Consider the following 141473-nt stretch of genomic DNA (forward strand, 5'->3'; position numbering starts at 1 on the left):
CCTCTCAGATGTGGACATCCTCGTGGCAAGGCTGAAGGTAGAGGGGACAAAGACAGACACCGGAAGAGAGACAGATCTTCAATCAGAGTTGGGGACTTTAAGATTCTCCAAACCATTGTCCTGAGAACCACACGGGGGCCCCGAAGAAGGTGCTCGGTCCAGTGAGGTGGTTCCAGTAGCCCCCGGGCATTCGGCAGTCCAGCTCCTCCAGACCTGCCCACGCTTTGCCCCAGCCACTGCTGGCCACAGGCACTCCTGGGGCTGGGGTTGGAGGGCCAGGGTCTCCTGCACCAAGACGAGAGGGGCCGGAGGGTCCCACTCACCGACAGCACCCAGAACTGGTCACCCTGCACGGCGAGGGCTCCTGTGGGACCCCGTGCCTCAGGGACCTCCCCACCTCAGGGACCTCCCGTGGGCTGCCCTGCCCCGGCACTGGTGCAGGCCCTGGGGGTGCCGTGCCGGTGGGCAGAGCCCGGGCCTGTGCGTCCTGTCGGCTGGGTACGTGCAGAGGTGAGCTGGCCCGAGTGGCCGCCCTTCCCGGGAAGCTCCACCTGATGGAAAGCTGACCGCAGGGCACAGCCTGGGGGAACCGGCTTCAGCAACTCGAAGCTGGGGCCCAGGAGGGCCTGGGTAGACCGCCTCTCTCCCTGGGGACAAGTAGACACGTGGCTCTTTGCTATCGGACCCCCGACCCCCGACAAAACAAGACACAACAGAAAACCACCACAACGTCCTCAGCACCTGGAACTCTTCGTGCCCGCGGCTGTTTCCCGAGAGCCACCTGACCAGGCCCGGGAGGGCAGGTCAGTGTGAGGCCAAGGCCTCCTCAGAGGCCCATGAGCACAAGGAACAGGCTGAGAGCCGGAGACGCTGCAGGGAAAGTCCCCGTCCCCAGGGGACCTGGGCAAGGGGCGGGAGGTGACTGCTGCGTGGCAGAGCTGGCCAGAGTGGCCCCGGGGCGGGAGGGCACTGAGACCTCTGAGGACAGGAGATGGAGGAGTCCGCATGGGAGGGGGACAGACGGGTCCATCAGAAGCAGAAGGGGTCGGGGAGCTCAGGGTGGTGAGCCGAGTTAGAGACCGAGGCCAGCTGAGAGCTCCTGAGGACGGTCAGTGCAGGTGATGGTGCCCTTCCCGCTGCGGAGCAACCCCACCGGGAAAGCTTCTCCGCAGTCGGAGCATCGCAGGCAGGAGGAGGCCTGGCCCTGGGAGGGGAGGAAGAACGTTCCAGACTCCAGATCTGGGCCAGCGCTGTGAAGGCAGAGGACAACCCTCCCCAGCTAGGACAAGCTTGGCCAAGGCACAGAGCTGGACGCTGTGGACCACAGCCAAAGCCCTTCCGAGGCCCTGGAGGAGCCCCGCGGTCTCAAAGGCCACTTATAAGCGATGATTCAGGGACCCAAGTGAGGACTGCTGAGATTCCTGGATCTGGTTCTGCGACTGCGGAGCGTCTCGGTGACGCTGCGTGTCCACTATGTAGGTTCTGACCTACTTATCAGAGGTGTAGTTACAGTGTCCTGGTCACTGCTGATCGATTCACCGAAACACCAGGGAGACAGCCAGGATCTGGCTTCTAAGGCAGCCCTGTTTTCGTTTTGGTTTGTCACTGTGCGTAGGTGGTCACACGCAGCTCAAAGGCCGACGTGCTGGGGTGTGAGTTTAAGGACAGCGTTGTACACGTGTGCCACACGCCTGTGTATTGCTCGACTGTCACATCTGGTTCACAAACTGTGAGCAGACCTAGACCTCTCTGCCCTGCGCCAGGGCTTGCCTCCAGGGATCCAGAAACCCTGTTTTCCCTGCTGCCACCCGCCCCCAGCCTCCCCGACTGGTCTCACTGCTGTGTGGAGATCCAGCTGCTCCACCTCAGCTGGACCTGCCCTAGAGACAGCGACGAGATGCCCAGTGGACAGTCCCCTCCGTGCCTGCTGTACGGGGTGGGGACAGCCAACCCCATGCCATGTGCCGCCTCCTGGGGCTGTTCTGAGTCGTGGTGTGCTAGTGAGGCCTGGAGCAGCACTCAGTGAGTCTGGGGGCTTGTCCGCAGCTGTAGACAGGGGGCTTGTGGTCCTGACGGGATGGCCCCGTGCCGCTCGCTGGAGTTGGGTTTAAAACACACACTCACTCCCATTGGCCCCGTCCCCAGGCCACCTTGGCAGCCAGAAGGAACTTTAACACGCAAAAGTGACCAAGCGACCGCTGCTCAGAGCCCTCCACGCCTCCACATCCCTCCCAGACTCAAGTCTATCCCACCTAGGGCCCTGAGGTTGTCCAGGCCCTGGGCACCCGCTGCCCACACCTCTGTCCATCTGCGGGACTTCCCGTGTCCCATGGCCTCAGCCTCTACTTGCAGGCTGTGCCACCCCTCACATTCGGAACACTCAGCCTGTGGACGCCATGGCCGCCTGGTGGCTGCTGCCTGTCGCTGCCTGCTCTGGCCGGGGGTGCACAGCCCTGTCACCACCGCAGTTCCTGCAGGCCTGGCTCTGAGATGCAGGTCTGGACAGAGGCTTCCCTCCTTCTCCATCGACCACCTCTCCCCAGGCACATGGGGGCACTCATCAAGGACCTGGGGGAGGGGGGCTCGGCAAGGCTCCGGGGCCTGTGCAGCCCTGGAAACCTGAGGACCCCAGGTTGTCCCAATTCTGCTCCTTCCTGTGTCTGCGTGCTGAGCTCCCCCACTGTCCAGGGCAGGGGATGCTGAGTGTCCACGTCACTGGGTCATGAAGCAGCTGGAGAGCCCAAGGCTGTGGGAGGAGGGCGTGGTGTCACGGGGCCCAGTGGAGCTCTGGCCGTCACACACCATGCTGGGCATGGGCTGCAGGGACCTCGGGGACAAAGGAGAAGACGCTGGACCCCAGGTTGCCCACCAGCGTGCACAGCCCCTGCCAGGTGTCCCTGGCACCTACGGGGCCTACTCACAACAGCGTCCCACCAAAACCCTGCTCCTTCTGCTCGGCTCCGTCTAATCTGCTGCAGCCACGTGCGGGGCGGGCCGTGCATTCAGACAGAGGCGGCCAGGTCCCTGCGCACCAGGACCGGACAGAGGGGAGGGGCCAGGGACGAGTCCCACCTCCGTTGCCCACTGTGGACACTGGGACGTGGCCTCCCTCGGGCCTCGTACCCTCCTCTGTCGGGTGGGTGGGGCTGCTGGCAGGCCAAACGGAAAGGGCTCCTGCGCGGGCAGCCCCAGGGCCACCGTCACCTCTGTCACACCCCCTGGGTGAATGACCCTGGACCTGGGCCTCTGTCCCAAGCCCACTCAGCTTTCAGTCTCTGAAAAAACGTTCCTCCTCTTTTGCCTGGGCTCTGCGTGCTGATTGCTGCATCACACACAGAGGGAAGTGGTGACACTTTCACTCAGCAGGGTCCCAGCAGAGGTGGGACCAGCGTGTGCAGGTCTGAGGCTGGCACCTTCCCACAGGCAGACCTGGCTCCCCGTGAGGTGCGTGGGCAGGACAGCCAGGGACAAGGACAGGGACACCTGGGCTCTCTGAGCTGACAGGGACTGCTGCCTGCTGTCCCCATGGGAGACGACTTGCTGGGGGGTGGGGACTGAGGAGCTGAGCTGTGAGAGGGCAGCTGGGCATCGCTGGACATGAGAGCCACCGGCCATCTCCACTCTCCTAAGAGCCAAGGCCCAGGCAGGCCCAGGCACCCGCCCAAGCCCCCGCCAGAGAGGAGCTCCTGCTAGAGCCAGAGCCGATTCCACAGCCAAGGGACCCTTTCCCGCCTGGCTCCCGGCCACGGGGGGTGGGGGGTGCGCTGGTCAATTTGGACTTACGACCTCTTAGGATCAAAAACTGAGATTCCAGGCACAGCGAGGGGGTTTCAGAGCACTCAGCCTGGCATCAACTACCTTCTCCAAAATATGCACCAACCTTTCTCCTCCTGGTGAGATGGGATAACAGGAAGCAGGGTCCCCTTCTGTCTGAATCCACAAAGAAATGGACCAGAGGAAAGAGCCTCTGAGTGAGGAAGAAAATGCTCTGTGCTTGAGAAACAGGAAACAAACCCGGTGCAGTGGCCACGCCTACGATCCCAGGGACTCCGGAGGCTGAGGCAGGAGGATCGTGATCAAGGCCAGCCTCAGCAATTTAGCATGACCCCATCTCAAAATTACAAAAATAGTGGTGGGAGGTGCTCCTGGGGATGTGGCTTGGTGCTAAAGGTCCCCAGTGTTCAATCCCCAGCACCAAAAACCAGAACAACAACAAAAATCAGAAATAAACCCAGCCAAGAAACCCATGCCAGAGCTGTCCAGCACGGATGAAGCAAGGGCTGGGGAGGCGGTCTCCAGTCTAGGACAGTGGCCGGGTGACAGAATTAGACGGGAGACAACCACAGCATGCCAACTCCAGGCTCCTGGGCACTCCCTTGTCCACAGGCGCTCAGGACAAGACTGATCAGGGCATGTGTGGGACCTCTTGGTTATGAGTAGCACCCAACAAAGTCTGCACCCACTGTACTGGGTCCACTTAGAATCTTCCAGGTGCTGAGAAGCAGGAAGTGCCACCCACATGATGAAAGATTCAGATGGAACTGACGGCAGCACGACGTGGCCGTGAGGACTGCAGACCAGGAAGTGGCTGTAACTCCCTCCGCCTGTCCAGGGAGCCACAGGAGAGACGGCCACGTCACTCAGGGCACTAACGATGCTACCAAGGCCCACAGCAGAATTGGAGGGGTGGCAACCCAGGACTGAGGCGGAGAGCAGCGGGTGGGTGGGACTCAAGAAGGGCTGACGTCCCAGGCACAGTGACCCTGCAGCTGGACACAGCAGGAGAAGCCACCCAGAGACGTCAGCAAGACTGAAAGGCAAACTCAGAACGGGTTGAGTGCCACCTGACCCCACTGAAGCCAGCAGCCAACACCAGTGGACAGCAGGACTGGAGGGGACGCGTTGTGAACGGGTCAGAACTTGCCAAATTGGAGTATTTTGAACGAGCCCTTCACAGCAGCCTAATGATAGCTCAGGAGAAGTGTTGCAGAGACACAGGACCACGTGCAGACAAGTGACCGAGGGCATCTCCAGAGAGATGTACGTCCCTTCTCATGTGGTCCTCCACTGTCTGGGTCTCCAAGTCCAAGAGTATGGCTTTGCATGGCTTTTTAATACTGTCCCTGGCTGCACATGAACTGCGTGGAACGAGAGGTCAAGGCTGTCTCTACAGGTCAGAGTTCACCACCACTCAGCTGGCTTTGCTCAGGTGTCCAGGCCAAAGCCAGATGCTGGCTGCACTCCAGGGGGTGCTCTGGGGAGCCCTCTGTCCCGCTCACTTGGGTCCTCGGTGTCTGTGACTGACATCCCAGCTCTGGTGCCTGCAGCTCCTGACCTGGCCCCTGTGTGTCCCTTCGAGGGCCAGCACAGCACGTGCTGCTGACTTCCTCCATCTCTGGCCTCTGCGTGTGTGACTTAGGTCAGGCCACTCGAATAATCTCCCTTTTGATTAACCTGAAGTTGGCCGAGCGGTGGCCTGATCACATTTGCCGGCATCCTCTCCGCCAGGTCCTGTATTCCCAAGTTCCACCTCCACTTCAAAGGAGTGGATCACTAGGCCTGTGCGGCAGGGGTGGACGTCTGGGGACATTTTAAGATTCTGCATACCATAAGTTTGTACAAATATTAAGTTTTCTGCATGACAAAGAGGAGGTCACCTGGAGCTGCTTGCTCGTTCAGAGACTGAGGACTGACCGGCACCTGTGAGGCAGAGCCAGTGACGAGAGCCTGGTGGCGGGCGGCTGCTTCAGCCTCGCCAGTGCCTGGGGAGGAGAGGGCCGCACACCTGCTACTGGTTTGATGAGCAGACAGGAGGTTCTGGAGGGGTCTGGGAGCCTCTGCCCAGTCCCAAAAAAGTCACTTAAAGGGCCCCGCAGAGTGCCATTAACCTACAAGCCTGCCCTGAGGCTCCAGGACGGGACCAGCTTGGAGACCCAGGGAGCGGCACCTAGCCCACCTCCAGGGTCCTGGCCTCTCTCCCCTCCTGGGGCCCTCTGGGACCCCGGGTCCTGGAGGTCAGAGGCCCTCCTGACTCCTCTGTATGTGCAGGCCCTGCCTCTGCCTGACTCGCCACTTCCTCTGGGATCAATGACAGAAGGAATCGAGCCATTTTTAAAACTCAAGATGATTAAAACAGCAACGAATCTAAAGGGCCCCAGGACACGTGGCGGGGCCTCTCCCATCCCCTGGTACCTGCGGTGCTGCCAATTGAGGGGTGGGCTGTGCCACCCCCGGGGCCTGAGTCTGGGGACGCCTGTTCTGGGCCTCGGCAGGGCAGTCTCTGGCCTCTGAGCGGGTGACTAGGTCCAGCGCCCATTTCTCTCAGGGTCTCAGCTTTCCCCTGAAACTTCCTGGTACCGACACCAGGCCTCGGGCTGGGGGGCTGCGTCTTCTGCAGACTGAACATTTCCCTTCTTTGTCCAACACTTATCAGGTTTCTGGGGACTGTGTCCCCTCTCCGGTCAGTGGCTCCGACACACGGTCTGCCTGGTGTGGGTGGCCGTGGAAGCGGGGTGGGGGCTGGAGGACTCGTCTCCATTAGTCACTGGTGGGTCCCTGGGGACAGCAGAGCCAGCACAGCCCTGGCCCAGCCCAGCAGGAATAAGAGCTTCCATCGGAGCCAGTTCCCAGGGCCGAGGCCAGCACCGGCCCCCCCTCGGCAGCCCCCAGAAGTGAAGGGGGATCCAGGGGCCAGTTTCCAGACCGGGAGGACACACAGGGCTCCCTCAGGGTGATTCCTGAGACTCATGATGGCCAGAGCAAGTGACAGGGACACTGCCCAGCTGAGGAGGTAGACGTCCAGCACCTGCCCTGGAGGTCGGTCCAGTGGTTGCCCTGAGAAGGGAGCAGGGTGCTCCACAGGAGTGAGACCAGGGGTGCTGGAGGTCGGAAGGCCCTCTCCTGCCTGGCCATCGGTGGAGGTGGCCAGTGGTCCAGGGTCCAGTTCCCGTCCATCAGGCACAGAGAGCGGACCCCCTCCCCGTGCAGGCCTGGAGAGAAGCTGCAGCTGGGGGAGGAGGTGGAGGGCCCTGATCACCACCCCATGTCTCAAACGGCTTTCGGGGGAGAGGGGAGGAGCCAGTGGGAGGCAGCCTGGGACCCTGCCGTGGCCCATGGCCAGCTTGTGTGGGGACAGGTGCCTCTAGCCATGGCTGGACCAGCAGGGAGCTTTGTGTGCTGACTCGTCACCCCGGGGCTAGTGGAGCCTGGGGGGCATTGAACTGGTGGCTCTGGGGTCAGCAGGCTCCATCTGCACAAGGGGGGGCCTGGGAAGCGTCTTGTCTGCAGGAGCTGCGCTGCGTGTCTGAGAAGTGGACGGTGGGCAGGACACCCCTGGGCAGAGCAGAGGGAGCAGGACCTAAAGGCCAGCGTGAAGCAGGTGTCCATCATGGGCACCAGAAGGCCCACCTGGGTCACCTGCCCACCCTGAGCCAGTCCGCAGAGACGGGGTAGGAGGGCTGGTGCAAGATGGCCACCTGGTGTGGACGTGAGTCACGTTCCTCACGACTCAAACACCCAGGGTCACTCCAGGGGATCTGGGCTGCACAGAAACACCACACAAGAGACAGGATAGATTTCTCTTTGGATCCTGTGACGGCTCCTCTGACCTGAGGGGTCTGTGGCGGGGCATGTGCTGACCCCTTTTATTGAGGAGAAGCCATTCAAATGAGGCCAGGGGTCAGGTTTCGGGGGACTGAGTCTACTTTCATGATGTCCTCTGTGAGCAGGTTGACACCTGGGAAGGCCACACCCAAGGGCAGAGCCAGAGAAGGGGACACACAAAGGGCGTGTCCATGGAACATTCTGTCCCAAACAGGACACAGGGGTAGGATTACAAAGGTACAGGTGAGCGTAGCTCCACCCATGGGTGACAGGCCTACGTCTGAAGATGTGTCCTCAACCTCTGGTACCCGGGCAGCGTCCAAGTCACTGCAAGATGTGGTGACGGTCAGAACCTCTGGCTTCAGGACGGAAGGCGCGAACCACTCAGAGTGGCTGCCCACAGACGTGGACAGCAGGGTGCACCTAGGTCTGTCTGTGCCAAGGACCCAGGGTTCACGGACCACGGAGGTCTCCCTCCTCAGCTCTGGAGGCTGGACGTCCAGGTCAAGGCCCTGTAGGCTTGGAGTCCGATGAGGACTGCTGTCTGCTTCCAAGAGGTGGAGGAGGCTGTGTCCTCCCAGGGGACGTGGGGAGGGTGGCCTTGCCCTCCAGCTCCTGCATAAGGCTCTGACCCCGGGTGAGGTCAGGGTTCTGTGCGCCACACCACAGCCCTTCCTGCCCCCTTGCCCACACCGACACACTCCTCCAGAGGAGAGCGCCACACGTCCCCCACCTGGCTGGCTCTCCCTCGTCCCTCAGCATCCGAGTCACCACCAGGCCTATCCCCGCCTTCTCTCTGTCACTGATGCCACCACCCCTATCCCCTCACTCTCCTGTGCCTCCTGAGGGGCAGGGCAGGCAGGTACTCAGGGCTCCCTTCTCGCTCCTTCTGGGCCAAGTCTTTGCCCCTGGGGTGGGCCATGGACAGCAGGTTAGAGGACCATGAGGCGCCCGGGGTCCTTGGTTGCTGGTGCCTTCACCAGCCATGTTCCCTTCCAGCGGGAAGCTGACCGCCCTTACAGGCCAGTGTGGCCCCCCCGGCCTCAGCACCCGCTGACCCTGACCAGAGGCAAGGTTCACCTCCTCCTGCCCTCAGGTTCCTGGTCCCCTGCAGCTCCACATGGCCCCAGGATGCTGCCTGTGGACCAAGGAGGAACAGCGGGGACTGCAGCTTGAGCCTCTCTGCTCCTGCTCCACGGGCTGTGAGGAGTCCCAAGGGGAAAAGCTCCAGGTTCACGGGGAAAAGTACCAGGTTCATGGTAAAAAGCACCAGGTTCATGGTAAAAAGCTCCAGGTTCACGGGGAAAAGCACCAGGTTCACGGGAAAAAGCTCCAGGTTCACGGGGAAAAGCTCCAGGTTCACAGGAAAAGCTCCAGGTTCACGGGAAAAAGCTCCAGGTTCACAGGAAAAAGCACCAGGTTCACGGGGAAAAGCTCCAGGTTCACGGGAAAAAGCTCCAGGTTCACAGGAAAAGCTCCAGGTTCACGGGAAAAAGCTCCAGGTTCACGGGGAAAAGCTCCAGGTTCACGGGGAAAAGCTCCAGGTTCACGGGAAAAAGCTCCAGGTTCACGGGGAAAAGCTCCAGGTTCACGGGAAAAAGCTCCAGATTCACAGGAAAAGCTCCAGGTTCACGGGAAAAAGCTCCAGGTTCACGGGAAAAAGCTCCAGGTTCACAGGAAAAAGCTCCAGATTCACAGGAAAAGCTCCAGATTCACAGGAAAAGCTCCAGGTTCACAGGAAAAGCTCCAGGTTCACGGGGAAAGCTCCAGATTCACAGGAAAAGCTCCAGGTTCACAGGAAAAGCTCCAGGTTCACGGGGAAAGCTCCAGATTCACAGGAAAAGCTCCAGATTCACAGGAAAAAGCTCCAGATTCACAGGAAAAGCTCCAGGTTCACGGGAAAAAGCTCCAGGTTCACAGGAAAAAGCTCCAGATTCACAGGAAAAGCTCCAGATTCACAGGAAAAGCTCCAGGTTCACAGGAAAAGCTCCAGGTTCACGGGGAAAGCTCCAGATTCACAGGAAAAGCTCCAGATTCACAGGAAAAAGCTCCAGATTCACAGGAAAAGCTCCAGGTTCACAGGAAAAGCTCCAGGTTCACAGGAAAAGCTCCAGGTTCACAGGAAAAGCTCCAGGTTCATGGGAAAAAGCATCAAGTTCACGGGGAAAAGCTCCAGGTTCACGGGGAAAAGCACCAGGTTCACGGGAAAAAAACTCCAGGTTCACAGGAAAAGCTCCAGGTTCACAGGAAAAAGCTCCAGATTCACAGGAAAAGCACCAGGTTCACGGGGAAAAGCTCCAGGTTCATGGTAAAAAGCACCAGGATCACGGGAAAAAGCTCCAGGTTCATGGGGAAAAGCTCCAGGTTCACGGGGAAAAGTACCAAGTTCATGGTAAAAAGCACCAGGTTCACGGGAAAAAGCTCCAGGTTCACAGGAAAAGCTCCAGGTTCACGGGAAAAAGCTCCAGATTCACAGGAAAAGCACCAGGTTCACGGGGAAAAGCTCCAGGTTCATGGTAAAAAGCACCAGGATCACGGGAAAAAGCTCCAGGTTCACGGGGAAAAGCTCCAGGTTCACGAGGAAAAGCTCCAGGTTCACGGTGAAGACGGCGAGTGGCAAGCCAAGCAGCACAGAGCCTCCAGAGACCCATGGGCTCACCTCCACGGGGCTCACCTCCAGGGGGGCTCACCTCCAGGGGGGCTCACCTCCACGGGGGCTCACCTCCACGCGGGTGCACACAGCTACACCCCCTGAGCTCCTGCGTGAGGACCCGGGGCGTAAGGTGGCACAGCTTGAGTTCTGGATGGGGCTGTGGGGAGGTGTGTGTGCACAGGTGCTGGACAGATGGGGCAGGGCCCACCTGTGGCCAGGACACAACACTGACCAGGTCCTCCGTGGAAGCCCCCAAGGGCTCGTGACCTGGCCCCATCTGCTCCCCAGACTAAGGCCTTCCCTCTGCGGGTTCCACACCAAGCTGACCACACGGGATCCCGGGCTCCTGCACGCCCCAGGCCTCTGTCCTGCTGCTCCTGCCCTCTGGCTTGAAGGAGCAGGACCTCCCTGGTCCAGGTGGCATGGACCCTGGAGGAGCCCTGTGACCCCCACCCAGGGACCCCCCATCCAGGCCCTGCAACCTCATATCTGTCCTTACCAGGATTCTCCCAAGTGTCCCCCAAGCCACCTGGCTGGAAGCAGGACAGGTGGACGTCACAAGGCCAAGCTGGCGGGTGGAAGCCCACAGCACCACCATGTTCCTTCCTAAAAGCCGTGACCCTGGGAACAGCTTGGCCTCCGGTTCCGATGGGGCTGACTCACGGGTGGAGAAGCACTGAGGCAGCGCGGGCTCGGTGGGCAGAAGGCCAGTGGCCAGGGCAGAGGTGGGAGATGGAAGCGTCCACAGTGACACCCGACAGGTCTGGCACCCTGGTTAGGATTAGGGTTAGGGTTAGGGTTAGGGTTAGGGTTGGAGGCCAGGGAGGCCATGTGGCTGACACCTGGGGTTCTGGAGCGGTCTCGAGGGAGCCTGGACGTCCTGGCTCTCTGGAGAGAAGAAGGCCCGGGAGTCCTGAGCCCGGCCAGGCCCACGTGCTCCTGCTGCCAGGCTCAGGGCCCCCGTGGGGGCCAGTGCTCTCCTGCGGGACGAGGGGAGAGGGAGGGTGTGGCCTGGTAGTCTGGCCTCTGGGACAGGGACACAGAGGCACTCCCTGGGGTGGGTGCCCGAGCCCAGGGTGTGGATAGGAGCCAGCGCCCAGGGTCACTGCTGCACTGGCCCCTGGGCCCCAGGCACGGCCGCCCCACACATCCCTCACACAGGAGCAGGGCGTGGCCCTCGGTCGGGAGGTTGTCACTCCCGGCAGCCTGGCGCCCCACGGGTGCCCACGTGAGTCCTTCGCATGGCCGGCAGCAGGTATCCCTGTTAGCGTGCGTCCCTCGGGGGCCACCCCGTCACCTCATTCATCAGGAGTGAGTGCTCTGGTGCTGAGAGCCACAGCCAAGAATGACGCATGGCAATTTCCTTGTCAGCCTACCCCATGTTGCTTAGAGGGGGACTCTCCAGTGTGGACATGGGCTTGCCTGGGACCCAGGTCATTTGCAGTGACATTGCATGTATGTTTGAGAAAGGTGACCCTGCTCAAGGACCAGGGCGGATCTGGGTTTAGGGCGGTTCCAGGTTCAAGGTGGACCCTGCTGGGAATAGGGCGATCCTGCTGCCTCAGGCGCCTGCCCGCTCCTTGAGTTCCCATTGAGTTCTCGCGGGATTCAGAGAGTATTTGGGATGCAGAGCCCCGTGGAGGTGTGGATTGTCCCAGAACGTGCGTGTAGAGTGCCGGTGAGAGTTTGGGAATAAAGAGTTGCTGTTTGAATCTACAAGGCTGTGAGTGGCTCGTGATTTTGTGCCCAGCTAGACTGCGGCACTCTGGTTCTAGGTGTGTGGCGTGGGCAGTCTGCTGGCCGGCGGGGTGGCCACACCTGGGCCTCCACTGGCTGGTAGCAAGTCCCAGGGAACAGCGTTCCTGGGAGGCCCTGGCTGCTGGTCCCCACGCAGGCACAACTGGGCAGGGCCCTCGGGTGGCCTCTGTGAAGCAACTTCGCGCCCTGGCCGTGCTCCCAGGCCTCCTGTGGCCACTCCTGGGGACAGAGCCCCTCGCCCTCCGAGCAGCAGCCTTTGCCCCTTCTCTGCCCTGCACTGCCCTCCTGCTGATGGGACCCTGCCCGGCCCACGTGACCCCCGCTCACGTGGAACGCCCGGCCCAAGTGGAACCCATCCCACGTGGAACCCAACCCACATAACACCCCCACCCATGTGACCCCGCCCACGTGACACCCCCGCCCATGTGACACCCCCCGCCCACGTGCCCCCACGGCTACCTCTCAGCTCCTCTCCACCTCACTGGGGCCCTCCCTCCTCACAGACACCCCCACGAGCCCTCGGCCTCCCGCCCACTGTGTGCCCCTGGTCCTCATCGGCTCAGCACGACCCCGAGTGGCTCTGGCTGCAGCAGTGACCACACATCCCATCCCTCCTGCCCGGTGCTCGGGCAGGACCACGGCCAGCTCTCTCACCAGCCATCTGCTGTGTCCATTCTGCGGAGCTCCCTGTGCGTGTCCGAGGCCCTTCCCCTGTGCAGCCCCTGGACGTGGCCCAGCCATGGGCCTCTCTCCTCTCCTGCTGTCCGCAGCGCCCTGCTGTCTCTGCGGCCTGTGACAGGGCCTGGAGGCCGAGGGGCAGTGCCATGGGGGCACCTGGGCCTCTGTCCTCCCTCCTCCTCCTGCAGGACCCTGGCTGCCCAGGTGCTGCCCAGGCGTCCACAGGGGCAGGAGAGCCAGGTGGCCCTGACAGGCGGCCCCAGCTGCCCGCAGGTCCCCCCACGCAGGCAGGTCCTGAACACCTACCACACCTCCCTGGTCACTCTCTGGGGCCTGAGGTGGGGCATGTCCCCACCTCCCGTGGCCTCCCCACACATTGGGGAGACCCCCTTCCATGCACATGGCTGTCCCCATAGGGACTCCGGGTGACTCTGGGAGCCCCAGTGGAGTGCGGGTCTCCAGGGTCCACAGGGGCCTGTGGCGCTCTGAGCTGTGGCCTCCGCGGCCCCTCTGAGCCCCACTCCCCTGACACAGGCTGCTGCTGTGGTCGGCCCTGCAGAAGGCAGAGTCCACGCAGCCCTGAGGCTCGGGCACCACAGCCATGGAGGGGCGGCCAGCAGGCGTGCCTCTCACAGGCCACCTCTCAAGGTGAGCCCCTGCCCTCCACAAGGTGCCACTGCCCAGAGGGCAGGCCCAGGCCTGTGGGCACCTGTGGTGGTCACTCGGCTCCCGGGGGCCACAGGATGTGTCGCCAGTGTGTCCGCGTCCTCGATGTGCGTAGATGTCTCCACGGAGCACGGAGGAGAAGGGGCGCTGCCCGGAGCTCCCAGCGCCTGTCCCCACCGTCAGCCCCCTTCTGCTCGGTCCAACTGTCCACCCTAAATGGGGCTAGTGCTCCCTGCGAGCCAGGAAGCCCCTGCAGGACCGTCCACTGCGGCCTGTGAGCAGGTTGGCTGCCCCAGGAGAGGACAGAGACGCAGGCCTCCTCAGGTGCTGGCCAGACGGCCCGCGGTCAGGGACGGTGTCCCCTCCAGCCACTGCCAACTCTGGGACCAAGTCCCTGCCCCTCAGAAGCCCCACCTTCAGGCTCCGGGCTCCCTCTGGGGCTGTGAGACAACCTGGCCCTGGCTGGCTCTCCAGCCCTGCCCACAGAGGCCCCCGCGTCCTGGGCAGACCTCCCCTGCCCTCCACGGGCACTCTGCCGTCTGCGCGTCCTCTCCTTCCTCTCAGGGCCCCACGATCCTCCCCCCGCACCTTGGTCAGGGCATCCGAGCCTCTGCCATGACTCCACCCCAGAGCCCAGCCCACCAGGAGAGGCTCACCAGGGCCTGCCCTCGGGCTCCGGAGGCCCCACAGGTGTCTGGCGCAAAGAGGTACTCAATAAGTGCACACCGAGTGAGCGTGACTGGGTCACTCGGGAAGGCCAAGGTCATGACAGCCAGCCCCTCCATGACACACCGAGAAGGGGACAACACTGTCCCAGCTCCCTCCCCGCCCAGCCACCAGCCCTGGGCTCCGGGCCTCCCTGGTCTGCGTCTCTGCTCCTCCTACAGACAAGGCTTCTCCCTGGTGTCCGTCCAGCATGCCTGGGTGTTTGAGCCTGCTCCCTGGGCGAGGCCCTGGGCTTCTCCTTAACGCAGGGCTGCTGTGGCTCCAGCCCTTTCTCCTGCTCAGGGTGCTCAGGAGGGTGTAGGAACAGTCTAATGGAGGCAGATGGTCAGTTGGTGTCACCAACCCCAAGTCTGTTTACTTGTGACTTGAAAAGGACCTAACAAGCCAAGAACACGCAATGGGGTTAAGGAAAAAGGTGAATTCAGCAAGCTCCCGAGGACCATCTCCATCCAACACGGGCCTGGTGAGGAGATGGTCATCCAAAGCTACAGCCGCTGACCTGTTGGCCTGACACACCCTGGAGTCATCGGCCTTGAAGGGGGGACAGAGACAGGGAAGTTTGGGTAAATCAACGTGGTTCTGCTGGTTTCATATAAAATTCCTTAAATGAGGGGCGGGGGCCAGTGCGCAGGGGGGCGCGGGCTTTCCCAGCAGAGGACAGAAGTGGAGGACGTGCACCATGGAGACTGTGGCCAGGCTTCTGGCGCCATGCTCGACCACAGCCACAGCCCCTCCGCCCAGCTGCTGGACGACCACCAAGGCCCAGAGCCGGTCTTCCTGACCTGCCAGGTCAGGGCTGCAGCAGGCTGGACGTGCAGGAGGTCTGAGCGGAGCAGAGGCGCCCTCCTGTGGCAGGGTGGGGTGCGCGCACAGGCAGGGACACGTGGGGGCTGCGGGCAAAGACCCGACATGGCAGGAGTGGGGCCACTGTTCCTCGGCTGGTGGCAGGTACCTGGAGGTTCCCTTGGTGGGGTGGGGACACTGGGGACGGTGGGGACGGGCACCGGGAACTGCACCTCCCATTCAGGTGCCCTGAGCCTGACACTCCACACCCGGACAGGCTGCTGCCTCTCCTCGAAGCCCCAGCGGCCCCCAGGCCCATCGGGAGCGAGGGAAGAGGGACCCCGCTCCAGCCCTGGTGGGAGTGGACTCAGGACCACACCGAGGCCCAGCAGGAGGGTCCTAGAGTGACCCACGCTCAGCCCAGCGGACAGCAAGGTGGTGTGTGTGGCCCCGAGACCTTCGCACCCCGGTCCTGCCAACCTTCTGGTCAGCAGTCTCTCCCAACCTCCACGGCAACCACTGACCCAGGCCCTGTCTCCCTGGACCTGCCAAATGGACATTTCAGGTGGAATCCTACACCACGTGGCCTCTGTTCTGGCTCCTCACTGGGCACGGCCGTCTCAGCACCTGTTGGCTGTTTCTTTGCAGGGCCCACCGAGCTCTGTCCTGTGGATGGCCAGGTGGGCTGTGCCTGGCCTGGGGACGCGCTGTGGCTGCTCCTCCTCCCGGGCTGCTCCGGGCACCTGTAGGCAAGAGGGATCCTCCTGAGTCAAGGAGTGGGATTCCTGGCTGTGGGCGCGGCACTCACAGGCCCAGCAGGTTACGGTGAAGACCCCGGAGAGCACGTGGGGACTCGGCTGGCCTAGGGCAGCTGCTGCAGACGCGGAGTGGCCAGGCTGGCCCCCAGGGCTTCTGAGGCCACACTGTGCAGACGCTGGGGAAGCCTGGATGTCACCAAGGGGGCTGCTGGCCCGGACATCGAGGATGTGTCCCCAGTCATGCCCTCTGCCTCGGCTGCCAGCTGACCCACAGGTCTGCACCGGTCAGAGGCTGTGAGGTCACCCATGCTGGGGGCCTCCTGCAGGCCAGCGTCCCTGCCCTGGGCAGCCGTTTCCCCACAGCTGCTTCCCTGCAGGCTGCCCCAGGCCAGCTGCCACCCGGGCCCAGGCCGAGGCCTGTGGGCCACCCTGAGGAAGCAGGGCGCCGGGAGAGGGCGCGAGGCTGTCTGAGCAGCACAGAGGATCGGCCCCTGGTCCTGAGCGCAGACTCGGGGCTCTGCAGCCTCCGGACGCCCACACAGAGGGCCGCAGCGTCTGGACCACTCCGCCCCGGTCCCGCCCTTCAGTGGAAGAGATGCTGCTCCGTGTGGACCCGGTGCCCCAGGTGACTGCCTTCAGAGCTCAGGGAGACGCGGGGGGACAGCACCTGGGGCCTGTGGCCAGCTAGGCCCCAGCCGATGGCACTGCCCTCCCTGGGAGGGTCGCGGTAAGTCCTGCTGGTGGGGGGGTGCTGGCTTGGGGTGGAGGGTTCCAGCCCGAGGGCCCTGGGCCGCCCAGCCATCAGGTGTCTTCCCACAACTCGGCAGGGGGTGGTTCATTCGACCTGAGCCTGGCCGGCCACCACTGCGGCATCGGGGGTGGAGAAGGCCAGCAGGGCCCTGAACACGGAGCTGCAATACCAACACGCCCAGCGGGCAGTCCTGGGTGGCCGTGGCTCGCCGCTGTCCCCAAGGCTGGGTTGGGCCTTTCTGCTCGCTGTGCTTATCAGCTGCTTCTGTATTATTTAAAAAGTGACTTGTTTTTGTTTTGTCTTAGCTAAAAGTGACACAAGCTTATCAAGAGGGATTTGGCCACACAGAGATTCAGGAAATGGGGGAGACGTTCGCAATGCCTGAGTTCCAGGAGGTAAGGGGACTCTCTGCATCATCAGGAAAGGGCAGCTGTCCAGCCCAGAAGGGGCAAAGGATGTGGGCAAGCAACGGAAAGAAAATGGCCAGACGTGTCCAGGCACACTCGAATGGGGCAGCAGGGGTCCGCTGCCCTTGACGTCAAACTGCAAAGCTCCCTGCAGCCATGGGCCACAGGCCCTCCAGGAGGCGCTGGACAGCGGCCCTGGGCACAGCAGGCAGCACTGGCCATCACCGCAGCCAAGCCTCAGCAGCCTCCCGCTCAGGTGGTAGGAAAGGGGCCAGCCTCTCACCAGCGGCTCTGCGCTCTGGCTGGGAAGGGGATGGCGCCCTCTGCTGCCCGGCCGCAGCACAGCACTTCCACAGGGCGTGGCTTCCACGCGGGTCCCCAGGGGTCACTCGGATCCAGGTAACTTCAGGAGGAAGTAACTCGTGACTGTCTTTGAGAACGTGAGGGCAGACGGTGTGAGGACCGGCTCCGGGATCCAGGGCAGTCACTTTCTAGGTCAGGACCTTTCAATACGCTGACCTGAGGGCATGGCAGGCCTGGCTCCCCCGAGAAGGGTCAGCACTGCGTCAGCCCCCTGGAGTAGTCCCCCGAGAAGGACAGGCTGCAGCCCACTGCCCCGACCAGTGCCATCTGCACAAGAGGAAGGCCCCGGGGCACTGTGTTGAGGAAACGGGTCTGGAGCCCTCGGCCCTCACGCACGCTGCAGGCGAAGCCAGGGCCACCCGGGGTCCGAGGGGCTGAGTGGGGCAGGCAGGGCCAGGACCCCAGCAAGCAGGGGCTCAGCACCAGAGCCCCCGACAGCAGCCACACTCCATGCAGGACCAAGGGGAAGTCCCAGGGCCTCTGCTCCCAGCCGCGGCCGCAGAGCAGCACCACCCGCACGTCCCCGAGCGGCTCCCTGTGGTGCCCCTGACTCCAGGTGCACTTCAGTGGCAGTGCCCAGCTTGCCTTCCGGACGGGAGGCCCGCTGCCCAGCGCAGCCCCCTGGACATAACCATCCCCCGGGAAGAGAGGCGGGTACTGGCTCTGCGGACCACCGGGCCAGACCATGCGCACACGGGGACGGGTTCCACTCCAGTTGTCGGGTGGCAACTCTCCTGTGTCCATCCTGACAGGTCGAGGACAGCAAGTCCCTCACAAGAAGCCACCGGCTTTGTCCCCACCTCACTTACCCAGCTCACTGTTATAGGCAGGTGACTCCCACATGCAGAGCCCACTGGCACCCAGAGTTTGACTGCAGCCTGCCCGTCTGGCTCTTGGGCGCTGGCCGCTTACTTACTGGCCTTTGGTGGACTCTGGGTTGCGGTTGGCCCCTGGGGTGTCTGCAAGCCCTTTCTGACATTACGCAGGAAGTCCTCTTACGAACCTCTTCCTGGCAAAGCGTGGAGAGCGCCTCCTCTCTGCTGTCCCGTCCACGCCGTGGCCTCCCTTGCGTGTCTACTCCTGCAGTGGTCCGTGCATGTTGGCAGTGGGCCCCCACGCTGTCCCTCCCTGCCTTCCACGTCTCCAGACCGCACAGCCTGACCAGTCCTCACCTCTTTCCACAAACCCGGCACCGGGCTGCTTGCTCCGTGGGGTGGTGGAGGCAGGAGGAGGAGAGGATGGGGCAGGACGGGCTCAGTGAAACTAGAGACTGGCCCAGGGCCTGGCCTTGCCCTCGGCATCCCCTGAGCTGCTCTGGACAGGGGCTGGCTGGACGGCACTGAGGGGACGCCAGCATGGCTCCAGGTCCCGGCCACGCCTGAGTGGCTTCCCCCAGAGGGGGCTTGTGCTTCTGTACAGCGGCTTCACGGCCCAGCTCTGTGTCTGCAGCCCGAGCCAGAGTGCCCAGGCCCGGCCACTGGCCATGAGGCTGGGGTGGAGCAGTGGCTGGGGGGCCGGGCTGGTGGCCCCTCGGCTGCACTGCGGGATCTTCTGCTGGTTTTTCTGGGAATCTTTTTCAGCTTTTCCTTATGTCCCCCTCTGTTCTGCTAGGGGAGGGCAGGACGTACGGTCACTCTGCCGTCTCTGATGTTGCTTTTGCAAGCCCAGCAGCAGGCTGGACCTTGGGCTCTAAGAACACATCTGGCTGGGGACAGTCCGAACGCGGGGAAGGGGTGGTTAGACCTTCAGAGCCAGGTCGACAAGGACGGCAGCACGAGCCCCAGCAGTGGGAGGGACGCTGCCCCAGCCGCATCCCTGGGCCTGAAGACAACGAGGCCGCAGGGAGGGGACTTGGTCCCGAGAGTGGCCAGACCCCGCGACTCCCTTCCTCCACAGCTGGCAGATGAGCCCTGCCCCCGCGAGTCCTTCGGATGAGGAGTGGGTGTGTGCTGGACAGCTCCCCTGCAGAGGCCACAGGTCCTAGTGCTGAGCCAGTCACCCCTAGCCTGGCGGTCAGACTGAGAGGTCCATGGGGAGGCCGAGGCTGGGCATGCCAGCCGTCGATGTTTTTGTCTCACAGTCATAACTACGGGTCATTCAGAAACCAGAGGGGAGAGGTGACCCAGAATTGGGGACATTTGTTCCAGGTCCACGGTCCAGCTGTGGGGGACTTCCTTGTTCCTGGGGCTGTAACTGTCCCGAGAACATTCGTAAATGTCCACAAAAGCACAGTTTGCTGAGACCACTGGTCGGTGCAGGGTCGAGTGCCTGGCTGGACGCCTCTCCCGTGAGCATCAGCATCTGGCAGTGGCCACACAGAAAGGCCTCTCAGGATAACCCCCAAAGAAAAACAAACCACAGTCCAGCAGGAAGCCCAGGTCTCCAGGAAACAGGATCAACTCAGAATGCCCAAGGGGAGCCTGCAGCAGGGACTCAGGGGCTGCCCCCTGGTGGCCCTGGGGCCCTGGGCCCTGCAGCCTCTGCCCCTGCCTACATAGAAGGCCCTGAAGCTTGGCCTCAGGAGTGGAAGGCCATGCTGACCTCACCCCCAGGGAGTTCCCACCACCCTGTGAGGGAGGCACCTGGGCCCCTGTGTGCCCCCTTTCTGAGTGCCCCACGCAGAGCCAGGCCTGCGGCCCCAGGAGCTGGACCGCCAGAGGGCGTGGCAGCCGTGCAGACACTGCCCGGCCCTCAGCAGTGCAGGCAGCACCTGTGGCTCTGCAAACCCCAGGCTGCCGGGTCCTGCAGGAAGGCCAGAGTGGGGGTCCCATGAGCCCGCTGGCCGCTGGGGAGAAGGCGGGAGGAGTGCTGCCGGCCTGTGGGGGGTGGCCTCCTCGCAGGGGCCACTGTGCGGTCACCTGCAGCCTCTCCGTCAGAGGCCCAGGTGGGCCTTCCAGGGCCCCCCAGGGCCTCTGGGGCCGGGGCGGCAAGGCCTTGGGAGGAGCTGCCCTGAGAGGACGCACCCGGGGCAGGCAGTGGAGGCCTCGTGTGGAAGGACCCATCGGCCAAGCTCCTCGCAGCAGTCATGGCAGCCCACAGCGCCTGAGCCGGGCCCTGGCGCTGAGGCCCTGAAGGATGGACCACGGCCACACTGGCTGGCGCTGTGCGTCTGCATGAAGCTCCTGCAGGCAGGGAGGGGCCCAGGAGCACAAGCCACGCTGGGCCACACAGCCCAGGTTTGAATCCCAGACATGGCTCCCGCGCTGTGTGTCTGGGCGTCCTGCACAGCACCTCGAAACCTCAGGCTGATGGGAGGGAGGGACAGCGAACACCCCTGGATGGGGGCTAGCTCCCCGCCCCATGGGGATGGGCTAGCAGGGTGAGGTGTGACTGTCGTGAGGCCCGGGGTGCAGAGGAAATGCCCGTGGAAGCCAGGCTCTGTGCGGGCGCCTCCCTGGCTCCTCCGGGGCCTGGTGAGGGAGGCTGTCTGGGGCTGCCTGCCCACTCGCGTCCCCCTGGGGCTGCGGCTGCAGGGACGGGCAGCCTGGAACCAGGCCCAACGTCCTCTGGCACTAGGCGGCAGAGGCTGGGTCAGGAGGGTTGGCACCCAGGCCAGCCCTGCCCAGGGACCCCTCAGCTCCCTGCCCAGCAAGCTGAGCCCACGCTGGCAATGGCTCTGCAGGCCCTGGGTGCCCAGCCCACATGTCCTGCTGGGTCCCTGTAGCACCTCCGGGGGCCTGGCTGGAGGGCCTCCTGCAGGAGAGCTACCCGGGCAGAGTGGCTGTCCCCCACTGCCACAGGCTGCCACCGCAGGGCTCCCGGCCTGGTTCAGCAGACCCTCCTAGAGAGTGCTGGTGAGGAGGGACGCTGGGTGGGAAGGACCACCAGCCTTCACCCCAGAGGAGTCAGGCGAGCTTCGAGGGGCTGCAGGACGGTAGTAAGGGAACAGTTCACGTTGGCTGGGCTGCAGGTGCCCAGAGCTCGGCCAGGCACACATGGGTGTCCAGCAAGGGAGTTATGGAAGGTCTCACCCAGCCTGCCAGGACCTGGAGAGCCCGGGGCGGGGAGGGGCACTGGTCAGCCTGCCTGGACAACTGGGCGGTCACCTGCCCTCACACGGGGACTCGCCTCAGGACTGTGGGGGTCAAGCCCCTCTGGGCCTCCCCGGCCACAGGAGCTGATTCCTTTAACAAATGCGTCTCCTCCGGGCGGGTCTGGAGACCCTGCTGTAGCAGGACTGCAGGACTCCAGACCCGCTGGTCCAGCCCCTTGAACCTGCCTCCCTGGGTCCCCCAAGGAAGGAAGTCACAGCGTCACCCCCTCCTTGGCTTACTTGTGCCCCGCAGCGGCAAGCTCAGGGCAGGTCCTGACATCAGGGGACAGGGCTTTGGAAGGCTCTGCTTGTCCCCTGGCAGCACAGGGTGCCCATTCCAGACACGGCTCCCTCCAGTCCAGCAAAGCAGCTGTCCAAGGAGAGAGCACTGTGCTCTGCCACATCTCCCTGGGGGTCCGCTGCACAGGGCAGGGGTCCTGGCCAAGCCTCATGTCCCACCACGCTGTGCCTTGGGGCGTGGCCTGCAGCACTCTGCAGGCCCTGGCCCCTCAGGGGGTGACCAAGTGCACACTCTGGCTAAGCCAGGTGCTCTGCCGCCTCTGTCCTCCCACCCCGCTGCACGCCTGTCTGTCTACGTGTGTTGTCCCCTACTCTAGGGGGGGTCCCCACTCTCAGGTCTTCCTCCAGAGGCTGTTTCAGCGTCTTCCTGCTGACCGGCTGGCCAGGGCCTCTGGCACCTTCTCCTCCGCCCATCTCTCCTCCGGGAGGTTACAGCCTCTGCCAAGCAGCCCTCCGCCCCCAGGAAGGCCCCCTCCAAGCCTGGAATTGCAGGGGGACTCGGCCGCCCCTTCCTGAAAACCCCGACCTGGAAGTCCCCAGGAAAAGGTCAGCTCTGAAAGGAAGAGCGACTGAGCGAAGGTGGCAGAGTGCGTGAGGAGCCCAGGTGCCCTGCGTGGGCGGCACCCTGCCCAGGGACTGCTGGGCAGGCCCCTTCCTAGGCCTCCCTGGGCCCTCGGCACCCCGTGAGCTGTGCTGGGCCTTGGGGTGTCCATGTGGGAGATGAGCTGAGCAGGGCTGGGCGCGTGAGCCTGTCTGGAGGGACATCAGGACCCAGGAGACGGAGCCGCCGTGCCGTCTGCACTCTCCGTCCCTCGCCAGCCCCCCGAGTTATGGCAAGCAGGGTGCGTGGTCAGGAAGGGGCGTTCAGACCAGGGCACCAGCACCATGGGCCGGGTCCCACAGCAGGGACCATCTCGCCGGGGGAGAAAGAAAAGGCTGCGTTAAGAGGCACGTCTGGGGTCTTTACAGCCACTTCAGACTACATAGAAATGGCCTTCATATCTGTCCTTGCTGGGAAGAGCTGGCCCGGGCCAGTCCAAGGCTGTCCATGTCTTCACTATGCTGGCTGACCACCAATGTCAGGGACACATCCTACAAAACAGTCCCATGAAGGACACTCAGCACCTGTCACGGGACCACCAGAGCCCAGTGACACCAGAGCCCAGGACCCTGTCCTCAGCCCAGCCTAGCTGCCAGGGTATCAGAGTGTCTGCAGGACCAGCTGGTCAGCTCCTTCGGGGGTAGAGCCCCACCTGTCTAAGGGGCCCGCGGGAACCAGGGTGGGGCACACAGAGAAGTCTGAATCACCGGTCCACCCAGTAGTGGCCACCGCATCTGACCGCTGCTCTGCATGGGCCTGGAGTGAGGACTGCTGGGCCTTGGGACAAGGGTCCAGTGCAGAAGTCGGGGGCAGGGTGAGGGGAGCTGACAGACTCTGAGCTGGGACGTAGGGAGAGGACGGCCACAGTGCCAAGGCAGGGCCACAGTGGACAAGGGTCTGGGTTTGGAAGTCCTGTCTGTGCATGCTGCTCCTGGCGAGGTGACCTGGGCTGCAACCTGAGGGCGGCAGAGCACCCAGTACTGCCGGAGCACTGCAGCCGAGAGGGCAGAGGAGGACAGGAGAGGGACAGGCAGGCCGGCCACTAGGAGGGACCCATGTAACACCCCTGGAACACACCAGGCCAACGCAGAAGAGCCGGTCACTGGCTCCCACGGACACTGCCGAAGCCCACTGCCATCGTCACTCATGAACAGCAGGAAGGCCAGAGGCCTCTGCCACACAGGTGAGGGCATCTACAACAGCACATGCCGCGTGGCCACGTGTCCCTTGGCTGCCCACGGGCAGGTCCGGGGTACGGCCCCGCACCTGGAGATGTCCTCCTGGCCTCGCTTTCGCCTGCAACAGCAAGACTGAGATGGCTCACGTCTCCATGTCATGACCAAAGGCTGATGCTGAACACTGGTCTTTGGGGGACCGTGGACCCACTGGGGCCAGCGCACTCCTTACAGTCCCTCAGAAGGGTGGACACTGGGCACCCACCACTTCCTCCCACTGCAGGACAGGGGTAGAAACGCCACCATCTTCCCCTGCTTCCCACGAGGATGCGGCTCAGCAGCTAAGAGCAGGAGGAGGCGCCTGGTCTCACGCACTCCCTGGGGGCCAGCGAAGCAGAGCCCCAGGCAGAGGACCCCGAGCTATCTGCTGCCCCCGTGGTCCCACCTTTCCTTAGTCCTACCCTCTGCAACCCCCTCAATGAGCTCTGAGCCCCTCCATCGTCGAGACCTTGCAGGTCACTTCCATGGTTAACTCTGGATTCTCCCTGACCACCCAGCAGCAGCTGCACCAGCACACCCACCTGTGTCCACGCTCCCAACCTGGCCATGGCAGCTCCTCAGCCCTCCCCTGGGGCTCACCGGGCCCTCCCCAGCACCCCCCTGGGCTGGTGGGCTCACCTGGCCTTCCCCAGCTGTCCCCTGCGCTGGTGCCCTGGGGCTCACTCAGCCCCTCCCCAGCCATCCCCTGGGCTGGTGCCCCAGGGCTCATCCAGCCCTCTCCAGCTGTCCCTGGGCTGGTGGGCTCACCTGGCCTTCTCCAATTGTCCCCTGGGCACCGAGCTTACCCGGTCCTCTCCAGCTGTCCCTGGGCTGGTGCCCTGGGGCCCACCCCCCACCTGGTCCTCTCCAGCTGTCCCCTGGGCTGGTGCCCGGGGGCTCACCCGCCCTCCCAGCCCTGACAGGCTGGCTCTGCTGGGTTCACCTGGTCCCATGGCTTTTAAGTTGTACAGGGTCCTGACCCAATGCTGGGGCTGGCCTGGGCCTCTCCCTAGGCTGCAGCGGCTCCTCTTGAGAGGATAATATCTGTGTGTGGAGAGCAGTGCTGGGGACGCCTGAGCTCTGGGGACACACATGTCACCAGGTGAGCATGCCAGAGGAAACCATCTGGCAAGAACTGAAAGCCAGGGTGTGGAAGGGAACCGCTCACCCAGCCTCAGAGGGGACACGTCCACCGAGGACACTCCCCAGCGTGGCCAGCCCTGGATGCAGCCGGGGGTCAGGATTTCCACTTAGAAGACCCTCAGGTGTGAAATGTGAAGTGTTCTATCACAAAACAAAGTTTAGTTAAGATTTTCAAAACCATTAAGAAAACGGTGCACGCCAAGGAGCACCTGGCCCAAGATGGGACGTGACTGTGCCTCCCGGGCCTCTTGGGTGGAGGTGGCCAGGGTGCGGCCTCACCACTCCTGGGGCAGGTTTGGAGCTGAGGCTCTCAAGCCTATGGGCTTCGGGTGGGACGCCCAGTGCCATGGAGAGCGTGTCACTGGGGGAACTGCAGCACCTGGGGAGGGGGCGGGGCCTGTGAACAGGCTTCACCATCATGACCCAGTGTCCTGCCTTCAGACCGAGGCACCCCGCTGGGTGAGGCCTGCCTCCTTCCTGGGCTTCAGAGCACGAGATCCCCCAGGGAAGGGAGGCCTGAAACGTGTGCCCGCCTCAGCCCGGGCTGTGTCTAAGGACTGTAAGTGTTTTGTGAAAACAGCCCCTGTACCCTGCCGAAGTGAGGGGTGGGGGCATCCGCGGCCACCTCTTCAGGGCTTCCCAGTGGAGAGAGACTGGACTGTCTGACGGCCTTCTCTGCCCGACATGTGCACGAAACACCTAAGACGGAGCAGATGGGCTTCCTCAGCACTGCGAGCTGCACACGCCACGCTGCAGCAGGGGACGGCACAGGTCAACGCACATGCCTGTGGCCTCCCGCAGGCCAGGTCCACTCCGCTCCTGTGCAGGGCTGACCACACGCAGCCCTCCTGGCTCTGAGCACTGCCACCCACCACCCAGGCCCAGCGCAAGCACTGGCAACACCAAGAAGGCACAGCCCGTCTCCCTCTCCCTCCTCACCTGAAGGGGCTCTCAAGTGCTCAGACCAAGACACACTCCAGGCCTGGCCCAATGCCTGGCCACTCTCTCGTCTAATGACCCAAACAGTGGCCACTTAAATCTGGACCCAGCACAAAAGCCACCAGCAAACTTTTCAACCTTAAGGAGTGCAAGATGGTGGGAGGAGAGAGGGAGGAGGGAGGGAGGAGGGGGGAGGGAGGAGGGCAGCATGCGTCCCCAGCGTGCTCTACAGGACTTCCTCCATCAGGAAATGTCCTCTTCTGCCCAGTACTGCAGCCACTGAGCACCTGATCTGTTCCCACTGCAACTAAGGATTGCACTTTAAATTGCATTTGACTTTAACCAACTTAAAGGCACATCACACGGGGTGACGGCTACTGGCAGGACGCAGCGGAACTCAGGAGCCAGGCAGCAGAGTCACGTAGGAGTCACAGCTGGACGCCTGACCAGCTAGGCTGGGCGCTTCCGAGTACCAGCAGAGGTGGGCAACGAGGTGACTCTCACTGCTCTCGTCACGGCCACCGACGCGGGGCGACCCAGCGCCCTGCTCTCCGCTCCGGCTAGGCTCAAATCCCCTGCAGGGGAGTGGGAAGCCAGCAGGAGGGTCTCCTCCACTTCTGAGAGCTGACTGCTCTTCTCCTCCCTTCCACTTTCTCTGGCGCAGACTTAAACAAGGAGAAGGGACCCTCAGAGACGCTGTCCCACCCCGGGGGACGCGCATGTGCGACAGACAGGCGTGTGCAGACGCAGAGGGGACTCCACAGCAACGGCTTTATTTCTTCAAGTCAGAGGAACAGCGTGCCACCGTGGCGGACGGAGCTGGGCAGACGCCTTGACAGCAAAGACGCTCCTCCCCCAGTGACAACCACGGTGACTTCAGAACACAGCCAGAAGGCTCGAGGCCTGGCAAGGGAAGCTGTTTCCCAAACTCCACAGGCCACACTGGGTGGGCTGCATTTGCTGGGTCCTCCGCGCAGCTCACCGCCATCTGCATCCCGCAGCCGCACAGCTCCGTGGAGTCCGTGAGAGGGACGGGACAGAGGCATCCTCGTGCCGTGACAGCCTGGTGGGCGCCGCTCACTTCAGCCAGATCCACTTGTCGCCCACGTCGGCGTTGTACCCGGGGCGGTACCTGCGGCCTGGCAGCTGGGGAGGAAGAAGTGGCCGGTGTCAGAGTGCAGTGTGCGCCCTGGTGCCCGCACTCGCCCAGCCACTCTGCCTGAGGGAGGAGCTGCGGGATGCTGCCCCGCCTGCAGGCCTACCACCCGAGGCGGGGACCTGGACAGACAGCAACCCCCCCCTTCCTACAGACACCAGGAGGGTGTCACTGGGGGAAATGCAGGAGGAGGCAGGGCCTGTGAACAGGCTTCCCCATCATGACCCGAACACCCACTGACAGCCAGCCACAGACCGGACCGTGGGCAGGAGGTCACTGCGGCTGGGACTGCGCAGCCCCAGCCGCCACCCAGCCTGTGAAAGGCCTGGTCCAGGCTGCTGCACCGCTGCGCTGCCCAGATGCGTGGCCGGCGTGGGTGTCAGCCTCTCCTGAGGAGGCCCGCCAGGCTCCCAGCCTCTCTGCCTCACGTGGGGGCGACAGAAGGAGCTCCCAAACCTGCATGGGGCCCCTAGTCTCTGGCGAGGGCCTCCTGCTCACAAGTAGAGCTCCGGGCAGTGGCGTCCATGCCGGAGCCACTTGCCCAAGACTCGGGTCAGCGTCCCACCACCAGCCTCTCCGTGCACACAGGGCAGGAAGAGAGCCCCCAAGCCAATCCTAGTGTGTACACTGTCCCCCGAAGACCAGCTGCCCCAGACGCCCCCAAAACTGAATCTCCCGTCCAAACAGGCCGTGCAAGCAGCCCCCCACCCACCAGAAACCCCAACGCTTGTCTCAGACCCAGAATGAGACCCCAACCAAGGCGAAAAGCAGGAGTGCCAGGTGATGGACAGGGGACCGGGACACGGAGGTGGCTGCCATGAAGCACTCGCATGCTTGGGTGCTGAGGAGAGGGCGGGCCTATTGAGACCCCTCGCCAGAGGGTGGCCTTTCCCGAGCCCCGCGTGCAAGCCAGAAGTCTCGCTCTCCCCAGAACAGCCACCTCCATGTAGCCCCTGGGGCTGTGTCTGACACCGCTGTGTCATGTGCTCGTCCCCAGGCCCTCCCGCCCCCTCAGCACCTCCCTGACCCTCCCTGGGCACTTACCCACATGAAGCCCTTCCACAGTGAAACTCACCCCAGAGGACAGAGGAGAGGTCAGTGGCCCAGAGACGGCCACCTGGGTGTCAGGCACCCAGGACACGGATGGCACAGAACAAGCAGCCGAAAGCAAGCCGCAGCCTGTGGAGAAGGCCAGCCCCGTGCACGTGGACACACGTCCGAGAAGGGGAGGGAGGGCACCCCAAGAGCTCTGCCCAGCAGGCCCCCAAAGTTCAGAGACGGCAACCTGCACTTCCAGGAAACCGAGGGACTCCACCCAAGGTAAGGACGGCGAGGCAGCACGAGGCACGTGACCCAACTCTGGAAGCTCTAGGAGCAGCCAGAGGGGAGGGTTCGCGGGTGCCAGGAAGAGGGACCAGAGCAACCGCAGACTTCCCGTCAGCAGCCAGGCGCCCTGGGCAGTGGGCATCTGCTGTGGGAAGGGGACACACCACCCGCAGGCAGGTCACTGCCAATGCCGAGCGGAGCAGGAAGGAACGTGGTTATGAACAACAGGCAACAGCAGTTGTCACCATGCCGTGCCCTGGAAACACTGCTACAGAGCCGTCCAGCTCACGGAATATGGTGCTGACCACACCTGGGTCCAGAAGAAGGTACAAGGTCCGAGATGGCAGGGACGTGCAGACGATGCGAGGCTAGGAGTCCCTTCAAGACTCTCCAAAGACAACGAGGGTGAGAGCCCCCACTGAGAGGCCGCAGCAGGCGCAGTGCCCATGGAAGTGGAAAGCAGGAACCGCCAGGGCAAGCCAGAGGCACAGCCGGAGCCGCCAGGAGAGCAGCCAGCAGGCCCCCGAAACAGCCCAGGGCAGAGCACACGCAGCCGGGAAAGGAGAGGGAGACCCAGGCCTCCTGGCCACCGTGCGAGGAGGAGCGCACCGGGCAGTGGGGGCTGCCCCCAGCCTGCAGGCTGGACTTCGGGGGCAACGGGGCGTTCACCCACAGCCCTGTTCAGAGTCCTCCTGGAGGACACTCAGTGCTGGTGTCACACACAGGGACACAGGGACCCAGAGACAGACCCCAGTGGAGCTCCTGTAAACAGGGAGCGCAGAGGAGACAGGACTGAACATAGCTGCACACAGAAAAGGGCTGCATCAGAGACGGCGGGTCTGCCTTCTCTGGGCCTCTGAGGGACGCGAGGTTCTGGTCAGCTCCTGTTTCCGTCACTTAGTGTACACAGATGAGCTCTGCTCCGAACGCTGTCGTTAATTGTAAGAAATAACATCATGGAGACCGCTGACCCTTTCCTCAGTGTGCCATTTCCCTAGGATTTCTATTACTGTTCTCCACAAGTCAGGATCACAGTCAATTTCAAGAGAAATATTTCCATTGTCAACGTCAAGTTTCAAAAAGCCACCCTCTGTCTGCCACACAGGCATGGCGTCTGTGTACAAGCAGGCCACCTGTCGCTGGGACGCTCACTGGGACGCACACCACGGCAGCGCAGTCCCCAGTGCTCAGCCCTCAACTGGCACCAGCCATGAAGGGCAGGAGGGCTCCCAAGCACCTGCTCACACGCTGGAGACAGCAAGCCCCTCCCAGCGCCCACAGACGTCTGTCGTGTGTCCGGACAGTGACGCTCTGGACCTCCAGGCCATGCCGAGCCCCCCACTCAGGTCAGCACGTCCTCACACACGGTCACCAGCAGTGGCGAGCAAACCCACCCTCCTGTGCTGATTTCCTATGTGGGTAACTGAGGTGACAGACGGATGCCAGCTGCTGGGTTCTGCAGAGCAGGACGAAGGCAGGCAGACCCGTCTCCTCCAGCCCTGCTCTAGCTGAGATCTGGACTCTGACTTCATAACCAGATTCCCAGGGGAGCTCTGGGCTGAACGGCACGAGGACATTCCGACCACCACGGGCGGCGGTCTTCCTCTACAGGTTCGGTAACTCTCCTGGTGTCCACTGCTGACTGCAGGTGAGTCCACTGTGGTGAAGTCCCTAAGGGCCAGACCGCAGTGCAGGCACAACGGAGGTATTAAAGACAACTCTGTGGTAAAGGAGGATTTGAGACCGAGGATGAAACAACTTGAGATAGTTAAGAAATAAAAAATAGCAGGTCAGAAAGCAGAAGACTCTGCCGTCCTGGCCACCGCCTCGGCCCTTGGATCCACGGGAGGAGCTCGGCCTCTTAGCAGCCCCTGGCCTCACTGGTGGGAAGGGACCAAGTCAGGGAGACAAAGACCAGTCAGTCTGTGGCCCCAAAGCCGCTCTGTGCGGAACTGAAAAGTGGCTTGATTTTATGTTGGAAAGTGGCTGTGGAAAGCGGGCCTGCTGACAGGTGCTCAGGCTCTCCATGACCACGAGTAGGCACGGCTCCAAGCAAGAACTGGGAGGTCACGGATGGAAACCTGTTAACAAGTACTGCTGGGATCCCAGGTCCTCCTGCTCTTCTGAGTGCCACCCGGGGTGAAATCCTGGATCCCCAGGCACAGTGGCCAGGCATGGGGCAGTCACCTGGAAGCTGACAGACACTGAGAGCCTCTAGCACTCCAGCCAGACCAGTGGCAGGACTGGTCAAGAACGCCAAGGTCCCAGGACCCATGAAGACACAAAACAAAACCACCCCCATGAAAACCTGAGCTGCCTCGTCCTCTGCAGCAGTCTCTGGCTGCTCATCTGTGCCCACGTCAGTCGGCAGAGCAGGAAATGCTGCCCACCCAGGACGACTGCTGCAGCGGCAGGTCAGGGGCTGCGCACCGCCCAGGCACCTGCATGCTGACCACGCCTCTGCAAGTGGGAGGGACAGGCGCCTCCTTGTGGCCACAACACGGTGCCCAGCACACAGCAGGTGCCCGTGGTACTCAGCAGTCACTGCCTCTGCCAGGTCCTGCTTCCCCCGTGACCACCTCGAAACACAGCCCCTTCCAAGACCCCTGACAGCTCTACAAGCCAGGGCACCAGACGGCCCAGCCTTCATGGGCTCCTGCGCTGGTCAGTTGGCAGAGCTAAACCAGTCAGTGGGACACCCATGGTGAGCACACCCAGCCCCAGAGAACCCTCGCCCACGTTCACTGTCACCAAGAGCCACCTCCCTTCTCTGAAAGCCAGAGTAGCCACTCAGTGGACTCCAGTGCTGTCTGTGAGTAAGCACTGCCCGGGTGAGGAAGCAGCCACGCCAGGCCTGGGCCGCTCCCCCAGCTTCCCCACCCACCCTGAAGCCCACAGTCTGCGTAGTTGAAAACCTGAGAGGCAAGAACAGACCTGGCTGCGCAAAGAGGGGCGCCTGGGGGGAAGGAGGACACTGGCCTCGTGCCACGTTCAGGCCTCAGCATCTCCAACCAGAACTGGTGAGATGCTCCCAACCTTTCCCAACCTCCACCCTGGCCCTCTCACGTCCAACACACACACAGCTGTAAGGGAGGACTTGGGTGGGCCCACAGCCTGAGAGCACCAGTCCTCTCTGCAGCCCACAGGCCCTCCTGGCCTTGCCTGGATGCCCTCAGCACGCTCCTGGGCAGGAGGCTCCACCGGGCAGGAGGCTCTCCTGCTCGCAGACTGCCCGCCTGCTCCCTGCCCGAGGTGGGCTGCTCCTCACGGTTCCAGTGCTGCCTCTCGGCAAGGCAGCCCGTGTCTGGCCTGGTCTCAGATGCCTCCTACGTACTGCTCATCCCTGCTGCCCACGAGGATGCAGGCTACTGGACAAGGCCTGTTGCACCCCGACATCACCCCATGCTGGAGACCTGTCAGACATCTGCCGAGGGGTGAGAGACTGAAGGGGGAGCTCAAGATGGCCATGCTGGGGGCTGCGCCTGGGGCTTGGCTGAGCGCCAGGTGGCTGTCCTCCCAGTCGCTCCACGATCCTGGGCACAGGAACCTGGGGAAGGACGGCCAGAGCTAGCTCAAGACGCAGGACGAGCAGTGGACACGGCACTTCGGACACACTCACACCAAGGCAAGGCGGTATCTGAGCACCCTGCATGTGACGGGCTCCTACATTCTACTGACCAGTCCTCCTCAGGAGGCGATGCCCAGGGTGGAGGCCCCACAAAGAGGAGCCAAGACTCCAGAGTCCCATAACGGGGGGAAAATGAGCCTCCAAAGGTAAGAGCAAGGAAAACCAAGCAGGACAAAGTGAAGGAGCCTGGGGACCACAGGTGGACACAGACTACGCAGGAATGCAGTTTCAACTCCAGCAGCAGAAGCCTGAGCCAGGAGCAGGTCTTGCAAACACTGCCATAAACAAAGTCAAACCAAGACCTATCTTGTTTGTTCAGCTACAAAACTCCCAGGGACAAAAAAGTCAGAAAGATCTCAAAGAGATAACAACACTACACTAATTAATCAATTTCAGGATGGGCAGCAAAAGATATTTCTGTCTCCAAGACCCCAAGCAGAACCAGCGCCAGGCACTGTGAGACCCGACCACGAGAGAGAAGGGGTGCACCAGGACACACTCAACACTTGCCTCCGCCACGCCCCAAGTTCAAGCTTCTCACAAAACTATAGCTGTGCTCTTGGCAGTTCTTTTGTCTTTCTAATGTTACCTGACATTATACAAAGGACTCCTGTTGTTGGTGGAGTCTGCTGAAAACCCATGTGTTTCTACCTTTTTAAAAAAGTTCCTGCTCGGCCTGGTGGTGCACACCTATAATCCTAGTGGCTCAGGAGGCTGAGGCAGGAGGATTGCAAGTTCAAAGCCAACATCAGCAACTTAGCAAGGATCTCAGCAACTTAGATCTCATCTCAAAATAAAAAATGGGCTGGGGATGTGGCAGTGGTTGAGCGTCCCTGGGTTCAATCCCAGTGCCAAAAAAAGAAAACAAACTCCTAACAAGGGAGCAAGTGCCTCCAAAGTGCTGGTGCTCCAGGAAGCAGCTGGCCATGGAACACCCCTGTGCCATTATCAGGAATGCCCCTCTTCTGAGAGGAGCCCATGCAGCTGCTGCAGGCCCGGCTCCCTTCCGCTGCCTGTGCTCGAGGGCAGGGTGGTTCTCAGGCAGCAAGCTCCAGGTGAAGAGCCAGTCCAAGCGGCCTCAGGCCCAGCACTGCCTCCGCCCCTGCCTAGGGGCTGATTCTACTTTGCTAGCCACTCAACAAAAGGCCCATGAAGCAAATCTCAGCCCTTCTCTAAAAGGCTCTGTTCTGTTCAGATCTTTATCTACTATGTCTCATAACATGTCACCGTGGAAAAAGGCAGTGGATCTGGTTAGCAATTCAATTTCACAGTAACCCTCAGTAACCTCAGAAGCCCAGCCTCTGACCTGACAGGAGCAACCTGACAGCGTGTCCTTCTGCTGGCCTGAGGTGAGGGTCTGCAGGAAGAGCAGCCTCCACTGGGTGTTCTCGGAGCAAGGCCAGCACACTGCCATCTGCGTGGTCCCTGCACTGGGATTATAGGTGTGCACCACCGCGCCCTGCTCCTAGGCTGAGCATGTTGAGAAACAAGGGAGGGGCACAACAGGACACAGAGACAGGGCAGGACAGGCCCCTGAAAGGCGAGCAGGAGGGAACGGAAGGCAGTCATCTGACAGCCAAGAGCAGCCAGAGAGCAGAGTGCTGGGCCACAGCAAGCTGACGCACACCCACCAAGGGCACGGACAACCTGGACAATGCTCAAAGCCACCCAGAAACCTCTTTGACAGAAGAGACCCTGCCAGAGAAAGAAGAAAGGCATCTTCAGGGAGAAGAGCAAGCTTCTCAAGAGAAACGCAAAGGACAGAGTTATGAAATACTGAAAGTTTGTAAATGCTGCAAAAAATAGCACTGTGGGAGTCTACACCCAATGCAAGTATTCTTCAAGAATCAGAGTCTCCTTCCTCCCAAGTTCAGTCCTAAAGTGACTCTGCCCAGCTAGGGCTGGGGCAGACGGTGGCAATCTTGGCAGGCCAGCATGGCAGGTGAGGTGACACGCTTGTCACACATTAGGATCGATCCAGAAAGGAAACACCACACCAGGGACGGAACCAGGCTTCCCACTCTGAGACGGTGGCACAGGCACTAGAAGAACCCTGCAGGGTCACACTGGAGCAGAGACGCTGGGCTGGACACACTGTTCCCAGCAGACACAGGTAACTGCAGCTGAGTGGACAGGAGCCTGGGGTGTGGGGCGGTCCATGGTGACACAGACACATTAAGGAACAAACCAGTGCAGTAGGAGAAACATTTCCTCAGACTGGACACTACCTAGAGCCACAGGAGGAAAGACAGACCTGGAAAAGCCGAACAGCGTGGCAACCACCTTGTTAACAACCAACGCAATCCAGAATCCAAGGGCTGCTCCAACGGCCGAGCGAAGCCTCAGGGAGAACTCCTGCACAGCCTCGAAGCGCCCAGGTGCACTGGCCACCAAAGGCCACTGGGTGACCTCACAGTGAGGATGCCACTCTCAAGGGAGGCAAGGAGGTCGCCAACAGTCCCATAGGGAGAAGAAAAACCACCCTAACCATGGGAAACAGCCAATAAAACCAAACGGAGAGATGTTCAAAATACAGTCCCGGGGTCCTCCTGAGTGTCAAGGCCTTGAACGTTGAGCAAAGCCCCAGGAACTAGTGCAGACCAAGGAGACCAGGAGCCAGGCCTGGCAGGGTCTCTGCTTGAGCCACAGCACTGGCCTGGAGGGCTGACCAGGTCTGTGGCAGGTGGCCCAGCACGCAGCACAGGCATGTGCCTGCTCTACTGGACCAGGAAGGCTGCTGGCTGGTGAGGGGACGCATCCGTGCCTGTGAGGAGGACACATTCAAACAGAGTTCTCCAGCCTCAGTGCCCATCAGAGAGGACGAAGCTCTCGTCCATGGGGTGACTGACCAGGGAGGAGGTGTGACACAGGGGTGGCACTCTGCCAACTGGGCAGTGTGGTTTGGGAAAAGCTAATTTTCTATTCTTGTTTGATGCTCCAAAATAAAACAAAGAAAATGAAGACCAACTAAAGGCCATTTTAAATAAATGTGAGAATCTGTTATCTCCAAAGGATTCTTCAGGCCGAAGGCCAGTGATCCTGAACAGAAGCAGGTGCCAGGCAGGTGTGAGCCACAGCAAGGCAAAGACACAGGCTGAGCATCACATCAACCCCGACTGCACCAGAGCACGGCTGAGGGCTGGAGGGGCACAGACCGAGGACACAGGGCCGAGCAGTGCTGCAAAGTCAGGAGAACCACAGGCGCCATGGGACTCCAGGCAGCCAGAGAGGAGCGCCCGCCTCTCCAGGTCAGTCATTGCCAGCTGTGAGGAGGACGAGGACCAGCGGGCAACAGAAGGGGCGAGGGCGGGAGGACAGCTTCATCCAGAGAGGGACAACAGCATCAACAGGTAAGAAAACCATGAGAGCAAGACAAGCTATTTACAGATTTATCAAGAACTGCATTAAATCTGAACAACGTTCAGGTTAACAAAAGGCTTAAAAACACCTACAAGCTTTTTATAAGGTACTTACATTAAATATAAACACAGAGAGAAGCTGAAATTACAGGGTGTAGAAAAAGCTACCCAATAAACATCAATTAAAGAAGCTTGGAAGCCACGTGAACATCAAATGAAGAAAGCTCTAAAGTCGGAGTGGCCGCTAAGTGCCCAGCGCCCACAGGGCAGCTCGGCCGACACCTCGCCCCAGGAACAGCTCCCAGGACAGCAAGATGGAAGCCAGAGAGCTGAGGGCGGACGCGGCCTGCAGCAAGCACGCTTCTCCTCTCGGTGGCAGGCGGAAGGAGCCCGAGGAGGAAGCTGCAGGTCCACACAGCCTGCTTAGGAGGAGCGGGGCAGGCACCCTGCAGGGCGCCAGGACAGCAGGAGCAGCGGCAGGGCCACGGCGTGCAGGCAGAGTCTGCGGGGCCGCATGTCTCCCCAAGTCTACACTGGAAGAAGTCACGTCAGAAAAACCCAAAGAATTCACGAAAAAGAAAGTGATGGGCTGGAGATGCATGGATCAGAGTAGAGCACGTGCCTGGCATGCATAGGCCCTGGGTTCAAGGGTCCATTCCCCAGAAAAACAGGCACGGAGCCAAGTAAGTGCCTCAAGGGAGGTGACACACCCTCCGCGCCTCGGGGGACCTGCAGCACCCACCTGAAACCACAGCAGTGCAGAAGCGTCCCTCTCCAAACCCATCACGGGTCCCCTGCTCAGCTCAGAGTGCAGACCCCACTACGATCATGCACACATTGCCAGTAGCCAACCACCAGAGCAGCCCCGGCTCTCCTGCTGGCCCCTGTCCCTCCCTCAGAGTCTGGCTGGGGATGACTCTCCATGCCAACGGGGATACACAATCCACTGGAAATCACAGGCATGGAAATCACAGACAGGATGAGTGGGATGGGCTGGCCTCCAACTTCCTGCCCACGTCAGGCCCAGTGCTCCCACTGGTTGGAGGCCCTTGTGTAGAAACATGAGCCTCATGATTCACAGATGGACATGAGAGTTGAGGTGACAGCAGAGAGGAGATGGTGGCGCAGGAACAGAGGACGTGTATGCATCAGATAGCTGTGTGCCAGGCGGCCAGGGCCACCAGAACACGGCTGCTTCTGCCTCCACCTGAGGACCCCAGCAGGAATGCAGAAGGGCAAGGCAGCAAGCCACTCTTTAGAGGAGTGACGTGGTGTCTGCGGCCACCACCACCCCAGCCTGGCTGGCCCTCAGGCTTCCTACTCACCTCTCTGAAGGCTCGGAAGACGCCTACTCACCTCTCTGAAGGCTCGGAAGACCCGGTCACTCTGATGAGCCCCAATGGTGATCTCTGGGAGATAGACAGGGATGGTCGTGTAATTCAGCACCTCCAACTTGTCCTGAACCCTGCAAGACAAGACCAACAGGGATCACGCCAAGCCATCAAGAGGAGTGTCACAGAGCACGGGTGTCACAGAGCACGGGTGTCACACGGCAGGCACTCATGTTTTCAAAGCATCTGCACAGGGGCTCATGGCCTCAGCCACAGGGGTTCCCTCCCACACAGCCATCCCGGGCACAGCCTCTCTGCCAAGACCTTGGGGCTGTGTCACCCCAAGAACCCAAGGGAGCCTCTAAAAAGCCTCAGGGCTGGCAGACGATGGCCTTTTGGAAACATTTAAGAAGGAGCCTTGGTGTACTTTGTACACAGGGCAGCCGGACAGAGCTGCCAGTGGACGGCATCCCAGCGCTCTGTTCTGCGTGAATGTGTCCTGGGACAAGACCCGGGAAGAACTGGGCCCTGCAGCTCACCAGCCGACAGGCGGGGCTGTCTGTGTGCCAATCGTCTGCAGGCAGCTGGGGCGCAGGCACCCCGTGGCCTGGCCTGTGAAAGGTCTACTTCTCCCTTCCTGGGCACCAACAAACTCAAGTCATAGGGCACTCTCCTTGTTTCACCATGTAATTTTGCTGAATGCTAAAATCTTTATATTTTGTTATATAGGCCTTTATTTAAATCAAGTTAAGTCTGAATATTACCACTATATTTGAAGTCCTCCCCTACAGGTTTAGAGCAGAGAGCGTAATTATTTTCAACAGCCACTTTTCCATGGGGAGCTATAAAAGCAGTGGAAGAACAGCTCAAGTGGAGACTGAACAAAGCTGACCCTGGCCAGGCCCTGGACGAGTGACCCGGGCCTGCTATGTGAGCCCCAGCTGGTTCCCACAGCAGAGATAGACCACCCAGTGGGGACACAGGGCCCCCAGGTGTCACTGCCACAGAGAACTAAAAACGGTAGCTGCAGCAGGCTGAGTACACGTGGTCGGCAGGCAGGGCCTGAGTGTCCTCATACAAACTGTCACTTGTACGCAATCCACAACCCAAAGGCCCAATGCCATTCCCAGTACTGATGCTGCCAGCTGTGTCTGCTGGTGCCCCTCGATGCTCACGGGGAGTTTCACTTGGCTGGGCAAACGGCTACCATGTACACACTCAAAGGTAAGATCACTTTCTTAATTTTAATGTCAAGTTGATTTTCTCTGCTGAAAGATCAAATATTTTTAAAAACTCAGGCAAGTGACTTGGGAAGTCTGCAAGGGCACAAAGTGGCTGTGCTCTGGGCTGCCAGAAACGCAACCTGGGTGCTGCTGAGCCCTCAGAGCACAGGACTCTCCCTCCCAGCTGCGTGGGGCTTCCAGTTGTGCACATGCACCTCAGTGACAGGTAAGCACACAGCTCCTCCCTGTTCACAGGTCCAACTCTTCTACACCCGTTACTGCATAACTTTCTAAAGCCATCTCACAATAAAAGATTCAAATAAAAACAAAGTTCACATAAACATTAACAAATACCGTGGTGACTAGAGTCTGATTTGGTTTTCTCCACAGTTGAAAACCCTAAGAAAAAGCTAGAAAATTTGGAAGGCTTACTGACCAGCAAACGTGGGGAGCACACAGAACAACGGTGCCATCTACATCCGACTTGGCAGAATTATAATTTGCACACTGCCCTGAGAATCTTCCAGAGAACGTGCTTCTCAGGATGCTGAAGACGAGGGAAGCCACACATGGCCGCTGCCCCGGCTCACGGGAACCAGGCAGCACTGGGTTCCAGGACCCGGGAAGGGCCAGGGTGCAGCCCCACTGAGTCCGAAGCCTGCGCCTCTGCTGGCCTATGGTGCCACCAAGGAGCAAAGACACCAGGAGCCTCTCCAGATGCAGAGGAAAACAGGGAAGGGAAGCATAAGCACGGCGTGCACTTTAAGGACCAACATCTGACAGAATAATCCATCGTCATAGGCCGAGCGTCCAAATTAAAAAGAAAAACTGCGTCAGTGTGGTTTGCAGTTATCAAAAGAAAGCAGTGAGACTGGAAGACAGAAAAGAATAAGATGGAAAATAAGATTTTATGGCTCAAACTGAGTCCCAATCACCAGAAAGTCCACTTTCTCCTAGGTCCCAGCCGACTCACCCCGCCCACAGCATTCCGCAGGGAGACTGTACCTGCATGGGGGACCCCAAGCCTCTGCAGTGTGGGACGCCGGGCTGCAAAGCTGAAGGGCTCCAAGCTGGGGGCAGCTCGGAGAGGGAGGCCTGGGCTCTGGGAAGCAGGGAGACCAAGCAGAGGCCTGCACATGGGGTGCCCTGCTAGAACCACGCTCCTCACAGGCCAGGCCCACTGGGCAGGCGCCAGTCGTGGGCCACAGAGGGGATCGCAGGGCCAGCAAGACCAAAGCCAGTCACCGCCCCTCAGCATGGGCACGCACAGCAGATCACACACCTACACCGTAGCTCGGGCGGAACCTTGGTGCTCTGGACTGGCCATTCAGCCGGTCTGGACAAGACATCTAGGATGATCATTGCAGAAACCGGTCACGATGTCCACTTCAGAAATGGTGATCAAAGGAAAATAAAGACAACACCATCGTAAAATGTCACGAGATGTCCAGGGGAGGACAAAGAATAGGGGAAAAGGAAAGGACCAGACCACAGCGAGCTGAAACAGGACGACTCACTGGGCGCTGTGGCAATTACAGGGTCCTTCTGTTTGATAAGCAGATGACCAAGTAACTACTAAAATAATGGTTTTAGGACATCAGTTTTAGGCAGGGTAGAGAATCAAGATCAACAAGCATTTCAGAAAACATTTAGAAACTGACAAGGTACCGCCACTAGAGGGGCCAGCCAGACATCCCAAGGCTATGGCTTCAGGACAGCACCCCTCCTGCGGCCGGCTCAAGCTCTGCCTGGCAGAATCAGCACCAGCCAACAGGGGCACACACGCCCACAGGCAGTCAGGAGAGCCAGGAACAAAAGGAGAAAGCGACTCCACACAGGCTTGAGAGCGCGCCAGGGCAAGCAGGCCACATCCAGGCAGAGGGGCAGGGCAGGCTCAGTGCAGGCCACGGCTGGGCGAAGGGGCGGGCAGGCTCAGTGCAGGCGGCCAAGCCGGGCAGACACCTCGGGTTCTGGGTCAACTCTAGAAAATGAAATCTGGATCTACAACTGGATGAGGACAAGCCACCGAAAGATTCTGGAAAGAAACAGCAGGTCTTGTGACATTTGTGTTGGACACTAGCCTGGTAAAGGCATGTACTGGACAGGTAGGAGAGCAAGATGCAGATGGGCACAGACCACAAAGCAGCAGAAGCAAGAGAGGCAAACAGGAACCACTCCAACGGGACACAGGACAGGTAGAGGCCAGGTCAGTGCAGGGAGGGCAAGATGGCGTCACCTGCCCAGGGCACTGGTAGCTCCGGCCCCTGAAGCACAAGCAAGAGGCTGACCCACAACTGCCCCTGGGCCCGCAGTCTCCAGGCCTGAGCCACAGAGCACATCTCCACGTACCCTGCAACAGAGTGCACATGATACAACTGCACATTCAGAGGGACGGTAGGACACTAAGGACAGCCACAGGAGGAGGGTGGGAGGGGGGCTGGGAAGACATACCTCGAGGGGCAGCGACCATGGCACACAAACACGAGCATCTGGACAAGACGCACACAGGGGCTTCAGACACAGGAGGAGATGGACAGCCCAGCCATCGTCCTCACCAGGAAGGGCCAGTGCACTGCAACTCAACTACAGGCATCCAGGTGGCCCTGGGGGCCGTCCCAGGGGCCGTCTCAGGGCTCTGTGGACACCCCAGCTGAGGGGGCTCAAGTCCCTCACAGAGGAAGGCACGAGTTGGCAGGAAGCCTGGACACATCCTCTCCCACACCACCACCAGCCCTGTGCACCTGGGGACGTCTCAGGTGGGGTGCAGACTAGCACAGTCCTCAGGCCACCCAGCTCAGGGACGACAGGGGACAAACTGCAATCGTCCAGGTGAAGGCTACAGAGTCCTGAGGCCACGCACTCAGGGTTAAGGGATAGCTCGCACATGTCCAGCAGTCACAGTGCCCAGCCACGTCTAGTCCACTGCCTGCTGCATCCCTGGGTACAGAGCCCAGGCAAGGACGGGCCAACTGCGACAGTGCCCGGTAGGTGCCAGCTTACGAAAACATGGTGCTGGCTGCGCCAGGTCATTCAGCCGGGGGAGCTGGGCGGTGCTGTGAGGCAGCAGTGCCTCTGAGGGTGGCCTTGGGAGAGGCTCCAGGCGAACACCCTCGGTGGCTCAAGTCCAGCCCTGAGAGGGTGCGATGTGGACAGAGAACGCTCGTGGGTCAGGAGGCAGGCAGGGAGGAACTCAGAGCAGGAAGCGGGACAGCATCAGGCACCACCCAGACACACCTCCACTCACCAGAGGCGGGAAGTACACACACCAGGCAGCGCAGGAGCAGACGAACGAGATCAGCCACTGTCCACAGGAAAATGACCAAGACTGAGGCAGAGGACAGAGGAAGGCCCCATGCCCAAGCCCCAGAGCAGGAGTCGCTTGTTAAGTTCAGGCCGAGCAAGAGCCGAGAACAGGGAGCAGCCTCGCACACAGAGGGCACACGAGTGGGTGGTCACAAGACGACAAAGCCCTAGACATGGACCCGCAACCACAAAATCCATAGAACAAAGGGTAAACCAACAGCCTTCAGAGAAGGGGACAAACCTGGTCCTACTGCTGGAGACTCAAGCCCCCTCCCAGGAGGGCCATGAGGACTCAACGGCCAGCCAGAACTCAGAGCTCCACCCGCCAACACCCACATGGCCCTCTCCAGGGCAGAACTGCCCTTCTGGAGCCCAGTGGGGCACTGACCAAGGTGAGGATAGGCCTGGCCAAGAACACCTGAAGGGCTGAGAGGGGCGACACCCGCCCTGCAGACCTGCAGGCCACACCGCAGTCAAATCAGACCTCGAGGACAGAGGGGCAGGGCAGTCCTGCATGGCGTGGCTCCACGACACACTTCTGGGTAAACCGGGGGTCAGATTTTCATTTTGAACTACATGAAAATTAAAAAGCAACTTCCCCACCTTGGGAAGCTGCAGAGAAGGGCAGCCAGGCCACAGGAGGCAAGGAAAACACAGGAGGGCCATGAATTATTTTGCACAATCTGACTGGGTAACCCCCTTTAGGTGTTAAGTAACCAGAAGTGAACCAGAAATGCGCTTGTTGGTTACTATGTTATGGACATGAAGAAGTAGAAACAACCAGAAAGATGCTAAAGTGGTGGACAGACTAGACTGCATCTGGAGGTCACAAGCCCTTCCTGTGAAGGGCCACACAGAACACACTCAGCTCTGTGGCTACACAGCTTCTGTGGCACCCACTTCTCCTCCCTCCTGAGAGCAGAAGGCTCACTCTGCGCGGCCAAGGCTGGACCTGGCCCACGGGCAGCGGTGTGCCCCCCACCTTGCCCCTCAGTCAGAGCACACAGGGGAAGCTATTAGAAAAGTCAGACTGTTGAACGTTCAGAAAAACAGGGAAATGCTCGTGCCGTAATAAAAGGCGAGCGTCCAGGAGACGGTGAGGACCACGCAGGCGTCCTGGCCACTGTGGAGGAGCAGCAGGTGCTCTGTGTGGCTTCAGCCTCTGTGCCCAGCTCTTGGCTGCGAATGGGTCCGCCTCTCCTGAGCCTGTCCTTGCCCGTTCACAGCCTCCTGCTGGGAGCCTGGACCTTGAGGGAGCAAGGCAGTGTGTCTTGCTCTCCTCCACCCTGTGGGGCCTGGGCACTCTGCTCACAGACCTCTCCGTCAGCCCAGGTGACCCTCCTTTAAAGTCTTCCCTTACTCCACAGAAAGCTCACAGCTCACAAACGGTGACGAGCTACGGCAGGAACCGGCCCCCACTCAATTCCAAGCAAGGCTTCAGGACACTGAGGTGATGGAGGCAGCGGGCACAGGGGACAGGACACTGCTCACAGCACAGCCACAGGTGAGCGGGCGGAGACCCATACCTGGCACTCAGCTCAGAAGCAATGGCCCAGGGCATTCAGAGGGAGAGTGGCAGCCGACAACCACTGGATCTGGAGCGAGGCCCAAAGACCTGGGAGAAAGGAGTGAGCCACCCTGGGAAGCTCAGCTCCACAGCCGCTGGCCTGGCAGGTGTCCACAAGGCAGTGAGCGGACAGGGCAGAGTGAGCCAGGAAGGGGCAGCCTCACAAGCCCTCATACCACGTGCCTTTGCTTGGTGCTAAGGGCTGTGCACCTCCACTGTAGAACGTGGTCACCTGTGATGGACACTGGCTCAACCTGGTGCCCAAGACAGGCGCTGTCCAAGTCCTTCAGACCAGCTCTGCCTTACTGGGTTTTGCACTGGGGACTGGACCCCAGAGTGCTCTACCACTGAGCTCCATTCCTGGACCTTCTTAGTTAGACAGAAGATGTGATTACTTGGCTTAAGACAGTTTTTGAGGGCAGTGAGTCCATGAAATGGACAACATACAGTCTTGTTTTCTCTTCAGAAAATAGAGCTTAGCCTTTTACTTCTGTGCCAAAGTTTACAGATGAAAATACTAGGCACCACAGGTCAAGTTGTTAGGTACTAACTGGTAATGGGCAGTGACGTGTGGCCCAGTACCACGGCAGGTCACGGGCTTCTCTGGATTCCTTTGATGAACAATCCAGTACCTGGAACACGGCAGCAGGTGGGCCTGCCCCGGGGTTAACAGGCGGAAGCAAGGGAGCCAAGTAGGAAACCCGCCAAGAGGAGTGGCCAAGGGAGCTGGCTCCTGGTGGGGTCTGCCGAGGGCACCCTGAGGTCAGGACCTAGGCCACAGGTTTCTGGGAACTTCAGAAGGGACAGTTCGCCCCCGCAGGAGCACTAAGTTAATCTCCCAGTCGTCGATGGCAGCACGGTCATTAACCTGGGACTGGCTTGTGGAAGCAGCCGCCTGAGCAGGATGTCCCCAAGCAGGACGTCCTCGTGATAGTGATGAGGGGACCTGCGAGGCTCAAGACCTCCTGGGGCCTGGGGAGGAGAGAGCTGTGACTGGGGAGGCCTGGACAGTGGGGCCAGTTCTCCCGGCAGACGCCAAACAGCGGTAGGCTTGGCCGCAGCGCTGCCCCCTGTGGCCTCTGCAGGAGAAGGGCCCGCCCCAGGCGCTCTGTGCCCGGGCCTCACTCCACCCCACTGTGGCAAAGCTCTCCTGCCTGGCTTTGGGGTCCGACCCGGATTTCCCTTTGCTAGGGCACAAGGATGGACGTTCGGAGTTTTAGCTCCCCACTCTCCTGTGCAGAGCGACAGGTCCCAGGACCACAGCCTGGAGTGGACCTGCCGCATCTGCCTGCCTGTGGCCTCCCGACTCCTGCTATACCAGCACCCGTTCCCTTAACTGGGGAGCAGGTCTCACTGACAGTGACCAGTCTGATCTGAACTCCTAAACACGACTGTGACCTGAACCCACTGAGCACAGTGCTGGGAGCACAGGGACTTGGCAGACTCACTGGTCCTTTCTGCCAGTGACCCTGCACCAGAGACACCGAGGGAAGCTCAGCTCAACCACACTCCCAGCTCGGCCCTGCAGGGATCGAGGACCTCTTAGTTACATGTGCCCTGAGCCACCGACCCTCTGGAGCTCTTGAGAGGACTGCTTCACTCACCTCCCGCAGTCCTGCCACACAATCAAGATCAAGGGCCAATGACAGCAGCACCAAGAAGGTGCTGCCACCAGGCCCAGGGCCACCTCTGCAGCCACCTGAAGAGCCCAGCCTAATTCCCTCTTAAGATTGGGAGCCATCTTGTCACAAAGTCATGGAAAGTTAGTTTCTGCTTCACTGTAAATTCTTGCGATTTCTAAATTCTAATTCTATAAATTCTAGCTTGGAATGCCTGCCCGTGCCTTGAACTCCCCACGCCTGACCAGATAACAGCCCTCTCTGAAACTCAGGGGGTCTCACAAACCCTGATGTGGGGATCTGAATCTGCTCCCTTCCTTGAACTATCATGCCACGTCCATCATTAGGCTGCTCTCTGCCTCTGTACCATAATTGTCAGAACCCCATTATCTCTAAGTTCTCAAGACACCCCTGCCTTTGCAACTTTTTGTGCTATAAAATCGTGTTCCTGGAGAGCTGGGGGCTGGTCTGCAGCCCGGGGTTTTCAGGAGAGACAGTCCTGGCCTGCTCCTGTGCACACAAATACAAGCTTGCTTTAATTTGATTTAAAATTGGAGTCAGTGGTCTTTTCTTCACGTCGGGGTTCAACACCACCGTCATGTCCCTCTGAGATCAAGGTGAGAGGACCATGCACCAAGGCCATCCCTGCCCCAGGTAGGCCCAGGAAAGCCAAGGGGAGTGAGGCTGCCATGCTGAAGGGCAAGGTCCCTGAGCATGTGTTCTTGGGAGATGGCCAGAGATGACCCAGAAAGGCCCAGGTGGCAGCCAGGACTTCAGATGAAAAGCAGACCCCAAATACCACGCACCCAGCTCAGCCCTGCTGCTATGATTTAACTATTCACATTTATAAGTCATCAAAATCAACAGCACTTTCTTTACTAATTCCTGAGCTTTGCAGGAATTGTGGTCCTAAAAGTGATGAAGACAGCTGGCCGCAGATCTCCCTCCCAAGTGCGCTTCTGTGTGACTCCTGTGCCAAGGCCCTCGGCGCAACAGACAGGCCTCCTGCCACCTGGAGTCCACCCACGGAGGCCAGAGCACGGCTGCGACGAGGCCGTGAAGATGGCTGTAAGCCAGCAAGACGTTCAGTGCCCTGAGACCATCCAAGGCTGCGGGAGCAGACCCTGGGGGCAGGAATGTCGTGGCCCACACAGGAGAAAGCGGGAGTCCCACATGTGCTGACCACCGCAGGAGGCCAGCAGGGAAGGCAAGAGGTCGCAGGACCAGGACCCAGACTCTGGGCACCCCGGGTTCGCTCCTGCCTCAGAGCCTCTCCACCTGCTGCCCTGCTCTGGCCGATGCGTGGGGCCCAGTCCTGGCTCTGCTGAGGCCTCTGCAGGAGGGTTCTGCACAGTCACAGTGCCGGGGGCTGCCCAGCTCACACAGCCCCACCCCTCCTCAGAGCCTCCAGGACCCAGCACAGCTGTTTCTGTGTCCCCACAGGAGACATCTCTGTGTTGATGCCACATGCCCTGAACCTGGAACAGTGCCTAGCGCAGAGCGGAGCAGAATCTCTGCTGAATTAATGTCGGCAGCCAAATAAGTAGCGACCCAACCAGGCACCCAAGAGCTGCCTGGAAGAAAAGAGGAAATCAATACACGTGGTGCTGGCTGGGGCCACTAATGCCTCACTTGAACCCCGAACCCTGGTGGCGGACCAGACCCAGGCACTGCACTTGGAGGCAGTGCTGCCCCTGCTCCCCGCCCACAGGGGCACTCACAGCAGCCGCAGGTTGTGGAAGGTGCGGTCGTCCTGGCTGAGCCATGGCCCCTTGTCGTACTTGAGGTATTCGATGTCCTCCACCACCTGGGAGAGGAAGAGCCCAATTTAAAGGGAGAGCCCACTGCTGAAGTCTACACGCAACCACACCGTAACCTCCAAGTGCCTGTCAGAAGGATCACCCTGAGGTGAAGAGGGGCACAGGGGACGCCCTCCAGGAGGCCTGAGCACTGCCTCCCAGGAGGGCCCACCCAGCGCTCCAGGTGGGGTGCGCAGGACCACCTCACAGGCAGGGAGGGAGGGGCACCCAGAGGAGGACAAGGCCAGGGAGAAGCCCGCCTCGTCACAGACCTTCCTTTCCCCCACAGGCTCCTTCTGGAAGGCAGGGCCAACTCACAAAGTGACAGGAGAACCCACGTCAACACACTCCCAGGACGTGGCTGGCACCTCCTGCCTAGACACCTCCCTGATGGGCACCTCCACAGCAACCCTTGCACGCCATTATCTCCCAAACACGCCTGACTCAGCACCACCTTCAAGTTTCAAGAGTTTGGGCTGGCGTGCCATGGACTGGCGGCCATAACTGCTGGTGGTGCCTGTAATTCCAGCCACACAGGAGGGCGGAGCAGGAGGATCACAAGTTCAAAATCAGCTTCGCAATTTAGGGAGACCCTGTGTACCCACGGGGCTACCCCCCCAGCCCCAGAAAGGGGAAAAAACAAACTTTGTGCATTCAACAATGGTCTTCGACAACAACGCAGTCTTGGAGACAGAGCTGTCATTCTCCTAAGATGCTTGCCACTGAAATATTCTAACACAGGTATAAAATAATCTGAAAATACACAATCAGCACTACAAAAAGAGCTCGGGAAAGCACGACCCCCCTATCCCAGCAGCAGAGCTGCTAAGACAGAGGCTCCATCTCTCTGGGGACACTGCTCTTAGGGAGAGCTGCCCCACCCCTTCCCTTCCCTTTCCTCCCGCACAGGGAGGAACCCAGCAGGGCTGTTACTCAGTGTCCACTCTGCCAGTTTCTCTGCCAGGACAGCAGTCTGCAGCCTGCATGTGGTCCCACAATTCCTAGGCTCGCCTTGCTGGTCTACTGGTGATGTAGGTGTGACACAGGACACAGAATGGACGCTCAAACGCTTCAACACCATTCAAAACTAACCCATTTCCTCCACTTCATTTTTTGTTACCCTTCAGGACGTGGCTTTGCCAAACTGCGACCCCCACACGGCCTGTTTCCGGCCTCGCCCACCGTGGCCGCACGACGGCACATGCACACGCTTCTGCATCTGGAAGGGCAAGCGTCCTGAATGATTCTGCTTCACAAGTTTTTGGATATCCCCATGAAGTTCCTGAAAACAACTGAGACTGGCAGGGAGCTCACAGATGCAGACCCGGGAAAGCAGCTTCTAGGAGTGACCAACTGCCCCCAATGAGCCCGGCTTTCAGCCTCACCAGGGTTTAACACAAACACCGAGGCTGGCAACCAAGGTTCTGCATCTTCACTGCCCACCATTTTAAGATCATAAAACTGTTTTTTAAAAAAGTCAAAATGTCACAGCCACAGGAGGTGATGGGCTGGCTGGATGCTGCTTCTGGACCACGAAACACTGATGGTCGCAAAGACAGTGGAATGGAACTGGATAGATGAGCCTCGAGAACGGCACCCGGGAACCACAGGGAGGGGCACTCACCACGCTACTCGTCTGCTCACCTTTTCCGCATCCTCAGCCTCCCGCGCACTGTAGACCAAGACCTCACACTTCTCACTGCAGGGAAAAGCAGAAATTCCACATGAGTCTTCCCAGGCCGCAGTGCACAAGTGCGCCAACACAGGCCACACTCTTCTCCCGCTCCACTAACACTCTGTGGCCCTGACCAGGCACCGGGCTGGGGCTGTCCTGCCGCGCAGCAGGGCAGTAGCAACGTGCCATGGCTTGGCGGCCGTAACTGTTGGTCTTTGCACCTGGCTCCACTCCCTGGACTGTGATGCCCAAGGTGTGGTGCATGGACCACCACCTGCCACACCCACACTGGCCACAGCTCTGGTTACAGGAGAGGACAATGTGGCCAGGCCTCACCAAACATGGCACCAAGGGCAATAGGCAGAGGTTGTGGGGGGCAGAATGTCTGAGCTGCTGGAATTCAAAACCCAGGGACACAGGAAACTCCCAGGAGAACCAGACCAAACCACACAGACGGTAGCAGCTCCCCAGGCCCCTGGTCCTCAGTCCTTCATCTGGACACTGGATAATCAACCGCTCAACTCTGTCTCAAAAAGAAGGGGCAGAGTTCACTGCTGCCGGCACCGCCTCCCCCCACAGATCTCACTGACCAGCTAGTGGCCTTGGCTGTCCTGCCTTGGATGCTTGAAAACCCGCAAGCTGACATGACAGGTGGGCCTCACCCTGCAAAGGAGCTGCCTCTGTCCACCTCCAGAGCAGCTGTGCGGACTGGCAGGCCATTTGGTAAGCCAGACCAGGAGGCCCACTACAGTGCCCTCACTGCCCAGCATGGCAGATACTGGACACTCTTCAGCCAGAAAACCCCCAACTACCACTGCTGCAGAGCACCCTCAGATTCTAAAGCACAAATGATGTAGAAACCTTAGGCTGCGACCTATTTGTCCTGAAATTTTATTTGAAATTTCATAGCAAATTTCTGAGAGAAGACCGTTAGGTCCCAGTCCTTCCTAGAGCTGCAGCATGTCACTGGTCTACACTTCAGTGCTTAAAGTAACGCACGCTGCACAGAGGACTTCAGGACCTTATCCTCCTACACTTGACAAATGACACATAAGCTATGTGGCTGTCTAGGAAGAATTCACCGTAACAATGAACAGAGACTGCATCTGTCCACACGCTTGCAGCTTACTGAATCTGTGGAGCAGGAGAGGTCGTAACCAGAATGTCTAAACAATGTATGGTATGACACAGTCACGCATAAAACCCCACAAACCAACGACACACAGAAACCTCACACGTGTGCCTACACTGTCTACGCACAGTGCCCCGAGCACAGGGCTCCACCCAGTCCTGCAGCATGCGGGCGGCAAGCACAGCAGGCCAGCAGGCTCTGGAGAGGGTGCCTGCACACAGACCACAGAGCAGTCTTTACAGTCCTGTCCTGGTTTGCCCCATACCCCGGGAGCGAGGATTTGCAAAGCAACCGTCCAGCGTGGGCTTGGACAGCACCAGAGGGAGGCGGGATCGCACAGAATGAAGAGGGGGGCAAGTGAGCATCCTTGCTGCCCGTCAGAAGCAGCTCCATGCAGCACGGTGCCACCAGCTCTGCCAACAGAACCAGCCATCCTCAGGGCGTCTCTGATGCCTACTTGTTCCTTGTAAACAGAGAGACCACACAACAGACCTGGGAATTTAATAAGGAATACTACAGAAAAAGAGGCCTAAGGATCCCAGGAAGGCGGCTCGCTGTACCCTAGATCTTCAGACTCCAGTGCCCCCCGGGCAGTCAGGGAAGCTGCCCCCCGGGGTGAGGTATAGCCCAGCACAGCCAGGGAGTAGCAGTGGCCTTGAAGGTCCACATGGAAAGGCTCAATTAGAGAACAGCGCCCCTCAAGGCACTCACACAGCCACTGCCCCTGCCAAGAGGTGGGGACACTGGCACCCAGTGGTCTGCAGAGCTGCAGGAGGCCAGCTCTGGTCATCACAGTTTCTGATGAAAGGACGGGCTGTGTGTGAAAGACAAGAGGACAGGACGCTGCAGAAAAAGATGGGGATCCGCCCCAGGCTGACATCCAGCTCAACAGGTAGGGTGGGCGGGCTGCGGGCCTGAGCAGCAGCAGTGTCCCAGCAAGGCTGGCTTGCAGGGCTCCGAGACACACGTCCTCAGAAGCTACCCAGGCTGCACAACCCAGAAACGGCTCCTGGGGCTCTGCCCAGCAAGCCACGGCCAGACCTGAGGTAACCTGAGGTGAATGTCTGAGCGTTCTGCTCCACACGGCAGGTCCCCATCACCATGGGGACACCAGGACACCACGTGGAGGAGGCAGCAGCAGAGTTCCAACACCTCGGAATGTGGGACCTCAGGAGCGACACTCCCGTGCAGCCCAAGCCCACAGTGCACCAGGGCACCAGGGCACCAGGGCAGGGCACTCAGAACCACTGCTCACGTCTCTGCCCACCAGCAACCTGCAGGACCCACCCCTAGACAACACCAGACTGCTGGAGCTCCCTGCCACGGTGTCTTGGTGGCAGAGGTCAGGAGGAGACTCTGGACAGGAATTCTGGGGTCACTGTCTCTGCTCATGCGGCTCACACAGCTCTGCACACTCCCCTGGGCACAGATGGGCAAACAGCCTTTTTTTTTTTTTGGCACCTCTGGTCTTGGAAACGGAGAACAGGCTGAGGAAGAACAGCTCCGTGACCTCAGCACCACCTGACAGCGAGACACTCTCAGTTCAAACACGAAGCCTCTTTCCAAAATTACTACACTTTGTTTAATTCACCATTTTCGATTACTTTGAAATTTTAAACATGAGCGTTAAGTTTTTAGGTATCAAAAGAAGGTTAAGTTTTGAAGAAGTATGAAACTTAGAAGTACACTGTCCTACTGAAAACCTTTAATAAAAGCCTTATTCAAACAACCCAGCTGTAACTGGACCTGAGTGACAGCAGTAACATGGACACCCCAGGACGACAAGCTAGAGTGTGGACAGAAAGATGCCTCTCCCAGCCCAGAGACTTGCCCCACCTCACTTCTTGTGTCCACACCCAGCAGGGAGGCCAAGTGCTTCGAGCAGCCCTCCTAGGGAATGTTCAGTTGTCACCTGAAGTGAAAACACATGAGCCCTCCAGTGCTAAACCCTGACACAGACTGGGTGTTTCTTTGTGCCCCCCAAAATTTTAAGAAGGAAACAAATCATCTCACAAAGATCAACTGCAATGTCTCCTACAATGTTTGCTCAAAAACACTGGACGCCCAGACAACCCCCAGCATGCCCTGAGCCAGAGCCCACTCCCGGGGCTGCGGGGTGAGGACCGATTTGTGAAGGAGCAGCGCTGCTCCTGCGGTGGCGCGAGCTGGGCTCACCTCATCTCGGGGAGGAAGGTTTTCTTATAGGCATTCTCGATGTCCTGGAGGTAGGCAGAGGTGATCTTCATTTCATGTGGCTAAACAAAAGCAGAAAATTCACACAGGGACACTCTGACGTTGTTCTTTAACCTATGCACGTGTTCAGTGCAAACCACTGAGTGGTGTGGAGCCCTGCAGGGTCCCAGGGGAGGCCCAGCAGGACCTTCCTGCACAGGCTCTGGAAGCCCTTAGAGGCTGTGCTGTTGCACTTGGGCCCAAGTACAGGCAACAAAGGTCACAGCCACCATGGAGGCCGCTCGCCTGGCCCCAGCTTGCCCTCAGCACCCGCTCTTTGTCGCAGACCCTCTCTCCGTCTCTCCACACCTCCCTTCTTACCATCCCCATGCTCCCTATCTCTCGCCTCCATTATCATCTGAAGTCAATTATATTCTTTTCTTTAATATTTTTTGTTACAGGTGGACACAATATCTTTATTTTATATTTATGTGGTGCTGAGGTTCGAACCCAGTGCCCACACAGGCTAGGCGAGGGCTCTACCTCTGAGCCCCAGCCCCGTATTAATCCTTGAATACAATCACGAGGGGCCGGATTGGAACCCAAGGCGCCCTGCCTTTGGCAACCCCAGGGGCTAAGCTGCGCTCTCTTTCTGCACTTCTCTCCTACTTGTGCCTCTGCTTCTGTCTGACGCACTGTGCGCATTCCCGTCCTGTTACCAAGGGCCTGCCAGGAGAGCGCGTGCCCGCTGAGTGAGGAACTCGCCCGCACTGCCCACACACGGCTGTCCACTGCCAGGGCGCTGGTGAATACTTGTCGGGGGAGGGGGAGAAAGCATTAAGCCTACTGTTTTGACTTCACAAAATGATAAAAATACCCTAGAACTGGCTGATGGTGTAGTTGCCAAGATTTGGTGACTTTGATAAAAATCATTGAGTTATACCTTAAATTGGGTGAATTTTAAGAAGTATAAATTATACCTCAGTAAAGCTGTTAAACAAAGAAAAAGAAGAAAACATTAAAATCACTCTGGAGCATCTCTGGAGTGCCCGCAGCCCAGCACCAGCCAGGCCTGGGACCACACGACCAGCTGCACCCTCATGGCTCTGTCCACAAAGGGGCCACTCCCTCAGAAAAGCTGCTGTCACCAGGCAGGTGAGCTCCCAGAGCCAGCCTGCAGGAGGCACCCAGCACTAGAGGAGTGCGGGGGAGCCCACACTGGCTACGGCCCAGAGTGAAAGAAGATCACCCGTGATGTGACCAAAACCCCAGCCCCATACACACCACAGAAATGTGAACCACAAACGCCGGCCAACATCCAGTGACCAGGACCAGCTGTCCTGGAGCAGGGAAGGGGCTATTTCCAAAGGCCCAAGGTACAGGCACAGCCTGCACCGAGAGACAGGACACAGGCCTCTGCTACCATCTCTCTGGCCCGAGGTCTCCGAGTGTCTCGTTCAGTGCTCATTTCAGCTGATGACATCATCCATCTGACACTTTACTTGGGAAAAAAACTGATATCTCTAATTTTGACTTCAGAATTATTTCCAAAATGTTGTTGTCTAAGATAACAAAATAGTTACCTTGAGAATTTGGAATACATGCCCTAGATTTTCTCAATGAATGTTAGCAGGGGAAGTGTTATTCCACTGGCAAATGATCAAACATTGTTAACTTGCAGGTCCCTCCTTTTGCCGCCTGAGGGCATGTCCCCAGTCTAAGTCACTGATCATACCAGGAGCAGCCTCTCAGGCAGCTTGAGGCACAGAGAAGAGCAGAGACACTGCAAGTCTCACACATGCTTGACCTGAGATGAGGAGTCAGTCTCCCAGGCCACCAGGGACAGCAAAGGACAACAGGAGCCTCCGCTCCCCCACAGGAGCCTGCCATTCAGAAGGGACCGCTGAACCCCACACAGTGGACGGCCCTGGAACACAGGCTGCCGCCACCTGCATCCTCCTCACACACCAAAGAGATCACATGTCCCTACTGCAGCACTGGCCAGAAAGGCCCCAGGACAGCAGTGCCCACCCGGCACCCTCCACCTTGCCTGCAGGGCTCCTGGGAGCCACCTGAGACCCAGCCCAAAGGGCAAAGAGCAACCTTCTACTCTCCTAGAAACAGGAAGGAGGTAAAAGAGGGAGGGGCTCGATTCAAGAGCAATAGGAAGGCCCCCACCACCACCACCACCACCACGGGGACAGCCAGGGTGGCCCAGGAACAACAGGGGCCTGGGCAGCACTGGGGAAGGCAGCTCCCTCTGGAGACAGCACCAGGCTGGGCCCAGCCCCCCCACCCATATGGGCACCTTCTTCAGCTGTGACCTGCTTGGTGTCAGTCACCCCAGTGAGGACCGCCAGAATCCCACGTGGCCTTGAGAGAGCAACATGGGCTCCACAGGCCGACCTACATCTCCCTTCTTCTGGATCCGACTCAGAACCTCCGGCACAGGCACATCCACGTAGATCACCAGGTGGGGAGGCAGGTACTCGCAGGCCGTGATCTTCTTTACCTCGTTGTAGTGGTCCACACCTGGCACAAGAGAGGCCACTGTCACTGGCCCTCAACAGGCCTCTGCACACACCCCTCCTTGAGTAAAGGGCAGAGCTCACGTCATCCTCAGGCCTTGTGCCTGAAGCCATTGAGCACGCCCTCACGGGCAGATGGCCACAGGGCCATGGGCACTGTACACAGCAGCACTGCACTCACAGCAGCCACCGAGCCTATGTCCCTTCCACCTGGTGTCCAACCTGGAACCATCAGGTGTCCTCAGCTCAGACGAGGTCCAGCATGGATTCACACTGCGACCTAACGGCACCCCAGGGACAGAGCCAGCATGCTCCCACTGCCTCACCTGCTGGGCAGGAGGGAGGCACATGTGTGGACAGGAGGGTGACAGGTGCCTGCTGTGTGTGTGGGGCTCCAGAGCAATGCACTAAGGCCTGGCCTTCTCCACAGCCAGCAACGCAGCTGAGGTGGGGCGAGTGTCCCACTGGCCAGCCCCACAAGACAGCCACGGTGCTGAGGAGAGCTGGTGCTGTTCAGAGCACTCTGCCCAGGGACATCACACACCGGCCACACCAATCACCCCTCGGTGTGTGGAGTGAAGCCACCACCTTCACCCACAGTGTCAAGGAACCCTCGCCTCTGCAGGCGCTGCCATGGAGGAACCTTCCAGAAGTCACAGCAGGTGATCAGGTAAGGACCACTGAGAGACAATTACTTCACTTTAAAGAAAACACTCCTCCTGGAAACTCACTCTGGATGCACTCTGGGGATGGGCCCTGGCCCAAGGCCAGCGAGGACACGGCTGGAGGAAGGGCAAGGACCCTGGAGGAGGAGAAGTGGCTCTCCCACTGTTGGTGACATTCCCCTGCCCTGCCCACTCTGCCCAGTCCCACTCCCTCCTGACTCGTCAGCATCCCGTTTCTCAGGTGACTCACGTGGCGTGGACCCTTTAACAGGCTCCACCTCCCTGGCAAGGGCACAGGTCTGGTCTCAGCTGTCCCCACTGCACAGCTGCTCTCAAGACAAACGTGCCCAGCGTGCTGTGCCCTGCATCCTCCTCTCACAGACCCTCGGCCCTCTCCCACTTTGCTCCACAAGGCCACCACCAGCCTGCCAGTGTCCTTCCTCCCTGTCTCAGCCCAGCCTCCTCCAATCTGGGCACCGGTCCACCCCAACGCCTGCCACCTCTCCACACTCACATCTGACCAACCCTCCAGTGGCTCTGCAGCCGTCACCAGCCCCCTAACCCTAACCAGGTGCCAGCCCTGCTGCTCCAGTACCCCTCCACAGCAGTCCCCCAGGCCTGCTGCCCACTGGGTGGCTCCCGTCTGTGGGGACCCCTGGAGGCCCCATGTGGAGGAAATTCCCTGTCTCCCCGCAGGCCAGACACCTCTGGTGTGCTTCCCTGGACAGCAGCCTGGGGACACTGGACTGTGGACCCCCTAGACTGTGCTGCTCTGAGCCCCACCCACCCCCAGGATTGTGAGTCCTGCGTGGTGCCCCTTCATGTCCCAAACACCAAGACAGAGCTGGGCACATGGCGGCACTCCAGAAGGCCCGTTCATCACAGCCACGCTAAGCTGACCTCCGCACTCCAGCTCCCTGCTGCGCCACAGTGGGCAGGGCAGGGGAACGCTGGGTGTCAGCACAGGTGGGGAGTGGGCAGACTGACCACAGGGTCTGGTCAAAGAACTGCCCAACATACTCCCAGCCACAGAGGTTCCGACCCCACCCTGACTCAAGTCAGTCTTCCCTCACAGAGGTCATTACCCTCATCTGCTACTGTCAATGCCCCACATCATGCCACTCCCCTGAAAACATGAAGCAGCAACACATCAGAGAGGGGAAAGGACTGTGGTGACCACCAGGACGCTGCAGGGGCAGGCTGAGGAAACGGCCCCTGCCCACGCCTCAGGAAGCAATGGGGACTGGCGTGCTCAGCACAGGTAAGCCTGCAGGCCCAGGGCGGGGTGCTTTGGAGGAGGGTCAGCAGCCGTGGGTCAGCTGTGTGCTCTCAAGTGCCCGGGACTCCACAGGAGGAAGGGGGTGGGCAGCTCAGTCGCTCCCGCCTGTGAGGCGCATTCCACAGCGGCATCAGGCTAGGCCACGGCCTTTCCCCGAAGGCACTGCGGGCCCAGGGCAGCCATGGCAGAGCCCACGCGTGCCAGGGAGGGATCTGGGACTCACACTGCTTGCGGATGAATCCCTGGTTGTACATGGCCTCCAGGAAGACAAAGTCGCTGAAGATGGAGCGCTCCAGGACCACGCCTTGTCCTGTGGAGAACAGGGCAGCGGGACTCAGACAGCAGGCAGGAAGAAAGTCCTACCCACCATCAGGTCATTTTAGAAATGGGGAAAAAAAACACAATTCCATTTCCAAGCCAATGTAGTCAAAGGACCAAAGTCAAATTCATAAGAAAAAAAACATTTTCAAAAACTACTCCGTTCCGTTCCAGTGACCTTCTATCTCCACGGACACTCCATCAGCCATCCCAGAGGCGCCCCACGAACACGGGGAGTCTGTTTCTAACCAAGCCCCTGCACCTCGCTGTGCCCAGCAGTCTGCTGCTGTCCCAAGTCCCTCCCTCACACCCACACCCCACTCATCCTAGCCTTCTCCAAACACCCCCAAACACAACCACTGTGCACTGCCTCTGCTGGCACTTCCTGATCCTGCCTCGCCCCGTCCAGAGGGACACTTCCACCTGCCACATGGATCACTCCTGCACCAACCCTCCCACTGGCCTCCTCTCTCCCTCAGGAAAACCCAGTCTCTGCCATGGCCCTCAAGACCCAGCTATCTCAGCTAGGCTACTTCTTTGACGCCCCGTCTCCTGACTCTCAGCCTCACTGCTGCCACACTGTCACAATGGTCCCAAGGGTCACTCACACTGCTCAAGGCACAAGGCCCTTGCAATCAGCCCTGCTGGGACTGGGCAGAGCCCTCCCTCCCCTTCCGCTCTAGAAGAGAGAGCCCCAGCGCCCTGGCCCTTCTGTAGAGCCTCTGCCCTCCACACCCTCATTGCCTGGCACCCTGCCTCCGCCTCTGGTCACCACCCACCTGCTCACTCAGAAGCCTCCTCCCTGTGGAACCCAGGCTCCTGGATGGGCCTTGCATTCGTGTTCAACGTAAAGATGAACACAGCACACAAGGAAACAGGCCAGTTTCCACTCAACAAGTAAAAGATTTTAATTTTAAGAAATGGGTAATCAGAAAATAGGGTGAAGTGTGTTTCAAAATGAAAGTGGAGTGGCCCAAGCACCAGTGTCACATCCAAGCTACTGCCCAGCAGTGAGAGTTGGGCACCATCCTGGTAGAGATGTCTAAAAGGTAGGCTGCAAACACACACGTTCGTAGGAGCAACACGCGCCTGGGCTCTGCCTGCCTGACTGTACAGCCCCCACCTGCGTGGACTGCGGGACCTTGCGTGTTCTGCCTGCCCCCCAGTTCTAACTTCCCCCGGGCTCTGTGTGGATCAGCCAGCTCCAGCCCTGCAGAACCACCCGGTGCTGGCCGCTGTGCCTCTGCTTCCCTCAAGGCCCCTCTTCCCAACTGTGACTCCACTTCCTCCCGGCGGCCTCCGTGTCCCCACTGCCCTCCACCACTGTGGTGTGAAGCTCACTGCAGTGCACAGGGAAGTGCACCCACCTCACCCTGGAGCAACAGAAACGGGACCTCGAGACATTCCTGCTCTTACTGGAAAGACAGGACTTGCCCCAGCACCTATACAGAAAAGCACTAATGATGGGATTTCAAGGGCTGGACCCCAAAGAGGACTGAGAAGGGTGGCCCAGCAGCCGTCGGCGCACCTGTGCTCAGCAGGTGCTCCAGGGCGTCTGCGTACTGCAGGAGGCGGCTGGCGTACAGCCAGGACTGCAGGCGGTAGCTGTTGCCATCGTTGCTTTTCGGGTCGTCATAGAACTTCTCCAAGCTACAGTTGCCACTGAACTCCACGTCCAGGGGCCGCCCGTCCCCTGTGGTGCTGTCTGCGTAGTGGATCCCTGCTTCAGGAAAGTGCTTCAGGCCTGAGGGAGAAGTACTGGTGAAGCGTGACTGACCCCTACTCCCGCAGGGGGGTCGTGGGGACTTCAGGACACACAACCCGGTCTGAAGCCAGCTGAGGAGCCAACCAGCCCCAGTTCCGCTGTGTGTCCTGGGGGACAGAGACGCTGCTGACAACACGCCCAGAGGGCGTCAGGGTTGAACAGCCATACTATGCCCATAGAGAATGACCTCCCCAAACAGGAGTCCTCTGTGCACACAGGCAGCTGCCACTGGATGCCAGTGAAGGCACCGTGGAAAACTGGAAACGGGTTCTAATGACCGGCTGTGTGACACTGGCTTATCTCTGCTTTACAGCAGAGGCCATCACAGAGCCCACAGGACAGCTCACAGTACACGTGTTGCCTGCACTGCCAGGCAAGTCCAGCTCCAGCTGGTAACCGGCATGGACAGGAGACACTATGATTCTCCAAACATATCAAATGTAAATGTAAGAGGCCTCCCTTGGCCCAGGGCCACCCCTGGATAGTACAGTGAGGTCAGCAGGAGACCACAGCTGTGTCTGGGAATCCCACTGTGCGTGGCAGTGGCTCGTACCTAGTTTCTCTGCTATTGCCTTGGCCAGCGTGCCTTTTCCAGAACAGATGTTGCCATCCACAGTGATCACTCTGCTGGACTCCGTCAGCTTCTTGGTTGTTCTTTCACCAAGCAGGAATGCCAAAGCCCCATACCGCAGCTCGCACTGTGCACTGGTATGAAGCCGTCCCTGGAAGACACACGTCCCACAGCACATGACCCTTCAGCACTGCAGGCATCAGTAACCTAACAGCACCAAAAACCCATCAATGGCAAAAATGCCAGCCCCAGCATCCTCCTCACCCCAGGGCGCACAGGGCCTGCCTACACCCTCCTCACCCCAGGGCTGCACAGGCCCTGCTTACACCCACCCTCCTCACCCCAGGGCGCACAGGCCCTGCCTACACCAACCCTCCTCACCCCAGGGCGCACAGGGCCAGAATGGAGCCTGCAGTATGCTTGCCATGTTCCATGAAAATAGAGGGCAGAAGGCTGGCAGGCGGGAGGGAGAAAGGCAGGAGGAAAGTGGCTAGGGAGATAGAGAGGGCACCTCCTCTTTCCAGGAAAGCATCTCTGGCTCATCCCAAGCTGCAGCCTGGTCCCCTAAACCTGTGAAAGCAGTTCCTAAAAGGCCCCTGTGAGCTAGCAGACCTAAACCAAAGCACAACTTCCAACCCCAATCCATAAATCTGCTTTCACTCACAACAGGCCGCGTCCCCTACCTAACAGCAAACATGAGCGTCCCCTTTGCTCCCCTCCTCCTTCCTCCAGCCCCACCACCACTCCGACTCCTGACCCTCCACCTCTGGCCAAAGTGTCACTTTGGTCCCCTGCTGCCATGATTCTGCAGACATCCCCATGGCTCTCATGCACAGGTCAAGATGCCTCACCTGCCATCTCCAGCGTCTTCCATCTGCCCTCCACACTGAAGCCAAAATAATCTCCCGCCAAATAAAAATACCAAGCAGCATGTGCCTTGGTACAAGGACATTCTACACATCAGTAAGAGAGATGAAGTGTGACCTCGAAGCTTGCTCCTTTTGGCACTAGAGATTCGGCCCAGGGATGGCTTTACTACTGAGCTGCACCCCCAGCCCTTCTAATTTTTTATTTTGAGACAGGGTCTCACTAAGTTGCCCAGGCTGGCCTTGTACTTGTGATCCTCCTGCCTCGGCCTTGAGTCAGCGAGACTACAGATATGTCCACCACGCCCAGCTGCACAGCTCATTTTTAAAGTGTTAGGTATGCAGATAACCACACATTCAAATGTCTGGAAGAGACAACAACAAAGGAGAAAACACTTTTTCATGCATCAAAACAGGAAATACTTGATTTTTTAGGACAAGACAATGAGTTCCCTCATAAACAGCTAATGGTGCTTAAATCTAGGCGACTGAGCCTAGCACCAGAAACCTGTCCTAAGGGGACACTCATCTGTGCAAAGAATCCCCTATAAGGATGCTTGATGAAATATTGTTCATAATGGCAAATGTAATTATCCAATAACAGAGGAGGAGCTTAAAAATTTAAGGTATACCCTTACCACAAAATATTAACCACTTAATTAAATAATAAAACACTTTATTATAAAAAAGAATACAGGACAATTTAAAATATTAAGAATAGCTGGGTGTGCCACTGCTACTCAGGAGGCTGAGGCAGGAGGATTACAAATTTGAGGCCAACTTAGTGAGACCCTGTCTTAATAAGGAAAGGGCTGGAGATGTAGCTCAGTGAGAACATGCCCCCCAAGTCCAATCCCCAGTTCCATACTCCCACAAAAAATTTACATAAAACAGATGTTTTTCACACTTGATTCACTTGAATACTGAAGGATGAGGGTGGGGGGGAACAGGTTGCAAAAGAAGGCACAGCAACAACCCAGAGGCTGTGCGGGCATTCCTGCCTTGCGCCAGTCCGGCCAGCTGCTCCAGCTTCAGCCACTTGGCTTTTTACCACTCTATTAAATGTATGCTTTTGTCTCCTTTGTCCTTTCACCTGTGATTCCCAGATGACAGGTGCCTTGGCCATCTTTTCTTGTGCTTACCTGCCATCTACACATCTTTTGATATGCAAAGAGGTAGTGTCAAAAAGTCAGGCAGTATTCACACAACCCGGTAAGTCACAGAAACAAGAAGCCAACAGGGACACAGCCAGGACAACGTGGGCAACACATGCAGCAGTGACTACCCATGATTCCTCACACACCCAGGGAGGAGAGTCCAAATTGCCAACCTTGACACTCTACAGGGGAAGGAGCACAACCCTGCTCCATAAGCATGGCACAAAGGGGTTCCCTCCTAAGAACGCAGGGTGCAGGGGAAGAACAGCCTCACAGTGGAGAATCAGCCTCAGCACAGCTGTCAGTTGACCTACGTCAACATCAACCAACAGTCATATTCCTAGTGTGCTGGTGAGACGCCAGTAGCCCTTCACCTCTGCAGTCGTCTTCCCAGCCAAGTTCAACCATGACAAACCCTCCAGGTTTCTGAGAATCAATACCTGCTTAGTACTTCTCAGAACCATCAAGGTTACCAGAAACAAGAGTCTGAGAAATCCACACAACCAAGACACAGTAGATGTTACAGGACACACTGGATGGGATCTTGGGACAGAAAATGGACACTGGGGAAAGACTAATGAAGTCTGAATAAAGCCTAGCTTTAGTTAATTAAAAGAAAGAATGCACTGTTTTGTAAGTTACACATAGACACACATCCACAGCAGCAAAATGGGAAGAGGGTTATATACATCAAAGACATTCACTGGAGTAATGCCTCTACAGCAAAACCTGGCCACCTACGGTCCACGCACAGGAGACTAGTTTGACAAGCATCCTTGACTCCATTCTCCTGCTGCCCAGAATAACACAAATAACCGACTTTTCATAAACCGTTTTCGATTCCTTTAATTGTCCCTCAAGTCCAACACAGACCTCCTTTTCCCCTTGCACACGTCCTCCTGACCACCGAGGATACCCTACACCGTGTTCAATCTGAAGCGCCCCAGAGAACGCGCCGCCACAGCTGGGCACCGGGCCCAGGTTACAGTGCGGGTCCGGGCTCTCTGGGCGCCTGGCTCCCCCTCACAGGCCCACAACAGCAGGACAGCCAGCCGCCTCTCTCCTCCTGATCAGACCGGCACCCCCTCTGCTCACGCTCCATCCCTCGGCTCGCGGCCAAGCCCCTTTAAAGCCATGGCCCAGAGCCTCCGGCACCCAAAGTCCACCAAAGGTTTCCTGCGACTGCAGCCACGGTTCCTTTGCCCCTGTCCTCTCCACGTCCGAGGTCACCTCCCTGACCCCCACCGTGGGAAGTCTCCCTCGTGCTTCCGAATCTCACCCAGCTGTCCTCTTCGTGACGGCCCCCGCCCGGGGCCTGACCCTTCCCAAGGCCCCCCCAAAGCTGCTGGTGAGCTCAGGACCCGGCGAGCCGCCGCCTCAGGGCCGCGCGTCTGCGCCGCGCTCCGCCGGCGGCTGCGACCAGGCTGGCCGCGCTGGGGACCGCCACGGAGAATGCTGCGGGCAGCAGGACCCCGCCGCAGAGCGGTCCCGGAGCCGCCGCGCAGAGACCCGACCCGGCCCGCCGGGCTGCCCACTGCCCCGCCAGGCTGCCCACTGCCCCGCCGCCTCACCACGCGCGGGGCGCCCCCCGCCAGGCCACGCGCGGACGCGGACGCCGGGACTAGTCTCAGCAGCCTCAAGGCCATCGCTACGCGCTGGACTCAGGCTCAAGGACCAGGCTCAAGGACCGAAGGGACGCGGTCGCATAGGGGTCCTCTCCTGAGGCCGGCGCGCCGCCGTGACGTCACAACAGGGGTGCCCGCGGCGCCTGTCAGACTGCAGAAGGCGGAAGGGGCGGGTCCAGGCGGAAGGGGCGGGTCCGGGCGGAAGGGGCGGGGCCCGGGCGAAAGGTGTGCTGGGAAGTCTGGCGGGCTCTCTGTGGAGGCCGGGGCTCGCTGCCGGTTTCGGGATGGGCTAGGGCTGTGGAGGAGTGTGACCCCTCGCTGCCCGGGTTCTACCTGAGCACTAGGGAGAAGGGCCATGCCCTGCGACCCTGGCCCGGGTGCGCAGGATCCTGCCAGATCTACACTCAAGTCCAAAGGGGGAAAAAAGACGTGAAATGCACACATATTGGAAAATAAGCAAAAAAACTGTCTTCGTTTGTAGAGGACACGATTGTTTACACAGAAAACCCAAAGGAATCTATAAAAGATCTCCCAGAGCTAATAGGTGAGTTCAGCAAGGGTGTAAGATAAAAGACAAACACAAAGTCACACAGCAGCGTAGCATTCTGTGAACAACGGAAATGGAAGTTGGCTCCAAATAAAATGCAATGCACGGGCCTGCTTGCTGAGAAGTATAAAACATTGGTGAAAGACTCAGAGAAAACCTCAGACTGCACTTCTCTTCATGGTCACAAGGCCACAGGCATTGTCCGTGCTTTCCACGTCTAGGTGTAGGTTATATGGGATTACCATCCTGACATCGGCAAGGTTTTCTATACGCATAGACAAACTTACAAAATTTATGTGGACATATAAAGGCCTTGCCACAATAATTTGGGGGAAAAGGTGACGTCATCGGTGGCCCAGCGTTAAGGTTTACCATATAACCACATCCATCAAGAACATGTATTGATAGAGGCCGCCTGCTCATAGACACATGGATCAATGAAAGAGCACAGCAACTAGAAATGAATCACATGTATTCTCAATCAACATTTGACAACAGTGCAAATGAAGTTCAATGAAAGGTGGCCACAGGGAAATGTACCTGGATGTGAACTTCACTCCTAAAACCAACAAAAGCCAACTACCAGACTTCTGGGGAAAGAGAGGGTAACGGTTTGAGACTAGGGAAAGATTTCCTAGATTTGATATCAAAAATGTGATTTGTAAAAGGAAACATTGGACCTCATCAAAATCAAAAATTCCCGCTGAGAGATGCTCTTTGGAGGATGAGAAGACAAGCTATAGACAGGAAGAAAGCGCTGCAGACACACCTGACCAAGGACCTGGATCTGGAGTGCGTAAAGAACACCCCAAGCAACGGGAAGAAATGAGCAATCCAGTTAGAACACCTGGAAGGACGTGAACAAGCACTGCACCGTAGAGGATATTCGGACGGCAGATAAGCACAGGAAGACGTCCTCAGCCTCAGTGGTCGTAGGAGAAATGTCAGCTGAATCCACAAGGAGATATTAGTACAAATGTAGCACAGGCCAAAATAAAAACAAAGCAACAGATGCTGGGAAGATGCAGAGAAGATGGTTCATCCCACAGGCCTCATGACAATGGGAAATGGGGTAGCTGCCCTGGTGAAGAATATGCAAGTTTCCTTTAATCTGAACGGATTTACCACACAAGTCAGCATTTACCCCAGAGAAATGAGAATGTAGGTTCTCTGAGAAATGTGCAGCCATGTTCCCAGCACTTCCCCCCATAGCAGTGGAAAACCGGAGCCACTCCCCTGTCCTTCAGCTATGAGGGTCAGCACCCTGTGGCAGGCCACACTGTGGGATGCTGCTCAGCAGAAAAAACAGATGATGGATTCACAGAGCAGTGCCTGCAGCTGAATGGGTGAAGTGACAACAGGCCAGTCTCCAGGGCCGGGGGCGTGGTTCCTTCTGCATCACATCCTTGAAATAACAACATGTGGAGGAGAACAAATCATGGTGGCCAGAGGCTAGCAGGGGGCCGTCTACAGAGCCATAGTGCACTTACACTTGTGCACACACGAGTGCGTGTGTGACTGGTGGCACCTGAATAAGCCTGGCAGGCTGTACCATGGTCAGTGTCCTGGGACTGGCAGCACTTGCACCACATCCTGCAAGACAATGCCGCTTAGGGAGATCTGGTAATGGGCAGGGTGCACCCGGTGTGGTTCTTTGCAACTTCCTGTAAATATATCATTATGTCCAAAAGAAAGCTTTAAAACATGTATTATATGTCCCAGCATAAAATAATATAAAATTTTAAAATTTAAAAGGTACTATTTGTGTTAAAATATTCAAATACTAGGATGACCTGAAAGAACCCTATACTGAAAAACTACAAAGTAACATTGAGAAACTGAAGAAGCTGTGCACAAAGAGAGGGATGTGCCTTCGTAGGTGGAAGGTCTTGATACTGTAACGATGATGCTCATCTCTAGACTGATCTTTAGATTCAACATAATCCCAGTAAAATTCCAACAAGCTTTTCTTTTGTTGACAGTGATGAGCAGATTCTAAAATATATATCCACCTCTTGGGAGGAGCTAAGAACAACCAAGGCAATCTTGAACAAAAGAACGTGGGTGGAGAACATGCTGAGGGACATGAAAGTTAATGGTAGAACTACAGTAATGGCCACAGGTGCTGCAGCGGACAGCGCTAGTAGTGGTCCAGGAGAGACGCCAAGCACCATGATCCATAGACATGCACTCTGGGTTTACTGACAGGGTATAGTGCAGAGGGAAAGGGGTGTGGGAGCAGGTTAGTGTCACTCCACGGAGCAACAAGTGGGTCATCTCAGCCCATAAAGGAAAATCATATTCAAACATGAAAAACAAGACAAAAAGCCTTCTAAAATGAAGCAAGAGAATATCTTCATGCCCGAGGGGGAGGGCAAACGTGTCTTAAATGGAAAATAACTATAAAGGGGGATCCAGACACTGGACATGGAATGACAGAACCTCTCTTCATTAGAGGCACCGTTGGAGGACACAAATGCAAGCCCACCAACTGAGGGATTTCTGCATAAACGCAGCCACCAGAGGCCTGGACCCCAGAGCATGTGACCCCTGTGTGTGAAGAAACCCATGTGAAAGTAGGTAGAAGACATGAAGAGGCATAGACAGTATTATGGGTACTTCCTGGGTTGTATCCAAAAGGACTGTAACCCACTAGGTGCCACAAAGGTACTCAATGGCACTTGTCACTGGGGAAAGGCAAGTTCAAGTCAAAGTGAGATACCGTCACCACCCCACACCACCCCAGAAGAATAGCTAAATTGAAAACTACATGTACTACTAAGTGTTGGCAGGGATATGGAGCTACTACAGTTCTCCGGCACCTCTAATGGACGCCACTTTGGTATACCACTTTGGAAAATAGTTTTGCAGTTTCTGCTAAACCTGACCATATGTATACTTCACGTTGCAGCAATCATAGATACAGCCTGTATGACTAGGTCTCTCCTAGGTAGTTTGGGTAGTTTGTAAAACTGCATGGACGTAAACCAGAATGCTCACAGTAGCACTCTCCATAATAGGCAGTACCCATAACACTGCCCATCAACAGTAAAATGCATGCATGCCTTGTCACACACACGTGATGATGAGACAGCAGTGTGGTGCATGGATTCTCACTAAGGGCAGGACATCAAGGACTCACACAGGCATCATGATGAACCAAGAAGCTGGATGTAAAGTGCGAATGCTTTGTGGTCCCACTCATAAAAACCTCAAAACACCCAAACTAGCATCTGGCTCTAGAAGTCAGGGCAGTGGTTCTCTTGGGGCAGGGACAATGACTACAGGGCAGGAAGCATCTAATTCTCGGTCCCTTGGGGAGCCGGTTGCAAGAGTGTGGCCCTGTTCTGAACACACACCAAGGCGAAGGCTCTTTATTGTGAATAGGTGAGGAGGTTTGTAAAATCTCATTGATGATTTAGAGAGCATGAGTTGCCATAGGAAACATCAGGTTCTAGGCAACATGACTATCCTGCTGTAGACCCCGACCCCGGCCCAGGGCCTTCCGCAGGGCCTCCTTAAACTCCTTGTTCCTCAGGCAGTAGATCAAGGGGTTTATCATGGGCGTGAGGACTGTGTACACAGCAGAGATGAGCTTGTTGGAGCTCCGGGAGTCGATGGCCTGGGGACGGACGTACATGAAGATCATGGCCATGTAAAAGATGGTGACAACGGTGAGGTGGGAGGCACAGGTGGAGAAGGCCCTCCAACGGCCCGTGGCCGAGGGGATGCGCAGGACGGCCAGCGAGATGTGCCCGTAGGAGAGGATGGTGGCCAGGAGTGGGAACACCAGGATGAGGAAGGCCAGGACGAAGTCCACCAGCTCTGCAGTGGAGAAGTCTGTGCAGGCCAGCTTGAGGATGGGCGAGATGTCACAGAAGAAGTGGTTCAGGACGTTGGAGCCACAGAAGGTGGCGCTGGAGATGAAGTAGACCTTGATCACAGAGATGGTGAAGCCACTGGCAAAGGAGAAGGCCACCAGCTGGACACACAGCCCCGTGGTCATGATGACTTGGTAGCGCAGTGGGTGGCAGATGGCCACATAGCGGTCGTAGGCCATGGAGGCCAGGAGCACGCACTCGGTGCACACCAGGGAGCTGAAGAAGTAGAGCTGAGTCATGCACCCCACGAAAGAGATGCGCTTCCGCTGCAGGAGGAAGCCGTCCAGCATCTTGGGGATGATGTCAGACACGTACCAGATCTCCAGGAAAGACAAGGAGCCCAGAAAGAAGTACATGGGCCTGTGGAGGGAGGCGCTGCTCCAGACGGTGAGGATGATGGCCAGGTTCTCCACCAGGACAAAGAGGTAGGTGAGCAGGAAGAGGAGGAAGAGCACGTACTGCAGCCTGGGGGCCGTGGGGAAGCCCAGCAGGATGAAGGTGCCGACCTTGGTGGCGTTCTCACCCCTCATCCTCTCCACCTGCAAAAGAGCCAGAGGAAGCATGGCAGGTGGAAGGGCAGCAGAAGGGGACAGAACCAGGCCTGGGACAGGACCCTGGCCCTTGCCGGCAACAGGGCAGAGTGGTGACTTGTTTGTCTCTCAGGTCTTCAAGTAGGAAGTCCTGCCTGCTTGCATCTGGATGTTGTAATGAAGTGGGCTGAGGAGGAGAGGCTGAGCTGCAGGTGTGCACACACACTCATCGGAGCTCACACGCACCTTCACACACATGCTCACACACGTGTGCCCGTACTCATGACCACATCCCTGCCTTTCTGGCCATAGACTAGAGTGGTGGCAAGAAGCCAGCTCAGGTCAAACATGGGGAGACGCAGGCCAGAGCAGGGCCGGGAGAAGCACTGTGGGAGGGCCGGTGCCGGCAGGCCGTGACGTGCCCACTCGGCCATGACTGCAGTTCTGCAGGGGCAGGCAGTGGTAGGCACAGAGAGGCACGGTGCACAGCTGCCTCAGGCAGACCCAGGAGAGAGGACCCAGTCCCAGTGCAGCAAGAGCATGCTGTGAGGTGAGGGCAGGTTGGGGTGGGGCTGCGGGGACAGTGCCACCAGGCCAGTGGGGTGCAGCAAGTGCTGGCCCCTCCCAGCAGGACTGGCCCTGTTCTTGGCTCTTCTGGTTGGCAGGGTGGGTGAGGATGAGCGTGGCCCAGCCAGGGCAGGGGTTCCTGGTCCTAAGTGGCTCTGAGACTGTAGCGTGGCTTAAGTGCTTTGAGGTTAACAAGCCTCTGCAAGAGCAGGCCACAGAGCTGGACAGAGTGGGGAGGGGTCCCTGGAAACAGGAGGGAGATCAGCAGAGCCCGGGAGGGGGAGGGGGAGGGGCTGTGGGATGCAGGGACCACAGTGAGGTCCCTGTGAGCCAGTGGAAACAAGGGGCAGAGGAAGACCGGGAGAGGAGGACAGGAGAAGGCAGGGAGGGGACAGGAAGAGGAGACTGGGGCTGAAGTGGAGCCATCATACTCCTCGTGCTTAGGACACTGTCAAGATGACCCGACATTATGCATGACTGTAACTCACTCACAAAAAACAAGGTGAACACAGATAAGCCAACAAAGGGAAGCATCCAGAGAAACCCAAGGGCTGGGTGTGGCCACCTGCAAGTTGAAGTCACTTGCCTGGGGCCCCTGGAGGGGAAGCACACAGGGGCAGGGGTGGTGGGCAGGGGACTGGTCAGATCCAGGCAGCTGTGATAGGGCAGGGTGCTGCAGGCAAGCACGCCAGAGCTTGGAGTCCCAAGACCTGCGCCAATCCAAGGCCAGTCAGGTGGAACTGGAGGTCCAAGCGGGCACAGACACAGGGAGGCCACACTGAGTGCCCGCCCCACAGCTGGCAGGGCTCCCGCAGTTGGGGCAGCAACCTCGGCCCAGGGTCAGGCTTCCGGCTAACCAGGGCAGACCCCCAAAGTGATAGCTGCTGGAGAGCGGAGAAGGTTCCAGCAACATAAGGACTCAGCTCCCGGCTGAGCGACGGCAGTGCCCCAGGAGCACTATGATGTGAGAGCCCCCAGACTTTCGGGGTTGCTGGGCCTCTGTCTCCCTGCCCCAGCCACATCCCTATATCCAACCGCAGTGTCCTTGTGAAAGAAAAGAACACATGGGGACAGGGGAGAGGCCAGTAGACAGCTGCCCTCGGGCTGAGGCAGGTGCAGGCCCTTTGGTCAGCTCCAGGGTTGAGAGCTGACATCCCTAGGGGCAGAGGCAGGGCAGCCACCAGGAAAGCAGGGTTCTCCCTTAGGGTAGGAGGGAGCAGGGCCCTGCCATCCCTCTGTTTTGAGCTTCCAGCATCCAAACCTGAGGACAGTTGCTGCCATCACAAGCCCCCAGGCGGTGGCCCCAGACACTGATGGGGGAGGAAGAGGTGAGAGGGGAAGCAGCTGATAGTGCCAAAGATAGAAGAGGGTCCCCTGGAGCCCAGCGGCCAGGTGTTTTGCCTTGGGGGTGGGAGCAAGCGCCTGCTGGGGGCCGATGGCACTCTGGGGCTGGCTTGTAACTCTGGACTTCATGGGGCAGTTCTGCATAGAGGAGGAAATCACCCAGGCTCTGGTTGGACTTGGGCCATGCACACACTCCTGCCCTCAAGCGGGGCACCCATGACAGGCACCACCCACCCCAGTGAGTTCCCTGTCACAAGGCCAGCATGCCCCTCAGTGTCAAGAGCAGCACATCCCAGCACATTGCACCGCCTCCTTTAAAATAGCGATAATGACTGCCTGCCACTCAAGGAGGCCCAGGATCTGATACTGAGTGTGGAGAGCAGGCTGCACCTGCCCTGGTGACTCCATGTTGTGCAGAACAGCAGTCCTCAGGCTGTGCCTGCCCTGGTGACTCCATGGTGTGTAGAACAGCAGACCTCAGGCTGCGCCTGCCCTGGTGACTCCATGGTGTGTAGAACAGCAGTCCTCAGGCTGCGCCTGCCCTGTTGACTCCATGGTGTACAGAACAGCAGTCCTCAGGCTGCACCTGCCCTGGTGACTCCATGGTGTGTAGAACAGCAGTCCTCAGGCTGCGCCTACCCTAGTGACTCCATGGTGTGTGGGACAGCAGTTCTCACCTGCCCTGGTGACTCCATGGTGTGTAGGACACCAGCTCTCAGGCTGTGCCTGCCCTGGTGACTCCATGGTGTGTGGAACAGCAGTCCTCAGGCTGTGCCAGCCCTGGTGACTCCATGGTGTGTGGAACAGCAATCCTCAGGCTTTGCCTGCCCTGGTGACTCCATGGTGTGTGGAACAGCAGTCCTCAGGCTGTGCCTGCCCTGAGTGACTCCATGGTGTGTGGAACAGCAGTCCTCAGGCTGCGCCTGCCCTGGTGACTCCATGGTGTGTGGAACAGCAGTCCTCAGGCTGCACCTGCCCTGGTGACTCCATGGTGTGTGGAACAGCAGTCCTCAGGCTGCGCCTGCCCTGGTGACTCCATGGTGTAGAACAGCAGTCCTCAGGCTGCGCCTGCCCTAGTGACTCCATGGTGTGCAGAACAGCAATCCTCAGGCTGTGCCTGCCCTGGTGACTCCATGGTGTATAGAACAGCAGTCCTCAGGCTGTGCCTGCCCTGGTGACTCCATGGTGTGTAGAACAGCAGTCCTCAGGCTGTGCCTGCCCTAGTGACTCCATGGTGTGTAGAACAGCAGTCCTCAGGCTGTGCCTGCCCTGGTGACTCCATGGTATGCAGAACAGCAGCTCTCAGGCTGCGCCTGCCCTAGTGACTCCATGGTGTGTAGAACAGCAGTCCTCAGGCTGTGCCTGCCCTAGTGACTCCATGGTGTGTAGAACAGCAGTCCTCAGGCTGTGCCTGCCCTAGTGACTCCATGGTGTGTAGAACAGCAGTCCTCAGGCTGCGCCTGCCCTAGTGACTCCATGGTGTGTAGAACAGCAGTCCCCAGGCTGCACTTGCCCTGGTGACTCCATGGTGTGCAGAACAGCAATCCTCAGGCTGTGCCTGCCCTGGTGACTCCATGGTGTGTGGAACAGCAGTCCTCAGGCTGCACCTGCCCTGAGTGACTCCATGGTGTGTAGAACAGCAGTCCTCAGGCTATACCTGCCCTGGTGACTCCATGGTGTGTGGAACAGCAGTCCTCAGGTTGTGCCTGCCCTGAGTGTCTCCATGGTGTGGAACAGTAGTCCTCAGGCTGTGCCAGCCCTAGTGACTCCATGATGTGCAGAACAGCAGTCCTCAGGCTGTGCCTGCCCTGGTGACTCCATGGTGTGTGGAACAGCAGTCCTGAGGCTGTGCCTGCCCTAGTGACTCCATAGTGTGTACAACAGCAGTCCTCAGGTTGTGCCTGCCCTGAGTGTCTTCATGGTGTGGAACAGCAGTCCTGAGGCTGTGCCTGCCCTAGTGACTCCATAGTGTGTAGAACAGCAGTCCTCAGGCTGTGCCTACCCTGGTGACTCCATGGTGTGGAACAGCAGTCCTCAGGCTGTGCCTGCCCTAGTGACTCCATGGTGTGTAGAACAGCAGTCCTCAGGCTGTGCCTGCCCTAGTGACTCCATGGTGTGTGGAACAGCAGTCCTCAGGCTGTGCCTGCCCTAGTGACTCCATGGTGTAGAACAGTAGTCCTCAGGCTGTGCCTGCCCTAGTGACTCCATGGTGTACAGAACAGCAGTCCTCAGGCTGTGCCTGCCCTGGTGACTCCATGGTGTGTGGAACAGCAGTCCTCAGGCTGCGCCTGCCCTGGTGACTCCATGGTGTGTAGAACAGCAGTCCTCAGGCTGTGCCTGCCCTGGTGACTCCATGGTGTAGGACAGCAGTCCTCAGGCTGTGCCTGTCCTAGTGACTCCATGGTGTGTAGAACAGCAGTCCTCAGGCTGCGCCTGCCCTGGTGACTCCATGGTGTGTAGAACAGCAGACCTCAGGCTGCGCCTGCCCTGGTGACTCCATGGTGTGTAGAACAGCAATCCTCAGGCTGCGCCTGCCCTGGTGACTCCATGGTGTGTAGAACAGCAGTCCTCAGGCTGCACCTGCCCTGGTGACTCCATGGTGTGTAGAACAGCAGTCCTCAGGCTGCGCCTGCCCTGGTGACTCCATGGTGTGTAGAACAGCAATCCTCAGGCTGCGCCTGCCCTGGTGACTCCATGGTGTGTAGAACAGCAATCCTCAGGCTGTGCCTGCCCTGGTGACTCCATGGTGTGTAGAACAGCAGTCCTCAGGCTGCGCCTGCCCTGGTGACTCCATGGTGTGTAGAACAGCAGTCCTCAGGCTGCGCCTGCCCTGGTGACTCCATGGTGTGTAGAACAGCAATCCTCAGGCTGCGCCTGCCCTGGTGACTCCATGGTGTGTAGAACAGCAGTCCTCAGGCTGCGCCTGCCCTGGTGACTCCATGGTGTGTAGAACAGCAGTCCTCAGGCTGCGCCTGCCCTGGTGACTCCATGGTGTGTAGAACAGCAGTCCTCAGGCTGCGCCTGCCCTGGTGACTCCATGGTGTGTAGAACAGCAGTCCTCAGGCTGCGCCTGCCCTGGTGACTCCATGGTGTGTAGAACAGCAGTCCTCAGGCTGCGCCTGCCCTGCGTGACTCCATGGTGTGTAGAACAGCAGTCCTCAGGCTGCGCCTGCCCTGGTGACTCCATGGTGTGTAGAACAGCAGTCCTCAGGCTGTTCCTGCCCTAGTGACTCATGGTGTGTAGAACAGCAGTCCTCAGGCTGTGCCTGCCCTGGTGACTCCATGGTGTGTAGAACAGCAGTCCTCAGGCTGCACCTGCCCTGGTGACTCCATGGTGTAGAACAGCAGTCCTCAGGCTGCGCCTGCCCTGGTGACTCCATGGTGTGTGGAACAGCAGTCCTCAGGCTGCACCTGCCCTGGTGACTCCATGGTGTGCAGAACAGCAGTCCTCAGGCTGCACCTGCCCTAGTGACTCCATGGTGTGTAGAACAGCAGTCCTCAGGCTGTGCCTGCCCTGGTGACTCCATGGTGTGTAGGACAGCAGTCCTCAGGCTGTGCCTGCCCTATTGACTCCATGGTGTGTAGAACAGCAGTCCTCAGGCTGTGCCTGCCCTAGTGACTCCATGGTGTGTAGAACAGCAATCCTCAGGCTGCGCCTGCCCTAGTGACTCCATGGTGTGTAGAGCAGCAGTCCTCAGGCTGCGCCTGCCCTAATGACTTTATGGTGTGTGGAACAGCAGTCCTCAGGCTGTGCCTGCCCTGATGACTCCATGGTGTACAGAACAGCAGTCCTCAGGCTGTGCCTGCCCTGGTGACTCCATGGTGTGTGGAACAGCAGTCCTCAGGCTGTGCCTGCCCTGGTGACTCCTTGGTGTGCAGAACAGCAGTCCTCAGGCTGTGCCTGCCCTGATGACTCCATGGTGTGTAGGACAGCAGTCTTCAGGCTGTGCCTGCCCTAGTGACTCCATGGTGTGTGGAACAGCAGTCCTCAGGCTGCGCCTGCCCTGGTGACTCCATGGTGTGTAGAACAGTAGTCCTCAGGCTGTGCCTGCCCTGGTGACTCCATGGTGTATAGGACAGCAGTCCTCAGGCTGCGCCTGCCCTAGTGACTCCATGGTGTGTAGAACAGCAGTCCTCAGGCTGCGCCTGCCCTGGTGACTCCATGGTGTGTGGAATAGCAGTCCTCAGGCTGTGCCTGCCCTAGTGACTCCATGGTGTGTAGAACAGCAGTCCTCAGGCTGTGCCTGCCCTAGTGACTCCATGGTGTGTAGAACAGCAGTCCTCAGGCTGTGCCTGCCCTGGTGACTCCATGGTGTGTGGAACAGCAGTCCTCAGGCTGTGCCTGCCCTGGTGACTCCATGGTGTGTAGAACAGTAGTCCTCAGGCTGTGCCTGCCCTGGTGACTCCATGGTGTGTGGAACAGCAGTCCTCAGGCTGCAACAGTTTCCCAGGAATTTCTCATGTGGAGCACAGTTGCCCAGGCAGGTGATGCCGCACCTGGTATGTACAGTGAACAACCAGCGTCTCCCAGCACTCCCAGAAGGCATGGACTGATAATCAACTTACATGTGTCAATTTGTCAAACTCTATCAAGGAGCACCTGGACCTGTGGGCGTCCCAACTCATAGTAGGAAAACAGGAGCTTGTCAGCCTCCACAGTTCCAACCCTCTCACTCAAGACCCATATAAAGAAGAGCCCCAAGACAGAACACAGCAGCACCCTGACCCTCTCTCCTGCTCACTTGTCACAAGTCTTGCCCAGGAATATCACCACATGACAGACTCTTGTTCTGTCCCCTTGGAAACAGCACTGTGCGTTTTCTTCTCCTGTGACAGTGATGCAGGACCCACTCCAAGCTGACACCTCAGCTGACACTCTGAAGTTCCTGTGCATCAGGACCCCCTGCCTTGACCGCCCTCATCTGACCACTGCAGTGGCCCTGCCACTCTGCATCCTCTCTCTGCCTGTGCCTGGGCTCAGCATCCTGTGACCCCACAGCTGTCTCTACTGTTTCTCGGTCTCTCTGTGACCTGTTTGTACATCCTTGTGATGTGTGACATGTGACTTGAGTGTGTGGATGTGGAATTAAGACCAGAATGGAAGAAGGTGTGATTGCCCAGCTGTGACCACAGGTGACCCACGAGTACTCGGTGAATTGCAGCCCGTGATGTGGAGTAGCCTGTGGACTCACTGGTGTCTAGTGGACTCGGGCGTCATGGAAAGAGGGGATGGTTTGGTCTCTTGCTCATGCTCTGAGTGTTCCCTCTAGAGACCACTGGGTGGCTGTGTCCTCTTCCCAGCTGAGTGGCCACTGAGGGCTTTGGAATCCTGAGGAGGGACTCTGGGACTCCAGGGGTCCTGCCTGTGCACGGGGTTTACTGGAGGCTGTGTCTCATGTTCCTAGACGGTGTGTCCCCCTGGATGGGGCTGGTTGTGTGGATAGTGGTGATGATCACAATGAGTCGGCTGGTGTACATGGCTGGCTGGTTGGATGAAAACTGCGTTTATTTACGGATTCAGAGCCTGTGCAGCACACTGTCACCCGCTCTTTAGACCATGGCTGTGTTTTGTAGTAGTTGTTGTTTTTTATAATCTGGGGCATGGAGAAGCTGCAGGGGAGGTGCAGAGAGCTCTTGGGACCCTGTGCTCAGCTGCCGCAGGCGGAGGGCTCCCACCCCAGGGCCTGCACTCCCCAGCAAGGGGCACATGTAGCTCTTAACCGTGCTCCTAGCTCCATGGGGACGTTTGGCCTCCACTGTCCTGTCCTGCCCAGGTACCTCCTGCTCTGAGAGTGGGTGCATCTTGTGGGCTCTGCCTCCCTGCTTCCTGGATGGAGCTGGCAGAGCAGCTGGCTTCTGAAGAGGGCACCCAGCCTTCCCTCACCCTGGACGAAGCTTGCTGGGTGCTGCACACAGAGCGTCTTTGGCCAGAGATCCAAGCTCAGGTCTTTTAAGGAAACCTGATTTGGGGAAGGGGAGACTGCAGTACCCCGAGTGGCTGTGTTTGGGGAGTCGGTTAGAGGGTCCTGCAGCAGCTCCTCCCCCTCTCCTGCACCCCCTCATCCTGCAGCTGTTCACTTTGAGGCCTGCCTGACTACCTGGTGGGGCCACCTGGAAGCAGACCTTAGCTGGATGGGAGCTGTGGATACTCTGCCAGTGCACTGAGGGTCTGGCTGGGCTGCCACTGCTGTGCACTCAGCACAGGACCCACAGATGTGCACTCAGATAGTGCCTGCGAATGTGCACTCGGCACAGGACCCACAGATGCACACTCAGTACAATACCTATGGATGCACACTGAGCCCAGTGCCCACAGATGTGTACTCAGCACAGTACTCACAGATGAACACTCAGAACAATACCTATGGATGCACACTGAGCCCAGTGCCCACGGACGTGTACTTGGCACAGTACCCACAGATGCACACTCAACATGGTGCTTACAGATAAAAGGGTCACTTATGGAGCCCCCATGAGCCATCATGTGGGGTGCTGAGACCACAGAGGTGAGTCCTCGCCCCATACTGGGTGTGGAAGGCCTGGTCCAGGGCTCGACCATCACACACACTCACAGCTCCACCAAGATGCAGGGTATAAGTGCACTCTGAAATCTCAGCAAGGCCAGGCAGACCCTCTTCACATGACATGCTGGTCCTACCTGAGGGCTCTGGAAGCTCACTCTGAAGTGCTGCAGCTGCCAGGGGACGAAGAGTGGCTTATGCCCGTGTCCAGCAACTTGCAGGCTGGCCAGTGACCAGGGCCCTGAACCGGCTCCTGAGATGTGGCCTCCCCTAAGCACCAAGGAGGAAAGCTGTGGCTTTTTCTGAAGGAGCATGGTGACTCCAGGGCCCAATTACCCCGTGCTGCTGACGGGCTGCCCACACTGCCAATTAGCTGGGTCTGAGCCTCTGTGGAGCCCATGCCCCGGGGCCCTTTTGGGTGCTTCCCTGCTGTCTTGGTGGCAACTCTTTCTGTCCCCATGAGAAGGCCTGATTCTTTGGGCAGCCCTTTGGCCCTGGGCTCACAGGGTCATTGAGTTCTGGTGCTGAGGGCTGGGCCACACTTCTGCAGGGAGCCACACTCCACATGCAGGAGGGAGGCCCGGGGCGAGGAGGCTGTACTGATGCTGGAGGTGGAGTCATGCCAGAGCCCTGGTGGGCCATGCTGCTTTGGGGGGCTTGACAGCTCCTTAGGTCCTGACCAGCTCAGAGCCCCAGCCCTGTGCTCTCAGGGAAGGACGGTCAGGCCCAAGAGGCCAGCCACCATCTGGCCTGTTTCCCATGTCCAGCTCTCCTGAGCTCGCTGGTCTCCCCTCTCTGATCCCACCCAGCGCCCTTCCTCCAAACACGCTGGTTTCCCCATCTCCCCAGGGTGTCTGGACTGGCCGTGCCCTCGGGAGTCTCTCCTTCCACATGCTAGCCCTGCGTCCCACACTCCTTCAACCCCATGCAACCCAGGATGCCATTCTTCCTCCCTGCTGGTCAGCCTCCTCCTAAGGCTGTGAGAATCTGGGTCCTGCCTCTTCTGGCTTCTGGTGGCTCCAGGGCTGGGGGCACTCTGGGTCACTTTGCCTTCTCCATGTGCCAAATCTTCTCTGTGTCTCTTATAAGGACACTAGTCATTGCTCTCAGTGCCACCAAAACAATCTACAATACTCTCCTTGTCCCCAGCTCCTTGATTACATCTGCAAAGACCATTTTCCAAATGAGGTCATGTTCACAGATTACAGAGATTCAACGTGGACACGTATTTGGGGGCCATCTTCCAGCTGATTACAGCCATTGTACATCTTTTCCTTAGCAAGTGTCCCTGAATCCCACTAAGTGTCTATTTATTTGAGTACTTTTCTCCCTCCTGATAGAATGTAAATGGCCTGAGAACGACTTCTGTCTGTTTTGTCCAAATCTGTACCTCCTGTGGCTACAGACTCCTGCACAGGACAGGGGCTGGGACAGATGGATGGACAACTTGATCAGCTGTGGCCAAGAAGGGTGTTGGCAGAGGAGAGCAAGCAGTTCTCCCAGGAGAACCAGTGTGTTCTGGCCAGTTGCCCCTGGTCTTTCCAGAACTCCTGGTTCTTCATGAGCCTCTTCCTCAACTAACCCAGCGAGGGTTAGAAATGCGGAACCCATAGGCCCAGATCCAGTGAGCTCATCCTGAATCTTTGCACAAATCCCCTAATACCCTCTAAAGCTCCCAGGAATCAAAGACTCTTGTCAATTGTCAAAGATTTCATTTAAAAAGGACATAATATTACATATACAGTCTTGACAATATTCCTAGTTAAAAAAAATGGGTAAGGTTGGAGAATTGATTGATGACTGACACTAAGTAACAAAACTGTGGTACCAGGTTTCCTGTAGCTCCCAGTTCTCCTACCTCATTACCCAGCGCACCTGCTGACTCGGCTTTGGCCAGCTTTCAGTCGATGGAGAGTCAACACTTGCTCCTTTACCTGGGCACACCAGTGTGGGCCTGCAGCTGCAGGAGTGTCCACTAAAGCCACCCTGACTCCCTCGCTGGTGCTGCCAGGCAGTTCTGCTCTTCCCCAGGAGGCATGTGACAGTTCACCTTACCTTTCAGGCCACTCACCTGCCAGGCCACAGGCTTCCATGGGAAACTTCAGTTTTCAAGAAGCAAAAAAAAATAGCCCTCAGTTTGGGACAAGACTTGAATGCTGCAGGACTTCCCTGTTTCCTAGAGAGTGGGAGCAACTGGTCCCCCCTGACCTGCAGCCAGACGGTTGAGAGATGCTCCTGGACTGGCAGGTGCTGGATCCCAACCTTCCTGCCCCGCCAATGAATAAACACAGTTCCAGGGCCTTGGCCTTGGATGGATGGTCCCGACAAGGCTTCTGGGAGCCAAATGTAGGTGACCTTCCCTCCCAGCAGGCCTTGGGACTTCCAGATCCCGCTGAGCTTCTCGCTGCGTTCACTCATGAGCAGAGCAATGGGGAACAGACCCCGCAGCTGGGGCTTAGCCTGTCTCTGGAAAGCCCAGGTAGAGCACAGCCTATTGGGAGACACCTCATAGGAACTGGTGTTGGGAAATGAACTCTTTCCAAGTTCATTTCCAAGTTCATTTCCAACTCTACCAGAGTTCAACCAAACTCAGCATTTCTCTGCAAGTAGATTATTAGCCTCTTCTGGAATTCCTCTCTGGTCTCCTATTTTCCACCCAAGACATTGCAAACTCCGTCACCCTGCCCCTCTCCTACTGCTGCCCCACCATGGAGAAGGCCACACTTCTGTCCAGTGCAGCATCAGAAACCATGGACCCTTGTGCTGGTTTGTGAGATGGTCCTTGGAGGATCCTGAGCGAATGCTGTACTCTGAAGGCAAACATCAGCCCAGGTGAGTCAATAGAGAAAGGACGTTGGCTGGACTGCAGCGCTGTGGGCTCCAAGTGTGTCTTACAGCCTCGGACGGACGAGGTCACCTGTACACAGACAGCAGGTGTGTGCGCGGAGCCGCCCAGACTCTTGGCATGTTATGGAACCCGAGAGGGCCTCTCCTTCTGGCGAGCACTGGCATCAGAAGCAGACTCCCAGCCGACAGTCTTCCTCTTCCACCTCGTTATCCTGACAGGATGGAAGCTCATGCCTGTAAAATTAACCCTGAACACCCCGGAAAGGCCTGGAGTATTTAATGCTGAATCTTCCGAGTTGGATCTGTGAGGACGACAAATTGGACTCCATGACTGACCCCAGGCAGCTGTCCCAGTGAACCGTGCCATGACCTGATCTGGAAAAACAAAGCCCACCCCCGAAAAGATGTCAACTCAGAGTTCAGTACGGCCCCTGGAGGGCTCAAACGGCTGCCCCTCCCTCCTGAGTCCTTGGAGCTTCCATTGTTAAATTGCTCATCATGCAGCAGAAGAAAATGATACAATTACGCCAGGCACAGTGGACCAGGAGCCTCCCAGCAACTCAGGAGGCTGAGGCAGGAGGATTGCAAGTTCAAAGCCAGCCTCAGCAACTTAGCCAGACCCTGTCTCTAAATAAAATATAAAAAAGGGCTCAGTGGTGGAGTGCCCCTGGGCTCAATGGTTGAGTATCAAAAAAAAAGTACACATTATAAGAAACAATGGTGGGTGACTTCCAAAATTACTAGAACGGTTTATCACCAATATCATGGGGGTCAGTGTGTCCTTGTAGCAGTCTGTGTTTGCTGGTTGGGTAGAGGGTTTCCCGTGTGGGAAATACAATGTATGACACAAGCTAGGAACTTCTTAGAAAGTGTGTTTTCCTTTATGGAGCATCTCTCGAGAACTTGAGTGACAGGGAGCTCATTTTACTGAAAAGCTTACACAGCAATTAAGTCAGGTCTCATGTATGTCATGTGTAGTTTTATCTGCTAAATCATTGCCCAAACTAAGGGCTCCAGGCAATCCTGTATGTGCTCTGATATGTCCTATAAAGAATGGATCTTTTCTGTCCCAGATTAAACTTTGTATAGTGGAAAACAAAGAGAAAACAGTAGAGGAAGGGGAAATCCTATCAGCATCTTCAAGGGATACTATAGCATTAACTATATACTGACTATCAGAAAATAAATTAAATACAGAATCTTTAAACATCACAAAAGCTTGTAATACTGCATTAAGCTCTACTTTTTGAGCTGATTGTTTGGGTACTAAAAATGTAAAAGTTTGATCAGGTGTAACTATTGCTGCTGTACCATTATTTGACCCATCAGTGAATATATTTGGAGCATTCATGATAGGTGTTTTTCTTGTCATTTTTGGAAAAATTACAGGATGCAATGACCAAAAAGACAATAAAGGATTAGATGGTAAGTGGTTATCAAATGAAACATTAGATTTGCACATGATTATTGCCCAAGTATTTAACTCATTAGCTAACTCATCAATTTGATCCATAGTATATGGAGTAATAATATTATTGGGAGAAATTCCAAATACTCCCTTTGCTGTTTTTATTCCTTTGAGTATTAATTGTCCTACAGCCTCAGGATACCTAGTAAGAATAGTGTTAGGAGAATAAGATAAATGTATCCATAATAATGGACCTTCTTGCCAAAATACTCCTGTAGGAATATTTTTTGTTGGTAGTACAATAAATAATAAAGGCAAACTTATATCAATTCTATCCAAATGCATATTATCCATATATGTTTCAATGATTTTTAATGCCTTTCTTGCTTCAGGCGTTAACATTCGGGGTGAATTTGGATCTGATGGACCTTTTAGGATATCAAATAAAGGTCCCAATTCTCCTGTTGGAATACCTAGATAAGGCCTTATCCAATTTATGTCTCCTAATAACTTTTGAAAGTCATTAAGTGATTTGAGTTGATCTACTTGTATTTGAATTTTTGGTGGACGGACCATGGTTGAGGATAATAGAACTCCTAAATAATTAATTGGAAAATTTAATTGTACTTTATCTATTGCTATCTCTAGATTATAATTTTTTAATAAGTTTGTAAGTGTGGCATAACATTCTAGCAACGTGTTCTTAGCTTTGTGTGCTAATAATACATCATCCATATAGTGAAATATTTTTAGTTCAGGATTTTGATTTCTAAGTGGCTGGATTACTTTGTTAACATAAATTTGACACATAGTTGGGCTGTTAGCCATCCCTTGAGGGAGTACTTTCCATTCATATCTCTGATCAGGACCTTCATGATTCAGTGCAGGGATAGTAAATGCAAAACGTGGACTATCCTCAGGATGAATTGGAATTGAAAAAAAAAACAATCTTTAATATCTATAACTAAAACATAGCAGGTTTTTGGTAAAGCAGACAATTGAGGAATCCCCAATTGAGCAGGTCCCATAATGACCATTTCATTATTAATGGCTCTTAAATCTTGCAATAATCTCCATTTACCAGATTTCTTTTTGGTGACAAAAATGGGAGTATTTTGGGGAGATACGGAAGGTTGTATATGTCCTTGCGCTAATTGTTGTTTGATCAGATCATGGGCTACTTGTATCTTTTCTTTAGTCAAGGGCCACTGAGGAACCCATACTGGTCTTTCTGATTTCCATGTAGTTTTTATTGTCTCAGTGGCCCTTTGTGAAAATCCAACCCATGTCTGTATGTTCCTTGATCTATTTGTATTGGTGCTGCTATACCTTGTTCTTGTTTTTCTAATCTTTTTCCTTTCCTAAAACCTTGTCTAGCCATAATAGTGGGTACATCTTGATTGATATTATTTGTTAATGTCAAACCTAATTGATATAAGACATCTCGTCCCCATAAATTTATAGGAAGATGATCCAATACATATGGCTGTATAGTTCCTTCACATCCTTCAGGATCCTTCCAATCTAATACCATTGCACTTCTATGGGGATTAGTCACCACTCCTAGACCTCGAAGCGTTTGAGTGGCTTGTTGTAATGGCCAATGTTTCTGACATTCTTGACGAGAGATGATGCTAAGGTCTGCACCTGTGTCTAGTAGCCCATTAAATTCATGTCCTTGAATATTTAGTTTTAGCATGGGGCGAGAATCTAAATTTAAAGACAGCATAGCCCAATCTACACCTGTGGAGCCTAATCCCTTGGAACCTCTTTCTACAGCATGACTGGAAAATTTATCATGTAGGCTTGGTATTATTAGTAACTGTGCTATTCTATCTCCTGGTGAAATTACTGATATACCCTTTGGAGAACTGGCTATAGTTTTTATTTCACCTTCATAATCGGGATCAATTACCCCAGGACTTATCAAAAGTCCTTTTAGAGTAGAAGAGCTGTGTCCCAATAATAAGCCTACTGTTCCTTGGGGAAGAGGTCCTTTTACTCCTGTGGGAATGATTTGAACTCCCATCTCTGGAGTTAGTACTGCTCTGGTGGAGGCGCAGATGTCCAACCCTGCGCTCCCTCTGGTTTGTCTGATGAGGGATCTGATGGACAATGTGTCCTGGGCACTACCCTGATGGGGTTGCTGGGTTCCTCCAGTGCTCCATATATTTGTGGTTTGGGTCCCTGAAGCATTGGGGCCCCTGTCCATTTTTTGTCAATGGAGCCCGATGCCTTTGTCCACAATATTGTGGATAAACACCTTGTCCTTGTTCACTTTTTGATAATGGAGTACCCTCTATGGTGGTTTGAGAACGGCATTCATTAGCCCAATGTCTCCCTCTACGGCATCGTGGGCAAATACCTGGTATTCTATTCCTTTGATACCTAGTTTTGTTAAACCCTCCTCCTATGGGGCAATTCCTTTTAAAATGTCCTGTTTGTTGACAATTGTAGCATGTTCTTAGCCTGGTATATAAAGCCTGTTTTACTGCAGCTGCCACAATTTGCCCTTGTTCATTAATGTCTCTGGCATCTAAAGCCTGTTTTACTGCAGCTACCATGACTTGCTCTTGTTCATTAATGTCTCTACATAATTTAATATATGTGTTTAAATCTTCCCATTTCCATGGTCTAATGATATCTCTGCACCAACGATTCGCTTGGTCATAAGCCAGTTGTTTTATTAATGGCATTGCTTGTTCTGTATTCCCAAAAATTCTGGTAGCTGTTTGAATAAGCCTATCTACAAACTCAGCGTAAGGTTCATTAGCTCCTTGTATTACCTTAGATAATTGACCTTGTAAACCTCCATGTCCTTGTAAAGTCTTCCATGCCCTAATCGCCTCTGCAGCAATTTGTGATCATACGCCAGGATCATATGCAATTTGTTGCTGCCGATCCTCATAAGGTCCCTTTCCTAACAACATATCTAGATTTCTCTGAGGATAACCAGCTGCTGCATTTCGACTAGCCGTCTCCTTGCAAAATTCCTCATTGGCAACCTTCCATAACAGGTATTGACCTCCATTTAGCACAGCTTTACACATACTAGTCCAATCTGCTGGCGTCATGTTCAAGTTGGTAATGGATTCGACCAAGCTTACAGTGAAGGGTGCTTGAGGACCATAGGTTGTTACAGCCTCTTTTAGCTCCTTCACTGATTTGAAATTTAAACCCTGGTGAATTTGCTGCCCTCCTACCTCAAATACAGGGCATACTTGAGATTCTGTCTCAGGATCCCAACTATCAACTGCGGGGATTGGGGGTCTCCTAGCATATGGAGGTGGTGCTGTTGATTGGACACTTATGCCCTCTGGTAGAGGTGGTGCTGTTGGTTAGACACTTTCGCTCTGTGATAGAAAGGTATTATTAGCAGTCTCCTGTTGTAACTTTTCCCCTGATGGCTTTTTCTGCTCTAAACTTCCTTCCTCTGTCTCACTAGCTCGAGAGACCTTCTCTTGTACTTGAATCAATATGTCTTCTCCTTCCTCTACCTTTGTCTGAACTGAAGGCTTTGGACTAAGCAAACCAGATATGTACATCCACAATGGCAATGGGCCAACTGGCAGAGTCCCTGGGCTGTTCTTTTCTATTCTTTTTAAATCTTCACCATGATGGTCCCATTGTGATATATCTAACAACTCCTCCTTAAAAAGCCATGGGCTATATTTTTGTATTATATCAACGTATGCCCTGACGGCTCTTGATTTTACTGGGAAGCTTCCTTCCTCTAACAATTTACTTAACACTCTTTCGGTTTGTTTTTTACTAATTGCTGATCCCGTATTTCTACTATAATACAACCCAGCAAGATAACACCAAACAAAACTGAGACAGAATCCAATAAAAATGGAACCACACAAAATCATTCTATCAGCCTTTCTATCCTCCTGACGTGTCCATCCGTCCTTTCTCCCTATCTGTTCCTCAGACGCAAATAGTTTTTCCTCAGGTGTGAGCAGTTTTTCTTCCGTCTCACTCATCTCCAGGGACAGGCAACTTAAAACAAAAATGAAACAAAACAGAAGAGGAAACTTAAAATGGCTCCCCATCCTCTCGCCCTGCCCTCAGGGGCGAGCAGTTTACTTACCCTCAGTTGCTCCCCGTGCTGCCACCAAATGCCGAAGTCTGGCTGGGCACAATTCAGGAGCCACTTGTCAAAAGAAACTAACTTTATTTTTAGAACTACAAGCGCCAAACAAAACAGCTCCAGGGAAAAACCCTCAGAGCCCAACTGCCACCACCGGCTTCCACAAGCCTCTCACCCCCACACCAGCCTCTCAACCTCCCAAATCCTCCTGCTCTTGAGGCCGATTGGCTGGGTCGCGTGGGCGGAGCCAAAGAAGTCACCCAATGAGCAGCTCCATGGAGGAGCCAATCAGCTAGATGTTGCTGGGGCCGCTGTGAGCCAATCATCAGCTGGCAGCTGGAAGTTTGCGGGCAGCTGGAAGTTTTCTGGGGCCCCTTTGGCTGTGGCTCTCAACATAGACGCAGGTGCCTCTACCGACTGCAGCACTCAGTCTTCTGAGAGGTCAGAAAGACACACGACTTTTGAAGGCCCAAACTGGCAAAGTCACCTGACTCGACTGGCTTTCCATGGCCACAGGTATTAGTGACAATCAGGTCACTCCTGCTGGACAACACAGATCGGCCCCTTGTGTGGGGTCCCTGGGAAGCCTGTGACCCTGTTAGGATGCAAGCCGCCAGGCTTCGGAGGTGACACAGTGTCCTTCACGAGGAAGCCTCTGTGACCCACCCACTGAGCCACAACCATCCGTGGTCGGGAACCCTGGGGGGTCCTCTTGAAACAGCATCTGGGACAGGCTCCCTGATCCCTGATGGGGGCTGTGCCCACCACCCACGTTGGTACGACCTCAAGGGCTTGGACCCGTCCAGTCCCGCGGTTCCGTAGGGCCCCGTAGGAGAACTAGAGCACAGCAGAGCAGCGGGTTCTCCAGGCAGACGGCATCCCTGACCTGGACAGCTTTCCAAGGCCACAGGTCAAGCCTCCCGTGCCACCACCTTCCTTTTCCCTCCAGGAAAATCAGTGGGACCACAGTCCGTGGGCAGTTTTATCTAGGGCCTGTCCTCTAGTTAAAAAGCAGAGCCGTGGTGGGGTTGTGGGTTAATGCCAGGTCAGGCCAGCTCCTCCAATGCCAGTGCCCCTGGGTGTTCTCAGCCAGCTGCCCTGAGGCCCCCAAGAGTGGACGCTGTCGTTGGTGTTCTAGACATCCCTGGTGCTGACTTTCCTGAATCTGCTGGACGCAGGCGCTAACACTCCGCATGCAGTGAACTTCTGGCTGCACACCCTCGTGACTGGGGACTGTCACCAGGTTAAATCCAGGAGGGTCCCATTCAGCCAGTGAGAATCTGCGCCCCCACAGCAGGCCCTCAAAGGACCCAAGGAAGGCTCCTCCAGGAGCCCTGGTCTGTGAAGCTTGCCCAGGTCCCTGGTCTCACGTCGGCCCCATCCCTGAAGCCAGACTGGCCATGGCCAAGCCGCAGCACTGGCCTGACGCTCCCCAGGGAAACACCTCCAGACCTGGACAGCATTCCTTCTGTTTGGGATCAGCCCGCTGCCTGCTGCGAACCAGGTCAACAGGCTGGACTCCCAGAGGCTTCCAGGGAAACTGGCCTCCTGAGGAGAGGCTTTGCTCACCCTGAGCTCCGGCAGCTCCCGCTGGGAACCCAGAAGTAGCCTCTGTTTCCTGCCTTCCCCACCCTGACCCCAAATGCAACCTGAACACCCAGACAGAGAGCCCTTGGCCACTCCATCCCACCCCTGTGTCCAGTGCTCAGCCTGGGTGGTCTCCCTGCCTCCCATGGGGTCTCCGCCACCTCACAGCCTGCCCACACAGCCCACCCCACCAGTGGCTGCTGTCAACGTCCAGGCTGTGTGTCACCGGGAGCCCTCGGGTCCTGACTTTGCTGGCCATGCTGGTGCGTACTGGGGGCTTTCCCTCTGGCCGCCCCTGGAGCCCGGACCCCAGCCTCCCTGCCCCTCCAGGTCTCTCCACTTCATGCTGCGTCCTGCCTCTGGGCTTCTCGAGGCTGAAACTGCCTGAAGCTCCTCCTTTTTCTTTACCCTTTACTGTGAATAACTCTTCTCCCTGCCTTGAGATGTGACTGTCACTCCACCCAGGTGGCCTTCCTGACCCTTCTAGCCTCTTGTCCTGTGGTCTCCTGTGTGTGCCTCCACTTACACACCACTCTGCACCACACCCTGCGTCCTCTCTGTGGGGCACTAGCCCTGTGCTGGCCTCTGGGGGTCCAGGGCAGGACAGGGCAGACATGGTCCCCACCTGCCTGGGCATCTGCATGTGTTACAAGGTGACCAAGATCAACTCAAGCAGTGAAAAAATGCTTTTTATTTTCTCAGCAGCTGATTGGCTGGGCATGGGGTTGACATAGGAAAGAAGCAGAGGCTGGTACCCCAGGACAGCCAGCACACCTGTGCACTCCCCCAGGTGCCGCAGGACCACCGGCACCCCTGTGCACTCCCCCAGGTGCCTCAGGACCATCAGCACCCCAGCACACCTGTGCACTCAGCACCCCAGCACACCTGTGCACTCCCCCAGGTGCCTCAGGACCGCCAGCACACCTGTGCACTCCCCCAGGTGCCGCAGGACCACCGGCACCCCTGTGCACTCCCCCAGGTGCCCCAGGACCGCCAGCACCCCAGCACACCTGTGCACTCCCCCAGGTGCCCCAGGACCATCAGCACCCCTGTGCACTCCCCCAGGTGCCCCAGGACCGCCGGCACCCCTGTGCACTCCCCCAGGTGCCCCAGGACCGCCAGCACCCCTGTGCACTCCCCCAGGTGCCCCAGGACCGCCGGCACCCCTGTGCACTCCCCCAGGTGCCCCAGGACCGCCGGCACCCCTGTGCACTCCCCCAGGTGCCCCAGGACCATCAGCACCCCTGTGCACTCCCCCAGGTGCCCCAGGACCATCAGCACCCCAGCACCCCAGCACCCCTGTGCACTCCCACAGTCCTAAGAAGGCTCGCTCAGGTGACTCTTGAGCTCTTTGTGCCGTGAATTCGGGGCTCCAGCTCCTCACCACCCCAAGTTCTTGAGGATGGCAGGATGAGCTGGCGTGCTTTTCTGTCTTCTGAAATGCCTATGGCGATTTTAAAGGTGGGGAAAATTCGTTAAACTTTACCAAGTTCTGCTTTGCTCATGAATTAAAACAAAAAAACAACAAAATCCAGGAGCAACAGCAGCCATGAAGTCGGCCTCTGTGATCTGAAGGAGACCAGATGTGGAGTAATAAGGAGGCTCGGCCCCACCAATGCCCAGAACCTCCAGCTTAGCACAGGGACCCCCGTCAGAGGGACCGCAGGTTCTCAGCTGCTGCTGGAGAGGGGACGCGCCCCCTGCTAAGGCCCGGCTCCACCCCGGCCCAGGGCCTTCCGCAGGGCCTCCTTAAACTCCTTGTTCCTCAGGCAGTAGATCAAGGGGTTCAAGATGGGCGTGAGGACCGTGTACAGAACAGAGATGAGCTTGTTGGAGCTCCGGGTGTCGATGGCCTGGGGACGGACGTACATGAAAAGCAAGGCTGTGTAGAAGATGGTGACAACGGTGAGGTGGGAGGCACAGGTGGAGAAGGCCCTCCAACGGCCTGTGGCTGAGGGGATGCGCAGGACGGCCAGCGAGATGTGCCCGTAGGAGAGGACGGTGGCCAGGAGTGGGAACACCAGGATGAGGAAGGCCAGGACGAAGTCCACCAGCTCTGCAGTGGAGAAGTCTGTGCAGGCCAGCTTGAGGATGGGCGAGATGTCACAGAAGAAGTGGTTCAGGATGTTGGAGCCACAGAAGGTGGCGCTGGAGATGAAGTAGACCTTGATCACAGAGATGGTGAAGCCACTGGCAAAGGAGAAGGCCACCAGCTGGACACACAGCCCCGTGGTCATGATGACTTGGTAGCGCAGTGGGTGGCAGATGGCCACATAGCGGTCGTAGGCCATGGAGGCCAGGAGCACGCACTCGGTGCACACCAGGGAGCTGAAGAAGTAGAGCTGAGTCATGCACCCCACGAAGGAGATGCGCTTCCGCTGCAGGAGGAAGCCGTCCAGCATCTTGGGGATGATGTCGCACACGTACCAGATCTCCAAGGTTGACATGATGCCCAGAAAGTAGTACATGGGCCTGTGGAGGGAGGCGCTGCTCCAGACGGTGAGGATGATGGCCAGGTTCTCCACCAGGACAAAGAGGTAGGTGAGCAGGAAGAGGAGGAAGAGCACGTACTGCAGCCTGGGGGCCGTGGGGAAGCCCAGCAGGATGAAGGTGCCGACCTTGGTGGCGTTCTCACCCCTCATCCTCTCCACCTGCAAAAGAGCAAGAGGAAGCATGGCAGGTGGAAGGGCAGCAGAAGGGGACAGAACCAGGCCTGGGACGGAACCCTGGCCCTTGCCGGCAACAGGGCAGGAGAAAAACAATCTCCAAGGTAAGCATCGAAGACTAGATGCCTTAGGTCCCAGGTCACTCTAAGACAGGGCCCTGGAAAGTCCTGCCCACTCCTGCCCAACAAGTGCCACACCCAAGGCCTCTGTGGCCATAGGGACATCCACAGCTCCTCGCACGGTCACTGATCCAGGCAAGGGTCGTGACTGCCAGGCCCTCTGGGCTCACCGCCAGGTGTCTCCTCGTTCTGCCGGGTGGCAGAGCTGGCTTCCAGCTCTGGTCAGACACCCGATGGCTGGTGTCTGACCTTTTGCCTGGTCCAGAGTTGATTTTATCAGGGATGTGAGGCCAATAGGGCCTCTGGAAAGGTGAGGGACAGGTGCTAAGCAGCTGGACCCCACCCCCAGACTCTCCCTGGGTGCAGTACCAGGAAAACAGGAAGGTGGCCAAGTCCCTGGCTCTGTGCATCAGAGGGGACATCACAAAGGAGGGGGCACAGCCAAGTTCTGGAAGAGAAAAAGCTGACACAGAGGGGTGTCCAGGGCAGGAGACTGGAGGAGGCCCAGGACTTTCTCCAGAGGCCACAGCTGAGGCGGCACCCTGCTCCCTGCCCAGGCTGCGAGGAAGGGTGTGGGTGAGAGGCGGGCTGGGAGCCGGGTGGCAGAGCTGGCTTCCAGAGCAGGGAAGAGGGTCCAGGCAGAGCTGCGAGCCCAGCTGTTACCACCTGGGCGTTTGGACCCCTGGCCCCTCCTCTCAGCCTGCTGCAGCCCTGGAGCCCAGGCTCCCTTCAGAGGGGGAGTGTGAGGCTCCACGGGAAGGTGGCTGTCGCAGGACCGAAACCTGGGCCTTCCAATGCCAGGGCTGCCACTCTCCTGATGAAATACCAACACAGAAGGACTGAGCCCATTGGGTGCTGGCTGGAGGCTGGGGTTGTGAGACAGGTGGATACAGTGGCCGGGAACCCCACGCTCTAGCAGGCTCTAAGAACAGACGGTCACAACCTCCGTAGGCAGAGAATTCGTTCTGAAAGACGGATTTAACCCACCTGAGTGTTTGAATTGACAAGCACCTGGCCGAGGAGGCTTTGTGACAGCCGTGCTCTGCAATGCCATGCAGACGTGGAGCCTCAGAGCTGGGCTGGCCAGCTCCGACCCAGTGCCAACACACCTGGGAAGTGTGGAGGGCCCTGGGCTGGCCAGCTCCGACCCAGTGCCAACACACCTGGGAAGTGTGGAGGGCCCTGGGCTGGCCAGCTCCGACCCAGTGCCAACACACCCGGGGAGTGTGGAGGGGCCTGGGCTGGCCAGCTCCGACCCAGTGCCAACACACCCGGGAAGTGTGGAGGGCCCTGGGCTGGCCAGCTCCGACCCAGTGCCAACACACCCGGGAAGTGTGGAGGGCCCTGGGCTGGCCAGCTCCGACACAGTGCCAACACACCCGGGAAGTGTGGAGGGGGCCCTGGGCTGGCCAGCTCCGACCCAGTGCCAACACACCTGGGAAGTGTGGAGGGCCCTGGGCTGGCCAGCTCCGACCCAGTGCCAACACACCCGGGAAGTGTGGAGGGGGCCCTGGGCTGGCCAGCTCCGACCCAGTGCCAACACACCTGGGAAGTGTGGAGGGGGCCCTGGGCTGGCCAGCTCCGACCCAGTGCCAACACACCTGGGAAGTGTGGAGGGGGCCCTGGGCTGGCCAGCTCCGACCCAGTGCCAACACACCCGGGAAGTGTGGAGGGCCCTGGGCTGGCCAGCTCCGACCCAGTGCCAACACACCCGGGAAGTGTGGAGGGCCCTGGGCTGGCCAGCTCCGACCCAGTGCCAACACACCCGGGAAGTGTGGAGGGCCCTGGGCTGGCCAGCTCCGACCCAGTGCCAACACACCCGGGAAGTGTGGAGGGGCCTGGGCTGGCCAGCTCCGACCCAGTGCCAACACACCTGGGAAGTGTGGAGGGCCCTGGGCTGGCCAGCTCCGACCCAGTGCCAACACACCTGGGAAGTGTGGAGGGGGCCCCTGGGCTCAGGGCTTCCGGCTCAGTGCACTTGCCCCTGCTGCTTTGGGCCTGTGGCGGCCCAGCACGCCGCCGAGTACAGAGGACACTGCCCTGCACAGTGTGCCAGAGGACACCGTTCCCATCACAGAGGCCGGAAAACAGAGTGGAAGGGGCTGGGGTCCCCATAGCCCTGTGAGACATGGGCCCAAGCTCCTAAAGGTCCACCCCCAGCTGGCCACCAAGTCTTCAGCGTAGGGCACTGGGGACCCTCCAGATGCAGACCACACAAGGCCCATCCTCAGACTCAGACTGTTCCCAAGAGTGGCCATGAAGGCTCCAGACGTCCCCACAGCACAGGGTGGGGGAGGACACCAGCCAGCAGAGCAGCGTGAGCGGCCACCCAGGAGGGACAGAGCCGTGCTGGACACAGGGCCAGGGAGGTGCCTCACAGTGACCCTGTTCTCCTTTCTGAACCTTGTTCTTGTGTGTGAATTATTTATTCAAAAGGTTGACTCATTACTTATTTTCAAATTCCCAAATCCTTTAAAAAGAAAAGGCTGGACCAAGAATTCAACAAGCAACACCGCTCTCAACCACGGCTCCCGGGCCGCACTGACCAACACCTGGACTCAGTGGCCGGGAGGGGGTGGGGCCCCCGTGTGGGGGCCGGGAGGGGGTGGGGGCCCGTGTGGGGGCCGGGAGGGGGTGGGGGCCCTGTGTGGGGGCTGGGAGGGGGTGGGGGCCCTGTGTGGGGGCCGGGAGGGGGTGGGGGCCCTGTGTGGGGGCTGGGAGGGGGTGGGGGCCCGTGTGGGGGCCGGGAGGGGGTGGGGCCCCCATGTGGGGGCCGGGAGGAGGGTGGGGGCCCATGTGGGGGCCAGGAGGAGGGTGGGGGCCCTGTGTGGGGGCCGGGAGGGGGTGGGGGCCATCTGTGGGGGCTGGGAGGAAAACAGAAGACAACAGAGGGACTTGTGCAGAGGGACAGGGCCACCAGGCCCGAGTGTCCTGTCTCCCTGGCGCTCTCCTGTGTGAGGGCCACAGGGAGGGCTCAGGACCACCCACTCTGAAGGAGGGCCTGTGAGCCCACCCTCATCTGGGAGCTCAAGCAATGCACCGTAACCGAGATGCAGGGCGGTCCCCAGCCCAGGACGGCAGCAGAAGGACTGCAGGGACGGGAAAGGAACCTTCCCTCAGGGCCCCATGGTGGCTGCACAACCAGGTGCACATGTCAGTCCTCGTACCGAGCAGACCCCCGTGGAGAGGAACGCTTACCTGGAGAAAGAGAAGCTGCTTTTAAACACAGGAGGAAGAACCGAGCAGGGGCTGAGATTGTAAAAGGCAAAATAGGTGTTTTCCTCGTTTTCAGAGGAGGAAATCAAGACTGTATTTTATCCCTGGAGTTTATCCTTAGAGTGATACAAGTTGCTGAAAACTTCACAGGTGATAGATAGTATTTAAGACGACAGGGATCCTCTCAGTATTAAAAGAACGTAGCATTCTAAAAAACAAGAAAACATATAAAAAACATGTACAACAATGACTGTAATAAGGAAAACACAACAAGGCAATAAATGTAAATAGGGTAAACTTACTCAGCAAAAGGAAGGGACTCCCACCTTGTGAAATCAGAATCTACCACAACATCGGCAAGACCCAGAGCCAGAACCTGAGCTGCAGTGGAGGTTCACAGAGTAAACAAATGAAGTTGCTGCCAATCAGGGCACAGAGGGGCTTCTTTCTTCTGGGTCCTTAATTAATCTATTCATTATTATTTTTAGTGGACAAAGTCAGGGAGTACTTTTGTTTAAACTACATCACAAATTTAGAGTGAATTTTCTAGTTGTTATTCAAGACAATAAAATTTTCACTTATCTCAAAAAAAACCCCAAATGAACAGCATGATTTCATAATTAATATCTAATTAAGTAAAAATCCAAGGTCTCAAAAGGTGAGTTTTGTTTATATAGCTTTCAGTGAATAATTTGACTTCAACATCAAATCAGCAAAGACCAGACTTGGTATTGGCAGAACTAGGCATAATTGAGGGAATAACAGCCAACTTTGAGACACATCTGACACTATATCTCTCAGGTCAAAGTAGATAAAGATGTAATATCAATAATACTACTTACAAGGCTGGTCTGAAGGCTACTAAACTCAGTACCCTCAAAAAAACACCTTCTTTATAATGGGAGAAAAATTCAGTGCCTCAAAACAGTTCAGCGTGTCTTTAAGTGGAGATCAGAACTCCCCGTCTTCTCCCACACAGGGGTGTGGCAGCTGAAGCCAGCTCAGGGCAGAGACGCAGGCTCCCAGCCACACAGAAGGGAGGCACCCCTCCCCACAGAGCGGCAGGCAGACCCCGAGAACTGCCTGCAGCACCGTGACGGGCCCCACGGTGCAATCTCCACTCCCCATGCTTCATGGCTTAGCCAGAAAGAAGGAGGCTTTTGGAGTTCCCCTCCGAAAGCCAGAACAACCACAAGGCAAATGTGAGGAAAGCAGAAGGGAAAATAAAATCCACTTTCATTACTTAGGAAAAGCAGTGAGCCGCGGGGCAGCAGCAATGGGCAGGTGGGGAGGACACAGAGGTGGACGCCTCGCCAGCTGAGTGGACAGTGGAGAAGACACACTGCAGGTGGACAGGTCAAGGTACAGGACTGGCCACGGGTTAGCACCGAGGTCCCGACAGTGGTCCTCCTAGAGCCACTCAGTGGGGACATGAAGTGACACTGGGAAGGAGGGCCTCCGGGCAGCAGGAGACTACCCACGTGAGCACGTCAGGACAGGAGTCAGCAGCTCAGGTAGGGGACACTTTCTGAGCAAACTGACACCAGGGACTCCGCAGGTCATGAGGTGACGAGAACCGCTCCAGGGGCGCCAGAGAGCAGACAGCCCGAGGCGTCCCCGCCGGCCGGTCGGCGGGCCCCTGGGGCGGGCCTGGACTGTTCTGCCGTGTGGACGGCCCTCGGTGCTGGGGTCCTAACACAGAGCCTCCCAGGATCACAGGGGAAGTGCACACAGGTGACCCTAACATGTCACCCTGGCCACGAGACTCAAGAGCCCAGCCCTATGGCATCTGCAGAGAACTCAGGCCTCCCACTCTCGGGGCCAGGGCACCTCGGGGCTGGCCCACTTACCACCATGACACCCAAAGCCTCCATTAAAACAACCCCCTTTTATAAAACACTTGCCACCCCCAAGGAAGTGGGTGGCGATCTTTCAGGGAACGCGGTCTTCCGTGTCCCCCATCAGCCCTCGGCATCTCCGTAGCTAAGTGCTGGAATCACCGGTCCCTCCAAGGTCAGGTGTGGGGGCTAAGTGACCTGCCCCTGTGGGCTGCCCACCACAGAGAGGCACAAAGAGGTGGACAGGTGGTCCTCCTTTCCAGAGGGTGTGGCCATTAACCTAGAAAACCCACGGCGTGTCCTGACTGAGGGGCTCTGAACAGATGTGATGAAAACGAAGTCCCATGCAGCGACCAGCAGTCAGGACCCTCCTGCAGTAAGGCAGAGAGAGGTGAAGACTGGATCCCAGCCCCGCAGGCCCCACTCCCTCCTGATTGAAGCTCCTGAGTTTATTTTTCTTGAAACAAGACAAAATAATTGTCACAATCATCTAGAAGCAGGGCCGACGGGAACAAGACGACTCAGGAGAAAAGAGGAGGTTTGCAGAGAAGACTCGCCAGTCGGGGTCAGAGAGAGAAAATACTACAGACAAAAAGTGATTTTAATGGAGTAAATATTTAAAATAACAACACCACCATCAAGACTCCCCAGGACATGCCCAGAAGTGGACAGGGGGTGTCCGTGAGGCTTCTGCCTCCCTGAGGTTGGGTGCAGCAGGGGCCACGTGCTGGTGGACAGAGAGGAAGGGCAGGAGCCAGGCCTGGGCCAGGTCTACATGCAGAGGCCTCGGGGGAGAGCCATGGCAGCAAGGCCCCCAGGAGGCCCGTCAGATGCCACAATGGGCAGGGGTCAGCATTTACCCACCTGCCCAAGCTGTGTGGCCATCCCGGTCAGGCAGCCAGGCTGAGTCAGGAGGAAAGCTCAGCCCCTGACCTCCATGTAGCAGGGGAAGAGGGCAGAATGTTCAGAACATAAAAGGCGGAAAGGCAGGAGAGGGGCGGCTGCTGTGTCTGGACACTGAGGTGACCCTTGGGTGAAGTCTGAAGGAGGGGAGGGTTGACCCTGTGGCTCTCTGGGGACACAGGGAGGTCCAGGAGGAAGGGCACATGAAGACCACAGGTCTGGAGGACAGCAGGGTCCAGCCTGGCTGGAGTGGGAGGGCCACGGAGCAGGACGGGCAGCGCAGGAAGCAGGGGCACTGGGCACCCTAGGGGTGAGGACTTTGGCTCTCGCTCTGACCCACGTCTTAATGATGGACTGCAGACCCCAGATGGGCCGGAAGGAGCCAGTAGGAAGCTGCTGGTGTCACCCAAGAGGAGGGGGACAGGCCACGGGACTGGGCCCTGACATGTCCTAAAGGTCGCAGTGACATGTGGCCAACTCCCTCAGAAGTAAATCTCCATGACAGCAGGGTGTGGGTGAGACTGGCCGAGCACAGTGTCAGGACCAAGGGGACAAGGACAGAGGTGGAGAAGTTCCCCTCTGGGGCCAGCAGGGAGGGGCTTGCAGGGATGGTCCAAGGCAGAGGCCATCACTGGAGGGTGGTCCAGGTCAGGTGCAGGTGGGGCTCTGCCGAGAAGAGAGGGCTCATGCTCCATGAGGTCAGGGACACAGGACTGAAGGGAGCCATTGGTGACCTCAGTGAGGACGCCCACCAGAGAGGTCTGGGACAGAAGTGCACTTTAGGGGAGAGAGCAGGAGGCAGGACAGGTGACACGGAGCCCGCAGGAGGGGCACTCAGATGAAGGCAGGGACGGCCCTGGAGTCTCTGGGCATCTCCCTCGCCCAGGAAGCGCCCACTCTGTTTCTCTGCTTCCTTGCAGGGTGGCTAGACAATGCATCTGGAAGCTTCTGACCTCGGTGCTGTCGCGAGCACCATGGGAAGGGTACAGGGCAAGGGTCCCGAGTTCCACGAGACACTTGCAGAATGTGCCCCAGGGGTCAGTTCCCACAGCTGCCTGGTGAGCGCCAGCCCCGGGCCCCTGCCCTGGGAAGAACCTGATGGGAGGGGTGGCCACAGCAGGCCTGGAAGTGGGGGCTTTGGAAACAGAATGTCCCCTGCCCATCACTCTACACCTCTCCCAGAAAGTCCTGTGCACTGCCCGGATTGCCGGCTGGCCTGAGGGTGGAGGGGTCTCTGCAGGGCTGCTGGACAGAGGTGGCCTCTGCCTGGACCGCTGGCAGGCTGAGCTGGGGTTCTCAGCACACGCAGCCCACAGAGACCTGAGGGAGTCAGCGCAGGAGCTGGCCAGGCCCAGGAGGGTCAGGAGGGGGTCCTGCTTCGAATGTCCCTCTTCGGGTCCTTCAGCCCACGTGGGGTTAGGGGCTGATCTCAGTGCTCCTTCGTGTCCTGTACATTTCCTGCAGCCTCAAACTGCCCAGTTGGAAAGAGGACACAGGGTCACTTTTGCTCTTGCCAGAGAGGGGACAGTCAGTGTAGTGGTGTCCCTTTGGCACCCCCGCCTCCACCAAAGAGTCATAATTAAGCTACTCCAGAGACCCTCACCATAATTGTTTTTATTAACAGAATATCAGCAAAAATGTCTGCAAAGAGCTCACTGTGGTTTGACACTTCCTGTTTTCCCTAAGGTCTAAGTTCTCTGTCTTGCAAAAGCTGAATTTGCCCACAACCTTGATGAGGCACAAGAATTGTCACTTCTGTTCCTGTGGTAAAGACTTGTCTAGCCTAAAAATATGGGACAAAGAGTGATCATTGGGCTGGGCTGTGGCTCAGCGGTAGAGCGCGCACCTAGCATGTGCAGGGCTCTGGGTTCGATCCTCAGCACCGCATAAAAGCGAATAAACAAAATAAAGATATTTGTCCATCTACAGCTAAAAAAAAAAAAGAGTCCTCGTTACTTACCCAGTGACATGTACCACCCACGCTGTGAAGACTGAGGAATTTCCAGACTCAAGCTCCAGAGACTTTTTAGGGGAGAGCCGCTCTGGACCTGCTTCCTGCTAGTCCTCGGTGTCCACCCTGTAGGACAGATGGTCCCACATCAGCAGAGGGCTGAGGAGCGGGAGGGTGACAGGATGAAGGGGGCGAGTGGGGGACAGGGGCTGACCTGAGGGTGACAGGATGAAGGGGCGAGTGGGGGACAGGGGCTGGCCTGAGGGTGACAGCATGAAGGGGGCGAGTGGGGGACGGGGCTGGCCTGAGGATGACGGGGTGTGGAGCAGGGTTGCCACGCCCCACGCTGGGCACTGAGTGGCCTCCCCTGTTCTCTAGCGAGGGAGCAGGAGTCTCCCCCAGGGCAGGCAGGTCAGGGTGTGGAGGTGGAGGCCGGGACGGTGCGGGTGGGTCTCTGTGCAGAGGGAGCGTGTGGAGCACGGCAGGGCAGGGCATGGGGTGGGGCATGGTGCCATCCGGCCAGGGGCCGGCGGTCACTTCACTGAGAGGGAGAGACACTGTGGCACCTACCTTGGAGAGCAGCAGGAGTCTCTGTGGCCGTCCTCCAGCGGCACAGCCGTAAGGTGACCTCTCCCTGCCCACTGACTCCCTGACTGGCTGGCCTCTGCTGCAGCTGGCCAGGCCTGAGAGCAGCCGGCCTTCTCTGAGTGATGGCTGCTTAAGGAGGCATCGGGGAGGAAGGCTGTTGGCTTCCTTCCCTCGTGCACAGATGTGGGGACTCCAGGGTCCAATTACCCCGCCATGAGGGTAACTGCCCACACCGCCAATTATCAGGAATCCCAGGTGCTAGACGGCATCTGGCTGAGGGGCAGCCCCGCGTGGCCTGGTAAGATGCAGCCAGCTGGCTTCAGCGCTGACCACCCAGCACCCTGTTCAGGTGCATGGGCCTTTGGCCAAGCTTCCTTCCCTGCCACACTCTCTCTGGCCACACTGCCCCGTCCTGACCATATTTCTGCTGGCTTCTCCCTCAGGTCCAGGGGAGGCGGACCCCGCAGCCTAGAGACAGACCACTTCTGCAGGCACCCTTCTCTCCAACAGACCCGCCTTGCAGACCTTCTGTAAAGTGGTTTTCCGGTGGCAGAAGAAATGGGAGGTGCACTTTTTGGAGAACCACTGAGCCCAGATGGGAGTGGAGACACAGAGGGGGAGGGTTGTCATTCTCATAGGTGACACTCTGACTTGCCAGTGTCTCCCCACTCCTGCAAGGCCAAGGCCAATGGGCAGAGCAAGGGACTGCCCAGCTGAGACCACCAGGTGACAGAACCACACATCTGGAGAGATGCAGATCACGGGTGGCCACCAGGGGGTGCAAGTCAAGCCATGAAGAGCCACCCCACACCCATCAGAACACCCGGCAGCTCCGGGCAGCTCCCAATGCTGGCCAGGATGTGTGGCCATGGGCACTCTCCCACACTGCTGCTGTGGACACAGTGGTCATTCACTCAGAAAAGCAGCTCAGTGTTTCTTATAAACTTGTAAAGTTAAATGTACAGCAGCTGTTCCTCCACTCCCAAGGCTGTCACTCCTCTCCTCGTCCTTCAGCGACAAGCAGAGCAGCAAATCTCGGCTCACCCCTGGATGGAATCCTATTCAGCAGCACACAGCACGGATTCACAGCAGTGGGGAGGGACTTCACCCTTTCTGTGCTTGTCCACTGGGGTATCTTCTTGGGTTTTCGGTGTGTGAGTTTCTCCAGATGCTAATCAAATTGGGCACCTGTTCGCATCCCAGCTGACCGTCCCTGTGATGTGCCCGCTCAGGTCTTTGCTTGTTCTTGGCAGGTTCCCCGCATCATCTCTTGTTGGTCTGCAGGAGTTCCTAGTTTATGCCGTCGAACGGAGGAGGTCTGCTGTCCTCCAGATGGGTTCTCCCACTCCAAGTCTGTCTCTTCACCTCACTGACAGCTTCTGAGGAGCAGAAGGCACCAGATCTAGGGCACTGAGGCCTGCATTTCAGGGCCAGGCACCTGTCCCCAGCTCCCGGGGAGAGCACCAGTCCACCTAAGCTAACCAGAGCTCTGACATCCATTTGCCCTCTGAGTCACAGGACCCAGAGTTAAGGAGATCAACTCATGGAGTTGCCCTGGGAGAAGTTGTTGGCCTCTGGTAGCCACGCCTGATCTGCAGCAGGAGGACATTCTTCCTCGGGATGAAGACCCTCTCCATAACTGTCTGGTTGGTTAGTTTCCTTCCTTGAGGCCAGCACTTGTGAGCGTCTGCTGGCCCAGGGGTCCTGACAGTGTCTCCTCTTTTGCTCTTGTAGCCATCTGGGTCTCCCTCATTGTGTGACCGTGGATAGCCTCCCCCCCCTCCTCCTCTGCATTGGTTGAGCTTTAGCCCTTGGAGGGGATGAAAGTGCCACCACCGCGCTGGCCCACAGGGCAGGGGCAGCCCCAGCTGAGCCTGTGCCTCCCCAGGCCCACTCCCGTGCCCACCAGGAGGGTGGCAGGCATGGAGCCAGCTGGCTGTCACACCATGGGGCAGCCCGTGGCTCCTGGGCATTCCAGTGTTTCCAGAGTGTAGGCACAGGCCACCCAGCACCCAGCACCCAGCATGGAGGTGGTGCAGCCGTGGAAGCTGGGGCCTGTCCCTGCTTCCCACCCTGCAGCTGTGGCTCTCATCCAGGACCCTGGCAGCAGACAGGGTGGGAAGCTGCGGAGATAAAGTGTGGAGCTGTCACAGTCCCAGCATTATCCCCTTCTCCAGACCCCAGAAGAGGAGGAATCCATCTACGGGACCCTCTCTCACCCTGTAAGCTGGGAGCACTCACCCAGCCAGGCCCCGGGCCTTTGCCCCACCATGGCCACCAGCGCCTCCTCTGCCAGGCCTCCTCTGCTGCTGCTCCTGTGGGCTCTGCCCCTGGTCGCACACGGAGGGTTGAAAGCGTGCTCCTTGGCTGGGAGAAGGCCACTCCTTGGTGCAGATGGAAGGACAGCTGCATCCCAGCCACTGGCCACAAGGGGCGCACCCCCACCAGGACCGTGAGGCAGGCCTCTGCACTGCTCTGGCAGGACCTTCCTGGGGGCTCCCTGCTGTCCTTCTCAGCATGTCTCTGACGCAGAAACCTGAGGAGCACATCCAGGCCCTTCCCCTACCCTGCTGTGGTGCCCACACCCCCTCGCCCGCCGACCCTGGTGAGCCCCCCAAGTGAGTGCCCCAAACACCCCTCCCTGGTTCCAACCTCCTTCCAGTCCTGGAGGGGGCTCTTCTGCTGGACACCAGTACGTCCTGCCGGCAGGGCCAGCAGACTCCCAGGTGACCTCTCCATCCAGGTGCGGTGGCCAAGGCAGAATTCCTGTGTCTGGGTCACTGATAAGGTCAAGATCAGTCAGTGACTTCCGGCAAGGGACTCTGTCCTAAGGAGCCAGGGCCTCACATAGCAGGAGTGAAGTGACCGGCTATGGAGGAGGGGGTGGGGAGCTCTGGCAGTGACCAGGCCCTCCCTCACTCCCACCCCAGGGCACTGACAGCTCTGCCCACCGCTTACCACTCACCCTAAGGTCATGCCCTCCAAGGCCACCCTCTGCCACGCTGAGGACAGCTCCGACAGGAGTTTTGGAGGGACAAAGCCCCGCGTGTGAACCACAGCAGGCCCATGGCCAGCCTGTTAACAGTCTGCTCCCACTGCCCCTGCCCCTGAACCCACCCTCTGTGAAACCTCCTGCGACGGCCTTTCCCGTGGACCTCCTCTCACTGAGGACGCGGGGGGCCCGAGCCGCTGGCCTGTAGCTGCAGAGCAAATGAGGACTGGCCCTCCCGATTGACAGCCCAGCTGACTCCTCCTGTTTTCCGCCTGTCCTCGAGCCTCCTCTTCTTTAATAAAAGCTTCAGCACCCAGCCCCGGAAGGAGACGGACGGGAGGCTGTCCTCGGCCTTCCCGACGCCTTCCCTTGCCAACCTTCCCCGAGGCCATGTGGTGGGGTGTTGTGCGCTCTACCCTGAGCCACATCCTCAGCCCGTTTTTATATTTTTCTTTTGAGCTGAGGTCTCCGTGAGTCGCCCAGGCTGGCCTTGAACCTTCGATCCTCCGGCCTCAGCCTCCGGAGGGAGGGATTGCACAGGCGCGCCCACCGCGCGCAGCTCGGTCCCGGGAGTTTCAGCGGAGCCCGCAGCAGTCCGGACTGTCCCTCGCGGCCCACGTCCCACAGCCAGGCTCGGCCGCAGGGCCAGGGCGCACCCACGTCCCCAAGCCCCGTCCCTCCGCCGCTGCGGGAAGGTCCTCGGCCACGCAGCCCACGGAGCGGAGCGTTCCTGCCTCCTCCAATCAGAATCGTCCATCAGCAGCAGACAGGGCGTGGCCTTCCGGGCAGGTGCTGTCCGTCCACTAGGAACTGCAGTCCCTGTTCCAGGCGGCCGGTGCAGGGCCACTGCCCGCGTGGGGACCGGGCCGGGGCTCCTTAGGCGGTTCCCCTGGGGCGGGGAGGAAGGAGGAGCGCCCGTGGAGGGAGCGAGGAGACCTCTGCCTTCCTCTGGGCGCCCGGAGCACGGCCCTGCGTGACCATTTCCCTTTGCTCCAGCTCCCCTCGGAGCACTGGTCTGAGAGTTTGACGGTACCCAGGACACTCCGGGTACTTCAGGTTTCCAGATCCTTCATGGCCTGGGCCGCAGGGCAGCTCCAGCCAGTGCCAGGGGCAGCTTTCTGGAACGGCGCACCCCGGGCCACCACTGCACATTTTCTGGTCCCAGTTCGCAGTGTCTGCCGCTGGGTGGCGCCGGGGGCTGTGGCCAAGCGCTCGGGTCCGCAGGAATCTCCAGGGCGTGGACGCCTCGCGCACCTCCACCAAAGCCTGCTCGGGTTCAGGCTCCATTCGCGGCCTTCCCTCAAGTAGGGTCGTGGCCGGACGTGCAGCATCCAAACAGCCCCGGTCTCGGGGTAGGCGAGGACAGCAGTGTGGACTTCGTTGCCTGCGGGATGTCAAGGGTGACTTCTGCTCGTGCTAGTCCTAAGAACCGCACCCCTGGGTGGGCCCTTCGTCTTCTCGGTCTGGCCTTCAGCAGCGCTGCTGTTAGAAGTGTCCACTCAGTGTTTGGTCACCCTTTGAACCAGGTAGTGACAGTAAGCTGGTGAGTGCAAACAGCCTCGCGGAGCCCAGTGTTGCCCTCCAAGCGCCAGGACCTTCGCAGAAGGCTCCTCTGAGACTCGGGATCTCAGGGCGGTGGCTGGGCATGCTGTCCTCGGAGGCTGAACCCCTAGTGTGAACCACGGGGGCCCAGCTCGGCCTGCAGGAGGCCACACAGCCTCCTGCACAGAGAATCCACCGACAGCCCTGCGGCTTCGGACATGCTCCCCTTTCCCCTTTGTGTTACACACGGTTTCAGACAAGAGCTGCCTGCACTCCGGCTCCCGGGACCCACGGAAACGCTCAGTTAATGGGGCTGAAGTGGGCTCGCAGGCCTTTGGCTGGGCAACTTGGCAGGCAGTTCCCTGGTGGGACTGTCTCCCAGCACTGCCCAGGGCCAGCAAGGACCGCACTCACCCCGGGGCTTCCCTTGCCTTGGCCAGTCCTGCAGCTCCCAGGGCAGACCGCTGGGCCGCCTCTCACTAGCTTCATTCCTGTGTCATCCTTACTGTTAGGGTGGACTTGAAACTTCTTCTTTCCTCTTTTTATTGCCAGAATACAGGGAAGTGTTCCTTTTTGGATGATATTGTGCCTTCCTAAACTCACTCACTACATTAAGAAGTCAGGTTATAGATTGCTGAGTGTGTCACCTGTGAGCATACACTTTGATTTCTTTTCCTGGCCTCATTAGGATTGCTGGAAACTTGGGCACGATGTTGAATACAGTAATAGGAGCAGATATCTTTGATTTCTCATATTAGAGGGAACATTGTTTCACAGTCGTGTGTGGAATCAACTGTATGTTTTTGTAGACTCCCTCTCATGGCTTGATAAAGTGTTTTTCAATTTTTCTATTCATGTTTCCCGTGATATTTACTTTGAATGGGCATTGATTTTTTCCAAAGTTTCTTCCCCTGAATTTATTCAGATGATCGTTTTGTTAGTGTGGTGAATTACAGTGACTAATTTCTGAATGTACTCCAAAATTGAGTTCATGAAGTAAACTCTGCTTGGCCCAGATATCATTTCATGTTGCTAGTTTTAATTGCTCATGTGTTTAGAAGCTTGGCGCCTGTGCTGAGGAGGTGTTGGTCTGTGGTCTTCCAGTGTCTCTCAGTTGAACAGCAGGGTCTCAAAGCTTCCACCATCAATTGGAAAATAGCCCTTTCCTCTCTCCTGGAAAAGTCTCTCTAAGAATGGCGTTGTTTTTCATTACTTTTTAAATAATAATTTCACTCCACCAAACTAATTTTGATCTTCTTGCCATCTAGAATCGTAAGTCAGTAGACTGGGTCGTTTCAGCCCCTAGGTTGGTGGGAGTTTGTCACAGCAACGGAAGGAAATGAAACCAGTTTCAGGGTTAGTCTAGAAACTGACGCCACACCTGCAACACACCCCAGTCTGTCTGTAGTTACCACCATACTGTAAGAGGGTTGGGATTTCAGTTCCTCCCCTCCCAAGCTTTTGCTCTGGTGATATTTTCTAGAACGCTCTTTATATTTGCTGTATGCTCTCTCTTCTCCTCAGGTCCTCTTTGCTCACTCATTGAAGACCAGCTTCTCTCTTTCTGCGGAGATGCCTTCCTTTTGAATTTCCCGGTGCAGGGCCACAGGCTCCCAATCATCCCGGCCTCTCTCTGCCTGACTTCACTTTTGCATTCACTCTGAAGAAGGATTTTTGTTGGATACAAAATCCCTACACCGACAGAGTTCTCCTTCATCACCAGAAAGACATCTCCACTGTCTTCCAGCCTCCACTGACCACCAGGAACAGTCAGGAGCCAGCTTCGTGCTTAATGGGTGTGTCCCCCCCACACACTCCCCAGGCCCAGGCTGCTTTTAGGATCTGCGCTCTGTCTGGGGCAGTCGGAAGGCAGCTCTGTGCAGAGGAGGCTTCCTCTCCTAAGCAGCCTGGCTAGGTGGCCTCAGTGCTGGCTCGCCGTCCCTGGGAGCCTTGCTTGTCCTGCTTCACCACCGGAACCCACGGTTCTGCGGGTGGCACCCGTTGGCCTTGGGCAGTGCTGGGGATCTCAGCGCCGGAGAGGTCGGGATCTGAACCCGCCACCTTGACCAGCAGCTGGGGCTCTCCCCACGCTCCCGGCCCCTGCGTTCAGGGCCCTGGCTCCTGGGACCGGGGTGCCCTTTGTCACTCGTTGGACTTGTTTTCTGTGGCACAGGAGATCTCTGCCAGCCGGGCGGACTCCGGCCACGCGCGCTGCAGGTGCGGGCGGACTTGCAGGGGTTGTGTTCACTCCTTTCCCGTCCTCAGCTTTTAATGGGACCAGGGCAGGGTTTTCGGCTCTGCCGTCCTGGTTTCCCTCCACACTGGAGCCTCCTGCAGTGAGAGCCTGGGGCCTCGGACGCCTCCTCGGACGGCCTCCTGGGCCTCCTGGGCCTCCTGGGCACCCTGCAGAGCGCGGTGCGGAGGACTTGGGAGGCCCTGTGGCCCTCGAGGTCGCTCAGCTCTCACACCTGCTCCGGGTGGAGGCCACGGTCAAGACTTGTCAAGGTCCGCTCCCCTCTCTAAGTTCTGTCCCCTGCTTCCAGCACAGTGACACTGCTAAACCCATCCAGAGGTCTCCTACTTGTTCTCTCCCCTCTGTTGTGCATTTTGTTCTGTGTAGTTATGGGGGGGAGGCTCGGGACTTTTTCCTGTGTAATGTTTAGTATTTTCTAGAACTCAGTTCCCTTAGGTTTCTTATGGTTTTCAGATCACTGAGCTACTTTTAATTAATTTTTATTTTGAAAGAATCATATATTTACATGTAGTTGTAAGAAATAAGAAGCCCACACCTCTACAAAAATCATATGATGTCAAAAGATTTACGCTTTAGTTATACTCTATGCCCCATGTGAAGTGGGTCACCAATGCCCTGGGTATTTCCTTGGATCTCTCCTGAGTCCTGACTTTTGCCTTTCAGGTAATTCAACATCATAAGAAAGGACAGTTTTAGTTATTAAATTCGAAATGTTTAAAATTCCATTTCCTGCTTGCCCTGTCTCTTGATTTTGTGGTTTAAAGGCTTTTAAAAAAAGTTATTCAAAATATTTATGATCTTATGGTTTATTATAAAGACTCTGTGATTGCTTGCCATGAATTAAATGATATGTTTATATATTTCTTACAAATACTTCTGTCTTTACCTTTAATGAAGGATACATCTTAGTTGAAAAGAAGGAAGAAATCACGTGTGGAGTTTCCATTTTGTGTTTTCCATGTGCTGATGTGTACCAGGGTGTGAAGTTCAGGCCGGCTCTCCGCCCAGGCGGCCGCTGCTCTTGGTTGATCTGCGTGTGGAAGTCTAACAGCCCAGAGAGCTGCTCTCCTCCACTGAACACATTTCCACCTTTGAAAAACATCAGTTGGTCAGTCTCTCCCCTGGCACAAAAATCAACCCAGGATGGACCCAAGACCTGGGAAGTAGCCAGAAGCTGCACAGGCCACAGCCTCCTTGACAGAACCCCGAAAGCCCGGGAAGTAATACCAAGAGTTAATAAATGGCATAAAATTAAAACATTTCTGCACAGCAAAAGAAATAAGAAGGTGAAAGCAGACTGCAGGATGGGAGAGAACCTTTGCCAGCCGCCCTTCCCACAGAGGACTGATGTCCAGAATACATGAAAAACTCAACAAAAAATACCCCAAAACACCAAACAAATAAAATAATGCACAAATGAACTAAACACATTTCTCAAAAGAAGAAATACAAATGACCAACAAATTTGAAAAAATGTTCGACATCCCTAGCAATGTCAGGGGATTGTAGATCAAAACGGCACTCAGATTCCAGCTCACTCCAGTCAGCAGAGCAATCATCAAGAATAAACAGCCGGGCACAGTGGAGCATGCCTGTAATCCCAGCGGCTCAGGAGGCTGAGGCAGGAGGATTGCAAGTTCAAAGCCAGCCTTAGCTAAAGTGAGACACCATGCAATTCATTGAGACCCTATAAATACAAAATAGGGGATGTGGCTCAATGATCAAGCTCCCCTGAGTTCAGTCCCTGGCGCGCGCGTGCGCACACACACACACACACACACACACACACACACACACACAATGCAAACCACAGTGAATGCTAGAGGAGATGTGGAGGAGAAGGAGCACTTATGCATGTTGGACTGTAAGTTAGTACAACCACTCTGGAAATCAGTATGGAGTCTCCTCAAAAGACTAGGCAGGAACCACCTCTGTGACTCAGCTGTACCACTCCTCGGCATTTATTCAAAAGAATGAAAGTCATAATTCTTTAGCAGGGCATGCATGCCCATGTTTATGACCACAAAATTCACAATAGCCAAATTACGGAGCCAGCTTAGGTGGCCATCAACAGATGAATGAATAAAGGACACATGGAGTGTATACCCCGTGAGTTTCACTCAGCCTTGAAGAAGAAAGGACTTAAGTCATTTGCAGGAAAAATGGATGGAACTTGAGAGCATTAAGTGAAACAAGCCACACTTAGAAAAACCCAGGGTCATATGATTTCTCTCCCATGTGGCAGCTAGATAGAACCAAGGGATGCCAGGGGAGGGAGGGCGTCCGGGAGTAGAGGAAGGGCGTGAGGAGGAGGGGGAGGGAGGGTGTGGACACTGGGGAGTCAATTGGGCCAGATCACTCTGTGTTCATGTGCAGATAGTGACAACAAGTCTACTGCGACACGCAATTAGAAGGCACCACTACATTTTTAAAAAAAATCGTATTAGCCTTGCGTATTTCTGAGTTCTTAGAATATTGGCATCATTTTTTCTTGGAATGTTTGGTAGAATTGCTGCAGAGAAGACGCCTAGGTCTGTCTTGGCTTTTCTATGTGGGAAGACTTAAAATTATTGACCTAATGTATTCACTTGTTATAGGTCTATTTAGATTTTATGTTTTTCTTGAGTCCATTTGGTAATTCATGACATTCTAGAAATTCGTCCAACTTCTGAAAACTGTCAGGTTTGTTGGCCTAAGGTTGTTCGTGGTATTTTAAATACTATTTTGATTTCAGAAGGGTTCTTGGGACATTCCCTACGACGCTCCTAGTTTCTGAGTTCCCACCCTCTCCACCTCCAGCCCCTCTTTTGCCAACAGTCGGGATGCTGCTCTTCTTCTCCAAGAGCCCAGTGGTTTCCTGTCCTTCTGCTCCAGCCACTAGGTCTGCCTCGTCTCCACTGCTTCCTCCCATTTGCCTTCAGTTAGTAGCTAAGTGGTGATTTATAGGTTTCACTTTTTACATTCTTTAACTTTCAACCCACCCGTGTTTGAAAATAATGCCCACAGCCCACTTGGGTTCAGTACCCAGTATCTGTGTGTAGCTGCAGAAAACAGTGTCAGCCTCAGATCTGGTCGCCTCAGATTTTTAAGGAAGAAGCTTAAGAGTATCTGTTTAAAACCTTTCTTTTTTTTCAATATCAAAAGCCATGATTTTTCCTGTACTGCTTTAACTGTATCTCTTAAATGTTGTATGCTGTGTTTTCAATTTCATTGAGTTAAAATATTTCTAATTTCTCTCATAGTTTCTCTTTTGACATATGCTATTTATGACTGTGCTGTTACTTTCCAAGAATTTATGGATTTCCAGTTCATTTCTATGGTGATCAGAAGACAAACTTTCAAGTTTTAAGAAATTTTTAGGGTTGATTCTGTGGTTTAGTTTATGGCCAATCCTGGAGAAAGTATTGACTCTGTGTTGTTGGGTTCAGAGTCGTGGGAAGTCTGAGGGGACCAGAGTCGTAGGAAGTCTGAGGGGACCAGCTGAGCGTAGTGGGTTCAGTGTGCCTTATCAGTAGTAGCATGCGTTTCACTGCTGTGACCAGGTACCTGATGCTGGGTACTTCACAGAGGAGAGGAATTCACTTAGCTCTCAGTGCTGGTCGGCTGAATGTCCAACATCAGGCAGTCTCCCCTGCTGGGCTCTGTAGAGGGGGGCTTTGGATGGGCCACACCAAGACAGAGAAGGGAACAGAGCCACGTGCGGAAGAGGCCGAGCCCAGGGGATGGTTTTGCTTTACAAAAGACAGCCTGCTGTCACGAGAACCGACTCCACAGGGTTGTGAGTCCTCTCCGGGTGGCACCCCAATGGCCTCCTCATCGTGTACTGGGCCTCACCTCTGAAACGCTCCACCTCCTAACGCTGCCCTGGAGGCTCCCAGCCTCTGGGTACACACTCAACCACAGGCGACTGGAGCAATACCTGTGGCGACTTCCTGCCCAGTTGTTCTGCAAATTATTGAAAATACTGAAACCTCCAACTAGCGTCCCTGAGTGGCGTGCTCTCCGCGGTTCCGCACTCTTAGTTTCATGCATTTGGGGCTCGGTGGTCATGTTCCTAGGGCTTATTGTGCATCCTCCCGCTGAATTTGCCCTGTGTTAGTACAAAATGTTCTCTGTAACAACTGTATCTTTAGTCTATTTTGTCTGACACAAATATAGCTGATCCAGCTCTCTCCTGGTTACTATTTATAGGTTTCATTTTTTACATTCTTTAACTCTCAACCCACCCGTGTTTGAAAATAATGCCGACAGCCCATCCATTACACACCACCCTGAAGTCCACACGCCTTCGGCTTTTGATGGGTGGGCTTAGTCCATTGACAGTGCCATTTTCAGTGTGCGAGGGCTGTTCTGCTGTCATTGTTTTCTGCATGCTACACACAGGTGCTGGGTGCTGAACCAGGTGGGCTTCACCACTTAGCTACATTCCCCATCCTTTTTATGGTTTATTTTGGGGTACATCTTGCTAAATTGCTCAGGGTCTTGTTAAGTGGCTAAGGCTGGCCTCAAACTTGCCATCCTCAGGCCTCAGCCTCCTGAGTCCCTGGAATTTAAAGGCCTTCTGGTCTCTTAAATGTTAACAGGTATATTCTAGCTCCTTCTCTTTATCGTGTAGTTTTCTTAGTGGGTGCCCTGGTAATTAAAATTGGCATCTTAAATGGAAATTAGTCTAGTTAGGGCAAATACTAATTTAATTCTAATTAATTATTTTAATTATATTGCCATTATGTAAAACGGGATCACAATATAATTGCCTTCGCTCAGCCCTCCGCACAGATTTCACACGTGGTCAGCGATGGACAGCGGGGGACTGGCATTCATCCTTTAAAGCCAGGAGCTGACTGCGCAGCCAGAACACGCCGCCCTGCGCTTCCGTAGCTGGGCCCCGGCTCTCTCCTTCTTCACGGGACTGAGTGGCCCTCTAGGGTCCTTTATTTCTGGCCAAAAGACTTTTGGGTTCCTTTGTAGGGACCATCACAAACCTCATCTGCGGAAACCCCAGTTCCTCTTCACGGTTCCTGCCCACCACCTTCTCTTTCCACAGGTCAGTGATGTCCAGCCGACGCCGGCCCGGCGCTCCTGACGGCCAGCCGGCTCTTGCGCTGACCAAGGCCCGGTGTCCCGGCCGTCGGCCTCGCTGCCTTCTGGGGGCCTGGGCTTCGGAAGCTTGGTCAGGAGGTTGGCCGTGGCTCTCTGGATGCAGCTTCCCGTGTGTGGAGGCCGGTTTTTCATTGAAATGGTTTTGTGTTTGAATGACCGTCCTGTTTTTCATCATTTGGGAGTTTGCCACCATGAGTCTTGGGCCCCGTCCCTGGCCCTTTCTCCGTCTGCTCCAGGGATCCCTGTTCTGGGACGCGTTGTTCCTCCCATGGTGCCCCGGGTCTCCCAGGCTCCTCCTCGGGGGCCTGGTCTCCGAGGCTCCCCACTGGGGCCCAGGTCTCTGAAGATCCTCCCCCGATGGTGCCCCAGGTCTCGGAGGCTCCCCACTGGGGCCCTGGTCTGGGAGGCTCCCCACTGGAGGCCCAGGTCTCGGAGGCTCCCCACTGGAGGCCCAGGTCTCTGAGGCTCCCCATTGGAGGCCCAGGTCTCCGAGGCTCCCCACTGGAGGCCCAGGTCTCTGAGGTTCCCCACTGGAGGCCCAGGTCTCTGAAGATCCTCCCCTGATGGTGCCCCAGGTCTCGGAGGCTCCCCACTGGAGGCCCAGGTCTCGGAGGCTCCCCACTGGAGGCCCTAGTCTGGGAGGCTCCCCACTGGAGGCCCTAGTCTGGGAGGCTCCCCACTGGAGGCCCTAGTCTGGGAGGCTCCCCACTGGAGGCCCTAGTCTGGGAAGCTCCCCACTGGGGCCCAGGTCTCGGAGGCTCCCCACTGGGGCCCTGGTCTGGGAGGCTCCCCACTGGGGCCCAGGTCTCGGAGGCTCCCCACTCACCTGCAGTCACCCTCTGCTCTAGCCGTTCCTCAGGCTAACCCCCTCTTGGCCCATCTGCATCTGCTGGGCCCTCCTCCTGTGAACCGTGAGTGTGGTTGGAAAGCCGTTGGGTGTTTCCTGCAGCCCTTCACACGGTCCCCTCTAGTTCTTGGGTGTGTTTATAGTGACTGACTCAGGTGGTTCCCTGCAGCATGAGGCCACCGAAATCTGGTGGGCTTGTTTTATCAATCTGGTTTTTAAGCCTGTCTTGCTAAGAGGCAACCCTGTCTCAGCCTACCTGGCCGCGGTCTTGGCTGGGCAGGCACCGTCATGGACAGCATGCAGGCTTCCAGAACGCCTTTCAGAGCCCACTCTGGACACACTGTCTCTGGATCCTTCTCCATTTGGGTTCTCCTCTGCCCCATGCTGTGGTTTGAGCAGGTCCCGGGAGGCCCTCATGTTTGAAGGTCGGCCGCAGCCAGAGTCACTGTCGGGAGGCATGTGGACAGGAGCTGTGCCTGCTGCAGCCCTCCTTCCTGGGGGCACCCTGAGAAGGCGTGAGGGGAGCCCCGCTCCTTGTCCCTCTTCACACTCAGCCACGAGGCAGTGGGTTTGCCATGCTGTGTGCCCCTGGCAGGCCACACTGCCCAGCCCCACCCAGAGGCCCAGAGCAATGGGCCTTCATGGCCTGCCATCTCCCAAACTGTGAGCCCCGTCCACCTTTTCTCCTTAGGAGCTGGATGTCCAGGACCTGCCCAGTGTTGGGAGGCGGACTGACCCCCCGCAGGCTTCACCAACCACTCTGACGTCAGCGGGGGTCACCGAGCCCTGGGACAGGCGGAATGGCCTTGGCAGGCGCACGGGTTTCCAGGGAAGCGCGGGTCCTAGTGCCAGTGCTCTCAGGATGCAGAACGTGACAAGCTCCCAACCACAGTGTCCTGGTGGCTGGGGGGCTGCTGGCTTCCAAGGCCACCGTCCCATGCAGTTGGGAGGCTGCGGGAGCCTGGCCTGGTGCCATGGCCCACTCCTCCTCTGTCTCTCAGGTGTGGCTGTTAATTAAGAGATACTGACGAGGATGATGGGGATGAAGAAAAGACACACAGACACACACAGGGAGAAGAAGGCAGGGTCGGCTGTCCCAGAGCCAGCTCAGCACATTCTTCAAACAGGTTCCATCAACAGGTTATCTGTGGGGAAGTTTCAGCCAAGCAGCAATCTAGGATGCAGGACTGGGAGACAGAGGGTCATCCTGCTATGCTCAGAACATTCTGTCCCTGGGATTTGGTGCCTCAATTCAAGGGCTTTTCTGATGACGGCTGTGTGCCTTTGCACAAAGCACCTGAGCATCTCGACCTGCACCTTCACACAGGCAGCTGCCAGATCAACGCAGCCAGAGAGTCAGAGGCCATGATACAAATCACTGCTCTCCACAGGTTAAAATATCAGCACCCTGGCTTCAGTCTCTCAGAGCATCACACACTTGGGTAAAATTCAGGAATTCATTTTTGGTTGGTGCACTATAATTGAACGTAAAGAGGGGATTTATTGAGCACATTCATACATGCATAACATCTAATGATGTACTATGGTGAATATGTGGGATTTGTTGAGCACATTCGCATGTGCATACCAGCTAACGATGTACTATGGTGACTATGTGGGATTTTTTGAGCATATTTGCACGTGCATACCATCTAAGGATGTACCATGGTGAATATGTGGGATGTGTTCAGCACATTCACATGTACATACCATCTAATGATGTACTATGGTGAATCTGAGGTATTTCTTGAGTACATTCATACGTGCATTCCATCTAACGATGTACCATGGTGAACACATTCATACATGCATACCATCTAACGATGTACTATTATGACTATGTGGGATTTGTTGAGCACATTCATACGTGCATACCATCTAACGATGTACTATTATGACTATGTGGGATTTGTTGAGCACGTTCATACGTGCACACCATCTAACGATGTACTACAGTGACTATGTGGGATTTGTTGAGCATATTTGCACGTGCATACCATCTAACAATGTAGCATGGTGAATATGTGGGATTTGTTTAGCACATTCATACGTGCCGAAGTCTGGCTTGGCACAATTCAGGAGCCACTTGTCAAAAAGAAACTAACTTTATTTTTAGAACTACAAACGCCAAACAAAACAGCTCCCCAGGGAAAAACCCTCAGAGCCCAACTGCCACCACGGGCTTCCACAAGCCTCTCCTCACACCAACCTCCCAACCTCCCACCAACCTCCTGCTCTTGAGGCCGATTGGCTGGGTCGCGTGGGCGGAGCCAAAGAAGTCCCCCAATGAGCAGCTCCGTGGAGGAGCCAATCAGCTAGATGTTGCTGGGGCCGCTGTGAGCCAATCATCAGCTGGCAGTCTGAAGGGCAGGGAAACAGCCCAATGAACATCACCGCAGAGGAGCCAATCAGCTAGATGTTGCTGGGGCCGCTGTGAGCCAATCATCAGCCAGCAGCTAGAAGTTTGCTGGGGCCCCTTTGGCTGTGGCTCTCAACATCTCCCCCTCTCTGTTTAAACAACATGCATGTGGCTTAGGGACCGTGCCTGCCTTAGGTTGTCCAATAGTACATATGGTCCTTACCCGTCTTCGGATGAGCTGACCTCAGGGCGTCAGCCTCCTGTCTTAGGTTGGTACCATTGCAATTGGATCTTACCCGTCATTGACTACCGGTCCAGTATACAGCCACACCTGTGGAGAGGTCTCAGCGGGGGGGGGGGTGAGGTTCTTTGCCTCACCTCTGTTGACCCCCAAATTTTAGCTGAATGATCATGACAAGCAGAAGGGAGGAAGATATACCAAGTCAATTGACGGCTCCTTTTGGGAAAATTGTACCACCGATGACATCATCAGCAAAAATACCCCAACACTACCACAAGTCGCTGCACCAACAGATAGTTCACAATGCATACAAGTGACACATAGTTCTGTAAGCAGTTCAGTGCAAGTTCTGTAAGCAGTTCAGTGATGGCTATTGCAGAAACTGTAGATTAGTTTTATCTTTGTCTTCACCGGCACAGGGATGAAGATAGGAATTCTGGCAATAATGGCTAAAGAAAAAATTAGGTAACATTCCAGAAGGCACTAAAAGAAAACAATTTTCTTAACAATTTATATTATCTTCATCGGCACTGGGATGAAGATAGAAATTCTGGCAATAATGGCTAAAGAAAAAATTGTGTAACATTCCAGAAGGCATTAAAAGAAAACAATTTTCTTAACAATTTACATTATATTGAAGAGAATTATTAAATATAATGAAAATGAAAGGTGAGAGTAAACAAACAGATCTGTTAACCTCCTTTTTTGTTTACATATTAAAACAATTCTTAACAGTTATTTACCCAATTTAAATTAAACCATTTAAATCATGTGAATAAAAAAAATATTTGGATCCATCTTTTCATGAGCGCTCATCATATATGATATATGGAAATACGTACGTTGGACATACGTACATTCAAACATATAACACAAAACACAAGTGTGCACACATAATATAATACATACAACACATAACATAATAGTAAAGGCCTTATAACTTTTTACAGGTAAAATCTCTATTGCAATGTTTAAAAACTCTATAGTCAAAAAAAAATAGAACTGATCAGCAAAACATTAACCTAGGTCTGTATGAGCTCAAAAAAAATAAAATAGAACTTCATGATATGGGAAAGGGCAATAATAAAATAGATATTGAAAAAAGCATCCTGGTTCTGTCGCAGATGTAAGGATAGCCAAATTGGAGTTTTGGATATCAGCTATTATGGATTTGAGCCAAATCATCTTCTTTTTGGTCTGTAGAAATCGCTTTAGTTAATCTCTCTGGAATCCAAATCGGCTGCTGTTCTCTCTGTGGAAACACAAAAACAGACCCCCGACTCCAGACAATCACTGGGTCAGGATTTTAGTTAATCTCTCCGGAATCCAAATCGGCTGCTGTTCTCCCTGTGGAAACACAAAAACAGACCCCCGACTCCAGACAATCACTGGGTCAAGATTTTAGTTAATCTCTCCGGAATCCAAATCAGCTGCTGTTCTCCCTGTGGAAACACACAAACAGGCCCCCGACTCCAGACAATCACTGGGTCAGAACCTTGGTTAATCTCTCTGGAATCCAAATCGGCTGCTGTTCTTCCTGTGGAAACACACAAACAGACCCCCGATTCCAGACAATTACTGGGTCAGGACCTTTCCATTGTCCTGTTAGAATATCTTTCCAAAGTACCTTGGGCTTACGTACATTTTTTGGATACATATGTCTTTCTGCAGCACTAAGTCCTGATGAATCCAAATTTAAAAAGTTTAGAGTAAAAAGGGTTATTTTAAGTTTATCTTTGGGGAATATATACCCCTTCCCAATTCCATCTTTTTGCTTTAATAAGTACATTTTAATAGTTTGATGAGCTCTTTCAACTATGCCTTGTCCCTGTGGATTGTATGGGATTCCTGTTATATGAGTAATGCCAAATGATGAGCAAAATTGTTTAAAAGAAGTAGACGTATAACCAGGGGCATTATCTGTTTTTAACTGTTTTGGAATGCCCACAGTGGCAAAATTTTGTAAGCAATGAGCTATAACATCTTTAGTTTTTTCTCCGGCATGAAGGGAGCCCATCAAAAATCCGGAAGAAGTATCAACTGTAACATGCAAATATTTTAATTTTCCAAATTCTGGCAAGTGTGTGACGTCCATCTGCCAAATATGGTTAGGTATCAGTCCTCTAGGATTGACTCCAAGATTAACTTGGGGTAAAAAGGTCACACAATTTTGACATTGTTTTATTATATGCCTGGCTTGTTCCTTAGTTATTTTAAAACGCTTTTGTAAAGTATTAGCATTAACATGGAACCTTTTATGAAAATGTGTAGCTTCTTCTAGTGTAGAGAAAATATGTATGTCATGTGTAGTTTTATCTGCTAAATCATTGCCCATACTAAGGGCTCCAGGCAATCCTGTATGTGCCCTGATATGTCCTATAAAGAATGGATCTTTTCTGTCCCAGATTAGACTTTGTATAGTGGAAAACAAAGAGAAAACAGTAGAGGAAGGGGAAATCCTACCAGCATCTTCAAGGGATACTATAGCATTAACTATATACTGGCTATCAGAAAATAAATTAAATACAGAATCTTTAAACATCACAAAAGTTTGTAATACTGCATTAAGCTCTACCTTTTGAGCTGATTGTTTGGGTACTAAAAATGTAAAAGTTTGATCAGGTGTAACTATTGCTGCTGTACCATTATTTGACCCATCAGTGAATATATTTGGAGCATTCATGATAGGTGTTTTTCTTGTCATTTTTGGAAAAATTACAGGATGCAATGACCAAAAAGACAATAAAGGATTAGATGGTAAGTGGTTATCAAATGAAACATTAGTTTTGCACATGATTATTGCCCAAGTATTTAACTCATTAGCTAATTCATCAATTTGATTCATAGTATATGGAGTAATAATTTTATGGGGAGAAATTCCAAACACTGCCTTTGCTGTTTTTATTCCTTTGAGTATTAATTGTCCTACAGCCTCAGGATACCTAGTAAGAATAGTGTTAGGAGAATAAGATAAATGTATCCATAATAATGGACCTTCTTGCCAAAATACTCCTGTAGGAATATTTTTTGTTGGTAGTACAATAAATAATAAAGGCAAACTTATATCAATTCTATCCAAATGCATATTTTCCATATATGTTTCAATGATTTTTAATGCCTTTCTTGCTTCAGGCGTTAACATTCGGGGTGAATTTGGATCTGATGGACATTTTAGGATATCAAATAAAGGTCAAAATTCTCCTGTTGGAATACCTAGATAAGGCCTTATCCAATTTATATCTCCTAATAACTTTTGAAAGTCATTAAGTGATTTGAGTTGATCTACTTGTATTTGAATTTTTGGTGGACGGACCATGGTTGAGGATAATAGAACTCCTAAATAATTAATTGGAAAATTTAATTGTACTTTATCTATTGCTATCTCTAGATTATAATTTTTTAATAAGTTTGTAAGTGTGGCATAACATTCTAGCAATGTGTTTTTAGCTTTGTGTGCTAATAATACATCATCCATATAATGAAATATTTGTAGTTCAGGATTTTGATTTCTAAGTGGCTGGATTACTTTGTTAACATAAATTTGACACATAGTTGGGCTGTTAGCCATCCCTTGAGGGAGTACTTTCCATTCATATCTCTGATCAGGACCTTCATGATTTAGTGCAGGGATAGTAAATGCAAAACGTGGACTATCTTCAGGATGAATTGGAATTGAAAAAAAATAATCTTTAATATCTATAACTAAAACATACCAAGTTTTTGGCAAAGCAGACAATTGAGGAATCCCCGATTGAGCAGGTCCCATAATGACCATTTCATTGTTAATGGCTCTTAAATCTTGCAGTAATCTCCATTTACCAGATTTCTTTTTGATGACAAAAATGGGAGTATTATGGTGAGATACAGAAGGTTGTATATGTCCTTCGGCTAATTGTGTTTGACCAGGTCATGGGCTACTTGTGTCTTTTCTTTAGTCAAGGGCCACTGAGGAACCCATACTGGTCTTTCTGATTTCCATGTAATTTTTATTGTCTCAGTGGCCCTTTGTGAAAATCCAACCCATGTCTGTCTGTTCCTTGATCTATTTGTATTGGTGCTGCTATACATTGTTCTTGTTTTTCTAATCTTTTTCCTGTCCTAAAACCTTGTCTAGCCATAATAGTGGGTGCATTTTGATTGATATTATTTGTTAATGTCAAACCTAATTGATCTAAGACATCTCGTCCCCATAAATTTACGGGAAGATGATCCAATACATATGGCTGTATAGTTCCTTCACATCCTTCAGGATCCTTCCAATCTAATACCATTGCACTTCTATCAGGATTAGTCGCCACTCCTAGGCCTCGAAGCGATTGAGTGGCTTGTTGTAATGGCCAATGTTTTGGCCATTCTTGACGAGAGATGATGTTAAGGTCTGCACCTGTATCCAGTAGCCCATTAAATTCATGTCCTTGAATATTTAGTTTTAGCATGGGGCGAGAATCTAAATTTAAAGACAGCATAGCCCAATCTACACCTGTGGAGCCTAATCCCTTGGAACCTCTTTCTACAGCACGACTGGAAAATTTATCATGTAGGCTTGGTATTATTAGTAACTGTGCTATTCTATCTCCTGGTGAAATTACTGATATACCCTTTGGAGAACTGGCTATAATTTTTATTTCACTTTCATAATCGGAATCAATTACCCCAGGACTTATCAAAAGTCCTTTTAGAGTAGAAGAGCTGCGTCCCAATAATAAGCCTACTGTTCCTTTGGGAAGAGTTCCTCTTACCCCTGTGGGAATGATTTGAACTCCCATCTCTGGAGTTAGTACTGATTTGGTGGAGGTGCAGATGTCCAACCCTGTGCTCCCTCTGGTTTGTCTGATGAGGGATCTGATGTGCTGGGCACTACCCTGATGGGGTTGCTGGGGTTGCTGGGTTCCTCCAGTGCTCCGTATATTTGTGGTTTGGGGCCCCGGAGCATTGGGGCCCCCTGTCCATTTTTGGCAATGGAGCCCGATGCCTTTGTCCACGATATTGTGGATAAACACCTTGTCCTTGTTCGTTTTTTGATAATGGAGTACCCTCTATGGTGGTTTGAGAACGGCATTCATTAGCCCAATGTAATGGAGTACCCTCTATGGTGGTTTGAGAACGGCATTCATTAGCCCAATGTCTCCCTCTATGGCATCATGGGCAAATACCCGGTATTCTACTTGTTTGATACCTAGTTTTGTTAAACCCTCCTCCTATGGGGCAATTCCTTTTAAAATGTCCTGTTTGTTGACAATTGTAGCATGTTCTTGGCCTGGCATCTAAAGCCTGTTTTACTGCAGCTGCCACGATTTGCCCTTGTTCATTAATGTCTCTGGCATCTAAAGCCTGTTTTACTGCAGCTGCCACAATTTGCCCTTGTTCATTAATGTCTCTGGCATCTAAAACCTGTTTTACTGCAGCTGCCACAATTTGCCCTTGTTCATTAATGTCTCTACATAATTTAATATATGTGTTTAAATCTTCCTGTTTCCATGGTCTAATGATATCTCTACACCAACGATTCGCTTGGTCATAAGCCAGTTGTTTTATTAATGGCATTGCTTGTTCTGTATTCCCAAAAACTCTGGTAGCTGTTTGAATAAGCCTATCTACAAATTCAGCGTAAGGTTCATTAGCTCCTTGTATTATCTTAGATAATTGACCTTGTAAACCTCCATGTCCTTGTAAAGTCTTCCATGCCTTAACTGCATCTACAGCAATTTGTGAATATACACCAGGATCATATGCATTTTGTTGCTGCCGATCCTCATAAGGTCCCTTTCCTAACAACATATCTAGATTTCTCTGAGGGTAACCAGCTGCTGCATTTCGACTAGCCGTCTCCTTGCAAAATTCCTCATTGGCAACCTTCCATAACAGGTATTGTCCTCCATTTAGCACAGCTTTACACATACTAGCCCAATGTGCTGGCGTCATGCTTAAGTTGGTAATGGATTCGACTAAGCTTACAGTGAAGGGTGCTTGAGGACCATAGGTTGTTACAGCCTCTTTTAGCTCCTTCACTGATTTGAAATTTAAACCCTGGTAAGTTCGCTGCCCTCCTACCTCAAATACAGGGCATACTTGAGATCCTGTCTCAGGATCCCAACTATCAACTGCGGGGGTTGGGAGTCTCCTAGCATATGGAGGTGGTGCTGTTGATTGGACACTTATGCCCTCTGGTGATAGAGTGCTGTTAGTAGCAGTCTCCTGTAGAGGTGGCGCTGTTGGTTGAACACTTACGCTCTCTAATAGAAAGGTCTTATTAGCAGTCTCCTGTTTTAACTTTTCCCCTGATAGATTTTTCTGCTCTAAACTTCCTTCCTCTGTCTCACTATCTCGAAAGACCTTCTCTTTTACTTGAATCTTTTCCTCTTTCTGACTAACTTGAGAGACTTCCTCTTCTACTTGAATCAATATGTCTTCTTCTTCCTCTACCTCTGTCTGAACTGAAGGCTTTGGACTAAGCAAACCAGATACCAACGTCCACAATGACAATGTGCCAACTGGCAGAGTCCCTGGGCTGTTCTTTTCTATTCTTTTTAAATCTTCACCATGATGGTTCCATTGTGATATATCTAACAGCTCCTCCTTAAAAAGCCATGGGCTATATTCTTGTATTACATCAACGTATGCCCTGACTGCTCTTGATTTTACTGGGAAGCCTCCTTCCTCTAACAATTTACTTAACACTCTTTCGGTTTGTTTTTTACTAATTGCTGATCCCGTATTTCTACTATAATACAACCCAACAAGATGACACCAAACAAAACCGAGACAGAATGAAATAAAAATGGAACCACACAAAATCATTATAACAGCCTTTCTATCCTCCTGACATATGCATCCGTCCTTTCTCCCTATCTGTTCCTCAGACTCAAATACTTTTTCCCCAGATGTGAGTGGTTTTTCTTCCCTCTCACTCATCTCCAGGGACAGGAAAGTTAAAACAAAAACGAAGCAAAACAAAAGGGGAAACTTAGAATGGCTCCCCATCCTCTCGCCCTGCCCTCAGGGGCGAGCAGTTTACTTACCCTCAGTTGCTCCCCGTGCTGCCACCAAATGCCGAAATCTGGCTGGGCACAATTCAGGAGCCACTTGTCAAAAGGAAACTAACTTTATTTTTAGAACTACAAACGCCAAACAAAACAGCTTCAGGGAAAAACTCTCAGAGCCCAACTGCCACCACCGGCTTCCACAAGCCTCTCCTCACACCAACCTCCCAACCTCCCACCAACCTCCTGCTCTTGAGGCCGATTGGCTGGGTCGCGTGGGTGGAGCCAAAGAAGTCCCCCAATGAGCAGCTCCGTGGAGGAGCCAATCAGCTAGATGTTGCTGGGGCCGCTGTGAGCCAATCATCAGCTGGCAGTCTGAAGGGCAGGGAAACAGCCCAATGAACATCACCGCAGAGGAGCCAATCAGCTAGATGTTGCTGGGGCCACTGTGAACCAATCATCAGCTGGCAGTCTGAAGCTTGCTGGCAGCTGGAAGTTTGCTGGGGCCCCTTTGGCTGTGGCTCTCAACACATACGTGCACACCATCTAACGATGTACTATGGTGATATGTGGGATTTGTTGAGCACATTCCCACCTGCATACCATCTAACCTTGTACCATGGTGACTGTGTGGGAGTTGTTGAGCACATACAATCTAACGATGTAGTATGGTGACTATGTGGGATTTGTGGAGCACATTTGCACGTGAATACCATCTCATGATGTACCATGGTGAATACGTGAAATTTGTTGAGCACCTTCATACGTGCATACCATCTAACGATGTACTATGGTGAATATGTGGGATTTGTTGAGCACATTCATACGTGCATACCATCTAACATTGTACTATGGCGACTATGTGGGATTTGTTGAGTAGTACATTTGCACATGCATACCATCTAAGGATATACTATCCTGACGATGTGGGATTTCTTGAGCACATTCACACGTGCATGCCATCTAAGGATGTACTATGGTGAGTATGTGGGATTTGTTGAGCACATTCGAACGTGCATACCATCTAATGATGTACCATGATGAATATGTGGGGTTTGTTGAGCACATTCATAAATGCTTACCATCTAACGATGTATTATGGCGACTATGTGGGATTTGATGAGCACATTTGCATGTGCATACCATCTAATGATGTCCCATGGTGAATATGTGGGATTTGTTGAGCACATTCATACGTGCATACCATCTAACCATGTACTATGGCTACTATGTGGGATTTATGAGTACATTTGCACATGCATACCATCTAAGGATGTACTATCCTGACGATGTGGGATTTGTTGAGCACATTCATACATGCTTACCATCTCACGATGTACTATGGCGACTATGTGGGATTTGTTGAGAACATTTGCATGTGCATACCATCTAATGATGTATCATGGTGAATATGAGGGATTTGTTGAGCACATTCATACATGCATACCATCTAACCATGTACTATGGCGACTATGTGGGATTTGTTGAGCACATTCATACGTGCATACCATCTAATGATGTACTATGGCGACTATGTGGGATTCTTTGAGCACATTCGGACGTGCATACCATCTAACATTGTACAATGGTGAATATGTGGGATTTGTTGAGCACATTCATACGTGCATACCATCTAACGATGTACTATGGTGACTATTTAGGATTTGTTGTGCACATTCGCTCGTGCATACCATCTAACGATGTACTTTGGTGACTATGTGGGATTTGTTGAGCACATTCATACATGCATACCATCTAATTGCCAAGGTCTCGGCTTGGCACCAAAATCACGAGCCACCACACACCTTTGTAGGTTCAAACAGCAATTCTTTATTCTAGCTCTCACACCGCCTCCACACAGGTCCAGGGGCAAAAACCTTCTGCCATCTGCCCGCACAATTCACCTACACCACGAGGCTCTCTCCAAATCCCATTTTAATCTCACGAGAACTCAACGGGAACAAGCAACAGGAACACCCTAATCCCAGCAATAATCTTCAACTTCCAACTTCCCTAAAACCCATTATCTTAAACTGGCGACGCCTTAAACTCAAGGAGCTGGTTACTTCCTCAAACCTGATCAGCTCTAAACCCGGATCCGCCTTGGTCCTTGAGCAAGGTCACCTTATTAAAGCATGCATGCAATGTCCCATCGAATGTCCTCTAAGCAGCATGGGGTACACTTGGCAAGGAAATTTCGATGCGTCATTCCTACTTGGTAATGGCCCTCAGCATCTCCCCCCTTCTGATTAATTAAACAACAAGCAATGTGGCTTAGGACCGTGCCTGGTAGGTTGTCCAATTTAACATGTGGTTTTTACCCGTCATGGGAGAACTGACCTTTACATGTCAATTTCCTGTCTTAGGTTGAATCCACTGCAATCAGATCAACCTGTCACTGACTACCGGTCCAGCATTCAGCCATGCTTGTGGATAGGCCTAAGCACCAGTGGGGGGGTGAGGTTCTTGCCTCACCTCTGTTGGCCCCCAAATTTAACCTTGGTGCCAGTGGGGGGGTGAGGTTCTTGCCTCACATCTGTTGGCCCCCAAATTTTAGACCATCACTAGTAGAAGGGAGGAAGATACAGAAATGCCACGACACCAAGCCAATTGACGGCTCCTTTGGAAAAATTGCGTCACTGGTGACACCATCAGCAAAGATGCCAGCATTACCACAATTAACATGGGGTGAGCTGGCAAGGAAATTGTATCACTGGTGACACCATCAGCAAAAATATGTCAGCAGTACCACAATTCGCTGCACCAGACGATAGTTCAAAATGCATGTAACTGATATATAGTCCAGGCAAGTTCTGCAGGCAGTTCAAAGTGGAAGAGTCTATCAATATGTCCATTTCCTCCCAAAGTAAATCAAATCCTTGATTGAGCATTACTTGTTAAGTTATATTCATTGATGCATCAGTTTATACAGTTTACTGTAGTAGCTATTATAGAAGCTGTAGTTTGGTTTTCTTAGTCTTCACCGGCACTGGGATGGAGATGGGAATTCTGGCAATGATGTTAAAGAGACATTATCCTGAATATAATTATTAAATATAATGAAAAGGAAAAGTGAAAGTAAACAAACAGATCTGTTAACCACCTTTAAAAACAATAGTAAGCAAACAGATCTGTTAACCACCTTTGAAAACAATCATTAACAGCTGTTTACCTAATTTAGATTAAACCACTTAAATCACGTGAATAAAAAAAAATTCGGATCCATTTATTCATGAGCGCTCCTCATATAAGATATATGGACATACACACATACAGACATACAACACAAAACAGAAGTGTGCACACATAATATACAACACATAAGACAATAGTAAAGGCCTTGTAGCTTTACCTAGGTGAAATCTCCATTGCAATGTTTAAAAACTCCACAGTCAAAAAATAAAACTGATCAGAAAAACATTAACCTAGGTCTGTATGAGCTCAAAAATAAAATAGAACTTCATGATGTGGGAAAAGGCAATAATAAAATAAATATTGAAAAAAGCATCCTGGTTAATCACTGTTGTAGATGTAAGAATAGCCAAACTGGAGCTCTGGATATCAGCTGTTAGGGATTTGAGTCAAATCACCTTTTTTTTATTTCGTTTTTGTGTTGGTCCATAGAATTCACTTTGGTTAGTTTCTCTGGAATCCAAATCGGCTGTTGTTCTCCCTGTAGAAACACAAAAACAGAACCCCGACTCCAGACAATCACTGGGTCAGGACCTTAGTTAATCTCTCTGGAATCCAAATCGGCTGCTGTTCTCCCTGTGGAAATACACAAACAGACCCCCGATTCCAGATAATCACTGGGTCAGGACCTTTCTATTGTCCTGTTAGAATATCTTTCCAAAGTACCTTGGGCTTATGTACATTTTTTGGACACATATGCCTTTCTGCAGCACTAAGTCCTGATGAATCCAAATTTAAAAAGTTTAGAGTAAAAAGGGTTATTTTAAGTTTATCTTTGGGGGATATATACCCCTTTCCAATTCCCTCTTTTTGCTTTAATAAGTACATTTTAATAGTTTGATGAGCTCTTTCAACTATGCCTTGTCCCTGTGGATTGTATGGGATTTCTGTTATATGAGTAATGCCAAATGATGAGCAAAATTGTTTAAAAGAGGTAGAGGTATAGCCAGGACCACTATCTGTTTTTAACTGTTTTGGAACGCCCACAGTGGCAAAATTTTGTAAGCAATGAGCTATAACATCTTTAGTTTTTTCTCCGGCATGAAGGGAGCCCATCAAAAATCCGGAAGAGGTATCAACTGTAACATGCAAATATTTTAATTTTCCAAATTCTGGTAAGTGTGTGACGTCCATCTGCCAAATATGGTTAGGTATCAGTCCTCTAGGATTGACTCCAAGATTAACTTGGGGTAAAAAGGTCACACAATTTTGACATTGTTTTATTATATGCCTGGCTTGTTCCTTAGTTATTTTAAAACACTTTTGTAAAGTATTAGCATTAACATGGAACCTTTTATGAAAATGTGTAGCTTCTTCTAGTGTAGAGAAAATATGTATGTCATGTGTAGTTTTATCTGCTAAATCATTGCCCATACTAAGGGCTCCAGGCAATCCTGTATGTGCCCTGATATGTCCTATAAAGAATGGATCTTTTCTGTCCCAGATTAGACTTTGTATAGTGGAAAACAAAGAGAAAACAGTAGAGGAAGGGGAAATCCTACCAGCATCTTCAAGGGATACTATAGCATTAACTATATACTGGCTATCAGAAAATAAATTAAATACAGAATCTTTAAACATCACAAAAGCTTGTAATACTGCATTAAGCTCTACCTTTTGAGCTGATTGTTTGGGTACTAAAAATGTAAAAGTTTGATCAGGTGTAACTATTGCTGCTGTACCATTATTTGACCCATCAGTGAATATATTTGGAGCATTCATGATAGGTGTTTTTCTTGTCATTTTTGGAAAAACTACAGGATGCTTAGACCAAAAAGACAACAAAGGATTAGATGGTAAGTGGTTATCAAATGAAACATTAGATTTACACATGATTATTGCCCAAGTATTTAACTCATTAGCTAACTCATCAATTTGATCCATAGTATATGGAGTAATGATTTTATTGGGAGAAATTCCAAACACTCCCTTTGTTGCTTTTATTCCTTTGAGTATTAATTGTCCTACAGCCCCAGGATACCTAGTAAGAATAGTGTTAGGAGAATAAGATAAATGTACCCACAATAATGGACCTTCTTGCCAAAATACTCCTGTAGGAATATATTTTGTTGGTATTACAATAAATAATAAAGGCAAACTTATATCAATTCTATCCAAATGCATATTTTCCATATATGTTTCAATAATTTTTAATGCCTTTCTTGCTTCAGGAGTTAATATGCGGGGTGAATTTGGATCTGATGGACCTTTTAGGATATCAAATAAAGGTCCCAATTCTCCTGTTGGAATACCTAGATAAGGCCTTATCCAATTTATGTCTCCTAATAACTTTTGAAAGTCGTTAAGTGATCTGAGTTGATCTACTCGTATTTGAATTTTTGGTGGACGGACCATGGTTGAGGATAATAGAACTCCTAAATAATTAATTGGAAAATTTAATTGTACTTTATCTATTGCTATCTCTAGATTATAATTTTTTAATAAATTTGTAAGTGTGGCATAACAGTCCAGCAATGTGTTTTTATCTTTGTGTGCTAACAATACATCATCCATATAGTGAAATATTTGTAGTTCAGGATTTTGATTTCTAAGTGGCTGGATTGCTTTGTTAACATAAATTTGACACATAGTTGGGCTGTTAGCCATCCCTTGAGGGAGCACTTTCCATTCATGTCTCTGATCAGGACCTTCATGATTCAGTGCAGGGATAGTAAATGCAAAATGTGGACTATCCTCAGGATGAATTGGAATTGAAAAGAAACAATCTTTAATATCTATAGCTAAAACATACCAGGTTTTTGGTAAAGCAGACAATTGGGGAATCCCTGATTGAGCAGGTCCCATAATAACCATCTCATTATTAATGGCTCTTAAATCTTGTAATAATCTCCATTTACCAGATTTATTTTTAATGACAAAAATGGGAGTATTATAGGGAGATACAGAAGGTTGTATATGTCCCTCTGCTAATTGTTGTTTGACCAGGTCATGGGCTGCTTGTATCTTTTCTTTAGTCAGGGGCCACTGAGGAACCCATACTGGTCTTTCTGATTTCCAAGTAATTTTTATTGCCTCAGTGACCCCTTCTGAAAACCCAGTCCATGTCTATTTATTCCTTGATCTATTTGAATCGGTGCTGCTATACCTTGTTCTCCTAATCTTTTTTCTTCCCTGAAACCTTGTCTAGCCCTAATAGTTGGCATATTTGGATTGATGTTATTTGTTAATGTCAAACCTAATTGATCTAGGACATCTCGTCCCCATAAATTTATAGGAAGATGATCCAATACATATGGCTGTATAGTTCCTTCACATCCTTCAGGATCTTTCCAATCTGAGACCATTGCACTTCTATGGGGATTAGTTGCCACTCCTAGGCCTCGAAGCGTTTGAGTGGCTTGTTGTAATGGCCAATGTTTTGGCCATTCTTGACGAGAGATGATGCTAAGGTCTGCACCTGTGTCCAGTAGCCCATTAAATTCATGTCCTTGAATATTTAGTTTTAGCATTGGGCGAGAATCTAAATTCAAAGACAGCATAGCCCAATCTACACCTGTGGAGCCTAAACCCCTGGAACCTCTTTCCATAGTACTACTGGAAAATTTATCATGTAGGCTGGATATTATTAATAACTGTGCTATTCTATCTCCTGGTGAAATTACTGATATATCCTTTGGAGAACTAGCTATAATTTTTATTTCACCTTCATAATCGGGATCAATTACCTCGGGACTTATGATAAGTCCTTTTAGCATAGAAGAACTGCGTCCTAACAATAAGCGTACTGTTCCTTGGGGAAGAGGTCCTTTTACCCCTGTGGGAATGATTTGAACTCCCATCTCTGGAGTTAGTACTGCTCTGGTGGAGGCACAGATGTCCAACCCTGCGCTCCCTCTTGTTCGTCTGATGAGAGATCTGATGGATAGTGTGTCCTGGGCACTACCCTGATGGTGTTGCTGGGTTCCTCCATGGTGTTTCTAGGTTCCTCCAGTGCCCCGTACATTTGTGGTCGTGGGCCCCGGAGCATTGGGCCCCCCTGTCCGTTTTTTGGCAATGGAGCCTGATGCCTTTCTCCACGATATCGTGGGTAACCACCTGGTCCTTGTCTGTTTCTTGATAATGGAGTACCCTCTATGGTGGTTTGAGAATGGCATTCATTAGCCCAATGTCTCCCTCTACGGCATCGTGGGCAAATATCCGGTGTTCTATTCCTTTGATACCTAACTTTGTTAAACCTTCCTCCTATGGGGCAACTCCTTTTAAAATGTCCTGTTTGTTCACAATTGTAGCATGTTTTTGGCATGGCATCTAAAGCCTGTTGTACTGCTGCCAAGACTTGTCCTTGTTCATTAATGTCTCTACATAATTTAATATATGTGTTTAAATCTTCATGTCTCCATGGTCTAAGGACCTCTCTGCAGCAACGATTTGCTTGGTCATAAGCCAGTTGTTTTATAAATGGCATTGCTTGTTTTGTATCCCCAAAAATTCTGGAAGCTGCTTGAATAAGCCTATCTACAAATTCAGCGTAAGGTTCATTAGTTCCTTGTATTACCTTAGATAATTGACCTTGTAAATCTCCATGCCCCTGTAAAGTTTTCCATGCCCTAACCGCATCTACAGTGATTTATGCGTATACGCCAGGATCATATTCAATTTGTTGCCGTTGACCCTCATAAGGTCCTTTTCCTAACAACATATCTAGATTTCTTTGAGGGTAACCGGCTGCTGCATTTCGCCTAGCTGTCTCCCTGCAAAATTCCTCATTGGCAACCTTCCATAACAAATATTGTCCTCCATTTAGCACAGATTTACACACGCTATCCCAATCTGCTGGAGTCATGTCCAAGTTGGTAATGGACTCGACCATGCTTACAGTGAAGGGTGCTTGAGGACCATAGGTTGTTACAGCCTCCTTTAACTGCTTCACTGTTTTGAAATCTAAAGCACGATGAATTTGCTGCCCTCCTGCCTGCTCAAGTACAGGGCATGCTAATCTTTGAGGTCTTGTCTCAGGATCCCATCTATCAACTACAGGGGTTGAGGGGGTTGAGGGCCACTCAGCTATCTCCATAGGTGGAGCTGTTGGTTGAATTACGCCCTCTGGTGGTAGAACGGTGTTAGTAGCAGCCTCCTGTTGTAGCTTTTTCCCTAATAGCTGTTTCTCCTCTAAGCTTTCTTCCTTTAAATTTTCTTCCTCTGTCTGACTAGCTTGAGAGACCTTCTCTTTTGCTTGATCTAAATTGTCTTTCTCCATGGTTTGAACCTCTAACAATTTATTTAACACTCTTTTGGTTTGTTTTTTACTAATTTCTAATCTGTTACAAAGATAACGCAACCCAATAAGATAACACAAAACAAAACCGAAACAGAATGAAACAAAAATGGAACAAAAAATCATTGTATCAATTTTCCTATTTTCTTGACATGCACATTTGTGATCTATTTCTATCTCTTCCTCAGGGGCAAACAACTTCAAACCTTGAGCCAACCATTTTTCCCAGTCTGCCTGAGAAAATTCTAGGGATAGGCAGCTTGAAACAAAAACAAAACAAATCAAAGCAAGAACATATTCTTTTTTAAAACGGTCACCCATTCTCTTGCCTTCTCTTAGGGGCAAGCAATTTCACTTACCCTGAAGAAGCCTCAGACGTTCCCTGTGCGGGCCGCCAAAATGCCAAGGTCTCGGCTTGGCACCAGAATCACGAGCCACCACACACCTTTGTAGGTTCAAACAGCAATTCTTTATTCCAGCTCTCACACCGCCTCCACACAGGTCCAGGGGCAAAAACCTTCTGCCGTCTGCCCGCACAATTCACCTACTCCACGAGGCTCTCTCCAAATCCCATTTTAATCTCACGAGAACTCAATGGGAACAAGCAACAGGAACACCCTAATCCCAGCAATAATCTTCAATCTCCAACTTGCCTAAAACCCATTATCTTAAACTGGCAACGCCTTAAACTCAAGGAGCCGGTTACTTCCTCAAACCTGATCAGCTCTAAACCCGGATCCGCCTTGGTCCTTGAGCAAGGTCACCTTATTAAAGCATGCATGCAATGTCCCATCGAATGTCCTCTAAGCAGCATGGGGTACGCTTGGCAAGGAAATTTCAATGCGTCATTCCTACTTGGTAATGGCCCTCAGCATCTAATGATGTACCATGGTGAATATGTGGGATTTGTTGTGCACATTCGCATGTGCATACCATCTAACGATGTACCATGGTGACTATGTGGGATTTGTTGAGCACATTTGCATGTGCATACAATCTAATGATGTACTATCCTGACGATGTGGGATTTGTTGAGCACATTCGCACGTGCATGCCATCTAAGGATGTACCATGATGAATATGTGGGGTTTGTTGAGCACATTCATACGTTTCATACCATCTAACGATGAACTATGGCGACTATATGGGATATGTTGAGCACATTCGCACGTGCATACCATCTAATGATGTACCGTGGTGATTACGTGGATTTTGTTGAGTACATTCATTCTTACATACCATCTAACAATGTACTATGTTGACTATGTGGGATTTATTGAGCACATTCGCACGTGCATACCATCTAACGATGTATTATGGTGACTATGTAGAATTTGTTGAGCACATTCATATATGCATATCATCTAAGGATGTACTATTGTGACTATGTGGGATTTGTTAAACACATTCATACGTGCACACCATCTCACGATGTACCATGGTGAATATGAGGGATTTGTTGAGCACATTCATATGTGCATACCATCTTACAATGTACCATGGTGAATATGTGGGATTTCTGGAGCACATTCATAGGTGCACACCATCTAATGGTGTACTATGGTGACTATTTAGGATTTGTTGTGCACATTCGCACGTGCATACCATCTAACTATGTAGTATGGTGAATATGTGGGATTTGCTGTGCGCATTCATATGTGCACACCATCTAAGGATGTACTGTGGTTACTATAAATTCCCTAGTATTTCTTCTTTCCCTTTCCTCTCCTACTCCAGACCCATTCCTCTATTGTACTTGTCTCACTTTGGTTTTCATGAGATCCTCCCTTTCTTTTCCTTTTTCCTCTCTAGCTTCCACATATTAGTGAATATATATGACCCTTGACCTAGTTCCTTAACATAATGTTCTCTAGTTTTATCCATTTTCCTGTGAATTACATAATTTCCTTCTTCATTATGGCTGAATAAAACTCCACTGAGTATAAATACACACATTTTCTTGTACATCCGTCCATTGATGGACACCTGGGCTGGTTGATGGTTTGGCTGCTGTGAACTGTGCTTGCGTAAACAGGGGTCTGCGTGTCTCAGTGTAGGAGACGACTTTAATTTTTCAGGATAAACACCAATAAGTGGTTTAGCTGTGTCATTTGGTGGTTCCATGCCTAGTTTTGGGGAGAGTCCAAACAGCTCTCCATCGTGGCTGAACTTATTCACAGTCTCATCAGCAGTGAGAGAGTGTCCCTTTCTCCCCATGTCCTCTGCTGCAGGAATGATGACATGCTGTATCCTGACAATGACTGACATTGTGACTGGTGTGAGGTGAAGTCTCAGAGTACTTTTGACTTTCATTTCCCTATTTGCTGCTGGTGTTGAACATCTTCTCTTATAATGTTGGCCACTTGTGTTGCTTCTTTTGAGAAGTGTCTGTTTAATTAGTTTTCCCATTTATTAAAGGGGTTCTTCATTTCCTGGCATTAAGCTTTTTGAGTTTTTTATATGTTCTGAATATTGATCCTCTGTTAGAACAGTAGCTAGCAAATATTTTCTCCAATTTGTAGGTTTTCTCTTCAAATTCTTAATTGTTCTGCTGTATAGAAGCCTTTTGTGGTATGCCATCCCATTTAGGAACTTCTGGATTATTTCCTGAGCTTTAGGGGTTCTCCTGAGAAGGTCCTTGCCTGTGCCTGTGTGCTGAAGGGTGGACCCCACGTTTTCCTCCACCAATCGCCTAGTTTCTGGTCTAATTCCTAGGCTTTGGATTCGTTTTGAATTAACTTTTGTTTAGTGGGAGAGATGGATCTAGTCTCATTTTTTCTACCTATGGATAACCAGTTTTCCCAGCATGTTCATGGAGAAGCAGAACTAATATTGTTAATATGGCCATAATAGCAATAGCAGATTCAATGCAATTTCCATTAAAATATCAATGAAACTAGAAAAAGAAATTTCATGGAACTAGAAAAAGAAATCCTTAATTCCTTTGGAAGAATAAAATACCAAGAATTATCAAAGCAGTTCTAAACCACGCTGGAGGTCTCACAATAACTGACTTGAAATTACACTAAAGAGCTATAGTAACAGAAACTGCATGGTACTGGCATGAAAACAGACACATAGTCCAGACTAGAGGACCCAGACACAACCCCACCCATCTACAGTCATCTGATCTTTGATAAAGATATCAAAACCTACACTGGAGAAAAAAAATAGACTTTTCAAAAAAAAGTGCTGGGAAGCTGGTTACCCATATTCTGATATATTCTTCAGTTTCTTTCTTCAGTGTTCTATAGTTTTCATTTCAGAGGTCTCTCGTCTTCTTGGTCAGGTTTATTCCTAGGTACTTTTTCCCCACGGGTATTGTGAACAGGGCCGTTTTCTTGCTTTCTTTCTCATCAGATATGGGTCTAAATATTCATTCACTTCTTTTTCTTCTTGGGTTTTCAATTTATTGGAGCATAATTTTTCAAAATAGTCTCTGTTATTCAGATTTCTGCCATGTCTGTGGTGATTTCTCCTTTTTATCTTTAATTTTATTAACTTGGGTCTTTTCTTTTGGCTAAAGGCTTATCAATCTTGTTTATGTTTTCAGAAAATACCTCTTCATTTCATTGATCTTTTGTACTGTTTAATTCTCATTTTCATTGATTTCACCTCTGATCTTAATTTCCTCCTACTAGTTTTGGAATTGTTTGTTATCATTTTTCAAGAGCCTTAAGATTAACCATTATTGTTTATTTGGGATCATTCTGATTTTTAAGAAAGCTACTCCTGCTTGTTTTCAGGCTCCATTCACATGGTATATCAATTTCAATCCTTTTATTTTCAATCTGTGGTTATCTGTTCCTGTAAGGTGAGTCTCTTGCATACAATATAGAGCTGGGTCTCCTTTTTAATCCATTCTATTACCATATGTCTTTTAATTGGAGAGTTGAAGTAATTTATATTTAATATTATTATAAAGAGAAGTTTATTAATTTCTGCCATTTTGGTTAATTGATAATGTTTACTTTGGTCCTGTTTATCATTCACTTAGCTAATTCTCAAAGGAGATTGGGTTTTTGTGAGCTCTAATGTTTGTTTTTATTTCTTCTGCAGTAAGTATTTCTTTAAGGTTTCTCTGAAGTGCTGGCTTAGCAGTCATGAATTCTTTTAGTTTCTTGTTATCTTGGATGGTTTTCATTTCTTCTATAATTCTGAAGCATAGCTTTGCAGATATAGCAATCTTGGTTGAAAGTTTTTTCTTTCAGGACTTGGAACATCGTTCCAAGACTTCCTGGATTTTAAAGTTTGTGTTGAGAAATCAGAAATAATCATGATTGGCTTCTCTCTAAATGTTACCTGATATTTTTTCTTGAGGCTTTTAAAATTCTATCCTTGCTTCCATACTAGGCATTTTTTATTGTTTCTTTTTAATCTTATCTATTAGGTGTTCTTAATGATTCCTATATCTGAATGTTCATCTCATTCTCAAAGTCTGGAAATTTTTCTATTATGATTTCCTTGAAGAAGTTATTTATGCCATTATCCATATCTCATAACCATCTTAAATTCCAGTGATTCTTAAATTTGGTCTCTTAATGTTGCTGAGCTCTTGGATTTTCTGGTCATGGCTATTTATTTTTCTTTTCTTTATTACTGTATGAATAATTAAGGCTACCAACTTTGTTTTTCAGCTCTAAAATTCTGTCTTCAGTATTGTCTACTCTATTAAAGAGACTTTCAACTGAACATTTTATTTGACATAGTGGATCTTTTAGTTCCAAAAGTTTTGTTGGGTTCTTTTTCAATATATCTATCTCCTTCTTAGATTTTTCATTTGTATTTTGTACTGACTTCCTTAATTCATTCAGCTCTTTTTCTCAGTTTCTTGGAATTCATTAATCATTTTTATAATCATTTTTTGGAATACTTTATCTAGTATTTCACTTGCTTCAATGTCTTTGCAGTCATTATCTGGTGAATTAGGAGGTGTTCTGTTACTTTTTGAAAAATATATTTCTTGTATTCCTATTTTGGACTTTATGCATATTGTGGAATGGATTTCTCTTCTACTTTTACATGTGGGCCTTTTAAGTGCCCATCCTCCTCTGATAAAGTGTCCTAGAGTGGAGTCCTCGTAAGTGTGGTACCTGTAGCCTTTATGTTAGTTCTGACTTTACTGTAGGAAAAGATGTCCATGAGTGGGATCTGGCCATTAGTTTTGGGTCTTTGTCTATTCTATTCTTTGAATTAAAGCGTACTTGAAGTTTAAGTGTGATTAATTTGTGTATGAAATAAGGTACACTATATTTTGGCTGGGTTTGGTTCAGCAGCAATATCTCTAATCTGTGAACCTGTAGATTTTTATCACCTCACAGAGAAAAAATAGCAACAACCCAAGCAACAAATACAGCATTCAAATAAATACCCTTGTCTGTTATGACATCTAGAACCTGAATTACCACAGAAATGGGAACCACGGGGCCAGTGATTGCCAACTGCAAGAACAATGAGTAATTGTTAACTGGATCTGGTATAAATCAGCAGTGTCAGCGATGTCACCCACACTACTGATAACTGCAGCAACATAAATGGCAGAGGCACAATCCTATAAACTAGATAGGACAAAAGATGGTGAAAATACAGCTCATTGAGAGAAAAAAGTGTGATAGGAAGGCTGAAGAAAGTTTAGAATGTTCAAAATGTGAACAGAGAAAAGCTGAAGAGATAAAGTGATGGTTCTTAAAAAGGAGGAGGAAAAATAGGGAAAAAAAGTAAAGGGAGAAGGAGAGAACAGAGAATTTGGATGTTAAGGGAGAATAAAAGAGACCAAGAGAAACCAACAAACCAAAAGTAAATAAACCACACACCCTGACCCTCAAAGACACAGTGAGGCAGAATAATTTTCATAAAGAATGCTAAAAATGAGAAAAAAGAAACACACACACACACACACACACACATCCACAAACCATGCAGCACAGCAAGAGTCACCACAAAGGAAAAAGGAGGAAAAAAATATTCTTAATGAAAAGTGAAAGAGCTGTCTCCACTGAGGTGGTCAGAACAGCTGACAAAGGTGATGTCACTGCTGTGCCCCGCTGTCCTTCCTGCCATCTTTTCTTGGGCCATGGGCTGGAAGAGAGCAGGGCTGGGGTTGCTAACCACTTGCTCACCCATGTGGCTCGCGGAGCTGCGGGCAGGAGTGGCTGGATGGCCTGGGTAAGGGAGCTCTGGGTATCCCCTCTCCCGGTGCAGGTGGGCTGCAGTGGGAAGTCCTGTTGGTTGGCGTCTGTCCCAGGGGTGGCTGCAGCGAGTCTTGCGGTGAGTTCCAGCAGGTGGGGCTCTGCTGGGTGGTTCTGCTCTGGGGAGATTAGATCAGCACCCATAGGACCCCCTGGATGCCCATCTCTGTGGATCTGGTCCCAGGACCCTCCGAGAACTCTGCTGGTGGGCAGGGGGCCAGGCCCCGCACACTCTGCTGCCCGTGAACACCAGTCTAAAGAGAGAGATATAAGGAAATTCTTGATATAAAATATATTTAATATGAAAAATTAGAAAGAAAAATGTTTTTGGATGAGAAAGTAATTTGTATGATAAAGTAACATTTTTGTGTGAAAGTCCAAGGTAAAAGAAAGACTAACACTAAGGTCGTATGGGGCTGAAGTTGTGGCTCAGTGGCAGAGCACTTGCCGAGTATGTATGAGGCCCTGGGTTCAATTCTCAGCATATAAATAAATAAATAAATAAATAAATAAATAAATAAATAAAGTACCTCAACAACTTAAAAAAAAAAACTAAGGTTGTAAACAAATTGTAGATTGCAGAAGGTTTGTGGAAAGTAAATCTCCAAAAGTTTGTATGGGTGATTAAGTTGGCTATAATTAGTACAGTCAGTAATTAATATGGTCAGTAAAAATTATTTAAAGGGTTTTCTAAGGTCAGATTTTAATGCACTGATATAATACAAAGTCTAAAACATTGATCTGTTTTTATCTTTCAAGATAATTTTTATATCCAATAGGTTTTATTATTTAAGGAACCAGTCTTAAAGGAATTAGGGTTTATACATGTTTTTAAGTATTTTAAGCAATTGTTTCATGACTGGTTAAATAACGGTTATTTGGGGTTTTTACTCTAACACATGTTTAGGTTGATACCCTAAATATATGTGACTAGAGATATATGTCTACATCTAACAGCTTTAGGAGAGCACTTTACCAAACTGGTGTTCTCCAAACTAAAGTGGGCTGTAGCAGTGTCTAAGACTTAGATAAAAATAACACATTTAATTGGTGATTTATTTGTAAGTTAATGTTTTTAACCAGATAAAGTAACCTGTTATCTATAAGTCATATGTAAAGATTTTATGAAAACAGTCACACTGGGTGGGATTTATTGTATTTTTGGAAGGTAATAAGGAGATCATGATTGTTTAAAGATTGACAATATGCATCATGGAAATTCTTTGCCACATTGTCCACAAACAGAACGTGAAGAGCTCTTCTAGCTTTTAATTCATGTTGCAAATGTGATGCTGTGTTGTGTTCACTCATATTCACACAGATCCAGGAAATACCATATGAGAACTTTGTAAAATTATATTTTAAAAAGAGGCAAAGATCAGCTTGAGAAGTAGACACTTGACCTAAGATTGTCAAGAGGCCGCCGTCCCTGAGAGAAAGCTCTGCCTTCCGCCCTACTTCATCTTAGGATGACCCCAACGTGCACTGGACTTAAGCTCATTTAAAGGTGTGTCCAAAGATAGGTTCTTGTTGTGCAGATTACTGTGATCTCAAGTAAACAAGGGATATAATAAAAAACTAAGTAAAGTTTGGGAAAATTATAAAAGAAATTTAAGGGGGGCTAGGGTTGTAGCTCAGTGGCTGAGCGCTTGCCTCACATGCGTGAGGAGCTGGGTTCGATCCTCAGCACCACATACAAAAATATATAAATAAAACAAAGATATTGTGTTCATTTACAACTGAAAAAAATAAAAATTAAAAAAATAAAAGTAATTTAAGGTTGTAAAAGATTTTTAAAAGAAAGTAAAATTTGTAAGGTTTCTTATATGGGATCAAGTTGATAAAGTTATGAATCTTTGTGGAGGCAAAATAGATATTAAATATATATTAGTGCGGTTTTAGAGATTCTGTTTCTTGGTTCAAAGCTATTGTATAAACCAAACATGTTTTTCCTCTTGTTAACTTTATTTACTTATTTTTGGTGTCAAGGATTGAACTCAGAGGAACCTCAACCACTGAGCCCCGTCCCCAGCCCTATTTTGTATTTTATTTAGAGACGGCATCTCACTGAGTTGCTTAGGGCTTTGCTTTTGCGGAGGCTGGCTTTGAACTTGAGATCTCCTGCCTCAGTCTCCCAAGCTGCTGGGATTAGCTCTTTGAACTTCATTTTGTATTTTCCTTGTAAAACTTTATTGCCTCTTTGTGTTTTGCAGAACCACTGCTTCTGTCAGACCAACCTGAGTGCATCTGAGACAATAAGCCATCACCTATAGGACAGAAAGCACACAAGGCTGACTTCCAGGGCTGATACGGACCCCAATTAAATGGAAGGGGCGACAACAGAGCTATAGATATGCAGGTTGAAATCCAGGACTCCGACTTCAGGTGTTCCCAAGAAGGATCTCTGAGGAATCTCAGCTGACCCCAACAGAGGTAGGAACAGGGTCAGTCTGGACCAGCTTGGTATTAAGCTTGTGGTGGCAGAGTGTGGCCGAAGCGCAGCCACACATGGACATTAGGAAAAGGAATGGTCCCTTTAAGGTAACTTGAGGTGCACATTTGTGTCAGTCCTCCCCAAATCAGTGACACTGCAAGGCTGGGAAGGAGGGTCTTGACACAGGAGTGCCTGATGAATATCAAACTGAGCAGTCACACTGGTTTAGAATCAGTCAGAGACCTACAGACCTCCCAACCTCCTAACAGGAGGACTTGATCTGTGTTTCTGGTTTTCATGGTTGTTTTGTCTTTGTTTGTTTCCTGGTATGACTATTTAGCCCTGACAATTATTAGGAGCTACTATGTGGGCTCCCTTGTTTGGGAAAAACTGCAGAATTCCCCACCAAGGAAACTAAAGACCAGTTTCTAAGAGAATATGTGCTGGCCGTATCCTCCACTTTATCATCCCTTGGGTAACGGGACTCCTTTCTGAGACTCCTCCTGTGGAGTTTGCAATCGATAGATTGCGGCTCAACAACTTGGTTTAATCCAGACCTTAAGACCCGAGAGAAGAGAAGCTTCAATGGAACTGGGAAGGACGCTCCCAGGTGCTCCTGACCACCAGGATGGTCATCCAGAATGCTAACAAGGGGGCACAGTACCACGGATGGTTTCCCCCACAGAGAGTCAACAGTCTAGGAGGGCTGCAATGCCAAGGGGCACAGAAGCAAGACGAAAAGGAGACAACAAGGTACGAAAAGAAAGGGGGGGTATGAAAAATAGAAAGTCCACTGGTCCACTTTCAGAACACAGTATTTAGCCTTGAATATAAAATTACTGAGGCTGGAAGAGCACCAGGTGAAGAGGAAATGGAACAGACAGCTACAGGCAGTTCACACCTGAATCTGCCAGATCCCCAGGCCCTTGACGCACAGGAGGTGAGGGAGAGGGGCTGGCCTGACCAAGAGACACACAGGAGGTGAGGGAGAGGGGCTGGCCTGACCAAGAGACACACAGGAGGTGAGGGAGAGGGGCTGGCCTGACCAAGAGACACACAGGAGGTGAGGGAGAGGGGCTGACCAAGAGACACACAGGAGGTGAGGGAGAGGGGCTGGCCTGACCAAGAGACACACAGGAGGTGAGGGAGAGGGGCTGACCAAGAGACACACAGGAGGTGAGGGAGAGGGACTGACCTGACCAAGAGACACACAGGAGGTGAGGGAGAGGGACTGACCTGACCAAGAGACACACAGGAGGTGAGGGAGAGGGGCTGGTCTGACCAAGAGACACACAGGAGGTGAGGGAGAGGGACTGACCTGACCAAGAGACACACAGGAGGTGAGGGAGAGGGACTGACCTGACCAAGAGACACACAGGAGGTGAGGGAGAGGGGCTGACCTGACCAAGAGACACACAGGAGGTGAGGGAGAGGGGCTGGTCTGACCAAGAGACACACAGGAGGTGAGGGAGAGGGACTGACCTGACCAAGAGACACACAGGAGGTGAGGGAGAGGGGCTGACCAAGAGACACACAGGAGGTGAGGGAGAGGGGCTGACCAAGAGACACACAGGAGGTGAGGGAGAGGGGCTGGTCTGACCAGAGACACACAGGAGGTGAGGGAGAGGGACTGACCTGACCAAGAGACACACAGGAGGTGAGGGAGAGGGACTGACCTGACCAAGAGACACACAGGAGGTGAGGGAGAGAAACTGACCTGACCAAGAGACACACAGGAGGTGAGGGAGAGGGGCTGACCAAGAGACACACAGGAGGTGAGGGAGAGGGGCTGACCTGACAAAGAGACACACAGGAGGTGAGGGAGAGGGGCTGGTCAAGAGACACACAGGAGGTGAGGGAGAGGGGCTGACCTGACCAAGAGACACACAGGAGGTGAGGGAGAGGGGCTGACCTGACCAAGATACACACAGGAGGTGAGGGAGAGGGGCTGACCAAGAGACACACAGGAGGTGAGGTAGAGGGACTGACCAAGAGACACACAGGAGGTGAGGGAGAGGGGCTGACCAAGAGACACACAGGAGGTGAGGGAGAGGGGCTGACCAAGAGACACACAGGAGGTGAGGGAGAGGGGCTGACCAGGAGACACACAGGAGGTGAGGGAGAGGGACTGACCAAGAGACACACAGGAGGTGAGGGAGAGGGGCTGACCAGGAGACACACAGGAGGTGAGGGAGAGGGGCTGACCAGGAGACACACAGGAGGTGAGGTAGAGGGACGGACCAAGAGATACACAGGAGGTGAGGGAGAGGGGCTGACCAAGAGACACACAGGAGGTGAGGGAGAGGGACTGAACTGGCCAAGAGACACACAGGAGGTGAGGGAGAGGGGCTGACCTGACCAAGAGACACACAGGAGGTGAGGGAGAGGGACTGACCTAGAGACACACAGGAGGTGAGGGAGAGGGACTGAACTGACCAAGAGACACACAGGAGGTGAGGGAGAGGGGCTGACCAGGAGACACACAGGAGGTGAGGTAGAGGGACTGACCAAGAGACACACAGGAGGTGAGGGAGAGGGGCTGACCTAGAGACACACAGGAGGTGAGGGAGAGGGACTGACCAAGAGACACACAGGAGGTGAGGGAGAGGGACTGACCAAGAGACACACAGGAGGTGAGGGAGAGGGGCTGACCTAGAGACACACAGGAGGTGAGGGGGAGGGGCTTGTCTGACCAGGAGACACACAGGAGGTGAGGGAGAGGGGCTGACCAGGAGACACACAGGAGGTGAGGGAGAGGGGCTGGCCAGGAGACACACAGGAGGTGAGGGAGAGGGGCTTGTCTGACCAGGAGACACACAGGAGATGAGGGAGAGGGGCTGACCTGACCAGGAGACACACAGGAGGTGAGGGAGAGGGGCTGACCTGACCAGGAGACACACAGGAGGTGAGGGAGAGGGGCTGGCCAAGAGACACACAGGAGGTGAGGGAGAGGGGCTGGCCAAGAGACACACAGGAGGTGAGGGAGAGGGGCTGGTCTGACCAGGAGACACACAGGAGGTGAGGGAGAGGGGCTGACCAGGAGACACACAGGAGGTGAGGGAGAGGGGCTGGCCAAGAGACACACAGGAGGTGAGGGAGAGGGGCTGGCCAAGAGACACACAGGAGGTGAGGGAGAGGGGCTGACCTGACCAGGAGACACACAGGAGGTGAGGGAGAGGGGCTGGCCAGGAGACACACAGGAGGTGAGGGAGAGGGGCTGGCCAAGAGACACACAGGAGGTGAGGGAGAGGGACTGGCCAAGAGACACACAGGAGGTGAGGGAGAGGGGCTGACCTGACCAGGAGACACACAGGAGGTGAGGGAGAGGGGCTGGCCAAGAGACACACAGGAGGTGAGGGAGAGGGGCTGGTCTGACCAGGAGACACACAGGGGGTGAGGGAGAGGGGCTGACCAGGAGACACACAGGAGGTGAGGGAGAGGGACTGACCAAGAGACACACAGGAGGTGAGGGAGAGGGGCTGACCAGGAGACACACAGGAGGTGAGGGAGAGGGGCTGACCAGGAGACACACAGGAGGTGAGGGAGAGGGGCTGGCCAGGAGACACACAGGAGGTGAGGGAGAGGGACTGACCAGGAGACACACAGGAGGTGAGGGAGAGGGGCTGACCAAGAGACACACAGGAGGTGAGGGAGAGGGGCTGACCAGGAGACACACAGGAGGTGAGGGAGAGGGACTGACCAGGAGACACACAGGAGGTGAGGGAGAGGGGCTGACCAGGAGACACACAGGAGGTGAGGGAGAGGGGCTGGCCAGGAGACACACAGGAGGTGAGGGAGAGGGACTGACCAGGAGACACACAGGAGGTGAGGGAGAGGGGCTAACCAAGAGACACACAGGAGGTGAGGGAGAGGGGCTGACCAGGAGACACACAGGAGGTGAGGGAGAGGGGCTGACCAGGAGACACAGTGTGTATGTGCCAATGTGCACCACCGTGCAGGAAGCCTTCCTGCCAGCAGAGGACACAGGGTGTGGGGTCATGCAAATGTGGAAGGTTCTGACCCCAGTGTACTTGGTCAATGAGAGACCGGTGAGGGGCCTTGTGCAGGAGGGGATTACCTGCTGCCTGTCCCTACTCTGGGTGTGCCCCCTCCTCGGACACAAGCTCCTGCAGACCGTCACTGAGAGACCTTCTGTCTCTGGGTTGACTCTTCAGGTTTGGACAGGTGAGCTTATTTCTCACGTGGCTGGTGTTGGAACTCATACCACTCATAAAGGTGCCCCTTATCACCTCCTCCCTCTTTGACCCAATCTGAGTAAGAGAACTTTCAGTTTCCAGGTTCTGTGATTCTGCTCCCCAGGGATATTGAGCCATGCAGAGCCCAGGACTTCGGTGGCTTGGGCAGGTGGATGCCTCCGGGCCTGTGGATCTGAGACTGACCTGGGCAGACATTGGTGGTTTGGCCTTCTGAGCCTTCCAGGAGAGGAGAGGCAGTCTGCCAGCCTGGCTCCCTGAGGGCCAGTTCAGAAGCCGGAGCTCATTAGGAGATGCAGGTTGATTGGATGTGCTCACTGGGAGCTGGGGTTAGCCAAGCCTCACTCATTAGGATCCCTGGCTGCCTCCCTTCCTGGCTGGCTCAGAATCCAAATTCTCCAAGCGCCTTTCCTTGGCCAAGTCACCGTGTTGGGTGAACTCATTAGAGCCTCGGTAACAAGGCAGAAGTTTCCAGCCTGCTAGCACAGAGGTCGTTAGGAGATAGAACCCTGGGGAGCCGCCACTCAGGGCTGGGACAACCGCTCTGGTACTGTTAGTAAACAGCCCAAGGCGCGGGCGGCTCACTTGCAATAGCTGGAACAGAGGCAGTTGGCTGGAAGCAGCTTTCACAGGAAGGCAGTGCAGGCTTGGGCTCAGAGGACCTGCTTGGGGCCCCAGGCAGTGCAGTCACCAGCAGAACCCTCTACACCGGACACTGCAACCACTATTAATGTGTGACTCACAGTTGTAGAATGAAGTTAAATAAATATGTGAGTGCCCCCTTAGTTCTTCAGTATCATAAAGAATAAGCTGGTTCACATTATTATTTTGGAATATGAATTTAAATATAGTAGTTTGAAAAACAATATGGTGATACTTATGTGTTCAGAAATTTTAAAGTCCATCTTTAATCCTTTGTATCTTTTTGAGCTCCATCTGAATTAAGAAAAAATAATTTGAAAGTTAATGAAAACTCATCTTAAAACTCCAAATACTTAGCTGACATAGGTGTCCATTAATGCTATGAAAATTAAAGTTGTATCAGGTCAAGGCTGATGAGCCCATTTGTCTTTTCTCTCTCCCACCCCCAATCCTGTTAAATAATACAAAAAGTAGTTTCTAAAAAACTAATAAATCTACTGTTTGGAGATAGTAAAGAATGTCATCACCAAGAAGGCATTTTGAAGGATTCTTCAGAAAGGAAAAGATCTGTAGGGTACCCAGTGCAGGGAAGATCAAAATGCCAATGCTTAGGAGCAGAGGGCTGTGTAGGTGGGGAGTGGGGCCAGCACTGTGCCACAGAGGCAGGAAGTGGAAAGGGTCTTAGGCATTTATCATGTGACTAACCTTGGGGTCTGTCAGTCCCCAGAATCCTCAGAGTCCACAGCAAGGCCCCCCTCTTAAGGTTAAAACTAGTGTTTTTCAGGAAGTGGTATCGAGAGGTTGGCCCCGTGTACGTAGGCATAGACCCCCAAAGCCAAGGCTCCAGCAAACTTGTTTATCCAACAAATAACACGAGAGTTGTACTCATGCATTCCAGAAAAATAGGCATTGATAGACCCAGCCTGATTCCCTCTTAAAATTGGGAGCCATCTCGCCATAAAGCCATGAAAAGATAATTTTGGCTTCAATATAATTTACTGCAAATTCTGAACCTGCTTGGAATGCCTTCCCGTGCCTTGAACTCACCCATGCCTGGCTCTCTTACCAGACAGAAGCCCTCTCTGAAACTTTAGTGATGCCTCGTAAATCTTGGCCTTCCCTGGCCAGATAACGACCCTCTCTGAGGCTCTAATGACCTTCATAAATTCTGATGTTGGGGTCAGCAAAAACGTAAACTAGCCTTTGT

At 54.1% G+C, this 141473-nt stretch overlaps 3 protein-coding genes and 1 long non-coding RNA gene across 6 annotated transcripts; 1 reads left to right on the forward strand and 3 right to left on the reverse strand.

Moving 5' to 3' along the window:
- Positions 1-26126: 26126 nt before the first annotated feature.
- Ndufa10 (NADH:ubiquinone oxidoreductase subunit A10) lies at positions 26127-61554 on the reverse strand. 2 transcript variants are annotated; one of them, XM_078018379.1, is made up of 10 exons: positions 61386-61554; positions 57774-57942; positions 56984-57199; positions 55361-55447; positions 53076-53197; positions 50669-50748; positions 47331-47385; positions 45609-45694; positions 36170-36309; positions 26127-26521 (listed from the first exon to the last, which is right to left on the reverse strand). In XM_078018379.1, the coding sequence occupies exons 1-10, from the start codon at positions 61458-61460 to the stop codon at positions 26148-26150; spliced, it is 1404 nt and encodes a 467-aa protein (XP_077874505.1). In that variant the 5' UTR covers positions 61461-61554; the 3' UTR covers positions 26127-26147. The 2 variants fall into 2 exon arrangements, with proteins under 2 accessions (XP_077874505.1, XP_005339704.2); XM_005339647.5 differs by having other exon boundaries at positions 26327-26521; positions 36201-36309; positions 61386-61550.
- A 3792-nt stretch (positions 61555-65346) lies between these two features.
- On the reverse strand, positions 65347-66672 carry LOC101961676 (olfactory receptor 6B2). The gene has a single exon (XM_005339666.4). It carries the CDS (start codon positions 66428-66430, stop codon positions 65441-65443), a length of 990 nt encoding a protein of 329 aa, XP_005339723.2. The 5' UTR covers positions 66431-66672; the 3' UTR covers positions 65347-65440.
- Positions 66673-85447: 18775 nt separating this feature from the next.
- LOC101961398 (olfactory receptor 6B3) lies at positions 85448-99531 on the reverse strand. 2 transcript variants are annotated; one of them, XM_078018381.1, is made up of 4 exons: positions 96028-99531; positions 95467-95583; positions 90748-90973; positions 85448-87415 (listed from the first exon to the last, which is right to left on the reverse strand). In XM_078018381.1, the coding sequence occupies exon 4, from the start codon at positions 87404-87406 to the stop codon at positions 86468-86470; it is 939 nt and encodes a 312-aa protein (XP_077874507.1). In that variant the 5' UTR covers positions 87407-87415; positions 90748-90973; positions 95467-95583; positions 96028-99531; the 3' UTR covers positions 85448-86467. The 2 variants fall into 2 exon arrangements, with proteins under 2 accessions (XP_077874507.1, XP_077874506.1); XM_078018380.1 differs by having other exon boundaries at positions 95467-99531.
- A 176-nt stretch (positions 99532-99707) lies between these two features.
- On the forward strand, positions 99708-103558 carry LOC144365697 (uncharacterized). Its single transcript, XR_013424467.1, has 2 exons — positions 99708-100580; positions 102104-103558. It is a non-coding gene; the product is annotated as an uncharacterized LOC144365697 (long non-coding RNA).
- Positions 103559-141473: the final 37915 nt, after the last annotated feature.

This window comes from Ictidomys tridecemlineatus, chromosome 7 (assembly GCF_052094955.1).
Source record: "Ictidomys tridecemlineatus isolate mIctTri1 chromosome 7, mIctTri1.hap1, whole genome shotgun sequence".
NCBI classification, from domain to species: domain Eukaryota; kingdom Metazoa; phylum Chordata; class Mammalia; order Rodentia; family Sciuridae; genus Ictidomys; species Ictidomys tridecemlineatus.

What these genes read in the sequence shown, in the direction of transcription:
- Ndufa10 (XM_078018379.1), bottom strand. Translation starts at nt 61,460, where the DNA reads ATGGCCTTGAGGCTGCTGAGACTAGTCCCGGCGTCCGCGTCCGCGCGT. An exon ending in GGAGCACCTGCTGAGCACAG is followed by an intron (nt 55,448 to 56,983) that starts GTGCGCCGACGG and finishes TGTTCTCCACAG; the next exon opens with GACAAGGCGTGGTCCTGGAG. An exon ending in ACCTTCCTCCCCGAGATGAG is followed by an intron (nt 47,386 to 50,668) that starts GTGAGCCCAGCT and finishes TTTTCCCTGCAG; the next exon opens with TGAGAAGTGTGAGGTCTTGG.
- LOC101961676 (XM_005339666.4), bottom strand. Translation starts at nt 66,430, where the DNA reads ATGCTTCCTCTGGCTCTTTTGCAGGTGGAGAGGATGAGGGGTGAGAAC.
- LOC101961398 (XM_078018381.1), bottom strand. Translation starts at nt 87,406, where the DNA reads ATGAGGGGTGAGAACGCCACCAAGGTCGGCACCTTCATCCTGCTGGGC.